The 126,938-nt window shown below is 39.4% G+C and overlaps 2 protein-coding genes across 3 annotated transcripts; one reads left to right on the top strand and one right to left on the bottom strand.

Moving 5' to 3' along the window:
* Window positions 1–60,335: 60,335 nt before the first annotated feature.
* LOC309401576 (UDP-glucuronosyltransferase 2A2-like) lies at window positions 60,336–79,022 on the top strand (the record flags this gene model as incomplete). The annotated part of the gene is made up of 6 exons (XM_081970646.1): window positions 60,336–60,459; window positions 63,277–63,425; window positions 69,229–69,316; window positions 69,412–69,631; window positions 76,275–76,467; window positions 78,984–79,022. Exons 1-6 carry the CDS (start codon window positions 60,354–60,356, stop codon window positions 79,020–79,022), a joined length of 795 nt encoding a protein of 264 aa, XP_081826772.1. The 5' UTR covers window positions 60,336–60,353.
* Window positions 78,211–115,135, bottom strand: YTHDC1 (YTH N6-methyladenosine RNA binding protein C1). Of its 2 annotated transcripts, XM_081933443.1 has the most exons (17): window positions 114,842–115,135; window positions 100,962–101,063; window positions 99,878–100,209; window positions 99,184–99,589; window positions 97,879–97,968; window positions 97,369–97,422; window positions 96,315–96,409; window positions 95,170–95,278; window positions 94,587–94,704; window positions 92,847–92,931; window positions 91,259–91,425; window positions 88,971–89,053; window positions 88,230–88,266; window positions 88,107–88,146; window positions 87,957–88,019; window positions 80,761–80,895; window positions 78,211–79,962 (listed from the first exon to the last, which is right to left on the bottom strand). In XM_081933443.1, exons 1-17 carry the CDS (start codon window positions 114,867–114,869, stop codon window positions 79,744–79,746), a joined length of 2,163 nt encoding a protein of 720 aa, XP_081789569.1. In that variant the 5' UTR covers window positions 114,870–115,135; the 3' UTR covers window positions 78,211–79,743. The 2 variants fall into 2 exon arrangements, with proteins under 2 accessions (XP_081789569.1, XP_081789570.1); XM_081933444.1 differs by lacking the exon at window positions 97,369–97,422.
* Window positions 115,136–126,938: the final 11,803 nt, after the last annotated feature.

Consider the following 126,938-nt stretch of genomic DNA (forward strand, 5'->3'; position numbering starts at 1 on the left):
GCCGGCCTGCATTTGAAAAGGGACCTAATCCTTTCCTCAAGATCAGAGGACCACCTTTTTAGGATTCACTTGGATCTGAGGGCCGAAGAGTCATTATGTCCTCTCCCGGGGTTATCCTACCCTCAATATAATTTTTGCCCCTTGATTTCTGTTGCCTGAATAATCCCTTAGCATGCTTTTGTATATCGCAAGTTTTATTACCTTGAATGAAAAATACTAATCAATTGAACCGCTGCAAAAGTACGAGGCGTTATTCCCAGCCTTCCACCCCTCAGAAAGTTCAAAGCTAAGTTACCGAAAGCGTCTCAGCTTAGGAACAAGGCTTGGGGTAGGTGGATGGGGGATATGGGTGAATGCAAGTTCGACGGCAGCTTCGGAAAATAGACTCCCAGCCCTGCTTCGCGCCCAGTTAGTCAACCCGCTTTCCGGCTTTTCCACCCGCCGTTTCCATTACAGCCAGCAATCTAGAGGCGCTGGGAAGGAGGCTAATGAAGGGAGGTAGGCTTCGATGAAGCGCACATTCTCCCAGGAGACAAAACAAGCAGACGCCAGAGGTGGCGGGTCCACCGGGAGAAGGGCGGCGGCGGCGGCGGCGGCATGGCCTGGGAGACAATCCCGGAGTGGTGATGTCAAAAAGCTTCCCGTGACGTCAGGCTTGCTGTCCGGCGGCACCGTGCCTTGCTAAGCCAGGCCCGATGCTGGGGGCGCTCAGTGCCGGGTCCGGAGAAAGCCAGCAAACAGCACATTTCTGCTGCTGCCGTGTTACCAACTACATGCGGGAATACAGCGAGTGTTGAAAGCATGGGGAAGAATAAAGGTGAGTGACACACGTGGGGAGCTCGCGGGAAGAATTGGGCTACTAATGTACGAGCAAGAGAGGTCTAAGTATCGGTTTATTACCACTAAAAACGACCTCTGAGTTATACAGAATTTTCTATGCGTTATACAGACCTCTGAGTTATAGAATGCCTTCGAAACTCAGATGCGACTTGGTGTACTGGCGAAGTGTTCAAATATGAATCCGAACACAACTTGAAAGCCGATTCAGTCAATGCAGTAATTATCTGGTCATTCATTTACCAGATTCACGTACTCAAAACTTCATTATGTTTGAACCAAAATTAGCTAGCTCAGATTTTCTTTCCAGCTTTCAGGACAGGATAGTTGTTGTGAAGAGAGGGTGAGGAAAAGCTGACGTACTCTGCTCTGATCCTCTTAAGAAAACCTTCTATAATTAGCAAAAATGAAGCAACTACAGAAAAACTGTAAAGTCTCTGGTGCTTTGGATCAGTCTAACTCCACTTACATTAGAAGACTATTGCCAGAGATAAATAATAGTTCAGAAAATGGAAGAAAGCTGGGAGGTAAATCTGAACAGATAAATACAAACAAAATCATTCCAAAGATAAAACAATTATGAGGTTGATGGAGAAAGCACAAATGCAAAGTTTTGAGTTCTCCAGATCACTTTATTCAGAAGATGTTAGAAAAGTTTGATTGGCTGACATCCAGTATTTGGGGATGAGGGATAAGGACTGCCAATGCTGAAACTATGAAATTGACAGATGCTGTAGGGAACAATGTAAATATATAAAAGAGGATCCTTTTGTGAGTATAAACAATTACTTTTTGCTCAGAAATATTATTCATCTCATCTCTACAACATTTCTGTGGTAGCCTTAAATAATTCTTAGCTGTCATGGTTTTAAAATATAATAAAACTTTGATTTATTGGACTTTGATATAACAGTTTAGATACAGCAGCTGGGCTCTGATTGTGTTTGCATCATTTATGTTATTTGGATAACAATGTCACTGAGTAACAGGTATAATGGGTAACTATTTAAATGAAACTGTAGTTTTTATTTCAATATAGCCAAATCTGTTTCTTAACATGGTTTTGGAAATGTTCTGTAATGATTCATTTGTAAGGAAATCAACGTGCATCTGTGAGAAGTGATAGTACCACTCTATACTGCATTCCCTGTTTGGAATACTGCATCCAATTCTAGTCCTCATGATACAACATGCTACCAGTAGTGGAATTCAAATTTTTTAACTATGGGTTCTGTGGGTGTGGCTGGGTGGGCGAAGTGTGGCTTGCTAGGCATAGCAGGGGAAGGATACTGTAAAATCTCCATTCCGACCCCACTCCAGGGGAAGGATACTGTAAAATTTCCATTCCCTCCTGATCAGCTGGGGCTCGGGAGGCAGAGAATAGATGGGGGCTGGGCCAGTCAGAGGTGGTATTTACCAGTTCTTGAACTACTCAAAATTTCCGCTACCACTGAGGAAGAAGGAGCTGACGTTGCAACAACACGATGTGCGATCTTGGAGCTCCAAGATTACAGTCGATACTTTTTCCGCTGGATGGTCCTTTTAGACCTAAACCGTCCCAAAGAGATGATGACAGGGAAAAGTACGTCCTGCTGATCTCAGGGACACCGCAAAGTCCCTGATTGATCCAGGAGAATCTATTTTTGCCAGTGACAGAAGCGCAGACATTGAAGCTGCAAAGTTGGGACAGCTCCGGAGCGGGAGGAAAACGGAAAGAGAAAGTATGTCCATCTGGTAAGGAAATCTTATTATTATAAAAGAGACTACCCCCCGAAAAATTAAAGCTAAATTAAATTTGAAAACAGAAAAGAACAAGCGGCGAAATTAAGCTGCATTAGACAGTGTGTTAACCTTTTTTTTAAATTTTCTTTTATGGATGGAACTTTTACAAATGTTTCCTATTCTTTAAATTGAACGGAGTAGTTTTTCTTCTTCTACTATTTATATTCTTTTTATACCTATGGATTAAAATCTTTTTCCTTATTTTTATAATGCTGGATTGGATGGTTTTTTGTTTGCTCCATTTAAGAAATTTGTTTTCTTTAAGCCTGGAATATAAAGAAGATATAAAAGGAATACAAAGAGGACTGTAATAACAGAGGGAAAGAAAGTAACACTGCCACTTGGAGGCTGGAGGCTTGGAAGGCTTGGAAATATTGTCTTTTCTTTTTTCTTTTTGATCATTTGACTTCACATTTCAAGGTTCCTCAGCTTGTTTACAGAGAGTGAGAAGAGCATGGGTTGTTTATACAGGTGCTCTTCGGGAGCTTTATTGACAGCTGGAGTGGAGTGAAAACAAAGCCTTGTCTTGAAAGATTATAAATGAACTTGCTTTAAATTTAATAAAAAGTTTTGAATGCCAGAGTGGCAGTGTTTACAAGTTGGAAGAATGGCGCAACATGAAAATGAAACCTTAACATTGCAAAAGATTATGTCTGAAATTCAAAAATTATTAGAAGTAACAGAAAATTGAGAAGAGATTGGAGAACATAGATCATAGAACAGTAAAATTTTATGGAAAAATTGAGGATGTTCATCAAATGAAGAAAGTGAAGGTCAGGGTTCTAAAAACTGAAGGAAAAAATAAACAAAGAGACAAGAAAATTGTTGATACTGACAGTGAACTGAGCGTGGTTGGAAATGGAAAGAGTGGAATATGGAAAGGGGAGATAGATGGACTCGAGATCTACCCCAGATTTCAAAGTATAAAAGAAGAAAAGAGAGAAGAATTGATGGAACTAAGGAAATTTTGTCAGAAGCACTAGTGATAACCAAAGATAAGCTGATTGAAGAAGCAAATGGAGGGTTTCGAGCTTATACAATAAGCAATAAGCAATAAATTGCGATAAGCAATAAATTGCGAAGAGAAGTCCATACAAAACTTACTAAGGAAATAACTAGAATACTAATGCCACAAATGGCACGAGACATAAGACTGCACTATTCCTGGAAAGACACAGGTTGATGTAATGAAAGCTTATGATAAAAAATTAAGTCAAATTTAGTTAAATTTAGAGCATTATGTATAAAATGAAGTGATAATGGATACAGTGAAATGATTGATAATGATAATAATGCATATATATGTATTGATTTGATAAGAGGAAATTTGATATAAATAGCAAATGGTGACTACGAAAGGAGGTTTAGAAACTCTGTTATTAAATATAACCAATTTTTATTTAGAACATGTTATAAAGATGTAATGTTACTGGATGATATTGGGAAGAGCTAATGGAATGCCATTATGTGGTTTTGTTTTAAATCTGGAATATTTTATATAAAAGGATGTAAAAACAATTATAGTCAAATGAAGGTTGAGGTATGATGATAGTAATATATATAAATATATTTGATTTAAAATATATGATTTAATATGAATTGTAGTTGATGACTGTGGAAGGGATGCATGGAAGTTTTTGTAACCAATTGACACACTTTCTACAATTTGTAATGGAAGATGGTTTTGTGGGTTTTTTTTTGTGTATGTTGTCTGTTTGTGTTTATTCAAAAATTAAAAAAAATCTTTATTAAAAAAAAATTCCACTACCATTCTCCAGAACTGGTCAGAACCTGCTGAATACTGCCTCTGCATGCTACATGTTGTGATCCTAAAAACAGTGCAGAGAAGAGAATGATAATGGGCTAAACCTTATGATGAATGCTTAGGGGAACTAGGCATGTCTACCCTATCAAAGACTGTCTTCAGCTACTTGAGCAGCTGTCAAGAGACAAGGGGATTGATGTATTCTCCAAAACACCCGAGGGTAGTACAAGAAGCATTGGGTGGTAGTTAGGTTAAAAAATCTTACCTGGAACAAAGGAGAAATTTTCTGACAGTGAGAGCAATTAACCAATGGAACAACTTCCCTCCCAAAGTTGTGGATGCTCCATTGCTGGACACTTTTAAGAAAATTGGACATTCTTTTGTCAGGGACAATATAAGGATTTCTGCCCTGGGCAGGGAGTTGAACAAGAAGGCTGTCAGGGTGTAAATTCAGCCCTGTATTTAATGAGGGATGAACCGTGGCTTTTCCTTGAAGTATACTTGATAATTAAGCAAAATAAACCCAAGATATGTTCTAAGAAACACATTTTATTGTAAAGAAAATGAAAATAATTGCCCACCTCCTTCGGCAGGCAAACGGAAGATCAGAAGGAAAGTACAAGAATGTGTGAAGAATGTGTGACGTATTATAAAAACATGCCCAGTAAATCATTGTCAGATAAGAAAACATTTCTACAGTATAACTCAGAATAGAAGCTCAAGTAAGACCAACAAATTAACGTAGTGACACCCCTTCTTTTGTCACTTGGGCTGATATTATCAAATCATCGAATAAGGCACATCTTCTTTCGCAGATACTCATGTTGAGCTGCTGGAAGTGGTTTGTTGAGCATGTCAGCAATTTGATCATGTGTAGAAACATATTGCAATTTAACAAAACCTTGCTTAACTAATTGCTTTGTGTTTTGATAACGAATGTCAATGTGTCTGGACCTAGAACCTGTGAAATGTGACTCAGAAATATAAACCACCGATACATTATCTTCCATCACGGTGATTGATCGAATCGGACGTGTCCAGATATCTGTGATCAAAGCATCAAACCACGTTAGAGAATTACAAGCATCTGAAACACAAGCATATTCAGCTTCAGTAGATGAACATGAAACAAAACTCTGTTTTCTCACTTGCCAGTAAACAGGACATCCATTCAGGAACATCATGTAACCTGAAGTACTTTTGCGTGAATTCTTATCACTTGCCCAATCAGAATCTGCATAACAACATAATTCTGCATAATCAGTATGTGTTGGTTCTAGCAATAACTTCATATGTTTAGTGTGTTTCAGGTATTTCAATAACTTCTTAACGCATGTCCAATGAAATTGTGTTGCCTTACCTACATGTCGTGATAAGCGATTAACACTAAGTGCAATGTCAGGTCTGGTCCAACTACTAATGTATAACAGTGACCCAATGACTGAACGATAAAGTGTTTGATCTTCGAATTCAGGACTTGGTTCATGTGTTAAGTTGTGAAAATCTGTTTGCCTGGGTGTCTTTGTTGTGTTAGCATCTTTCATGTTGCAATGATGCAGAATGTGGTCAATTTTCTCCTCTTGTGAAAGACTAAATCCCTTCTGTGTTTTTTCAATCTGAACACCTAAATAAGTGCTAATGTGACCTAAAGATTTCAATGTGAAGTATCTCTGCAAACTTTTTGCAAAAATCTCACTCATTTTCTTATTTGGACCAATATAAACAATATCATCAACATAAACAAGAATTATCTCATATGCATTGTTAGATCTTTTTGTGAACACGCATTCATCAGTTTCAGACTTAATAAAGCCCATTGAATTTAGTTTGTCATTAAGACATAAGTACCACATTAAACCTGACTGTTTCAGACCATAAAGACTTTTGTTCAGGAACCAGGTATCCCCTTCTTGCTGTTGGAATCCTGGAGGGCCTCTCACGTAGATCTCTTCATCTAGGTCTGCATGTAGATAAGCTGTGTCCACATCAAACTGGAAAACTTCTAAACCAAGAATAGTTGCAGTGGTTAAAGCAATTTTTACACTCTCAATTCTGACTGTTGGTGAGTAATGTTTGTGTAGTCCTCAGGATAACATTGAGTGAAACCCTGAGCTACAAGTCTGGCTTTGTACAAAGACTCACCATTCGGTTTCTTCTTGATTCTGTAGACCCATCGAGTGCCAATGACTTTCTTGTTTGCTGGAGGTTTTGCAGGTGTAAATACATTAAGTTTCTTTAAACTGTCCATTTCATCCTGCATTGCATCATACCATTTGTCTTGCTCCGAATCAGGAAGCTGCTTGATTTGTGTGAATGTATCAGGAGGAAGTGTAACATTGCAAATCAAAGGCAAAGGTGTTTTCGTCAGTTGCCACGAATATCGTTGTGGAGGGATTCCTTTTGTGACCTCTTGGAATGTCTCAGAACAACAGTCCATTCTTCTTCTTCTTCTTCTTCTTCTTCTTCTTCTTCTTCTTCTTCTTCTTCTTCTTCTTCTTCTTCTTCTTCGTCCTCGTCCTCGTCCTCGTCCTCACGTTTGTCGCTAGCATTAGCATCTGCGGCTTGCGAAGATGGAACATCAGGTTGTGAAGAACTGGTAGAAGGAATATCTGCCTGTGAATGTTGGTCACCAGGCTGCGTGGCATCTGCAACATCATCTCTAGGAAAATAAACTCCAGGATCATTGGAATGAATCCTGGACCAGTCAATATCTTCCTCAAAATTAGCAGATTGTGAAATGACAATTACATGTTTAGAGTCAATAAATTTGACAAACAAATTAATATAGTGACAGTAAGCACTCTTGCGTATCCTTTGTAGTCTAAAATTATTCCTGGCATTCTAATCTTGCTCCCTGCACTGATTCAACCATAGTATATTAGAAGAACATAAAACATTTCTCTAATGATTCACTTGTAAGGAAATCAAACCTGATTCCTGCACATTAATGGTGGTTATGCTATGATGATGAAGAATTCTGAGAGTTAAAATCCCAAAACATTAGGAGGAGCAAAAAGGAAGACAGATTTATGTTTTCTGTGAAGTAACTCTATAGAGGGAGGAAACCTATTGGCGATAGTGTGCTAGCTTATTTTTTTCCTTGGTTATTTATTATTTATTTATTTATTTTATTGAACTTATTAGTCGCCCCCTCTCCCCACAGGGACTCGGGGCGACGTACAGAGCAATAATCAAGATAGCACCATAAAATCGTGCAGAGGAGGTAAAAATAAGTCCATAAATAAGCATACTTACAAAGTTTAAAACCCCAAAAATATTAAAAACAAAATTTCCCATTGTAAAATGACCTGGGGTGGCAAGATAGTAACGTTATGCCAGGCCGGCTTGACAAAACAGGTAGGTCTTCAGCTTCATACGGAAGGAGCGAAGATCGGTTGTTGTCCGGATGTCTGGGGGGAGGTCATTCCAAAGGGTAGGGCCCACCACAGAGAAGGCCCTACTCCTGGGCACCGTCCCCAGGCACTCTCTAGAGGACGGCACCCGGAGTAGCCCCTCCCTGTGTGAGCGAGTGGGTCGCAGGGATGTATGGGGCAGGACGCGATCCCGCAGGTAACTAGGCCCTGTGCCATGGAGCGCTTTGAAGATGGTAACCAGTACCTTGAAGCGCACCCGGTAGGCCACAGGAAGCCAGTGCAGCTCGCGCAGGATAGGTGTTATATGGGAGAATCTCGATCTCCCCATAATAACCCGCGCGGCTGCATTCTGGACCAACTGCAGTCTCCGGGCGCACCTCAAGGGGAGCCCCATGTAGAGAGCGTTACAGTAGTCCAGGCGGGACGTCACCAGCGCGTGAGTGACTGTGCGCAAGGCCTCCCGGTCCAAAAGGGGCCGCAACTGGTGCACGAGGCGAACCTGGAGGAACGCCCCCCTTGCCACGGTCGCCACGTGATCTTCTAAGGTCAGCCGATCGTCAAGGAGGACGCCCAAGTTGCGCGCCCCTTCCACCGGGGCTAATTGCTCATCCCCGATGGTCAGCGATGGAATATGCTGATTGAATCGGGAAGCCGGGAACCACAGCCACTCTGTCTTGGAGGGGTTGAGCCTGAGCCTGCTGTCATCCATCCAGACCCGTACGGCTTCCAGACATCGGGTCATCACTTCGACAGCCTCGTTGGGGTGGTTTGGGGTGGAAATGTACAACTGAGTATCATCAGCGTACAGATGGTAACTCACCCCAAAACCACGGATGATCTCGCCCAGCGGCTTCATATATATGTTGAACAAGAGAGGCGAGAGAATCGACCCCTGTGGGACCCCACAAATGAGGGGCCTTGCGGTCGACCTCTGCTCCCCCGTCAACACACATTGCGTCCGGCCAGAGAGGTAGGAGTGGAACCACCGTAGCACGGTGCCTCCAATCCCCAACCCCTCCAGCCGGCGCAATAGGATACCATGGTCGATGGTATCGAAGGCCGCCGAGAGATCTAATAGAACAAGGATGGAGGAACAACCCTCATCCTTTGCCCTCCAGAGATCATCCACCAACGCGACCAAGGCCGTCTCCGTGCTGTGACCGAGTCGGAAGCCGGACTGGCGCGGGTCTAGATAATCATCTTCCTCCAGATGACGCGGAAACTGCTGAGCCACCACACTCTCAACAACCTTTGCTAAAAAAGGAAGGTTGGAGACAGGACGATAATTTGCTAGTTCCTTTGGGTCCAGAGAAGGCTTCTTGAGCAGGGGCCTGACCACCGCCTCTTTCAGGGCGGCCGGCATCCGGCCCTCCCCCAACGAAGCGTTCACCAGCCCCAGTAGCCAGCCTCGTGAGCCCTCCCAGGAGGCCAGCACCAACCAGGAGGGACACGGGTCCAGTAAACATGTGGTGGCCCGCAGTCGCCCGCGCAACCTGTCCAAATCTTTGATGACAACAGGGTCAAACTCCTCCCAGCATGGTCTCTCAAGACTAGTCTCGGACGTCCCCACTGGAGCACTGGAGTGGGTCCAACCTCTCCGGATATGATCGATTTTATCCTGCAGGAACTCTCCAAATTCCTCTGCCCTGCCCTGCAATGGGGGGTCCCGCTGCTCCTGTGACAGAAGGGAGCGGGTCACCCGAAACAGGGCAGCAGGGCGGTTCTCTGCGGACGCTATAAGAGTGGCACAATACTGACGTTTGGCCACTCTTATTGCCACAAGGTAGGTCCTTATGTAGGCTCTTACCTGTGTTCGGTCAGCTTCGGAGCGGGAGGATCTCCACTTACTCTCCAGGCGTCTCCTAAGGCGTTTCATCGCCCTTAGCTCCCCGTTAAACCAGGGGGCCCGGGTCGATCGTGGCCGTCGGAGAGGCCGCAAAGGCGCCACCCGGTCCAAGGCACCGGCAGCCGCACTATTCCATGCGGCTACCAGGTCCTCAGCCCGGGAGCGGGACAGGTCAGCAGGAAATGTTATGTAAGTCTTGGTTTCAAAAACTACAATAAGCTAACAATACAATGGCAACTTGAAGAAATCAGTCTTCATTCCAATATCAAAAAATTAACACAGTGAACACCATACCATAAACTTAATTTTATATGCTAGCAAAATAGCCGGATTAGAGCCTTTCGTAGAAAAACAGATGCCAGATATTCAAGCTTACTTTAGAAAAGGCTGATGCAAAAAACATTATTGCTGATGCATTCTAGATAATTGAGACAAAGTATACCAAAAAGAAATCACGATGTGCTTCATTGATTATAGAAAACCTTTCAATTATGTTGATCATGTCAACTGTGAAAGGCACTCAGCAAAATGGGAATGTCAGAACATCTCATAGTGCTCATGAGAAATTTACAACAATAGAACCTCTGGTCACGAATGCTTCTGACCACAACCAAATTGGGTTCTGACCAAAAAAATCACAATTGTCTCCTAAAATCCTTTATCAGAAGTCACAGATAAACATCCAATATGGTGAATTACAGAAAAACATGATAAGAAAGCTGGTTACTAAAGACAACCAGAAAGAACTAAAGATTGTAATTAAAGGAGAATACACTGTAATATAGAATGGAGAAAGATTTGGCAGAATTCAAGGATATTTAGTAACAATGTACTGAGAACATTTTTATTAATATCAGATGGGTTCAAAATTGGAGATGGCAGAGAATACAACTGAGAATCAGGCTGCTTTGAATATGGATTTTAAAATGCACAAGAATAATAGTGAAAAAGAACTTACACAAGATTCACAAATGAAACTGATTGATATTTTAATAGCTAACGGGATGCACAAATAATAATTCATAAGAGTGTTTGGATTTCAGTTCAGAAGAATGACTTGGATATATTTTCTTTATTTTGGACTTGAAAGGGATGGGTTCTCAAGGAGTTCTTGACAGAAGATAGAAAATTAAAGGAAATAAATTTTTGGGACATTACTTAAAAAGAATAAACATCATATCTTTAAAATGTACAAAGAAAAAATTATTTATTTATAACCAGAGTTGAAATGTATATTATATTTTTCTTCGAATAGCTTAAATGTTTTTTTTCTTAATTAGGACTGAACTATGAGGCTTTAAAATTTCTTTATAGGTATTATGAAGAAGAAAGTTTTTTTTGTTGTATCTTAAGAGAACATGGTAAGCTAAGGTATTATTCTGACAGATGAATAGAAATTAATTTGTGGATCATTGATGGGATTCAATTTCAACATTTTGTCATTTTTGGTAGATTTTCAAGAATTATTTTTGAAACTTTGAAAAAGAGGCTTTAAAGATTGTTTACAGATAGATTTTTATAGGAAATTCTAAGTTGCATCAAATAAATGAAAATAATAAGAAACTATTACTATAAGAAGTGTGTGTTCGTGTGTATTGTTTTTGTAGCTTGTAATGGTCTTTTGCTGATTAAATGATGAAGCTTTATTATTTACTACTAGATAAAAGATGAACTATGGGATCGACATTTTATAGAAGGTGATGTGATTAAAATTGTACTTGTCTTGATGAAGGGGGAAGTAAAATACACACAAACACAAACACAACCTTTTGTTCTTTTACATATTTTCTCCTTTCACACACCCCTTTTCTTCTTTATAGGTTTTTTTTGTATTTATCTTAGTTTGTATTAGTTTTTTACATTATTATTAGTTATTTATATTTTATTTTTAAACTTCAGTAAAATAATTTCTTAAAGAATCTGACTTAATGGCACACAGTAAGTAGTTTATAGGATATATATGAATGGCTTTTTAAAAATCACATGACTGAACTATCTTTGTCCTGCATTTTTCAATACTATAGGAAGCATATTGCTTCTTCTCATGATTATTTGACTGTGTCCTATTTTTGAAATGTCCCATTCATAAATAGACAACTGTAAAACTATTTATTAATTTTTGTTAGATCTGTCACCATTTGGGATACTTTTTATGATGTGTGAGTGTAATGTGTGCCAGGAAATGTGGTATTTAATTACTATTTTAAAAAGTTTGCCTTTGGGATCAGATGAATGCTCTTAGAATCTTTATATTACTGGCACTCTCACAAAATGTCTACTTTTATTTTTCCTTTTTATGACCTGGGATGCTTTCTTAATGAAATGCAAATAAAAAAATGTTTTCCTAAAATTGTTTTCCATCTGTTTTATAGGCAGTTGGAGAAAATTTTTCTGTTGTGCTGTTCCACCTGAACCTCAGTCCTCAACTTGGTAAGATCCATCCTTCTTTAATAGTCAGTGGCACCTTTTAGAAGTTTGTCTCAGTCATTCATATTGTTACTGTATAATACTGGACTACATAATAGTCCACTCTATGAATACATTGGATATATAGATATACTTTTTCTCTTGTTTGGCTCTCAAAAAAGTTGCTTGTGAGATAAATCTAATGTGAAATATAATTTAAAAAAATAATTTGAGTCAAGATCAAAACACAGGAATTGGAAGCATTCACCAAACGTATCAACCCTGTGGACAGATACATCAAACTCACATGGGAAGATGTTAAGCAAAAAGTCTATTAATAGGACTATTAAGGAAGACAGAAGCCTTAGCATTGAAGTTTACAGAAAACCTACACACAGAGATATTTACATTTTGATTCTTACCACCCACTGGAGCAGAAAATGGGAGTTATCAGAATTCTATACCTCTGAACTGAAGGCCTGCCTACCAGCAAAGAAGAGAAAGAAAAATAACTAAAAGACATTAAGGAAGCCCTCAGAACATGTGGCTATCCCAAGTGGGCCTTCATCAAATCCCCCAAAAGACTCAGCAGAAGCTCTTTCCTTAACTGACAGAAAAGAGAAAAATAAATGAAGCAATGTTGTCATTCCATTCAGAAATATCTGAAAAGCTCAGGAGGATTTTCAGCCAATACAACATACATGCACACTTTAAAACCAAGTTTGTCTCCCCAAGGATAAAACATCCAGACATAAACTGAGCAACATGGCATATGGCAATAGCACTTATATACTGTTCACAGTGCTTTACAGCCTTCTCTAAGTGATTTACAGGATCGGCATATTGCCCACAACAATCTGCGTCCTCGTTTTACCGAACTTGGAAGGATGGAAGGCTGAGTTAGCCTTGAGTTGGTGAGAATCAAACTGCCAAACTGCTGGCAGCTGGCAGTCAGCAGAAGTAGCCTGCAATATTACATTCTAACCACTGCACCACCATGGTTGTATATGCAGTACAATGCAATGAGACACGTGCAGATCTGTACACCGAGGAAACAAAACAACCACTTCATAAACACATGGCACAACATAGAACAAACCCATCAGAACAAGATTCTGCTGTTCATCTGCATTTAAAAGATGAAGACCACTCTTTTGAAGACAGCAAAGTCCACATTTTGTATAGAGAAGACTGCAGGTTTGAAAGAAGGATCGAAGAGCCAATCTGTGATAAATTGAACAGCCCTATCTCAACAGAGGGGGAGGGAGAGGGCATAATCCTCAATCTATAACACAGTCCTTTCAGCAGTTTCAAGTAGGCTCCACAATCATTTGCACTACTCAAGTGACCCAGAGAACACAGATGAAACTCCAAGTGGCCTCAATGGCTCTCTAAAAGAATGCAAATGAGCAGAGGTCTGCAAGGAATATAAATCCTTCCATTCAGTCAGAGATGAAGAAGCTTCTTGGATGAGAAGCGAAATAACTTCAAAGAAAAACAAGAAAGTGCAGTTGTCTCTTAAAAAGCACCTTTGGGACAACTATGACCTGGATTACTGTGACTCTTCCTTGACATAAAAAAGTAAAATTAATGAGTGTACACTCTATTATCATAGTGATTGATAGAGAAACAGTCTGTTAAAAATAAATAGACTTTGCAGATGGTGTTATACAGATATGAGTTATGACAGTTCACTTAGTGATGGTTTAAAGTCACAACACCACCCTCTAAAATTACTTTTGACACAATCCCAAAAGTTACGAATATTGTAGCACAATGGCAGTTGTTCACGCTTACGACCTATCACAGAGACACTACAACATCCCCCCTGCCTATTTCCCCCTTCCTCCTACAGGGACCTAACAGGTTCACTTACCTTTTGAAGATCCACAGTCCCAGAACATGCTGACTGCTCCTCTCTCTCTCTCTTTTTTTAAATACTCCAAGTTTTAAACATTTTATTAGGTTATAAGGCAAGATTCAAAATACAAAAGTAAATAGGAAAGCAGGTTGGGGGGGGGGGGGAGAGGGAAGAGAGGAAGAGAAGTGAGGAAAGGTTGGGAAAAATAAAAAAAGAAGTGTTGACTTCCGATTCCCATTGTTGCAATAAAATAAGGCATTCACATTAAACCACAACTTTTTGCTTTTTCATAATACTATAAACTGGCCATTTCTATAAGCATCTATCAATTTAAATTGGTAAAACCCCAAATCAGAGTATTGTGTTTTTCCACCTCAAGCACAAACTTCAAAAGCGGTTTCCTTATGGAAACAAAGGTACTTATATTCCTTTCTTTAATCAAAATAGTCAATTTTGCCATTTCTGCCCATTTCATCAGCTTAAGCAACCATTTGTCCATGGTGGGAATTGAAGTGTCCTTCCATTTTTGAGCATACAATAGTTTTGCTGCTGTCAACATATATATAGGGTAAAAGTTCCAATTTTTTTCTCCAAATTTTTTTCCATTAGACCCAAAAGAAAAGTTTCTGGTTTCATCTTTGTCTTTGTTTTCAGAATTTTTTTGTATTAAAATATGAATCTTATTCCAAAATTTCTTTGCTTTATTACATGTCCCCCTGAATAATAAAAACTCCCTTCTTTACTTTTACACTTCCAACATTCATTTGACAGACCTTTATACATTTTAGATAACTTATCTGGTGTTAGATACCAGTGATACATCATCTTATAAAATTTTTCTTTTGAATTATAGTTTAGTGTAAATTTTAAATCCTTTGTCCATTGTTCAAGCATCACATTATACACAAAATTCCTTGCCCACTGAATTATACAATGCTTTACATGTTCAGTTTCCAAATTCAATTTCAATAACATTTTATAAATCTTAGGAATAATATGTTCATCATTTCCACACAGTAAGATTTCCAATTCATTTTTAACAAAATGAAACTAATAACTTTTTTTTCTAATTTAAATCTTTCAGTTGTTATGTAAACCAATGGCAAATATAATCTTCTGATTCAAGTTTTTCCGTCAACATTAATATAGGGTCACTAGAGTTGAAAGATAAAAATTTGCCATACATCCACCACTCTAGCTTCATCACCATTTCTTTTCTAAAAAAACCCAAATCCTCAGGTGATACCCAAAGAGGCAATTTCAGAGAGGCTTGTTTTATATTTATTCCAAACTCTTAGTGTGGCATGTCTAACAAAATGATTATTAACTTTAATTTTATCATACCATAAATCCAAGTCTTAATTCATGGCCCTCAGATTCAAGTAATCTCTTGTCCTTGAGGTTCACCCACTCTTTTAACAAGGCCAGAAAGCATACATCGAAATACAATTTCAAGTCTGGTATACCCAGCCCCTTCTTTCCTTAGCATCTTGCAATAGCTTATATGTAATTCTTGGTTTTTTTCCATTGCCATATAAACTTAGAAATATCCTTCTGACATTATTTAAATGGATTATCAGTTGCAAGTGTTGGTAATGGCTGGATTAAAAAAGCATCTTTGATAAAATATTCATCCTAATTACAGAGATAGTGTATCCCAATAGTGATAAGTGCAGTTTGTCCCATCTTTGTAGGTCCTGCTTAATATCCCTTCAAAGAAGGAAAATTATTTTGAAACAAACAATGTTATATTTGTATTTGTCAACATAACTCCTAAGTACTTCTCATTTTCCTCAACCCTAAAACCTGACTTTTTAATCAATATATCACTGTCCTGAGAAGACATATTCTTAATCAACATTGTTGTTTTCTGTTTATTTATTTTAAAACCTCCCAAGGCTCCAAACTCATTTAATGTCCTCATGACTGCTTTACTAGCATCCCATACTTTTGTTAAGCTTGTCTCTTTACCTAAATTATTCTCAAAATACTTTTGCAGTTTATTTTTAGTCTTTTAAGATCTTTTCCTTTTGAAAAATAGATTCATTTAGTCTCTATCTGAAACTTGAACTCTTTCCTCTTAAAACCAAGAGCATAGGATTATGATTAGGAAAGGATTTAGGTAGAATATCCACTTTCAAAATTTTATTTGCAAGATTTTTAGATATCCATATCATGTCAATCCTTGAAAAGGATTTATGTCTTTCGAAGAAAAAGGTATATTTTTATTTCTCCATGAATCTATTAATACTTATTATTAATTGATTCTCCATCATCTTGAAGTAAGTCTTGGGTAATTTACCCTGTGAGGGTTTAACTAAGTCAGACTATTGAGGGTTCTATTCATCCAGGACAGTTCTTCTATTAATAAACTTACATATTTACCTCTAATTCAAATTAATTTAAACGTTTATTTTATTTTTAATAAACAGATGCAATGTCTTAAAGGAGGCAAGTAATATTCTCATGAATTATTATTATTAAGATATTCAATTCTGGATTCTTTCCAAGTTTTATTTATATAGCTATACCTCTTTTTAGCTTAAAAAGTTAGTAGTGAGCCTTTCCCTTTCCTTTCTCCTTCTCCTCCTCCTTCCCCTTTTTTCTTTTCGGGTATTGCAGTAATTACAAATTCTGATATTTTAAAACTAAATTTAGAATAATTTAATTTATAAGCTAATATTTCTTTTGTTCTATAATGTTTTCCCAATGACTTTTAAAGCTTTCCTGTGCTGATTTATACCTCTGAATTCTTTGGTATCTGATAAAGATAACAAATATAGCAAGAAGAAACAAGAAAGAGAAACAGCAGCAAATATACTACAAGATGAGCTCAAAAGATTAGAGTTAGACCTACAGAAAGATCTGCAAAAAAAAAAAAAAAAGAGAAAAGGGACTTAATAAAACATAGATTGAATTTAATAGTACAAGATGAAATGGTACAAAAAGTCAAAATGGTAAAACAATTTTTTTTGGAATGTGCAAATAAATCAGGTGGATGGCTAGCATATAAGTTAAAAAAGTAAAAAGAAGAAAATAATACACCAATTGCAGGATGAGAAGGGAACTCTTTATCATCAGAATGAGGATAAAAAGAAAATAACCCAGGAATTCTTCAGGAAATTGTATAGCCAAGAAAATATATTAGAAAATATTACTAAACAATACTTGGAAAAAGCTGTTCTAAGCAAAATAACTGACACAATGAGAATAATGTTAAATGAAAGAATAACACAATGGAAATGACAAAGGAAATTAAGAAATGAAAAAAACAATAAAACTCCTGGTCTAGATGGCCTTCCTTCAGAACTGTACAAAAACATACAAGAATCATTAGGACCTCACTGTTGGAGGTTTATAACGATGCTGTATTAAAGGACAAATTACCCAAATCCTGGACAGAAGCATACATTACACTAATACCAAAAGAAAACACAGATCACCAACAGATAAAAATTAAAGACCAATATCATTACTAAATGTGGACTACAAAATATTTGCTTCCATAATCTCAGAAAGACTAAAAAGATTCTTAAATGAATCCATACACCCCAACCAGAATGGTTTTCTACCTAAAAGACAACTGAAAAACAACATGAGAATTATTATGAATGTATTGGAATACTATGAAGCCCACTCTGAAAAGCAACTAGCATTGATTTTCTTGGATGCAGAAAAAGCCTTTGACAATATGAATTGGCAGTTCATGATATTAAAAAACTAAAAAATATGAATTTTGGAGAGTACTTTGTAAAGATGGTCCAAATAATATAGTTTGATCAAACAGCGAATGTGATAATAAATGGAGAAACAACAGGAAAATTTAAGGGTGCCTCTATTCATATTAACTCTAGAAGTCCTACTTAGACCGGCCAGATAAGACCAGGAAATAAAAGTTTTGAAGATTAAAAAAACAATATAAAGTACCAGCATTTGCTGATGATTTGGTATTTATTGTGGAGGAACCACTAGAAACAGGACTCAAATTAGTAAAAAAATTAGAACTTTGGCATGGTGGCAGGACTTAAAATAAACACGGAAAAGACCAAGATACTGACAAAGAACCTTACAAATAAACAGAAAAATGAATTGATGGAAAAGATGGGTATGCCGGTAACTAAAAAATTTAAATATTTGGGAATCTGGCTAACAGCAAGATGTATACTGATCAAAGAAGATAACTATAATAAATTAATGCAGCAAATAACGATGGATATGGACAAATGGAAAAATGTACAACTCTCGCTGATCGGAAGAATAGCTACAATTAAAATGAATATTCTACCTAAAATTTTATTCCTATTCCAAGTAATACCGATAAAATTAGGGAAAAACTTTTTTTGAAGAACTAAATAGAATGATAACAAAATTTATCTGGCAAGGGAAAAAACCAAGAATCAAACTAAAAATGCTATAGGAAAGTAAAAATAAGGGAGGATTCGAGTTACCAGACTGAGAGCTGTACTATCAAGCATCAGTGCTCACATGGATAAAGGAGTGGATAAATTTAAAGAATAAAAGTTGTTGGTGATACAAGGACATGACCTACAATTGGGACAGCATGCATTTATATGGGATGGGAAAAACAAAACACACAGCTACTTTCAAAGACAACAGGTTAGGAATGCTGTGTTGTTAGTATGGAGAAAAATTAAACAGAATCACTATAGGAAAATACAACTCTGGCTATCTACAATGAAAGCACTAATATATCCAATTGTGCTAGATCTGGGTAAGATAGTAAGATATGGTGAATGAACAAGGGGAATTAAAAACGAGACAAGAAATTAAAAAAATCAGGAAATTGATTTGGATTGGTGGCCGTATATGCAGATGCAGATGAGATATAAGAAAGACACATAAAAATATGGATTTCATAGGGAACCACAAGAATTGGATAAGATACTTCAGGGGACAGATGAAAAAATGATGAAGTTTTTTTAAAAAAAAGTTTTTTATTTTTATTTTTTAACATACATATAATCCAAAGTATGCCATTACATCTTAACAAGCATTTCTTTTAAATATTCAATATTATATCAATTCCTCTTATCATCAAGCCACAACAACTTTCATTTGCTCTTCTGTTTTCCATATACCATATTATAGTCTGTTTCTTTTCAACCTTTCTCCTCTCCCTCTCTCCTCCTCCCTACCTCCTTTCTTCCCTCTGCCATCTCTCTCTTTTCTACTTTCCCTTGCTCTCTCCCTCTCCTCTCTCCTTTCCACACCTTCCCTCTCTCCTTCTCTTTTCCTCCCTTCTACTTCCCTCTCTCCTCTCTCTCTCTTTCCCTCTCTTTCCCTCCCTTCCACTCTTTAATTTGCATGGTGTATTTCAGCATCTGAGCAAGCTCCATTTAATATTAGTGGCATTAATATATTTCAGAAAATGTTTTCCATATTGCTAATTTTACATACTTTCTCCTTTTAAAGGTATACTTATATACAGATTCCATTTATCCTCCCCCCCCACCAATAAAAACCTCTTTTTTTGGCCTAAATGTGAGCTGGGTTCAGTTTTCCAGTTATCCTCATAATACTATTACATAGTTATACATCATTAAGCCCCCATACTTTTTAAGCCTCGTCTTATAACTTTAAATATATATTGTTAGGTGTATTTCCAAGTTCCCACTCCATTCTCCCCACCCCCAGTAACTTTTACATTTAATTCCCTTTTACTTACAATCCTTTCTATACCATACATATTATGTTTCAATTTAATAGGTAATTAAAGTACACAATAAAGTATGTCTCACAAACATTCTCCACCTTGTTTCCCTAATTATGTATGTATGTATGTATGTATGTATGTATGTATGTATGTATGTATGTATGTTTTCGTAGATTTTCACGGGTGTAGGTATGCTGGTCTTGTTGTATTCAGGTCTTTTCCCATGTAAGATTGAGATTGTCTTGGCAACGTTTCAGCAAGGTCTCATTCGCCATCTTCAGGCCAAAACCCAGCCTGAAGATGGCAAGTGAGACCTCGCTGAAACGTTGCCAAGGCAATCTCAATCTTACACGGGAAAAGACCCAAATACAATAAGACCAGCATACATATGTATATATTGTTTGGACATGCTCCTCTCTTTACATTTTCCCTATGCCACTGTTAAACCCAGTGAAATCATTTATCTGCTTATTGTTTCCCGCGCCTTCTATTGCTTTTTCTGTGTTGTGGCTCTCCTTTCCGCTTCCTTCCATTTTAATATCTAGCCTATCGTCTTTTTTCAACTTTAATGATTCACGCATGTTTTTTAAAATTTCGCACGTTTCTTCAAATTCCCACTGCTTCATAATGCCCTATTTATAATTTGCTATTTTCCCCTCTTTAAATTATATCTCAATTCATTACAATTTAAAGTCCACAATTTCTTCTTGTTTACCAACTCTAATCCAGTTCAAATGTTCCTATTTAAAAAGAAGAGGAAAGGAATTTTCTTCTTCCTTCCATTGTTGTAAAAGGGCATAGTCAAACAGCTCACGCTAAATCCAAAGTTCCAGGACCATTCCATTTCCCTTCAAGATCAGCTCTTTAGGTTTTGTTTTCTTTGTTTCTGCCAGATGACACTTTCGTCTTTCTGGTAGGTGGCTCTGCTTCTCGTTTTCTTCAGTCAGATGTCAGAAATGTAGATTTTAACTCCCCAGGAACACAAAATGCAAATTTTAACAAAGGAGTGGCAAAGTTTCTTCTTCAGTTTTAAAGTCTGTTAAAACAAAACTACTCCCCTTCATTGTGATGTTTTATCTGCAGTTTCCCCCACTTCTGCTCTTTCTGTGAGTCTTCCATGGAGTTTACAGTTTAACAATTAGCCGCTATTAGAAGTCAGTGACGTGCAGTGAGGTTTATGGCTGGTGAGGCTGGTGACGTCATCAGGAAGGTGGGGAATGGGACCACGTGTGCAGGACGCTGAGGCAGCCTCAGCCTCCTGCACACGCGGTCCCACTCCCCACCTTCCTGAGTCAACATGAAGGGGACCGCGGAGTGCGAGCCGGCGGAACGCGCTCCACGGTCCCCTTCATGTTGACTCAGGAAGGCAGGGAATCAGACCACGTGTGCCTTTTCCCTTTTCCCTTTTTTTTTCTTTTCATGATGAGAGCGGTGAGGCTTTGCCTCCCCTGCCTCCCCTGACCGCACGTCCCTGTTAGAAGTAAGGTCTTTCTGTGTTTCAAATTCAACAGAATTTTTATATCGGTAAGGTATCCAGTCCTCCTTTCGGTTCCGCCTCCCAAGCTACAAAAACACACCGTTCTCCTTGGGCTTTGATGTTTTTAAACCACCATCTTATTTCTTTTTCCACACAGTTCCCAATTTATCAGTTTACGCTATTTTATGCTTAAATTCTTTACCGATTCCAACTTTACGTTTGTTGTATCAGTGGGTTTTAAATCTTCTCACCCAGTCTCGTTACTTGTCCAGCCATCGCTCTTGCACTCATGCTTAGCCCAATTGCCCCAATTTTGTGGCAGACATTTTATAATGCCTGCTGCCTCCACCGCTGGATCAGAGAGCTAGTGTCTAGCCTTTGAGGAACCAGTTTCGTTCCTCTTGGCTGTTCAAGATGCAGCTCTTTCTTCACCTTCTCTATAAGAAGGTCCTGGTCCAAATTGTGGAAAATAAATTATAGATTGACAATGTCAGCATCATATAAAGCAAATATGTACAAAATGTTTCATAGATGGCATCTGCCGCCAGCAAGATTGGCAAAAATGTTTCCAAATATGTCACCAGAATGTTGGAAATGCAAACAGGCACAGGGATCTTATAATCACATGTGGTGGACCTGTCCATCAGCAAAAAAATATTGGGCAAAGATGAAAAAAGTGGTTAGAGGAAATCGTAAGACAACAAATAGACCTCAAACCAAAACTATTTTTATTAGGCATACTAACAGAGAAATATAATAAAAGAATTCAGTATTTAATGTTACATGTAATAACAATGGCTAGAATCACATATGCACAAAATTGGGAAAATGGAAGCATACCTAAAGAGGAAATGGTAATAAAGAAAATATTAGAATGCGCCAAAATGGACAGTTTAACAATGGAAATTAAAGACAAAGGAGAAAAAGTATTATTTAATATGGGACCTATGGTACAATTGGTTAGATAATAGATGCAAAGATTAGAAAATGAATGGTGAAAAATGATTAATAAACCAGAAATAAATACAGGTATAAAGTTATATAGAAGAATATGTATTGTAAGCAATATCACTACCAGAATGTACAAAAGTGTAAATTATAATATCGGTAAAGATAAAGTTTCCCCTGCACATGCCTGCTAGTAGTTTCTGGCTCTAGGGGCAGTGCTCATCTCAGTTTCTAAGTCGAAGAGCCAGCGCTGTCGAAAGACATATCCAAGGTCATGTGATCAGCATGACTAAATGTTGAAGGTGCATGGAGTGCTGTTACCTTCCCACCATAGTGGTCCCTATTTTTCTATTTGCATTTTTTACATGTTTTAGAACTGCTAGGTTGGCAGAAGCTGGGACGGGAGCTCACTCCGTTATATAGAATGATAAATGTATAGAGAACTATGTTAGAACTATAGAAACAATAGATAAGTATGTGGTATAATATCAAATTCTTTTATTTTTTTATTATTTTATGTTGAATATTGTATGAATAAGAGAAAAATGGACATAACGAGGATATATAACATCATGTATATTTTAAAAAGTGCTGATACAACCAATATATCACTGTTGTAAAGTTGAAACTGTGATATAAAATAAAGAAAAACGTACAATTGAAATATTATTTAAAAAAAGATGAGATTGCCTAGAAGACTCTGAAAATTTTTGTGTCTTATGTATTTCAGCATTAATATTATTGCGGCTGATCACTTCAAATCTTCTTCAGAGTTGTCTGAGACAGATCTGGAGCTAGACCAGCATGAGGTAATCCACTAAAGAAGCTAGCTTTTACAGTGTTTTCTTCCAAATTGGAAATAGGCAGGTCATGAAATCACTACAATTGGGAAAACATTGTGAAAATGTGTGTTTGGTGCCTTTTATACTTAAAACTTATGGCAATGGCTTACAGATGACTGCTTTCCGCTTTTTATATTTAAAAAACACAGCAACATCCATTTCAATAATGTCTCTTTTTAAAGTTTGAAAGTTGATACTATTGATAAATTGATCCCCAAATGGTTCTGGCAACATATTACTTTCATTCATTCATTAGAAAATCATTTTTTCCCCTCTCCTGCCTAGCTAATTAGTGGTTTCTATGGTATGAGAAAAGGGAAGAGAAAAATAAATATAAACCTTCCTTTGAAATAAATACCGTATTTTTTCAGAGTATAAGATGCATCTTTTTCCCTCAAAAAAGAGGCTGAAAACCAGGGTGCATCTTATACACTGAATACAGCATTTTTTGCTTCCTGAAATTCCACCCCCTTCACTAAAATAGCCGTGCATAGCTTTTAGAAGGCTTTCAGAGAGTTTCTGAGGGTTGGGGAGGGCAGAAATGAGCAAAAAACAGTCTGTGTTTTGCCCCCCCCTCCCAACCCTCAGCAGCTAAAGGTTATCCATGCCCTTTTTTGGACAAAAAAAACGGGCCCATTTTTGTGAAAAATGGGCTTTTTTTTGCTCGTTTCTCCCCCCCCCCCCCCGGAGCACTCTACAGCCTCCTAAGGGCTATTCATGCCCTTTTTTTTGAAAAAAAAAGGCCCATTTTCGGGAGGTTTGCAGAGTGCAAAAACTTTTAAAAAAAATTTTTCTCTTCAAAACCTTGCTGCGTCTTATACTCCGAAAAATACAGTATTTCTTTATTATTTCACTTTATTTACTCACTTCAGTATTTTATTTTCTCTTATAGACCTAGAAATATAGTTCTCAAATTCGGGAGATGCACTAGACTGAATGAATATTTGCCAAACTTAAATACATTTATTGAAGCTTTCTTTTGCTGGCGATGAATAGTTTCTTAGGCACTGAAACAACGCAATATATGAAGTGTCAGATTTTGTGGAGATTAGTAATTAGGGAACTATCTTCCTTTTTAAACTTTATCACTGAGTAATTGACAAGTTTTCATGAAAATCTGCATATGATTATTTTTTCTTTACCTAGACAAGTTCAGTTTTGGGATAATTTTTCAACAGTGCACATCATCATCATCATTAGATCCTTTGCAGAGAACTTTGGGCAGCAAGTATTTTCCAAGGGTTTCTATTATTTGCAGCATTTTTGGCATCATTGCAAGGGACATTAATAATTTTAAGATCTTCCTTAAATGTTTGGCACCCTATTTTCTGAGGCTAGTCTTATTTCCTCTTTTCTCCGGGAAGCATCCAAAGTAGTGCAATTTTTTTTAATAAAAAGTTTTTTATTTTTTTCATTTTCATAACAAATAACCACATGTATACTATTACATAACCAACATTATTTTATATTATTAAATATTTACATCAATTTGTCTTACCATCAACCCCCCAAAAACGATTATTGGTTCTTCTGCTTTCCATATACCATATCTGTACCCTATCCATCACTTATTTCTCCCTCTCTCCTCCTCCTCCCTACCTCATTTCTTCCCTCTGTCATCCTTCTCTTCTGTACTTCCCCTTCCTCTCTCCTTCTCATCTCTCCTCTCTCCTCTTTCCACTCCTTCTTTCTCTCCTCCTCTTCCTCCCCCCGCCCTCTCTCCTTACCCTCTCTTCTTCCCTTACCTCTCTCCTCTCTTCCACATTCTTCATTTCATTTACTTGGTGTATTCCAGCCTCTGAAGAAGCTCCATTTTATGTTGATGATATCTATAATTTCATTTCAATAAACATCTTTGATTTTAACATATATCCTCCTCCTCCTTTTTTTGAAAGAAAAAAAAAGTATACATATATAGCAATTATGTTTTTAAATCCACCCACCCCACCCCCTCAACTTATTTTTGGCTGGAATGTGGACCTGGTTACAATTCCCAGCTATCCTCATCATAATATTTAGTTGTCTTTATAATCTCAATACTTTTCCATTATAAGTATGTTTCATGCTCCACCTCCATTTTTCCATCTTAACTTAGCTTGCATTTAATTGTCTTTAAGTAACAATCCTTTCTGTTCAATGTTCATTACAATTCCATTTATCTGCTATGTAAAATAACAAGCAATACACACCTCACTTTGCTCATCTTCTTAAGAATTCTATATGCATCCATATTTCATATATTTTAACCTATATTTAATTGTCTTTCCATTATCATATTCAATCAATTAGCAACTCAGATTATTTTTTTAAAATAATTTTTATTGAATGTTTTAATCTTTAAAAACAGAAAGAAAAGCACCACAAGAACAAACAAAACACAAAACATACATAACAATATAAAGTTATTATGCAGCCTTCTGTATCAGCTTTTCTGTTTAGCTTTTTTTTAGAATATATTTTTATTATTTTTACATTTAAAACAATGCAGTACCACGAAGTCGAAGTGACCATACATTCACATTATATACAGCTAGTCTCAACCATTAACTATTAGCCTACTTAATACATTGTCTATCCTTCTGTACAATCACAATATATACAGTTTGTTCCAGTCTTGTCACCTTGTCTTATACCAATCATAAAATTTGTTCCAGACTTCAAAATATTCTGATTCCCCTTTATTTTTGTTCGAGAGTGAGCCTATCTGCTTCCGCACAGGCCAACACTTTTCTGATTATATCTAGCTCTGATGGTGTATTTTCTTTTTTCCAATATTCTGCATAAGTTAAATTTGGATGTATGTATGCTTCCATCATAGATAGCCATTGGGCATTTTGGTATAGTGGTCGTGTTTAATTTTGTTCCATATTGATAACAGGGACTGTCTGATGTAGTGTCTATTGAAATATTTGTGTGCATATCCTTTTTCATACCAAAGGAAGGCATGCCATACTACTTGGAGGTTCATGACCTTCCAATTTGAGTAATCTTTTATTTCTCAACATTATCCATTCTTTTAACCATGTTAATACGCTGATGATGTCCAACTTTTCATCTCTACCCCAAACCACCCAAACGATGCCCTCGACGTGATGTTCCAATGCCTGGAGGCTGTACGGATCTGGATGGGGACAAACAGGCTCAAGCTGAATCCCTCCAAGACTGAGTGGCTGTGGTTCCTGTCATCCCGATTTGTGCATCTTGTACCATCTTTGATGATAGGGGGAGAAATTTTAGCCCCCTCAGAGAGGGCCCACAATCTGGGAGTATTTCTGGATACGCGGCTTAGTTTAAAACAACACCTGATGGCCGTGACCAGGGGGGGGGGCTTCTACCAGGTTCATCTGTTACTCCAATTGTGCCCCTTCCTGGATTGGGATGCCTTGTTACACCCCTTTTAGGCGGCCTGCACTGGTTGCCGGTTGTTTTCCAGGTGTGATTCAAGGTGTTAATTATGATCTTTAAAGCGCTCCATGGCTTAGGCCAGGTTACTTGCAAGACCACCTACTGCAACTGGTAGTCTCCCACCGTCCAGTACGATCCCACAGAGTTGGCCACTTCAGGGTGCCGTCGGCCAGGCAGTGTCAGCTGGCGACCCCCAGGGGCAGAGCCTTCTCTGTGGGAGTGCCTTCTCTTTGGAATGAGCTGCCCCTGGAGCTTTGCATAATTCCCGACCTCCAGTCCTTCCGGCACGCCTTAAAAAGTTGGCTTTTCCAGCAAGCTGGCCTGGCCTGAATAAAATAAATTATTAATTTTAATTTTTAATTTTAATTTAATTTCTAAATCTCATTGTAAATGTCTTTTGAGTTTTTTGGATATTCTATTTAATCTTTCTTTTAACTTTTGTAATGTGTTTTTATGTTGTACGCCGCCCTGAGTCCTTTAGGAAAAGGGCAGCATATAAGTCCAATAAACCTAAACCTAAACCATAATGTTCAGTCAGTTAGCAATTCAGTTTAATTATCATGTAAAGAAGTAAATCACATAACGTTATATTCTCCACATAACAATTTCTAAATATCTGATTTTTTCCTAGTAAGTTTTTTGTTCCAATTCTTTATTCCTGTCCCCTCCCTTTTCTTTGTTGGGATATGTCCACCCTTTTCCCAATTCCACTGTCAAACCCAGTGGAATCTTTTGTCTGCTTTTTATTTCCCTTTGTTGGGAAACATTCCCCCTTTTCAATTTTTCCTATACCACTGTCAACCCAGTGAAATCTTTTGTCTGCTTTTTATTTTCCACCATTTCTACTGTTTCATTACCCTCCCCCTCTTCTTCCTTCATTTCCTATCTCTCTTCAGATTCTGACTTCAAAATTCTATTTAAACTTAATTTTAATGATTTATGCATATTTTTTATAATTTCACGTAATTCTTCAAATTCCCACCTTTCCATAATGTCCAGTTCCAAAATTACAGTTAGTTATAATTTAAGTTCCAAGTTTTCCAAGGTTGTTCTTATTTCGCAATTCTGATCCATCTAAAATGGAGAGGATCTGATCTAGCTTATATTTTGATTCAGCTAACATGGAAAGGAAGAGAAGGGGGAGAGATCTTGATCACTTTGTTTTCTTTGTTCTAAGTTCTTCCCTCTGGCGAATGGCTCGGTGGTTTCCAGCAATACTGCTTAATATTTTTAAATCAAATTTTAAATCCAGAATAGTACTTTTTCTTGTTTTTTTTCCCCTTGTTACATTCCACTTCTCATTAATTAGAGTTTCTTGAAATATATTAATTAGAACAAACTCGAACAAAGCAAGTCTCCTTGGTATGCTTTTAAGTTTTGTTTCTTCTCCACTCCTCCAAATTCTGATTTATGTCAATTGGTTAATTAAATCTTCTTTCCAAGTTTTACATTCCATTCATTGCTCAGATAAGATTGGATTATAAGGGAGAAAATAGTGCATTTTCTTGGTTCCCCCCCTCTCGTTACAGTCCTTCTCTTACTAATTAGAGTTGCTTAAGATATGTTGATTAAAACAAACTCAAACAAAGCAAGTCTCCTTGGTATGTTTTAACTTCTGTTTCACCCCTCCTTCTTCTATTCCTTTGTAGAATTCCCAATTGTCAATTAATCTCTTTTAAAGACCCAATCTTTTCAAATCCAAATTCGAAGTTTGTGTTTCAATGGGTTAGTCAATTCTCTGTTTCCTCCTTTCTGTCACCCAGTTGTTTAAAACAAGCAGCTCTTTTGGGGCTTAATGATTTAAACCACCATTTCTTCTTCTTCTTTCTTTTCTTTCTGCCAAAATCCCAATCTTCTGTCAATATTATTTATACTCACAAGGTTCTTTGCCTTTTCCAAATACTGATTTATGCCAGTTGGTTAATTAAATAATCTTAGTTTTTGAGCATCAGAATAATTATTGTTGCTAATGTCTTTGTACTATAATTTCCTTTACTTCCAGTAGTCTGAATATAAATGCTGTTAGTTAACCAAAATTATATTAAAAACATATCAATAGAACTATGAATTAAAATTATAGGTGACCTCTGTGAAAGGGAGGAGGTCCGTCCAATTGTCTTCACAGTAATTAATGTAACATCTGAGATATTGCTCTAGGACACCAACTGCATGTTTACAGCAACCATTAGTAGCCAGATGATGTAAGGAGCTGAGCCCCTGAATGGTCCCCAAAGGTTTGAGGAAATCCTGCCCAAACTGCAAAGTGAATTGAACCCCGTGATTTGAGATTATTCTTTCTTGACCACCATGCAACTGGTAGACATGCTGCATGAATAGTTTAGCCAAAGTGTGCATGGAGTAGATTTTCTGACAGAATATGAAGTGTACTTTCTGGAAAACAAGTCGGTGTCAACCGAATTACTGTATTACCCGAGCTTTGTGGCAGTTCTACTATAAAATCCACTGATATCTTTTTCAGTGGGCTTAGATTCTTCTGCTATTGGCTGGAGAAGCCCGGGTGTTTTCCCTTGTCGCCTTTTGGAAGAGGCACAAATGAGATAGCTAGCCACATAGCTCTCTGATATTCTACATCAGTGACAATCACCAAAATTGCCACTTGATTAGGTGCAGAGTATTTATGAAACCAAAATATCCCACCACTTTTGAATCATGGCTTTTTTTGTAGAGCCATTAATCATTGACTTTGTGGAACATATAGTTTGGCTCCCACCCAAGCTAGACCATATTGCACTGTATATTCCCCCTTGTGCATTTGGAACCACTTATCCTCCTCCAAAGCTGCCTTTAGAGCACCCTTCAAATCATCAGCTAGTTTTCATTTTGGCCTGTGGCTGGGTGGTGACTGGGACCACCAGGTGTCTGGAGATTATGACCAATATAATAATCTCTGGCCTTGAACTATTGTATTGCACAGCCTGGATAAAGCATCTGCTAGAAACTCAGGTCCTCCTCCTGGAGGTATCATAATATGAAGTTTAATTGGTTAAAGTACTGAGCCCAACGGGCTGTTTGGGTAATAGTTTCCAGGGTTTTTTCAAGGCTTCTACATTTTTATGATCAGTCCATAATTCCAATGGGGTTTTCCCCTCTTCTAGAAAATGCTCCAAGTTAGGAGTGTTCAGCACACTACATTCCTTCTCTCAAACTGCTCCATCTCATTTAGCTTTTTAGAAGTGCATGTGCGTGGCTGTAGGACCCCTTGATTGTTTTCCTACAGAAACACCAAGCCCACTACAACATCACTGGCATCAGCCTGAATGATGAAGGAGTCAGCACTGGCTCTGCTGTGAACAACTGCTTAAGCTTTTCAAATGCAGCGTAGTGTTCCATAGTCCATTTAAGAGGCTGGCTGGGCTTGGATTTCCCCTCCCCTTTGTCTTTAATAGATTGGTGATGGGGAAGGCTATCCGGGCAAACAAGGGAACAAATTGGCGGTAAAAGCTTGCAAATCCCAGGAAGCTTTGTTTTTGCTTCCAGGTGTATGGAAGAGCCCACTTTAGCACAGCCTGCATCTTTTTGCAGTTCATCTCTATCCCCTCGTGGGAAATACGGTAGCCCAGATAGTTAATTTTACTCTGGTAGAATTTAAATTTGGACAGCGTGGCATATAATTTGGCAGCTCGAAACTTCTTGAGCATAGCTCTGACTAGTTTTATGTGTTCTACCAGGGTCTTAGTATAGATTAAAATGTTACTCAGATAACCTAACAATCTCTTCGTTAATTAGCTGCATAAGCACAGCAGGGGCCCTTGCAGTCCAAAAGGGAGGATCCAGAATTGGAAACATCCTAAAGGCCAATTGAAAACCATTTTTCACTCATCCCAGTTTTGATCTTAATAATAATAATAATAATAAGCTTTTATTTCTAGACCGCACCCTTTCCTAAGCAGGACTCGGGGCGGTGTACAGTCATTATTAAAACCATGCCTCCCGCAAACACAACTTGGTGAAGACCTTCCCCTTGGCCAAATCGGCTAGCATGTCCTTCATGATCGGGAGTGTGTAACTGTTTTTGACACACATAGCATTAAGTCCATGATAGTCCATGAATAGAGCCATCCTTCTTTTCCCTAAACAGTACTGGGACATCCTTGGTCTTGGTCTTGCAGGTTGGATGAATTCATGCTTCAGATGTTTTACTATAAAAGTTCACAATATTTCAGTTCTCTAGGAATCATGGAATGCAACTTAGGTTTGGATAGTTTGGCTCCCAGTAGAATTTCTATATAGAACAATCATTCAGCTGGTGGGTTGGGAGTACATTTCACCCCTTTTCACAAAACACATCCTATAATTTTGGGGATCCAAGGATCACCTTGGGGATGGTCTTTTACAGCTCTCCTACCTCCCTTTTTGGTTTCATCCACTGCTGCTTAGGGAGTAGGTTTTTGATGGCTCTTCTCACCATCCTCTTCATAGCTGGATCTTCCTCCAGTTCACATAGGGTTCCATTTCTGGAGGTAAGACAGTCCTAACACAAGGAGACTTTCTATGCCAGGGGCTATGGTGAAGCTAAGGGTCTTTGTGTGTGTGCCTATCCTTATTTCTATTGGCTTGGTAATAAGTGTTACTGAGATCCCCCCCTGCCACTGAGCCATCCAGCTGGCAAAAAACTATGGGCTCATTAAGTTGTTTGAGTCTCACACCCAGTTTCTCAACAAGGGCAGATTTGACCAGGTATCTGGTGCACCCCAAGTTCAGGAGGGCTAGTAGCAGGAATGGGATTCAGCTGGTAGCTCTGACAATCAGCTGGGGAGCAAACCTGTTCTCTCATACCTGCACTTTACTTACCTATACCCTCTTAGCTGATTTGTACAGCAGAGGGGATTGCGTGCCTCAGCTGTGTTACTCCCTAGAAGTAACATGGAAGGTTAGGTTTCATTGAAACTGTGCATGTGTGCAGAGCATACATCAGGCATGTGCGCGCATAGAGCATGCATGCATGCATGAAGCACACAAACACAGAACTGGTTGTTAAAACAGCAAGATCCCACCACTGGCTACTAGTTTCCCTTTGCATACCAAGGATCAAACCATCAGTTCTATGGGGATCATTACTGGGTTGACCGGGTGACTTACCAAGGGATAATTGTCATAGTCAGATTTGCTTTCCACTTGACTGTCCACCAGGTCAGTCAAAGTTCAGTTGGGTGGGAAAGTATACAGCTTCTATTCCCTTCAGAGTGGTGTCACGGGTTCACTATTGGGATTTTGCTGAATTTTTGGCAGGATCCTAAATTGTCTTCTGGATTGGGTGTATAGCTTGGTAGTTGGCAGTTTGATGCCCCTCCTTCCCACACTTGAAGCAGCCAGTGGATCATCGGCATGGGCTCTGCTCACATGGCAGTTTTGGGGCTTCTTTTTTTTCAGGGAGGGACCTTCGCCATCCACAACTCAGCTGGTATTTGGATTGAGTCACGTTGATTTCCACTTCTTCTGCTAGGACATACCAGCTATGAGGGGGAACCTCTGGAAATGGAGGTGTTGTAGACCTCACTTAGCCCATCAGAAACACCTGATCAAGATGATTTCTGGCCAGTCAGTCTGTTGGCAAGCCAGTATCAGGGTTGACAATCTGACAGCTAGGTTGCAAAATTCCTGGGTGTACTCAGCTACTCCTCTGCGTGCTTGGCTGATGGTGTTTATGTGGTCTCTAACTTTGCGATTCGTGAAAGGGTCTTTGAAATGCTTCTGAAGTGTGACCATGAAGCAGTCAAAGTTTCTCAGTTCCGAAGCAGCGTCATTGTGGAGAGTGACCATCCATTCAACTACAATTCCTCCATGGTCACTCACTTTAGCATCTTCTCTGTCATGCTGGTGCTGCCCTGGTGCTGGCGCAGGCTGGGCTGTGGAGCCAGTCATTGGGGCAATTGCTGCTGTTGGGGTGCTTGCTGCTGTTGTGGCAGCAGAGGTAGTTGCCCCATCATTTGCCATGGCTGGAGTAAGCTGGTCAGTGGGATATGCCTCTTGCGCTAAGACTGCTAATACTAACCCTAACCCCTCAGGAATTTTATGGCTTCCTCCAGCATCCAGTCCTCTTTCTTCGGCTCACCTGTGGTTGATTCTTCCTCCAGTTCCTCCAGCATCACTTGCATCTCACACCAGCAGCTCCCACAGGTTTCTCTTTCCATTCTTCCTTATTTCTCACCCTGAGGGACATTGGAGTCTTGGTGGATCATTGTCTCCCAGCCACTCAGATAGATCCCACCCTCCAGGAGGGGTTTTTGATGATGCCTCCCCACAGCCTTCAATCTCTTCCTGGTCATTCCAGGAAGAGACAATTTCCTCTAGGTTAGAGACAATTTCCCCTAGGCTAGCTATGCAGTCAGGTTGCATAGCTAGCCTAATGTCAGACCTGCCTTAATCTGATCCCTTAGGAAAGAAAGACCCTTGACACTGTTTGGTTAAAGCAAAGGGTTCTTTCACTAAAGATGTTGGCTGCAGTAAAGTCAGGCTAACTCTGAATTTTCCTGTTCTCAAAAGATACAGAAAGATTTGTCTGCAGCCTCCCTCCCCTGTGACTGGTCTGTTTCCAGCCAATCCAAGTTCATCAAAATGTTTTGAGAATGCTGGGATGTTTGGGGATAATCCATATATTTTCTCAGGGTGCCTGACCTTGGGACGCTGCTACAAACTGGATCCAAGGTGCTCCGATCTTTATCACCTATCAATCCCCCTCCCTATTTCCCATCACATACACACACAGCTTTATTGCCCTTCTATTCTCCCCTTCCCCTTCCAGCCTTTAATGGCAGGATGCCTACACGACACCAAGCCACAGTAGGCTGAGCTTATAGCTGTGCAGTGGTCCATGCAGTTGGTAGCCCTGAGCACAGGCTGAAATGGACCATTTTGGTTAACATATCTACCATGACCAAAATAATAGTGTCTCTTTTAGACAGTGGCAATTCACTGATTAAATTCATATAGATAGTTCCCCACAATCTCTGTCATATGGGCAAAAGCTGCAGCAGTCTGGGGAGAGCACCTGTGATGTTTTTGGCTTGCCTACACTGCACTATCACATATCCGTGGATGTCATGTTGCAGTCGCAGCCATCAAAAAGTCCAGAAAACTAGATGGAGTCTCTAAAACAGCCTGAAATGGCCTGCAACTGGACTATTGTGACACTGTTGCAAGATGAGATCCCCGAAGGGAGCCGACCAGAACGTAGATGCAGTTTCAAAAGTAGAGCAAGTCCTCAGTGTATGACCAAGGAGGAATCTCTTTTCCTGCGCCTAGGACTAACTTGCAATGGCATGCGACAAGAAACATGTCTTGCTACTGTGCATCCCAGATCTGTGCTCTCAAACCCATGGGTTCTTCAGTAGCGATGAATCTCTCTAGTGGGATTACAGTTTGGGCCCTAAATGTCCTCTTTTTGGATGTAGTTTGGTTTGTGGGATACTGCATCTGCACATTGAGCGCATCTGCTTGAGATGTACGTCACTGTGAAGTCAAAGCTGGAGAAGGACAATGACCAGCGGACCTGTTCCTGGTCCAGAGAGGGGCTGTCTGCAGACGGTCCAGATTGCTGTGTTGGGCTGGACCTTGTTCTAATGTCAGATACCCTCCAGATAATGCCACCAAGTCTCAAAGTCTGCCTTCACTGCCAACAACTCTGTGTCCCTGTTGGTTTAGTTCTTTTTTGCCAGAGACAACTTCTGACAATAGTAGGCACAAAGGAACAGTGTATCTGAGGGTACATAGGCCTGCAATAGGACAGCCCCTACGGCAGCATCTTTCTCCGCCACAAAAGGTCTCAATGAATCAGGATATTTCAGGATAGGGTCCGAGATGAAGGTGGCTTTTACAGGATCAGAGGTATCCTTCGCCTTAACCCAATGGAATTTCATCCTCTTCTAAAACACATTCAATATAGGTGCATGAACCTGTGATAGTAGTTCACAAAGCACAGAAGCCATTGCACATTCTTCACATGGTGTAGTGGCTGCCACAACTGCAGTGCTTTCAGCTTTGCGGCACTCATTGCTAAGTTCTTGGGGGAGATATGGTGGCTGAGGAATTCAATGGTTGTTTGTGCAAAGTGACATTTTGAAGTGCACATCAAAACAAACAAGTATTCCCAACAAGTACACCTTCCCACAGTGACTGGTTAAGTCACCCTTCTCCAGTTATTCCTTGTAAGGAGATGCAGAGCTGTTTCATCATAACAGCCTCACTGATCTTCTCTGTGCCTCTCTCTACTCTGTTTGCCTCATCCAGGGATTGGGTGGTGGAGGGATCTGTTCCTGGTCATAGGTGATCTGGAGCCTGTCATCTCTGCTGGGTCTCTGCAGCTGCGCTTCTTCTGCAAGCAGCACTCTATCCAGTCAGCTTCTCCCCCCACCCCACAACTGCCAGACAGCCCTGGGACTGCCTCATCCTCAGCCCTTGGACCCTGCACTCACTTGAAGAGGACCATGTCTTCCTCATCCTTTGGTCCCAGTTCCCAATCTTCTCCTCCTCCTAATCAGGATCTAATGAAGCCCTGTCATTTACTGTTCGTTGTTGCTGATTCTTTGCTCATACGAGTTTTAGATTTTTAAATGCATTTCCTATTTTAATGTTGCAGACACGAAGCGGGTGCAGCGCACCTAGCGCTGCCGCCGCTTCTTCACAACAACTGAGGACAGAAGAAGAGCTGAGGAACTGCAGGGAGCCTCCCATGTGTTGCACCCCTCTCCTAGCCTTCGCCTGTGCCTCTGCACCGCCAGTATCTCCTGAAGCCGCTGCCATTGTAGCCACAACGGGGACGGGGGGGGCAGGCCGGCAAGCTGGGCCCCTAAAAATGATGCGGAGGCACAGTGAAGGCTGGGAGGGGGGGTGCAACATGGCTCTGGCCTCCAACCTTGGTTCCTCTTCTATCCTCGGCTGTTGCAAAGAAGAAGCAGCAGCGCTGGGTGTGCTGCTCCCACTTTGTTCTCTTTGAGGGCCCTCTTGCAAAATATCAGAAAATTTGCCACGGGTGGGAATTTCACCTTGCAGGTTGCCACTCACTTCCTACAAGGAATGGAGACCTCTGGACTCAAAACTACATACATTTGAGGTGGCATCTGCAGGACCACAATGCAAGTAGCCTTCAAAGTGCCACAGCCATCTCTTTTCGAGGTTCCGGATTTCTCTGGTAGGGAAAATGAGTGCCTAAGCCTGGCGAGTCTAAAGGGGAGAGTCAAAACAGGCCATCAAGCCAAACCTCTGACGACGCTTTCTTGCTTGTGCCTGGGGAGAGGGCAGGCCGCGGATGGGCGGCCGCGGATGGGCAAGCGGAGGGGATGCAGGTATGTAGGGCGCCTGACCGCCCGCTTGGGACCTGCTTCTTCCTCTCCCAGTTCTCCCTGCATGCCCATTTTTATTTCCACAAAACATGGCATCAACCATGAGGAGGAGAAGCGGGGTGGGCGAGAGCAATCACAAGTCCAACCCAGCCAACCTCGACAGGCAGCTGAGGGGGAAGCTTGCTGAGGCAATCTGGCTTGTTTTCCCGTCTCCCTAGCAGAAGGTCAACCTTCTCCCCCTCCCCCTGATTTCTCCCCAGCCACGCTCACCTCATGCCGCAGCAGGTGTGTGTGTGTGTGTGTGTGTGTGTGTGTGTCTAGGGGTGTCTCAGACCGTTCAACATTGTAGAAGCAGTGGTGGCGGGGAAGTGAAGCTTCTTTGTGAGCCTCCCAGCTGGCAAAGCAGAAATTTTCATTGACTTGTTGGGCATGGGTAGATGGGGGAGGCATTCCACTGAGTGGGCATGTGGGTGAGTGATGTCAAGTTGGCCATGCCCACTCAGTCACATGGCTATCCACGCCCACTGAACCAGTAGTAAAAAAATTTGAACCCCCCCCGACACACAAATACATACACACATACATACATACATACATACATACATACATACATACATACATACATACATACATAAATACATACCTTGGCGTCATCCAAATGAGGTAGGAAGTTGTAGTTTGGTGAGGGTATTATCGCAGAAAGTTTCCTGAGAAAAATTAGATAGTTTAAGTCAAACCGGATTAAGAACTAGCATGCACAAATACTAGATCTCTATTTATTAATGTGAATTAGCAGTTCAGTGCAGTTAGAACAAAACAATCCTATTTATTTAATTTAATGTTCCTTTCCCTTGGGTAGCCCTAGAAAAGCTCAAGCAGTACATTAAATAGGAATCCAGATTTTTGGCTCTTGCAAACGAAAAAGAATAGTTTTCAACTCCAAAAGATAACTTTAACTTTCAATGCAAGATAATCATGTTTTCTCCAAACAGGAGGAAGATGATTTGTATATTGAAGCTGAAGTACAGACATCTAATGTGGAAATTCCAGAAGGAAACCGATGGCGGTGGTCACGACTACATAAAGAAGTTGAGTTGCAAACTTCCATTATTTCAATACCCATTGTAGAAGCAGAATCATCATCTGAGGCTGATGTTCAGATCCAGACTTCATTTTCAAGCATACCTGTAGAAGCTAATGCTCATGCACAAACTTCATTTGTCTCCCTACGGAGCACAACCCCAGTTGATACTGATACTCAAATCCAAACTTCATTCGCAGAATTAAGAAGACTCTGTGATGCTGAAGCTCATGTGCGAAGATTGCTTCTTTCTTTACCAGAAGAAAAGAAAGCCCAGGTGCAAACATCTTTGTTGTCGTTACATGGAGAAACGGAAGCTCAGGTGCAAACTTCGCTGATAGCATTACCTGAAGAAAAGGAGGCCCAGGTGCAAACATCACTGTCATCTTTTCCGGAAGAAAAAGAGGCCCAGGTGCAAACATCGCTGCTGTTTTTACCTGAAGAAAAAGAGGCCCAGGTGCAAACATCACTGTCGTCTTTACCTGAAGAAAAGGAAACCCAGGTGCAAACATCACTGCTGTCATTACCAGAAAGAATGGAGGCTCAGGTACAGACATCACTATTGTCACTACCTGAAGAAAAGGAAGTCGAGGTGCAAACCTCATTTACTTCCTTATCAGATAGGGAGCCTGCAGAATTTTTGACAGAGTGTATCCAGACCCAGCCTTTGTATCTAGAATTGTTACAGAAGATTGCATCTTTGCCAATATTAGTTGAGGCTAAAGTGCAGACTTCACCTACTGATTTCTGCGTTCCTTCACAGACAGACATGCAAGTACAGACTTCATTTTCAGACTATATGTTGGAAAAGGAGGATGTATCCTCTATTGTGAATGAGCTCCAGAATAAGTTGTCATTTCCCCAGTCATCACTGATGAAACCAAGCAACTTATACCCTGCATATATTAATGCTGAAGTCCAGACTTTACCTGTGGAAGTACCTCCTGGGAATGATTGGCGTACTGCTCGATTGAATGCTGACGCCCAGGTTCAGACCTCAGTTACTTCAGTGATAGAGTCACCTGAATTCCAGATACAGCCATCAGAGCTTGAATTAGAAAAAAAAGAGTGGGAAGCTCCTTTGCTGACAGAAAAGAAATATCTCCCATTTCAATTGACTGAAGCTTCTGCACAGACATCTGACACTTTGATTCGGCAGTGGGACAAGTGGCGTTTATTACACCCACAAGCTAGTGTACAGGTCCAAACCTCAGCTGTCGAATTGTTAAAGAAGCTTTCTTTACTAGCACAGCTTGAGACCATGGAACCATTTTCTGATGCTGAATTTCTAAAGAAAATTTCTTCACTATCAGTGGCTGAACCCCAGTTGCAAACGTCAAGTCATGAACTAATGCGGAAGGCTTCCTCTTGGTCAGATATTGAAACCCAAGACAGAATTTTCAGTGATGAGCATTTGAAGAAGCGTCCCTTTTCAGCACAAGAGTTACCAACTTCAGACTATGAATCTGCAACACCATCATTCAAAAAAGAAGCTCAAGTGCAAACATCTGATTTGGAACTAATGAAAAAGCTCTCTTCTTTGTCACAGACCAAACTCCAGGAGCAGTTCTCCTCTTTATCCTGGGTTGAGGCTGAGGATGAAAACCAAGAGATAACAGAAGGAAAAGAGTACCTTATTACTCCACAAGTAATAGAAGCTCAGATCCGAAAATGGTATCAAGAGCTTCCAGAAGTTCAAACATCAGCTTCTCAGACTCCCTCCCAAAAAGACCATCTTTGGTCTCCAGCAGTTGACAATGCGGTACAAACATCATATGTTGAAATTCCATTTGGAAATAGGTGGCAGGCATCGAGCCTGCAAGCTGAAACTGAAACTCCAGGACTTGAATTGACTACAAAAGAAATAGAATCTCTTTCTCCAAAACAATCAGAACCTCGGAGACAAGCATCCTTGCTTGAAATATGGCAAGCAAGAGACTTAGCTGAAGCCCAGATGCATACTTCAGTATCAGACTCACCCAAGACAATGGATTTAACTCCTCCATTAGTAGTTGATAGTGAGGCACAAACATCACTGGTTGACATCTGGAAAGTAAAAGAACAAATGGATGCTCAAGTGCAAACTTCTGTAAGTGAATTGTCAAAGCAAGGGATTACATCTCCTTCTGCAGGACGGGTAGACAATTTGACTCAGACCTCTTTTATTGATATATGGAAAGCTAAAGAATTGGTTAGCATGCAGCAACAGACATCTGAAACTAAGTTAGAGGAGGCAAAAGTGGCGCATTCTCAGCAGCTGAAAGCTGATTTTGAAATGCAGACATCTTTGACAGATATATGGAAGAAAAAAGAACAAGTGGACACCCAGGCACAAACTTCCTTTGTTGACATACTAGAGGGAAAGGGAGAATGCTCTCTTGTATCTCGGACTGGTGACGCTCAGGTGCAAACATCAGAAGCTGATATTCCTTCAAATTTGTATGCTGACTTTCAGCAGCAGACTTCACTTGAACTAGATGAGTCAGCCCCACCATCGCAAATGGATATCCTGCCACAAGCCTCTCTACTTGACCTATGGAAAGCAAAAGAAGAGGCTTATCTAGTGTCACAAATGGATGCTCAGATGCAGACCTCAGATGCTGACATGGCTCAGAAGGATTTGTGGCCTCCATCTCATAGGTATGCAGATTTTCAGCAACAGACCTCACTTGAACTAGAAGAGGCAAACGTTGAAGCACCACAAAGGGACACCCAAATACAAAACTCTCTCCTTGACATATGGAAAGCAAAGGAACTGAATAATGCGCAGTTGCACACATCTTGGATTGATTTGCCAGGATCTGCAGAAAAAAATTATTTCCCCTCTGAATCTGAGATCCCAGTTCACCCATCCCTGGTTGTAAAGGCAGAATCTCTTCCTCCAGGCCAAGTCACTACCCAGGTGCAGACCTCCTCTGTCGATATATGGAAGGCAAAAAATCTAACAGACACTGAAATTCAAACTTCCCTATCCTATTTGACACCAACTACTGAGGTATTTCCTGTCTCACAACAGACTGAAAACTTAAAACAATCATCTACTCCTGAAATATTGAAGGTGACAGAGCCAGTGGAAGACCAAATAAAAACCACTATGACTGAATTTCCAGATATCAGTGCTAAAATCTTCCTGACTGATATGCATCCTCCTGAGGACTTTCCAAATGCCCAGAAACAATCTCCTGGGAGCCCTCTACTAAGTTCCCCATCAGTCATAGATGAGTCATCCACCCACTCACATATGGATGCATCTCATGCTCTTTCACACACAGAGGTGTCTTCTCCTCTATTGCACATGGAGTTACCTCTTGTTCCATCACACATGGCGGTATCTCCGGCTCCTGTACACAGAGATATATCTCCTGCCCCTTTGAGTACTGAAGTGTCTCCTGCACCTTTGAGCATTGAAGAGTTTCCTACTGGGTCACACATAACTGAGTCTCCCTTTCTTCCATGCATGGCAGAGTCTTGGGTTCCATCACGAACTTCCAGTCCAAGGAGACCATCAACTCCTGCATCAGGATTCACAAAAACTGAGACTTTCCGCCTAGAACACAGTAGGGCTCTGGTGCAAAAATCATTGCTCGAATTATGGACCATGAGAGAGGAAGCAGTGCTTCAAATGCAAAGTACCAATTTTGGCCTGTCTTTTGAGGAAGATTTGAGATTATTTCCAAAGCTAGTAGAGGGTCCAATGACATTTGCAGATGTTAAAATACATGATAGGGAAAAATTAGATCAAATTTCTACAGTGGAAAGAAAGCCAAAAACTACTCTATTTACTGAAGCTCAAGTTCAGACCTCATATGTTGATATACCACGAGGAAAGAAATGGCGTTCATCTCGCATATGTACAGAGGCACAGGTGCAAACCTCTTCACATGAAATCCGTGTGAAAGACAGGAGTCCAACTGTACGTGATCATACAGTAGCCAAAAGGTAAGGAAAGGGAGACTGTTTTATTATAACTTTATGCCATGCATTACATTTTTTAAAACATTTTTTCTAGGATTAACAGATAAATAGATGAACAGAAGCCATAGTGTGGCTTGATTAAATGATATTTAATGTTAAGGGAACTTCTATAAAAATTACTCTCAGTGCACACCAAAGAGAAAGATTTTAGATACACTTTCTTTTGATTTTTGTTTTGAATGTGCAGACAATTTTATATGAGCTGTAAAATAATTTATAAGAAAATAGGGGTTCTTACAATTTATATGGCATTGGATTTTTTCCACTCCCATTCAGTCAAGTCCTGTTCTTGGAGATTGCCTGGATAAGCCTCTGCAGTATTTTTGGCAAGATTTTTCAGAAGTGGTTTGCCATTGCTTCCTTCCTGAGAAGATGGTTAGAATGCAGTACTGCTGGCTACTTCTGCTGATCACCAGCTGCCAGCAGTTTGGCAGTTCTGGTCTCACTGCCTCAAGGTTGACTCAGCCTTCTATCCTTTCGAGGGCGGTAAAATGAGGACCTAGATTGTTGGGGGCCATATGCTGACTCTGTAAACCGCTTAGAGAGGGCTGTAAAGCACTGTGAACAGTACATAAGTGCTATTGCTAAGACACAGAGAGAGTGACTGACCCAAGGTCACCAAGCTGGCTCCATTTGCCTAAGGTGTGGAACTAGAGAGTATAGTTTCTAGCTTGATGTCTTCACTACACCTGATTCTCTATGGTTTGGGTGGATAGGAAAGAATTCTGGATCATTGAATGTGGCCCTTAACTGAGTGATGAAGTTTTCAAACACAGGTATGATACTCTATTTTCCTACCCAGTTGCAAACTCCTTATCTTAATTTCTCTGAAATCAAAGCACAGTGAGGGAAAACACATATACTTTTATTTTCTGGAGAAAAGCAATAATCTTCCCAGTAGCTCTGTATTACTGTGCGGTTGGGATACCATGTATTTTCAGAAGTCTCATGAGAACATTGCTGATCACTGTTAGCTGTTAAGTAGATTGTATAATCCCTGATTCCCTTTTCTGCAGATTTAAATTATGTAACCCAGAATCATATTCAGATGTTGATCAATGCTACATGTTGACATAACAAAAAAGCACTGTGAAAAATTCCTGTGAGGTTGTTTTCTTGATTCATATGTTAGAGCTGACCCAACATTTCATAGTTCATAGTCACTTGATCAGAATTATGAATAATTTTGAATTTAATTCTGGTCTTCCTGGACTTAGTTTAGTATTCATTAACTCTCTGGGCTATTTAATATGTCTGCTGAATTACTTTTGAAAATTTCAGTTTGTTTTGTCCAGCAAAATCTTTATAGGGTAAACAAAAGTAGATTAGAGCTAAGTGTAGATTTTTATATTTATTGTGAAATTATCTCAATATGAAAGATAGTAAAAATGCTAAGAAAGCATATTATAGTTCAGTGATGGCAAACACTTTTGTAAATGCATGCCAAAATTGTATGTATGCGTGCGATAGCGTGCACGTGCCCCACACCCACAATGCAGTGCACCCTGCCCACCTGTGCATGTGCATGTTACCACCCATGCATGCACGCACGACTCCCCATGCATACACGCACGACCCCTCCGCCACACAGGGGGGAGTTTTCACCCTCCCCAGACTTCAGGAAAGCCTCTGGAGCCTGGAGGGGGTGAAAAACGGGCCCAGAAATTCAGAAATGATCCATTTCCAACTTCTAGAGGGCCGGGGGAGGCCTTTTTCGTCTTTCCCAGGCTTCAGGAAAGTCTCCAGAGCCTGGGGAGGGCAAAAAACAGGCGTAACAGGCATAACAGGCCAACCAGAAGTTTGGAAGAGGGATCTAGAACAATAATGTAATCTGTACTCAGACGAATAATTTATTCTTAGATTTCCATGCAGTTTGATAAATGAGACGCTTATATTATACATAGGAAAGTTTTGTTCAGAAACAGGTTTGTATTGTTTCAAAGCAGACAAAGCTTGTTTGATTGAAGATGAGAAATGAGCATAGAACATAGAAAGTAGATTCGTTCTAATCTAATTTTAGATTTACTAAGAAGTGTTTTTTTCATTCTAAGACATGAAGGGGACTAAACCATTTCTTCCCCTCCCCCCCAATTTCTGGAACAGCAGAGTACCTAAAGGACCAAGGCGAGCAGCACCACTGTCTGTGCACTTACACATAAAGATGGCTGCAAAGCGTTGACCTAACAGTGAAAAAAATAGTGAATACTTCAATTTAAAGAAATAAAAGATTACCAAATACCGCAAGCATAAGCAGTGATTTTGTCTGTAGGCAATGTGCAAGCTTACATTTTTGTGATGCATGTGAAAAAACATGAATGTTTGAAATTTTAAAAAAATCATATTTGGTTATCAATATGTGAAACAAAACTGCCAGTAGAAAACTGAAGTAGCATAGCAATCTCTGATTCCCTGCTGACTGCTTTACATCACACTTTATACAGGAGACAGTGCAGGGTTGTCATGTTACCTGAGGACGAAGATCGAATAGTTTGCAGTTGGTCGACTTTGTCTGATAAGAAAGCCAGTTACATTTTCATTCTTTCATTTTATTAGGTTACTATTCCCATCACTTTGATGGGCTGTGTAGGTGCATTAGCTGATCTCAAACAGTGGGTCATTGGTTTAAAACTGTAAGCAGACTTTCTACTCTACCTAGAAACATTTTATTGAGCCACTGTGCACATAATCTCCAACCAGCTCCCTGTTGCATCCCAAAATTAAGGACTGTATCCTTAGCCATATTCAATGCCAACAGTCATTACTGAAGGAAGATGCCAACAAAATTCATAGACTGGATACATATGATGGAGGAATAATCAAATCGATAAAACATATTCTGTATCACCCTCTCTATTCACGTTCACAATAATTCACAAGGAATTATTATTTTCATTCTTTACTAAATATCCTGGTCATTTTTATTTGTTTATCTTAAGATGTTGTCATTTTTATAAGATCAATCTGATTTTACCTGCTTAATTATTGTTACATAGTCTTACATAATATTCACAGAATATTAACACTATTAATTATTAGCATTAATAATATTAATACTAATTGTTTTTAGATATATTTTTTTCCTTTCATCTTAATTAATTGTGATTCTTGTGTTTTATAAACTGGTCTATGATAGCCAGATACCTTGATTGCTATGCTGAAAGTATTCAGGACAAAAATAGTCCCAATGCTGACCTACAATGCAGAATTGTGGAGCCTTAATGAATCTACCCCACTTGAACAAGTTCAGACCCATTTTTTAAGATGCATGCTGGGAATGGATAAGAACACATCTGTTCTTGCAGTCAGTGTAGAAACAGGTAATTCCTTACATAGTGATCTAATAAAGTTTTCACATATTGACAGAAAACTTATTTGACCTATTTCTGAAAACATGCTTAAAAGAACAGATAAGTTTGGCCCAGGCCAAATCCTGAGTCAACCAACTTCCAATGGCCTCCCTATTCAAGAGCAAGATCTGAATTCTTGGGCTCCATGGCCAGATATAGGCTCCTTTCATCACTTGTCATATTTTGAAAGAACTTGCATATGCAGTTCAGTCCAATTCATTCCATATCTTTTAATCAATTATAGCCTCCATTAGGCTTAAATATGTATTATCCTTTTCAGAAGAAAACAGTCCACTGGGATCTCAACTAGAAATTATTATATTTCCTCCTGGACTGCAATACATATATTTACATAAAATTGCTAAGTTTATAACTAAAAGAATGGTTCTTTGAAGCTGATACAAGGAACAAGTTGAGGTACACGGTAAGGGAGATTTATTTATCCAATTACTGTCTCTGCATTAACACATTTGTATTTTATCAATTTATTTCATCCTATCTTATTCCAAAAATAGACTATGCATTTTATTTTATTTTATTAACATTACAACACTAATCAATAACTGGTCTGTGGACTAAGTAAAGAGTAATTTGATATGAATGCTGTAAATGCTTCAATTTGCTGGATCATATTTTTATTTTATTTTGAGAAAAACTGTATAATTTCAATTGCTACAATATTTCCTGATAATTCTACTATGGTAGTTAATATATGTTTCAAAATAGAAATGGATTATTGCATTAAAGACTCAATACATCTTAATTAAATTGTAACATTTGCCATTTACTTATAATTGAACACATGCTCTGACCAAAAATAAAAGTAGTGAAAGAGATGAAATAAATTGAAATGTCTGGCATACTTATTTTAGATAAACACATCTAGAAAAAAGTTAGAATCTTCTTTCATTGAGTTTAAAAGAGATTACCATTAATTAAATAATGAATGAAACAAACCATAATACACAGTTTATGATTTTTAGTGCTTTATTTTTTATTTTTTTTGGGCGGGGGGAATCATCTTTTGTGCTCTAGTTAAATTGTTTGCCACCCATCTTGCTGCAAGTATGATATGCAAATGCTATAACTTAATATATTGGTATTGAATGTTGGGCACGAGTTTATGACCATGTTATCAATGCATGAATCCCTTGTAGAAGAAGTGACTTTACTAAGTCAATTTGTGCCATGCATACAGTATTATACAATGAATATAAAATTCCTATATGGATGCCTTTGGTATTTGTTCCCATTTATGGTTATCAGAAACATGTGAGGTTTATTTTGTTCATCTAATCATGCTAATCCAATCCACTTTAAGAATGTAATCGGAGTCACTAAATCAATGAAGCATAGTATATCATTATACCCTGGTGAATATTATTTTCTCCAGTTCTCACATTTCTCATTTTCCATTTAAGACCTCTATTCATAACAAATCTTACTTAAGTTTCTTTTTTCCTATGCACTGTGGAAAAAAACTGTCAGAGAGGAAAGAAGCAAGGACGACAATGAAGAATAGGTAAATTTAAAACTTTTGTTTTAAAAAGAGTTATTGTTTATTGTTAATATGGTTTCAATTAAAGTAAAAACTAGCTACTTCTTAAAATTTTGTACTAGTATTTTAAAAGAAAGTAATTCTGCCCCTAGCAGAATGATTATCCATCCATCCATCCATCCATCCATCCATCCATCCATCCATCATCCATCCATCCATATATACATACATACATATATCTTGTATATGTGTACTTGATAACAAATATTCACATCTTGGTTTTTTGTTTTTGTCTCTGGATTTGTGAATTTGGATGGGAAAAGAACTTCAATTGGGGAAATAAAACTATAGATGGATTGATGCAGATCATGGTAAATAGCTCTGGGACTTCAGCCTTTCAGAGGGTGAAATTCACTAATATCTTAGCTAGATCCCGAAGGTTAAGAATTACTTTATAAACTAAACTAAACTAACCTGAAATGTTTTTATCTAATCTGAGCCATGTCTAATGTCTAATCAAAGCCACCTCATTCCAAAGGTTTAGCATAGTAAAGAAAATTTTAGGAATGAGGATTCTAATAGACATCAAATATTTAATATGTGTAAATTTTATGTATTTATCTAGTCTTGCTTATTTGTCTTCTTAATAAAACTGAAGTCTCCTGTTTCTATAGCAAGAAGCCAATCTGTAGACAGGATTGAATTTATTCTGGTTTTTCTTATGGTGCAAATTTGGCACATTCAGTTTATTATACTGGGGTTTTTCCCCCAGCTGTCATTATATGTACTTTGGAATACATTTCTCCAGATGGGCATTTTTGCTTGCAAGTTACATTTTGTCTAATTTAATTCATAATTTTATACTCCATTTTTAAACATTAAAACATTTTTGTATAAGTTTTTCCTAGCTGGGTAATCGGATTTTGGTAAAATGCAAGTTTGGTGAATTTTGGATATGACTGATCATTAAACTTCAGTTTGCATTAAATAATTAGATAGATTTGCATTTCCAAATGAATCAAACACTTTCTCTCCTCCCATCCCTATATCTTTCTACAGTTTTTTTTTAAAGAATAAGCAATCTTGATGAATTCCTCCCACCCCTTCCCCGGTTTTCATAAGCAAGTAATTAAAATAGTCAGTTGCTCTGAGCTTTCCCAGCTAAGGTTACACTCATTACATGCATGGGGATGCTTTTTCATTGGCAATGCTTGAGGCAGGAATGTCCCTGTCCATAATTTTTGCGATTCACAAGTTTGTACAGCTTCAACATGTTAGCTTTAGTAGACAATCTTGAATTTCTCATGTTCATAAATTATTAACTTCTTTCACATTTCAGACTACAGCCAAGGATACTATTAGGCACATTTCTTTTCAGACAATATTTCTTTAATATCTGCTGTTATTTTATAAAACAAAAAGATGTTTTGGGGGGGAAAAAACCCTTTTTCAAAAATTCATAAAAATTCTTATTAGGTTTAGGTTAGATCATGATTCTTCTGGGATTTGTTTGCCATTTATTAAAACCCCTTAAGCCTGCTCCTGGGCCATGGCCTGTTGGGAATCAGGCTGTCCAAGCGGCAGGTGAGTGTGTAAGAACACAAAGGTGCATTTGCGCAAGCAGCAAACACACACAAAACCATCTCCTCTCCCCCCCTTCTACTCCCCCAGATGCTGCTGCTGCCAGGTCAGACCGCTGATTAATAATACTATTAAATAAGGTAGTTGTGGGTCAAGATGATAGCTTCCATCTTCTTGTAAAATCTACAAATCCAACTTCCATTGATTTTTATCTTCTTTTTTTTCATGTTGTATTTACTTTATTTGTATTACTTTCCATTTCCACCAAACAGTGTCAGATCTAGGTACACTTATTTAAACAGTCATAATCTACATATTTGTTATTATATTCCTCACAATAATATTAATAGTGTAACTATATATCAATACAGTTTCAATAATACATAACATCTTCATCATCAAATTCTCTCCACATTAACATTTCCTCTTTTTATATCTTTTCTAACTTCTTTCTATTATCTAACCATTGGTAAAGTACCTCCTATGTCAAAAAATATTCAGTTTCTTCTTTATCCTTATTAATGAGAGTTAATCTGTCCATTTATGCACATTCTAATATTTTCTTAGTTACAGTCTCATTTGGCGATATATCATCATTTTTCCATTGTTGCGCAAATACCATTCTAACTGCAGTTAATATTTGTAAAACCAGATATATAGTCTTTTTATCATATTTTTCCAGTAGAGTACCCAACAGAAATATCTCAGGTTTCAAATCAATATGCTGCTTTATCATTTTTTCCAACCAAGTATGTATTTTCGTCCAATATATTTTAGCTTTTGGGCAAATCCACCACATGATAGTATGATCTGAATGGTTGATTACACTTCCAACATTTGGTAGATCTATTTTTATGCATTTTAGCCAATCTTGCCGGTGTAAATTGCCATCTATAAAACATTTGTACAATTTTTCTTTGTATGCAGTTGACATAATCAATTTAACATTTCTATCCCATACTTTCTGCCATTTGTCTAATTCTGTCGCGTATCCAAAGTTTTTGGTCCAGGTAATCATTGTCTCCTTTACCTGCTCACTTTCAAGTTTAATATTGAGTATATAACCATATAATTTCTTTATCAGTTTATCATCTGTTCCAGTGCGTTAGTATCTGATCTAATTCTGTTAACTTTATTAAAACCATACATTTTAGCATCTTTCTCATAGTGCGATTGTATCTGCATTTGTGGCCACCCTATGATATCTATCCCCTGAGTACTAAGTTCTTGTTTAGTTTTTAATTCTTCTTCATTATTCAAATTGTCTTTGTATCTTACAATTTTTTCTATATTAATAACATTAGGATGTACCAATGCCTACATAGTGGAAAGCCAGATTGGTATTTTCGAATAATGTAGTTCTTTTATTTTAAGCCAGACTGATAACAATACATTTCTAACATAGTATCTCTGGAAGTAGCTATATATCTTATTCTTCCCATACCATAAAAAGGCCTGCCAACCTAGTTGAAGATCATGCCCTTCTAATGTTAATAATCTTGTATGCCTCAACCTAATCCATTCTTTCACCCATGTGAGTACCAAGGCCTGGTAGTATAAGTTCCAATCTGATAGTCCAAAACCCCCTCTTGTTTTGGTTTCTTGCAGCATTTTCAAGCCTATTCTTGCTTTCTTTCCTAGCCAAACAAATCTTAATATTATTTTATTCAATTCTTCAAAATATTTTTTCTCCATCTTTATTGGTATCATTTGAAACAAGTATAGTATTCTTGGCAAAATGTCAGCTCAGACACAAGGAGAGAAGTGAGATACATGACAAGAGAGAGGAACACTCTCTAATGGCCATCTATATAGACCTCTTAGAAGGGTAAATGACTTGTGTGGACCCCATCAGTCTTAAAGAGGTGATACATGTATTGCAGGGACGGGTTTCAATTTTTTTAATAACGGTTCTGTAGATGTGGCTTGTTTGGTGGGTGTGGCTTGATGGCCATGTGATGGTAGGCGTGACTTGTTGGTCATGTGGCTGGTTGGTCATGTGACTAGTTGGGCATAGCTCGTTGGTCATGTGAGTGGATGGGTGTGGTCAACTTGATGTCATTAACATCAAGGAGCACCTTGCATGGCCTCTCCTCACCTGAAAGACCCCAACGAGATACAATTTCTCTGTCTATTTATTTACTACTAAACTTCCAAAATACACTATTTAATCCTATGTATATATGCCCTATATGTACATACATATTACATAGTATAGAGTGTATTATAGGCACACAAAAAGATACATTATCTACTATATATACTGTATGTGTATGTACACACAAACACAGAGCTCTTCTAAAACTATACACATTGAACCTCACTTGCTGCATTTGGAAAAACAACAACCAGAGTCTACTTTCTGCCACACATTTAACTATAACTTCTGTACATTAGAACATTACACACGCCTTCAGATGTTATTCCCTAGCTTGCACATGACTGTTATGTGGTGAAAATGTGAAAACTCACTTAACAACACTCTTGCTTAGCAATCAAAATTTTGGACTCAATTGTGGTCATAACTCAAGGACTATCTCTGCCTTCCTCTGCACGGCAGCCTTGTCTAGTAAACTCCTTCCCCTTTCTGGACCAGGATCCGACCAAAGAATGCACAAAATAATAATAATCCAGATGATATAAGGTTTCCTGTTGGGGCAGGAGGTTGGACTAAATGACCTCCGAGATCCCTTCCAGCCCTGGATTGCTGTGCAGTTTCAAAGCGTCTTATGCAGCCAGGTCTAATGCTAAGGTTAGCATTACTTCCTTCCTCTCCTTTCTCTCTCTCTCTCTCTCCTTCTTCCTTCCTTCTTTGTTTCTCTTTCCTTTTTTCTCTTCCTTCCTTCCTTCCTTCCTTCCTTTCTTTCTTTTCTCTTTTTTCTTTCTTTTCTTTCTCTCTTTCACTCACGTTTTAGGAATTGCATCTAAAGGGCCTCTAGAAGTCTTGTTCAAAACTGATTATATGCCAGGCTGCCATTACTACCAGTTCAGAGAGGTACGCCGAAATGGGCCGAACCAATAGGAACCCATCTCTGATGTATTGCTAAATCATCCTCATTGTATCAGCTTACAGTTTACAGCTTACAACCTTACATCATCTGGCAGCTAGTAAATCTTCATTACCTAATACAAACAAATCTTAATATTATTTTATTTAATTCTTCAAAATATTTTTTCTCCAACTTTATTGGTGTCATTTGAAACAAGTATAGTATTCTTGGCAAAATGCTCATTGTTATAATTGCTATTCTTCCTGATAGTGACAGTTGTAAGTCTTCCCATTTCTCATCAATTTCATCACAATTTTTATCTTTTGATTAACCATTTTATTCTATTGGTTTCTTATTTCCCCTGTTTATCTGTTTACATTTTTAGAAACGTAAAACTACCTCATTGTCCCTCACTGAATTAATAATCCTAAAATTCAGGAAGTTTGCAATCCAAAAAGTTATTCCCCTGGCCTTAGAGAGCTATTGCTTAAAAACATTCCCCACAGACAGTGTGTATGGGATTTTTAACATAATTTCTTTTTTTTATGTTTCCTCTATCCTTATGCTATCTGATTTATTAGACTTTTACTATTTCTCTTGCACATAATTATTGATCTAGTCCCCTTAAGATTCCCTTTGACAGTATTCAAATTAGCCATGTTTCAAAAATCCACAAATATAAAACAAAGAATATGTTTGAGAGAGTATAGTTCTTGCTCTGGAATTCTGTGGAGAGTAAACAAAAATTTAAAAAAGCATACATATTATAACAATGAATTAATAAAAATAAAAGGAAGTATTTTTTCTATTTTTCTAATTTAAAAATGTTTCTTATTTTTATTAATCATTAAAACAAATATCTCTGTCTAATCTTTCTGTAAGTTTGCAGTCTATATAATCTATATTTCATTATGTTTCATTTTATCATTTTCTTTTGTATTTAACTTTAATTCTTGTTAGCTGCCTGGAGTTACCTGGTGAGCAGGTGGCCATGTGAGTGGAACACAGAAATATAAGCATTCAAACTTTTTTTATTAGCTTAATTTGGGTAAATTCTTTACAGTGACATATTTATTTTCTAATCTCATTTATTTACCAAATTTACATTGTCTCCCAACACACAGAGCATGATTTCAAAAGCTTTCTAAGTGGCAGGGCCATCTTCAATATTTATTATCATGATACAAGTAGTCTTTGATTTATGACCATACTTAACCCCAAAATTTATGTTGTTAACTGAGATAGTTGTTAAGTAAGTTTTACCCTATTTTAATACCTTTCTTGCCATAGTTGTTAAGTGAACACTGCAATTGTTAAGTTAGTAGCATCATTATTAAGTGAATCTAGCTTCCCTATTGGCTTTGCTTGTCAGAAGGTTGCAAAAGGTGATCACATGACTCCGGGAAACTGCAGCCACCATAAATATGAACCAGGTGCCAAGCATCTGAATTTTGACCATGTGACCATGGGAATGCTTGAAACTTCAAATGATCGTGAAACAAATGATTGTAAATCAAGGAATATCTGTAGTTTGCCTGCCATCCTAGCTGTACGTTGAAAATGGAGGGAGGCAAGCAAGAAACCATAGGTGAAAATAAGCAAGGTATACTGAAACCTCCTGATAACTACAGCAAGGCATAGTAAGAAATGACTAATTTCCTAGGTATCCCAAGTTTAGCCAAAGATACCTGTCTGAATTTGCTTAGGAACAAATCTTTGTATAAAACTACTGAGATAAAGAAAGGAATTGATTTGCTTATGTGTCTAGACCACAATTATCATGTTGCCCTAGGCCAGTGATGGCGAACCTTTTTGGCATCGCATGCCAAAAGTGGGGGGAGGGCAGGAGGGTCATGGGTGGGCATACCACATCCATAATCCTATGCGTGTGACCCCCTATGCGCATGCACACGCAACCACCACCCACGCATGCGCGCACGACCCCCCTTCCCCCTACTTTTGGTGCATGATGGTCCAGTTTTTTCGCCTTCCCCAGGATCCAGAGGCTTTCTAGGAGCCTGGGGAGGGTGAAAATGGCCTCCCATCCCGGAGGCTTCCAACACCTTCCACTCACACCCGCAGGACCTGCCATTCCCCGCCGCCCTCAGAGGCAATGGAGGCAAGCACTACTCTTGGTGGGGCAGCCGTGCTCATACAGTCCTGGCCTGAAGCCTCGTGATCCTCCCACCCAGCCAACCATGACTCACCTGCACTGGGAGGCAACTGGCAGCACTGGCAGTCTCCCTGGCAGCTGGCGGGCGGTTGCGGGTGCAATGCCCCCAATGCCCAATGTCTTCCACCTGCGCAGAAAGGGTGTGTGGTGGGGAAACAAGTTCTCCAGGGAGGGAAATGAGAGAGAGATCGGGCTAGTGGGGGGTGTTTCCCGTTTGTCATGCGAGCAGCGCTGGGATGAGGCGCTCCACTGGACATTTTCATTCTGAAGGAGGAAACCTCCCTCCGTGGACTTGAAATCGCAGCATGTGTGGCGAGTGAGAGAGCGCACGCGGGAGAGTGGTACCTCTCAACAAGTTGCCGAGTGCACTGGCTAGCCAGAGAGACCAATCCGCCACTGAACCCTAATCGTAGCCCTGGCCGAGCAGGCACTCTCTCTCTCTGTGGCTCTTTTGGACTGTATGTGTTTCTTCTCTCAAGCACCGCAGTGACCTACGCACCAGCCAGGCATGAAGTACTGGCCGCGGCAGCAAGAAGCTGAGCTTGGAGAGCTAATCAGAGGTGGCATGCGCTCTTCCTCCCTCCCTCCCTTTCTCTCTCCACGCACTCCGCTATTTGAGAAGGGGGAAATGACCATTGTCTTACCTGAAGGGTCCTTTTCAGGGCGCTGCAACGGAGAGTCCAAAGAAGGGTTAAACACAGCCAATCTGCCCAGAACTGAATTGAAACTTTAAGCCACACCTCTGGTGCTGACTCTCCTCAGATTTATTCAATGAAGACGTGGAACAGTTGCGCGCTGAAACTTCAACTGGAAGTCTAATATGGAACAAGTCAAAAATAGTCCAACAACAATAACAGAAACAACAAACAACACTGTGACTTCACAAACACCAGCGGAGAATAGACCCCAGGGCGGGGTGGACTCTCCGTTGCAGCGCCCTGAAAAGGACCCTTCAGGTAAGATAATGGTCATTTTCCAGGGCGCTGCTCTGGAGAGTCCAAAGAAGGGACATGCCCAAGCTAACTGTCACTAGGGCGGGAAGGCTCAGCCATCAGGGTCACTCCGCTGGTATGGATGCCCTGAAGAACACGCCTCCCAAAGGCCCCTTCCGCCGATGCAAAACTGTCCAGTTTGTAATTTCGGACAAATGGAGACAGAGAAGTCCAGGTGGCCGCCTTGCAGATCTCTTCAATCGGTGCCTGTGTAGACCAGGCAGCTGTGGTGGCGGCGCTTCTAGTCGAATGTGCTGTGATATTGCGAGGCACAGGAACGGACTGTAAAACGTGGGCAAGCGCAATGCAGGCTCGCAGCCATCCGCCGATGGTAGATGAAGAGACCTTCTTGCCTTGAGAAGCTGGTTGAAAGGAGACGAATAGAGATTCGGATTTCCGAAAACTGGCCGTGCGCTTGATGTATCTGCGAATAGTCCTGCGCACATCCAGCATGTGCCAGCGCTTTTCCCTCGGGTGCCGAGGATGCGGACAAAAATCCGGAAGGACCACCTCCTGCGCCCGATGAAACCAGGAATTGACCTTCGGAATGAAGGAAGGGTCCAGCCTCAGGATTACTCTGTCATTACGAATGAGACACAAGTCCTCTCTGACTGACAAGGCAGCCAGTTCCGATATGCGACGAGCAGACGTGATAGCGACCAGAAAAACCATCTTGAATGTGAGGTGTCTGAGACTGGCCGTCTTAATGGGCTCAAACGGGGGCCTGATGAGGGACCGCAACACTACATTGAGATCCCAAGATCGGTATCTGTGGACCACTGGGGGTCTCAGGTTGGTCGCTCCCCTGAGGAAACTGCGGATGGTCGGATTCCGGCCAAGAGATGCGTAGCCCTCAACTGAGAGGATGGTTGACAGGGCTGCCGCCTGGCGCCTCAGGGTGTTAGGAGCCAGGCCCTTGTCCAAACCTTCCTGCAGGAAGTCCAGGATGACAGGAACCGAAGCAAGGGGCGCAGACATACCATGAGCCGTGCACCAGCTGGCGAAGGATTTCCAAGTGGCGTCGTAGATGCGCGTCGTGGACTGCCGTCGTGACGCTTGGATGGTGCCAATCACCTTGTCTGACAACTTGCCTCTGCTTAGGAGATACCAGCGGGAGGCCGAACCTCTGGGACAGTTGCTGGAACAGCAGCGGATGTAGACGCCACTCCGAGTGGTCGACTGTGGATCTGCTCAGCCAGTCCGCCTGGGTGTTGCTCGTGCCCAAGATGTGCTCCGCCTGAAGAGAAAGGAGAACCTCTCCGCCCATCGACCCAAGAGCTCCGCCTCCTTCATCAGGGATCTGGAGCGCGTTCCCCCCTGTCGATTGATGTGCGCCTTGGTGGCGACATTGTCTGTCATGATGCGCACGTGGTGGCCCTGAACGGTGCTCTGGAAACGCTTCAGCGCAAGCCTGACTGCCCTCAGCTCCAGCCAGTTGATGCTGTGAGCGGCTTCGGAAGGGGACCACCTGCCCTGTGCGAGCTGGTTGTGGCAGTGGGCCCCCCAACCGAACAGGCTGGCATCCGTTGTGATGGTGAGCCTGACTGGCTCCTTGAATGGCGACCCCTTTAACAGGGCCGGAGACAACCACCACTTTAGAGAGCGACGTACCTCTGCTGGAACTGGAATCAGTCTTGTTGAGCTGCTTTCGTTTGTTCTTTGATATGGAAGCAGGAGCCACTGTAGGGGACGGGAGTGAAGTCTCGCCCAAGGCACGATTGACAGGCACGAGATCATCTTGCCGAGGAGCTGTGAGAGCTGAACCACCTTGACTAGATGTGACTGCTGCACCTGAACGACCATCTCCCGAAGGCTGGCCACCCTTTCCGGGGACAGGGATACCGTGCACGAGGTGGTGTCGATGACGGCCCCTAGATGCTTCAGTCTGGTCGTGGGAACGAGATGACTTTTTTCCAGGTTGATGGTGAACCTGTGGTCCCAGAGCGCCTGCATGGTGTGTTCTAGGTTGCTGACAGCTTGTTGATGCGATGATGACAGAATGAGAACATCGTCTAGGTAACAGTGGAGTCTGACCGGATGTGACCGTAGAAAAGCCGCCATGGCTGCGAGAACCTTTGTGAATGTCCTGGGCGCCGATGACAGGCCGAATGGCATTGCCCGGTACTGGTAATGGAGGCCCGCGTAAGAGAACCTCAGGAACTTGCGGTGGGCTTTGCAGATAGGGATGTGGAGGTAGGCCTCTTTGAGGTCTATGGACGTTAGTATATCGCCTGGCCTGATGCACCCCAAGATGGACTGGAGGGACTGCATCTTGAACCTGCGATATGTCACGTGGTGATTGAACCTCTTTAGATCTAATATCCCCCTCCACCCTCCTGAGTTTTGGGGGACCAGAAACAGGATGGAGTAAAACCCTCTTCCTTCCTGGCCTGCTGGGACAGGTTCTATGGCCCTGATCTCCTTGAGGTGCCTTATCTCCTGTTCCATGAGGGATCTTTTGACTAACCCTGAGGGAACTGGACACCGGATGAAGTGGCGGGGAGGGGGGGACCAGAATTCTAAAGTGAGACCCATGCGGACCGTTTGAAGAACCCACTGGTCCGACGTGGTCTGCTCCCATTTGGCGTGGAACAACTGCAACCGCCCTCCTATGGGAGCTGACCTGTGATGGTCATTTATACCTCCTAAAGGGTCGGGAGCCGGAGCCCCCCCGAAATGGCCGCTTGGAGAAGGGCTGCTGGCGACCTCTGTCTCGAAAGGACTGACGGTCCTGAGACCGCTCACCCTGCTGGGGATACGCCCGATGATAGGGGGCGGAGCTGGTGGAGGGCTCACTGTTCCGAAAGGCTTGCCTCCTTTAAGAGCCAGGACCTTTACGATCAGGCTTTTTGGTGACTGATGGCATCACTTTCTTTTTGTCCTTGTTTTCCACAAGGACTGGATCAAGGACCTCATCAAACAGCTTGTCCCCTTTAAAGGGGGCAGTAACAAGCTTCCATTTGGAGCGCATATCCACATTCCAGTGCCTAAGCCACAGGAGGCGTCTGGAAGTAACATTAGACGCTAGGGCACGCGAGGCAAACTTAGCAGCATTCAGAGTGGCATCAGCAGTGTACTCTGTGGCTGCCATGATTTTATTGATATCCTGCCTGACTTTAACGTCCTTGGCAGGTATCTTCCTCAACAACTGCCTCAGCCACAGGAGAGCTGCCCTGGAGAAAAAGGAGGCTGAAGCGGAGGACTTAATGGCCCATGCAGCTGCCTGATGGGTCTTGTGACAAGCAGTTTCGGTTCTCTTGTCCTCAGCCTTGAGCCCCTCCAACAGGTCAGGAGGGAGCACAGAAGAGGAGGTAAGAGCCGCTACAGGGGGATCGATAGGAGGGAGCTTGAGCAGCTCCTCCAGGCTGGCATCCACCGTATATAGCTTCTTGTCATGGCTGCTGGGGGTAGCCATGGTAGCTGGCTGCGCCCACTGTCTTTGAACTAAATTGAGGAACATCTTGGGTACAGGAACTATTTCCTGGACCGAAATGGGTTCCTCAAAAAGATCCCCAGATAGATCATCAGGGTCTACAACCACCTGAGCTGGGGGGGTGGACCCCATGTGAGTTGAGATCTTAGCCTTATCTAAAATGGTTTTGAAATTATCCAAATTAAATAAGCCTGAAAAGGCCGGCTTTTTGGCGGGGCTTGCCTCATCCCCAGAAAATTCAGCTTCCTGCCTAGGAAGAAATTCCTCTTCTTCCTCCCAGTCTGACTCATCGGAGGCCACTGAAGAATGCAGGGACGGAGGTGGAAGGCTAGGAGTCATCTCTCTTGAATCCTCCTGGGGTTGCAAATGGTGGGTCTTGCGAGTGCGCTTGCCACCTTTTCGCATGCCTGCCTCAATGCCCTGGGAAATGGCCCTGTTAATTATTTCCTGCATTTCAGTGGATAGGTTAGGCCCTTGGTCCTCAATGGGGCGAACCCCTTGAGTGGGCCCGGGGATCGGCTGTTGAGGGGCTAAGGGCCCCATTGGAGCTGGTCCCTCCTCCATATCAGAGGGACAGGCAAAGAGATCAGCCTGATCTGCCATGGAATGGCCTGGAGAAGTTGCCATGGCCAAGGAATCCCCTTCCTCTTCACTATCAGAAATGGGGCCTCCCTGGGCTGGAGGAATTTCCCTGGAGGGCTCCCCAGGAGACACCGAAAGGGAAGATTGGGCCTGCTGTTGGGCTTTGGAAGACTGTTTTTCTAAGGCCTTCTGTCGCCTTAATGCATCTTTGTCTAGGCCTGAGCCCTGCTTGGGGCCATGCCTGGAGTAAGGCTTACTCCCTCTAATGGCCTCCCTGGCAGCTTTCCTGGCCTGTCTTACAGGGGCTCTGGAAGAGACACCCTCAGAAGTCTCAGGGGCCTGATCTGCCATGGTAACAATCACTGGTTGGGACACTAGGGGGATGGGAAAACCACCACTCACCACCTCCAGAAAGCCCACCGCAGCACGATGCTCCTGAGGAGACAGAGAAACTGCAAGGCCTGAAGTAGCTTGGAATCTTTTAGGCGCGAGCAGAATTCGCTCCCAGCGCCTGCAGGAGAGTAAAGGAGGCGACCCAGCAGGCCACGATCCCACGCCGCTATCACTTGCTTGGATTGGGGCCCAGGTCGCCGGTCACACCGGGCAAGTCTGACTCCACACGGCTCCTGCAAAGAGCCAGGCACTAGGCAGCTGCGGCAAAAAACTTTTAAAAGTAAAGCCGGAAGATTGCACAATCCAAAATGGCGGCCGGAACTCACCGGAGCTTTGCGCGCCAAATTTAAAGAGGGAAGAAGCCAAAATGGCTGCCCTGGAAGCCCACGCAGCAATTTGACTTGCTAGAAGCACAAATTGCAATGGAGGGCTTCCAGCGGGAATTGGCCCCCAGTAGGGGTGCCCCAACAGCGCTGGCGTCGGCACTCCGACCCACGCGCTTCCCCCAACAGCTGCCTGCGGCTTCTAGGAGCCAGAGCAAAGCCCCGGACTCCAGGAGAGCCGAAAGGGTGAGAAAAACCCAATTAAAAAGGGAAAAAAAACAAACTTAAATTTAAACTCACCAGCCTGCTCTAAAAATCCTTAAATATACTGTTTTAAAAAATTATTCTTCCTCTGGAGAGTCCAAGGAATCAATCTTAGAACTGGAGAAAATCTTAAAGCGCGTCTACTGGGCTAGCTGAATTGAAAAAATCTGAGGAGAGTCAGCACCAGAGGCGTGGCTTAAAGTTTCAATTCAGTTCTGGGCAGATTGGCTGTGTTTAACCCTTCTTTGGACTCTCCAGAGCAGCGCCCTGGAAAAAGGGGGATTTTCTTTCCCCTCAAGTCCACAGAGGGAGCAGCACTGGGCTGAGGCGCCCCACCAGCTGTTTTGATTCTGAAGGAATCAAAGTGGAGTTTCCCTGAAATCTCCCTCCATGGACTTGAGAAAGAGAAAGAGGGAAGGAGAGTATGTGCTCGTTCTTGCCTCCCGGATGGCTTTTCTGGCAGAGAGAGCTCCCATGGGGGAGATGGAGTTCCCTCTTCCTCCTGGAGCCCATTATGAAGGAGAAGCCCTGGCAACCACAATGGGCGAGGAGGAATATGTGCCGGGGCTGTTGCCGCTTCCCTCCCCTCCAACCCACTCACTGTCTCTTTAAATCAGGCCTATTTGCCTAAATGGTGAAAAATGGCCAAAAATGAAGGCCAAAGTCAGCTGACCAGTATGCATGTGCACTGGAGCTGACAGGGCAACGCTTCATGTGCCCTAAGAAATGGCTCCGCGTGCCATAGGTTCGCCATCATGGCCCTAGGCCTTGCTTTGGGCACACCTAAGTTTAATGGGGAGCCACGTATGATTGAATGTAAGAATAGTGTGTGGAACTAGCTTTGCTTAAACTAATAAGTGTTGCTTTATTATTGATCTGATTTCACTTTTAGATACTAAGTATTTTTATTTTAAAAATTATTAGTTTGTCTTAAGGATCTCTCCTTGTGCTTTACAATGTAAATGTATGTCTTACAAGGCAGGAAGTGAAACATTTCTGACTATAAATGGAGCAGATTCTATAAGAATCTAGGTTCTTTAACAGCTTTCAGTAGTGCTAACTATAGTGAAAGATAACCTTTGTAATGATTTAATTATTTTTTACCAATCATTTACTGAATTCTAGTTAATAAATTTCTAGTAATAGTTCTAAAGCTAAACCACCATTTTTTTTGAGTTACAAAGTTTTTGTTGCCATGATTGATTGTTCCTCCTTATTGGAGCTTTCTGAAGATAACCACTATCTCTTATTTTCTTAAAAGGTAGGATCTGATATTTTTTTGCTTGGCACCATTATCAAATCCTGAAATAAACCAGTCATTTTGTATTGGTATTCAAGGAGGAAATTATTTATGTTTTTGGATGATGTAAAGATAAATGTTTACTGAAATGATGATGTAGTGAAAAAGTTTTGTTTCTTTATTCCAGAAGTTGTCCTTAAAGAACAGAATTTGACTAGAGGTCCTTAAGAACTGAACTCATCCACCTGGTTAAGGACAGGAAGCATTCTGCAGAAATTATTCATTGAGGAAGAATCTGTGAAGAAAATATGACTGCCCAAGAAAAGCTTATAGTGACTTCAGTAAGATCAACTGCAATAAAACTTGTCATCCCCTTGTGGATGGTTCAGGTAATGCTAGTAGGAAATGTTTTGTGTGGGCATGTGCTTATTTGGCCAGCAGATGCCAGCCATTGGCTAAATATTAAAATAATAATTCAGGAACTGATAAACAGAGACCATCATGTCAGCATCCTGATTCCGACAACATCTCTCTTCATCACACCTGGAGATATCTCAGCTGCCAATTTTGAAGTATATTCTGTTCCCTTTACGAAGGAAGAGTTTAATTCTTTGATCATGGATTTGATAATAATGTGGTGGAATAACAAACCATCTATTATAACCTTTTATAGATTTTATCAGGAACTAGGGAAATTGATGGAGAAATTAAATAAATTAAATCGGAAAATGTGTGAAGCAGTTTTATCTAATCAAGAACTAATGTCTAAGCTAAGGAACGCTAAATATGATGTGCTTCTTTCTGATCCTGTGATGCAATGTGGTGATTTGATTGCTTTGAAGCTGAACATCCCATTCTTATATACGCTGAGGTTCTCTCCAGCCTCAACAGTGGAGAGACATTGTGGAAAAATGCCTGCTCCTCCTTCTTATGTTCCAGCTATTTTATCTGGGCTCACAGACAAAATGTCATTTGAAGAAAGGATAAAAAATATTATCTCTTACTACATTCAAGACTATATTTTCCAAAAACATTGGGGGGAATGGGATTCCTATTACAGTCAAGTTTTGGGTAAGTCATTTTTATTCATTTATTTACTTCTCAAGTATCATTGGTGTATTTTTCAGTATTGAAGGAAAACAGTTGGATTAAAAGAATTTTCATAAAGCAGAATTAGAAAAGTCTCATTCTGAACATATAAATTAAATATATTGCTGCAGGTTAGAATAGATATGCCTGTCAATCCTACTTGTGTGATATTGGCTAGGGTTGATGGAATTGTAAAAGATCTGGGAGAAAAAAACTGAGGTAGATAATTTTCCTACCTGACAGTAATTTCACTTGAGCAAGTTTGGTATTTTATGTATTTAAAAAATAGATGAGATAGTCTTTTTCTTTCAGAGGTGCTTATGAGGTGAAGTCAAAATGGCATCTGTGCTGATATGCTCAAAGCTTCATTTGTGTTGCATATGTAAAACATATAAAAACATGCAAATCCATCGACTCATTTTGATCTTAAACAGTTATACACCCAGCCTCCTTTTGTTCCTTTTGTTCTCTTTGTTTTTTATTCTTCCATTTGTCTAGGTTCTGTTTTTGGCCAAACATGGCAGCGAGGTTGTCATATTTTGTTTGCTATTTCACAGATCTAGATATATGATTCTTATGGAAATTCACAAGTCCTATAAATTGGATGTACCATCTCACTTTAAATTTGCGTTCTGCATATTTATTTACTGTTTAATAAATAAAAATAAACATAAAAGAGAAGGCCAGCTGAATGTAATGTATTTAGTAACAAGTATAATTTTGCTTTCCCCCTATATAAAAAGATAGCACCTTGTTATTAGCACCACTAGTTCTGTTCTGAAGTTTTCTGAAAAACTGATAAGTTATGGATAATCTCATACAGAAAAACAAGGTGTGCCCATTTTCCTCGAATATTAGTTGTATTTATGTTAATAGTAGTTTGCTTATAACACAAGGTGAGCCTTTAATTCTATGTATCCCAGAATTGGGGTGGGGGTATCAGTCTTCAAATACCAGTTTAATCAAAACAGCCACAGATCATTAACAGAGTAATTGGGCAGACAAGAATTGGAATTCAAGAACAACTAAAGGACTAGAGACCATCTGCCTTTGACCTGGGGAGTTCACTTCTGCTTCTGTCTCTAGAATGTTTTTCCATGGCCGTGTTGGAAATAAACTTGCTGAATCTTCTTAGGAAGGAAAAAAGAGATTTGAACCTTCAGGTCACTAAAACCTATCCAAATATGAAGATATTTAATAGGATTTTAAAAAACAAATGGTACTGCTGCACCAAGAATAAATTCACCTGTAAATTGCAGGGATCAGAAGCCTTCTCAAAGAGACTCTCAGCCTCTACCCCTTTTAAATTATTGGGATTTTTTTTTTTTTTGCTAACCACGTCATAGTGCCTAACTCTTCAAACCAGCTATTCTTTGAGCCAAACAGATATGAGAAGGATACCCTACATTTGAGCATATTTTGTTTTTGTGATATTGGGAATATCTAGTACTAACTTGCTATTTAAAATGATTGCATTTTCAATTGTGGGAGTAAAGCATGCCCTTCTTTAAAAAGTAACTACATAATCTGCAACTAAATGCTTTTATTGTTCTCCCTCCTCACCATTGTGGTTAAGAAAGAAATGGGCTAGCATGTTAAAAAAATAGTTCAGTTTTGCTTTTGGAAGCACCCAGTTTAACAGGATCAAGGTTTTTCTGTCCATTTCCCCTCCTAGTGAGAAACCTGTCCTTTTTTTTTTTTTTTTTGCATTCTTTGGTTGGATCCTGGTCCAGAAGCAATAAAGATCTGATCTCTGTTGCCATTAATAAACCTATCAGGTTTATTCATAAATAAATAATAATTTGAAACACATTTTAACTTCCAGTGGAATATTCAATGTAAGAAATTCTTTGTTAGATATTAAAACTTTGGCTCCATTTTTATTTACACTTCTAAATAATACTGGAAGAATGAAACAACTTTTTCTTTATGCACAGAGTACTTGGATTTATGAATCCATATGGATCAACAGGAAACTGGCTCATAATTTCAGTTATTTCAGTTTTGTATTAGCCAAGTTATCTTAATAACGAAATCATTTAAAAAAGGGCAGCAACAAAGATTACACACATGTATAGGTTTGTATAATTATTTGTAACTGTGGATTTCTGGGAATAGATATACTTTTTAAAAAATCAAAGTCTAGGACCTGTTCTATCTTGTATTGGTCAAATGTTTTGATTTTTATTCACTGCTTTCATTTCCTCCTATGTTCCCAGATAACTGGGCAAGAATCCACAGGATCTGCAATTTACACTACACATTCAATTCCATTGTAGCTTTATAATTTGTATTCCGTGTAATTCAGATGACTCACTGCAGATTAATTTTCGGAACAAATACAACTTCTAATTCATCAAATTGAATTTTTTTAAAAAATGAATCCCCCCATTCCCCCCCCCCCTGGTCAGCCATCTGTTTCAGTTGCTGTTTCCTTTTTAGGTTTATCCATATGGTCTGTCCATTTTAGGTTTATCCATATGGTATGTGAATTCAGTACGCTCATCATAGCTAGTTAGATAGTTTTTTAAAGTATTACCCAATGCTAATGGAAGATTCCCTATCAAGAAAGTTGATCTATTTTGGCCCTCCAATGAACAATGCATAGTTTTGGGAAAGTTTTGCTCACCCTTGATAACATGTTTTTTTAAAATGTTGAGTAACATTCAGTTGAAAACATAAATGTATTGATTTTGAATATTTCTGAAATCAGCATCACTAAACCTATTAAGTACCAGTGCAGAAAAAACAAGCAGTACATAAATGTATTTGAATATAAGCAGTATTTTCTATCTATAGGGAGACCCACAACACTGTGTGAAATAATGGGTAAAGCAGAAATATGGTTAATCCGAACCTACTGGGATTTGGAATTTCCACGACCTTTTCTACCAAACTTTGAATTTGTTGGAGGTCTGCACTGCCAGCCAGCCAAGCCTTTATCTGAGGTAATTATATCCGTCATTGATCTGGTAATAATAAAGCTTTTTCAAAGGAAGTACAACAGGGAAAAGATCCCTTAGAAGCAGCATTTTTTTTCTTTAAATTGTGGATTTTCTTCTTTGTCTCAGTTTGTGGAAACTGAAAATACAGGCAGCTATAGAATGAAGATGATCTGAAATTATAGTAAGATTTGGGGACAGACATAGATGTATTCTTGAACTGCAGCTTGCATCGTAATGATTGAAAAACAGAAATGGATTGGTGAAAAGAGATCTCAGTAGTGAATTAAAATGAAAGAAGGTCTTGTTTAATAAGAGTTCTGGAAGACCTCTTCAAGATCTGAAAAACCATGTTAGGGACAGATCATCATAGAGAAAATCTATTTATATGATTGCTAGGAGTCAATATTGATTTGATAGTACATACTCCCCCTTTTGCTTAGATTCAAAGAATAACATATTCTCTGTTAGTAAATCACAATCTCCACAAGGCAAACTCTGGTCATCAGTAATCCCAGGGAAGCAAATCCCAAATTACCAAGCAAGTATGCGGATTTTGCAGATGTATTTGGAGATGAAGAAGCAGCAGTCCTTTTCTCACACAACTGCAACAGTGCTATAGACTTAATTCAAGGAGCTAAAATACCTGCTAAGGTGTTATTGGTTTTAAACCAGTGTTTGGACTCTAACTTGCAGAAGGACTTAATTAGATCTTTGACGTCACCAATTTCAGCAGCTACCTTTTTCATCCCCAAGAAGATTCCGATACCACAAACCAAGTGGTGAGGTTCCCATGTGAATTGTTCATGACTACAAATGGTTGAATTCTGTGATGGTGAGACACTATTATCCACTACACCTAACATTGGATTTGCATCTGATGTTATTTTGTGGTGCTTTATCTGAATGACATACTAATCTACTCGAAAGACGAATCTCACATGACCACCATGAACAGGAGATTTTCAGTAAGCTAAGGGAAAACCATCTTTTAGTTAAATTAGAAAATGCTTTTGATTTAAAATAGTACCACATTTCCACAAATGGAATTGAAATGGATCCTCAGAAAGTCCAAGCAGTGTTGAGTAGCAACCCCCCCCTGCACAGTTAAGTATGTTCCGAACTTCTTAAGTTTTTGCAAACTTTTATAGAAAGTTTATCCCATGCTTTGCCCATAAACACAGCTATTGAAAAAAGGAGTCAAATTTGCTTAGATACACTCACAGTAAACTGAGGAGTTAAAACAGCTTGTTGCATGCCAACCCCTCCTTCAATACCCTGAACCATCACCCAGACTGATGCCTCTCATGTGGCTGTCAGGGCTGTTCTCTTGCAAGAGGACTGGGAGGGGGAAAGTACTCTTCATCTTGAGTACTTTTCTCAAGGCCATTGACCACTCTGAAACAAAACTATGACATTTTAAACAAACAATTATTAGCAGTCAAGCCAGCCTTCTAATAGTGGAGGCAATTTTTGGAAAGCGTGCATTGGCCCATCAAAGTCAACACTGACCTTAAAAACCTAGAAATGCTGCAATGATCCAAGGTAAGTGAGATGTAGTCCATTCTTCCTATTTGACTTCTACGTATAGTATGTCCGAGGTTTGAAGAATTTTATTCCAGACATGCTGTCCCAGAGGACTCACATTATTCCAGAGCTCAATAGGTGCCAGCATCTTACAGCCTTCTAATTTCCAACATGTACCCACACAAGGGACATTGGTGTCTTCAAGTCCATCAGGACTTAATCACTAGGATCAACAACCTCTAGACCACTTCTTTCAAGTCCCACAAGGTACCGTATTTGTTTTCAATGGAGCAAAGAATGTTAAACACAAGGGCAGAATTGTGGTTCCTTCACCTTTGAGAGATTTAGCAGCTTTGCCATGATAACCAGACAACAGGGCATGGGGGAATGTTCTAAACACTGCATAGAATATTTTTAAAAATGGTGGTCTAAATAGCAGTCAATACAAAAGGGATAGCTGGAGTCTTTCTATATCCACAGAAGGATAAACGCCACCATGAAAAGCCAGCAGAGCTGTTACAACACCCCCCCCCCCCATTTTACCCCCACACTCTTGGCATATACCCTCCCAATGTTATTATTGATTTACTTGCAATTCATGGGTACATATCTATACTAGTCATAGTGAATCTGTTTATGAAGATGGTTCACTTCATCCTTTGTAAGGGCTGCCCATTGTCAAAGACACTGCTCAACTTTTTTTGGATCATGTCTTTCATTAGAGAGCAATAGTATCCAGATTGGCTTCAATTTGCTCCCAGGTTTTGGAGGGTACTGTTCCAACTTTTGAATGTCCAAGTAAGTTTGTCTTCAGCCCACCACTCAGTTACGGATGGTAAGGTGAAAAGACTAATCAAATGCTACAACAATATTTGAGAAACTATTGCACATACAGCCAAGGCAATTGGCCCTCACTCCTAACCATTGGCAGAATTTGCATACAAATGTGTCTCATTAATTGCTATGATCCCTTTCAAGCTTTGTACAGTATACATCTGATTATCTGACAGTTTTATCAGGGAGCCTGAGTGAGGAGGGCTCCATTCCATGTGTTGTGGGTTTTTTTGCAAGAACAGCTTGTTGCCCAACACTGATAAAAAAGCAACTAGAACAGGCAAAGCGGTATACAAGAAGGTTGCAGATGCCCATTGACAGAAAAGCTTCCTATAGGAGCAGGAGATAAAGTTTTGTTATTACCACATTCTTAATCACTAAAATACTGTTTAAGAAGCTAGATGCAAAATTTGTGGGTCCCTTCAAAGTTATCCAATAGATCAATCCTGCAGCATTTCACTTACAGTTGCCCTCTCAATGAAAACCCAACCTTTCACCATTCGCCATACTCAAAAGAAAAGGCCATAGTACGCTTGCGCTTCCATCACTTGGCCACTTGATTGCGAGAAGAGAAAAAGAATGTGAAGTGATAGAGATTGTAGATTCCAGAATAAAAGGCAAAAGGAACACAGTATCTGATGCATTCGAAAGTATACTCAGAATCTGAGTAATCTCACTCTTGGGAGAAAACCAGATATGTCCATGCTCCTGAATTGATTCAGTAGTTTCACCAACATTTCCCTGGTTAACCTTGACTGACTAAGCTCCTGGCCCTCTGACCTGCTCTAAGAATCAGTAGCTGAAGGGGTTAATCAGCCTCTGTGGACCCAGCTAGGGGAGATTGGATAGTTGAATACTCCACCACTTCTGGCATTCACATCCCAAGGGGTGGGTGAGAGTCTTAACATTTTCAGCAAAGTGCCAGCTGGATCAAAGGTTGATTTGGACATGGGAGAGGAAGATTCCTTTGAAATGGCTTTACTGCCTCCCCTGCCAAGTTCACATGAGAACTCAGATTGTGAAGAAACCATTCAAGAAGGAGAGGACAGCTACAAAGGTGACATGGAAGAAGGGGTGACTGTTGAAAGAAAAGGAGTATGAGATGGAAGTAAAAGAGGGATCAGACTCCCAAAAGAGGGACCACAAATGCATTAAGTACAACCTACTGTGAATTCTGTTGACCCCTATTGTAGTAGGCTCTAACCATTACTTGAGAATATTATTGTGCATGGCATTAGTAATAATAATTTCATTAATTGGAACTTCACATGTGGTCCTAGTCTTTCATGCCTGACATTGGGTCATGAATTATACCTGTTGCAGGAATTCTATTGTTTATGGATTCCTAATTTTTCTCAATATAAGTCCGTGATGGCGAACCTATAACACGTGTGCCTGAAATGGCATACAGAGCCATGTTGCCTGGCACGCACGGCATTGCCCAATCTTCTGAGTTTCTGATGTGCATGCGCATGTGATGATCAGCTGACCTTTGCGCGTGTGGCAATGCTGGAAACTGAAGAACTGGTCGTCCATTTTCTGCTGTGCGCACTGGCCAGCTAATAATCGTGCGTACATGCATACCGGAAACCAGAAGTGTACACAGAAACTGGAAGTGCACATGCCAGAAACTGGAAGTTCATTTCCTGGCGCATGCATGCCACCTGGGCAGATCATCTTCAACAAGCACACGCTCCATTTTCAGCACTTAGTGCCGAAAAGATTTGCCATTACTGTCAACGTTCTTTTATTTCTTGTGAGCTTGCCTGTCTTGAATCGCAATGAATAAATTGGTACTATATAATGGTTAAAACTATAAATTGAAAGCCACCTTGTTTTCAGTTCAAATCTTTAATCCAATGTAAATAAATATAAATATGTGCTCTTAGTTCACCCTGCTGACAGCTGGCCATTTGCATTCTTTCAGATAGTCATTGAGGCCACTTGGAGATTTATCTGTGTCCTCTGGGTCACCTGCTTAGTGCAAATGGGTGTGGAGTTTTCTTGGAACTGCTGAAAGGACTGTATTGTAGACTGGATATAGATGATGTCATGTCCCTCTCCCTCTGTCAAGAGAGGGTTGTTTCAATTTTGACATAGATGGTCTCTTTGACCCACCCAAATCGGCAGTCCTCTTTCCAAAATGTGAACTTTGCTGTCTTCAAAAAAGTGGTCTTTGCCTTTTAAATGTAGATGGACCACTGAATCTTGTTCTGATGGGTTTGTTCTCCTATGTTATGCCATGTGTTTATGAAACAGTTGTTTTGTTTCCCCAATGTAGAGCTCTGCATGCCTCACTGTATTGTGCTCTGTATACCACAATGCTATTTGTTTCTGGGTGTTTTATCCTTTGGGTGGACAAGCTTCATTAGGGCAGACACCCGTTTTTCTGAAATAGTATAGAATCTCCTGCTTGAGCAAGGGATTGGACTAGAAGATCTCCAAGGTCCTTCCAACTTATTATTCTATTTCTTCTGCTTCTTTCAAATGCAAATTACTATATGCTGTTTTTTCCTGGTCCATCATCTGCTTGCATTATGATAAAAAATTATGTGATTTGAGCACACTAATCATGGCCAACCAAAGAAAATGTAACATTTCATGCCATGATAATGAGGTCTGATTCTTTTTTTTCTTTGCTTACAGGAAATTGAAAATTTTGTACAGAGTTCAGGTGAACATGGCATTGTAGTATTTTCCCTTGGTTCACTGGTTCAAAACTTAACAGATGAAAAAAATAATATAATTGCATCAGCACTCAGCCAGCTTCCACAGAAGGTCAGTCTCCTAGGTGTAAGTCATACGCACAAATTTCTATGAAGGAGAATACTTTATGGATAATCCAAAAATCTTCATTTTCTTCTCCAATAAATTTCTGACTTACTGATTTACAAAGGATGCTTATATTTCATAATTTTCATTTAATTGAACTGTGTCTAAAATTTTCTTATCCTGATAACTTTTAACTTCTTTGGAGTTTGATAATTTAGAACATATGCATTTTCAATTGATTGTATGTAATTTACTTCTTTCTGAAAATTCCCACAATACTAAGGAAGGGATTGCAAATACTCTCTGTTAAAACTCATATTTTCTATTAACTTTATGATAAAAGACACAAGAAATACATTCTAATACATCTAATTCTGGTTATGCAACATAAATGTTTTAAATGCAAGAATTTAAAACAAGAATTACTAGTACAATGAGTTCCCTGTTTTATTGTCATAAAAAATAATGGCCTGTAATTTTATTCATTTATTGCATTTAATTATCTTGCAATCCTTGGAATTTCAGCAATTTTACAAGAATGCAACATTAAAAGATCCATGACCCAAGTCAATCACCCAAACAAACTCAAAAATCTAAAATTCATCAGCCAGGATAAATTCTAACATTGTTTGCAATTTGGACTACATGGAATAGTATTCCAATTATTTTACCCTAGGTTATCTGGCGGTATAAAGGGAAAAAGCTAGAAATGCTTGGAGCCAATACCAGGACCTATGATTGGATACCACAAAATGATCTTCTTGGTGAGACACCTTATGCTTTTTTAGACTGAATACAACAGCCCCTTTGCTCGTATCTTAAAGGATTTTGTCAGAACATTTTCATTTTTTTATTCCAGGCCATCCAAAGACCAAAGCATTTATAACACATGGTGGAAGCAATGGAATTTATGAAGCCATTTACCATGCAATTCCCATAGTAGGAATTCCCCTCTTTGCAGATCAGTTTGATAATATTATCCATATGAAGGTGAAAGGAATGGCTGTGGAACTAGATATCCATACAATGAAAGCAGATGATTTAGTAAATGCTGTGAATACTGTCATTCATAATGATATGTGAGTTGTTTATAAACTCTCTTCGGAATATAGATTATGTCTAAGATATTAATAGTAATCAATTTGCTGGTTTTTTTCTTTGATGTCATGATTATTTTTGTAAAAATAGTAATTCTGGTTACTTTACCAGTTATTTTATCTCAATTAGGCCCAATTTTCGTATATCTATAAGGAGATAACAGTAGAATGGGCGTTGGTTCTTACCTGATACGCTCATTTTCTGGTAGAGTAGAAACAGCAGCTAGACTGGGTATGCTCCATCCATTAACCAATTGGACTGAGTCTACACTTATGATGTCATCGGGCCCTTGTGGCTCTTCCCCAGTTTCAGATGAAGGAAAACTGTAGACTCAGATGAGAATTATGAGCAAAAAGTGAAAGTCCATAGTCACTGTATATCTCTCCTCCGCACAAGACATTCCCTTGCATGACCCATACCAGGGCGGGGCTGACTGCTGTCTCTACCAGAAAATGAGCGTATCAGGTAAGAACCAACTCCCATTTTCCTGTTATTGTAGAGACAGCAGTAAAGCTGGGACGTATCAAAGGCTGGACTGTCCACTACTGTGTTCCCCCGAAAATACGACAGCGTCTTATTTTTTTTTTACTTACAAAATATGGCCTTTGGCTTATTATAGGGGAGGGCTTATTGTTTTGGGGTTGCCCGGGTGGCTGCTCCCTTGCGAACTGGCTCCCGAAGAGCCGGGCACAGCTTCAGGGGCGAAGCAGCCATGAGATGACCAAACTCACGAGCAACCACCCGGCAAACCCCCTCTCCAGCCGGGCAGAGCACCATTCACTGACCTAGGGGGTATCCCTAAGGCACCAAGCCACGTGGCATTTTGCCTGCTCCCCAGCTCCCGCGGCTTGGCACATTCGGGATACCCCCTAGGTCAGTGCAAGGAGCTCTGACTGGCTGGAGAAGGGGATTGCGCGAGCGCCTGTTCCGCCCCCAGCAGGCATGCCTCCTAACCTCAACATGTCCAGCTCTCGAGTGCGCTTTGTGGTTGTGTGCTGGGTGCTGGAAGACTGTCCAGAAGACTCTCTTACAGAGAGTTCCAGCAGCCAGCCTACAACCATAGAGCGCACTCCTAGAGCGGCCACTGCTGGAAGACTCGGCAGCCAAATTTGGGAATTTGGAACCGGAGAAGACGTTATGCTTGGAGCACGGCTGCTGCTGCTGCTGCTGCTGCAGCAGCAGCAAGGGGAGCTGGGCCTGGACATGTTGAGGCAAGGGAGGAGCTGCCTGGCAACTCCCCCCTCCAGCCAGGCAGAATGCCATTCCCCAACCTAGCAGTACCCCAAAGGCGCCAAGCAATGTAAGCGCCTTTCTCCCCCGGCTTCTGCGGCTTGGCGCCTTCAGGATACCGCTATGTTGCTGAGCGGTGCTCTGCCTGGCTGGAGGGGGGATTGTCTAGGGGGTTTATTTTCGGGGGTGGGCTTATATTTTTGCCCACACGAAAAATGTGGCAAGGCTTTAGTTTCAGGACAGATTGTATTTTCGGGGAAACACGGTAGAGTGAGAAATTGTAATAAAAGGTCCGTTAGGGCACAAGCACTTGTTGTAGCACCCTGTGCCCAAAAGCCGCGTCAGCCAACTTGTAATGACGTATGAAGACTGTGGGAGATGCCCAAGTGGCCGCCCGGCAGACTTCTTCCAAAGTGGCTTGAGTGGACCAAGCGCTGTGTGTAGAGTGAGCTATAATGTTTGCAGAGACCTGTATGGATTGAAGTTCATAAGACAGTTTAATACAGGCTCTTATCCAGCACCCCAGACTAGACAATGAAGCCTTGGTACCCAAGGAGTTCTGACGAAAGGAGATGAAGAGAGCTTCCGAGTGGTGGAACGAGGCGGTGTGGTCGATGTAGATCTTAAGGGCACGATGTATGTCAAGAGTATACCACTTGCGCTCCCTCTCGTGACGGGGAGACGGACAGAAATCAGGTAAGGTCAACTCCTGACCTCGGTGGAAACAGCTATTGACCTCCGGTATCCAGTCGGGTCCAGTCTTAAGACAACTCGGTCTGGATGGAACACGCACAAGTCATGCCTGACTGAAAGAGCAGCCAAATCAGAAATATGTCTGGCTGAGGTTACAGCCACCAAAAACAGTGTTTTAAAGGACAACAGTTTCAAAGAAGTAGATATCATAGGTTCAAAAGGCACAGAAGTCAAAGCCTCTAGGACATGAGGCAAGTCCTGAACATCCTCCAGAAGCAGTGGAAGTCTCGAGTAATACCTGGGTACCTGGTTTTTGTCTGCCGTCGTGAACAGCTCTAGGACTAAGAGGCTGAACTGTAGTGTCAGTCGACGGAAGAGCTCCACCTGATCTATCGTTGTCTGGCTCAGCCAGTCTGTTTGGATGTTGGAGACCCCTGAGATGTGTTCTGCCCTGAGAGATGACAGGTGGGATTCCGCCCACTGGCACAACAGGTTGGATTCCTGCATCAGGGCAAGGAATGAGTTCCCCCCTGTCTGTTTATGTGTGCCTTGGTCGTGGTATTGTCCGTGAGGACTAATATGTGACGGGTCTGAACTCTGTAGTGGAAGTGTCTGAGGGCGAGGCGAACCGCCCACAATTCTAGCCAATTTATGCTGTTTTGGCTCTCTTCGAGGGACCACTGACCCTGAGCCACTAGGTCCTGCATGTGTGCCCCCCATCCTGTCAGACTTGAGTCCATCGTAAGTGTGAGACGGCACTGCTCTCTGAACAAGGTCATTTGCAAAATTTCCCGGGACTGCCACCATTTGAGAGAGTGTAATACCTGTCTGGGAAGGGGGGCCCTGAGAGGAGGGGGCCCTGAGAGGAGAGCTGCTCCTGTCGGCCTTTTGATGTGGAAGCATGAACTATTGAAGGCTCCTCCTGTGAAACCTGGCCCACGGGACAATCCCGAAGCAGGATACCATCTTGCCCAAGACTTGGGAGAGAAGAAGAAGGGATGCCTTATGTAGACATAGCGCCTTCCTGACAAGTTCCCTCAGACTGAGAATGCAGTTGGATAGGAACACCCTCTCCACCATGGTGTCTACCAAGAAGGCGAGTGCTGGGAACAAGGTGACTCTTTTTGAGATTTACCCCGAACTCGTGATTCCGCAAGGTGTGAATGGTGAGGGTGATATCTCTTTCTGACTGAACCGGAGTCCTGGACAACAAGAGGATGTCATCCAGGTAACAGAGAATCCGAACAGGGGATGACCTGATGTGGGCGGCTAGTGCTGACAGTACCTTTGTGAATACCCTGGGGGCAGAGGATAGACCTAACGGAAGAGCTTGGTACTGGAAGTGCCTCCCCCCATAGGAGAAGCGGAGATATTTTCGGTTGTCTATGAAGATGGGGATATGAAGGTAAGCTTCGGTCAAGTCTACCGAAGTGAGGAAGTCGCCTTTCTTGACCGCCTGGAGGATGGTATGCAGAGAATGCATTTTGAACCGCTGATAGACAATGTGGTGGTTCAGTGTTTTTAGATCTAAAATTGCTCTCCATCCCCCGGAATAAAAACCCTGCCCTTCGTGATAAAAACCCTGCCCTTTGTGAGGAACCGGTTGGATGGCCCAGATTTCCAACAGGTGCTGAATGGCCTGTTCCATCAGTGCCCTCTTGCGAGGACATCGAGAGACCGGGCATGGCACGAAGTGTTCCTGGGGGATGGAGAGGAATTCTAGCATGAGACCAAATTTGACTGTTTTGAGTACCAATTGTCTGTTGTGGTCTCCTCCCAGCGATGGGCAAAGAACGCCAGGCGGCCTCCGATCGGAAGAGAGTCCAGATAGTCATTTCCTACATGAAAAATGGTGGTTGCCTCCTGCACAGTAAGATTTTTTTGGAGGGGAAACGCTGTGTGTTTCTACTAGACCTGTCCTGGTGAGATCCCTGTCTGGGAGTGTAGGATTGGAGTCCGCCGGTCGAAAGGGCGACCTCCTATAGAAGGGAGCGGGCCGATGTCCTGTTTCTTGTAGATGGATGAAAGGACCTTGCGCTTGTCTTTAGATTCCGTGAGGTACAAGTCTAAGGCATTACCAAATAATTGGGTGCCACTGAATGGGGAGGCTGCTAGTCGCCACTTGGTACCAACATCCGCCTGCCATGGCTTGAGCCAAAGCAGACGCCTGGCCGTGACCGAAGAGGCCATGGCTTTAGAAGCGAATCTAGCAGCATTAAGGGAAGAATCAGCCGCAAATTCAACCGCTGCCCTGATCTTGTTGAGATCCCTATGTGATCCAGTGTCAGTAGAAGCGATGCGCTCCTGAAGCTGTTCAATCCAAACAAGGCCGCTGTGGAGAAAAAGGAAGTGGCCATAGAGGCCCTAACAGCCCAGGCCCCAGCCTGATAGTTTTTGACTAAGGCTTGATCTGACCTTTTCTCCTCAGGCTTGAGAACCTCCTCAGGGGCTCCAGAGACCACAGTAGGTGAAGACAGGGTTGCAACCAGTGCGTCCAGTGGTGGAGTCTCAAAGAACTTGGTGAGGTCTGGTGCAATGTTGTAGAGACGTTTGTCAAGGTTGGTCGGCTGTAGACCTGTGCCTGGAGACTTCCACTGCTTCTGGATGATGTTCAGGAATATTTTGGGAACAGGGATCACCTCGTTTTCCACCGTGGGTTTGGTGAATGGGATACTGGGACCCTCAGTTGAAGCCTGTTCTGCCGGTTTATCCTGTGAAGTAGAAGCTGAAGCAGAAGATGGTAAGTTAGCAGCTTTAATGGCCTTAAGAAGAAGGGACTTAAAACGATCAGTTTTGAATAATCCAGCAAAGGCAGGAGTATCTGGGGTGACCACCTCGTCATCAGACAGGTCTGAGTCCCACAGGTTATCTTGCTCCCCACCAATTGAGGCCTGAGAAGTAGAGGCAGAGGGATCAGGTTGCTGAGACGCAGAAGATGTATGCTTATGGCCATGTGATGGAGCAGATTGGGGTTGCTGTTGTAGGCCAGCAGCCATGACCTGTTTAATGGTTTTAGCAATGATGGTTGCCATATTAGCAGGAGAGGTGTACATGGTGGGGGGAGGGGCAGAGCCATGTGTAACCGGGAGGGAAGCCTGTTCAAAGGTGCACTCCCTATTGAGAGGGACATCAAAGAAATTGCCTCTGTTGTCAGGTTCCATCAAAGACGAGGACTCCGAAGAAGACAATTCCCCTTCTTAATAGGCCAGGGGATGGTGGGGTCAGGGCCCATGGGAGGCAAGACAGGTGGAGCTGAAGATGCCACTTGGTGATCCTCAGAGGGAGGACTGGGCAGTTAGAATATGTTATTGTTTTGGGGCCCTCTGAATTTCTTTCTCAATGGCCTTCTGCCTGCGCTCTTCTGCCCTGGTAGTCGCTTTAGAGACCCTGGGGTTTACTCCTGAGGAAGGGGCCTCTTTGGCTTGCCTCTTCCTGCTGCTCTTTGCCCCTGATGGCCCTGCCTTCTCTAATGCTACATTCGTATCCATAGCTGGATCAGCCATTTCCCCAAACATAAATCAACACCCCAATAAGATAAGTAACAGTCTCACCCGTTTGCTGGCGAGGTGCTCCTGATCCGGTCCACCTGGGATGATCCTGCGTTGCTGGGCACTCCAAACGGCTGCTGTAGAGTTCACACCTTTTTTAAAGCGTCCAAAATGGCCAATTTTGTTTCTCTGAGGCTTTTCCGAGCCTCAAAATGGCCGCCACTATCTTTGCGGGCTTTATACCTGCAAAATGGCTGCTGATAGTAAGTGTGGCCAGGCGACCTGCAGAATGGCCACTGGACTTGCCTGGAACCGCTGTGCACGAAACGGCCTGTCGCGTTCCCTCCGAGTGCCCAGAATCAAGGAGCACCGCGGGGAAACAGCCATGGAGCCGTAGCTCGTGAGCAGGCCGATATGATTGCAAGGCAGGCTTCCTGAGCAAACTCGTGACCGCAGGCAATCAGACGGCTGACGAGAGGCAGCCAAAGATCAGTTTCGAATTTCCCTCCAATTTGTAGAATAAAGGATTATTTAAGGAACCAATTTAAAGGAACAATTTTTTTTTTGAAAAATTCACCAATTAAAGATATAATTAATTTGGAGGAGAGATCAATTCTCACAGCCAGTCCAGGTTGGACTGAATCTGAAACTGGGGAGAAGACATAAGGGCCCGATGACATCTTAAGTGTAGACTTAGCCCCATTGGTTAATGGACGGAGCATACCCAGTCTGCCATCTCTACGATAACAGGAAAATATGTACTTTTGAGCATTTTACTGGACTGGATTCCCTTCCAATTATCTGTGCTACTTAGGACTAAATAGAATTTGGAGCGTTATCCTTTCCCCGGTATAGAATGCATTTGTGCTTTGTTCAGTATACCTAAATTCATTGTTCAGAAAAGGATCTTAAAATTCTAGCTAACTTTTTGATAATATTTTTTATATATGAAAATGAATAGAATGCAAGTGTTATTGAAGATAAAATAGTATTTTAATGGAGTATAAATTAGCTAGCAGTTATAATAGTAATGAACTTACTTTGGGTAAGAAACTTTTAACAGGCAGTAAGCCAATTTGAATTTTGACAAATCACTAAATTGTTTGATGTAAAGTCCATAAGTGCTTGAAAACTGAAGTTCTTAAAAACAATAGAAAGCAGATTTCTGACTCTTTCCTAATTTATTCTTTTCCTTGTCCTTTATTTTTTCCAGTTTTAAGAAAAATGCTTTAAAAATATCTCAGTTCCATCATGATCAACCAATAAAGCCACTGGACCGGGCTATCTTTTGGATTGAATTTGTCATACGTCACAAAGGTGCCAAACATTTGCAAGTAGCTGCCCATCACTTGTCTTGGTATCAGTATCACTGTCTGGATGTCATAGCCTTCTTGATTGGCTGCACAGTAGTTTTTGCATTCATCGCTTTTAAATGCTGTTCATACTGCTTTTGGAAATGTGGCGACATTTTACAAAAATCAAAAACAGATTAATTTTTCTGGGACTGAGTCCCCAACACCTGATTAACATAGTTTATGCTCATACACTGTACACTAAGATTTATGTTAAATGTTTCCATATAATTAGATTCCATTCATAACATTAAATTTTATTTTTATGTGTAAAGTGTTAACAAATTTAGTTTTGATTTGATTGGTAGTTAAGTGATTGAAGTAGAAATTGAGCTCTAATGAGAAGTAATTTTTTGCAAATGCTTCTCTATAATTTTCTCCAAATCAAATTGTTACTTGATTTAGAAATTCATATGTAATTTTTTTCCTCAAAATGCCAATCACTTATTTAAAAATGTTTATGGAAGTATCTAATACAGGAGAGAGAATTAGACTAAGTGATGTACTTATCTTCAGCAGTCAAACACATACATGAGGAAAAGTCAGATTAAACAGTAATTTTATATAGAACTTTTGATTGTGTTGCAGTGTAGCTGTTCTGATGAATAGATATTTGCTATTGCTACTAACAAACAAGAGTTAATGAGTATCCAACAGTTGCTGCTTTCACAATAGTTTTTATAACTTCTAATAGAAAATACTTGCTCTGAGGCCAAAAAAACCCAAGTATCTTGGAGAGCCTTCACTTGAATTCACTGCTTGTCTTGTGCAATATTTTTATCAATAAATGGGCTTTACAAGCTGTAAGGGGTTAAAGGGAAAATTCCAAGATTTGTTTTCTCAAGATTTAAAACATTTTTTAAAAAATGGATTATGCATCTATCATGGCTACCGTCCCCCAAGCCAAGCTTTGCATATCTGACAGCCTGACATTTGGGGTGGGAAGGAAAATCTAAGCATGCCAACTAAGGAATGAAAAGCAAACACCTGCTTGTCAACATTACCCATCGGAGTGCAAAGCAGAAAAGTCCATCAAACCAAAGGCCCATTAACCAAAAAAGATACCAGTACCTGATTAAATGTTTGCTGATAAAAAGAGGAAATGGCCAGGGAAAAGGGAATGTTAATTGTGTAGAGTCTGCACCAAAATGCCAGAACTCGCTTCGTTAAACCTCTGTAACCATTTAAGCTCCAGTAAAGTATACTCTTGGCAAAACAATGGCCCAGGATCTTTCTTTGCTAGGTAAATAAATGGGATGGTTGACTGCATTGTTTTCTTACAACTGTGAATAAAATGTTTAAGACAAGACACAAAATATTTTGCCTCCAGCAACCAACTGGTTTTGACTGTAATAAATTTACAATTCTCTCACAAAATTATCTTCTTTTTCTATGCAGAGGAAAAAATAAAAATAGTGCATTCCTTGATATACTGTCCTTGAGAGAGCACAATTCATTTCTATCCTCTAGGGTATTCTGTTCTCCTGCTAGCATGACTAGACTCCAAGGGATGGGGTGTATAGAGGAGGGAAAAACAGTCAGTCTCTTTTCCTCTTCCACATAGGAAATACTATATCTAGGAGAATAGTCAGTCTGTTCTCCTAGATATAGTATTTCCTACCTGGAAGAGGATCATTTTAAATTAAGGTGTCTTTTTGAGTACATGCTGTATTAAAACGAGTTAACCAATTGCATTACTTATTCTAGGCACCATTAATATAAAAGCTTTGGGAGAAATTCCTCTTTCTGGCCTTTTAATGCTTTTATTCCATAAAAGAAGAAAACAACACAAAAAAGTTAAAAGAAAACACCATTTTTAATAGAAATACAAGGGTTTTGAAGTCAGAATATTAACCCTTTCATTGACAGCAATGCATTTTCTATATAAATTATAACTGATTTCTAATCTCATAGTTTGTTTCAAAAATACCCAACCACGCTTTCAAATTGGTTAATCAATTGTTAATGTTATATTAAAATGATTTTATTAGCAATTATACATAAACTGCATTATATTCCTATGGTGACAAAATAACAAGATTGGTAAAGAACACCAGGTATTGCTATTTTTTGTTTTATTTTAGAATAGGAAAAAGAAGAAATGTTATTTGTAGAACCAAAATGTCCAGAAACTTTATACCTCTAGCCTTTTCATTAGAGAATGACTATAATTTACTAGAATATCAGGCTATTCCTACTATAATATCAGATAGAGAATTTGCTTCATCTCAGGTATGAACAGCATTCTTACTGGCAGTAAATTGCAATAAATAGCATGGGACTTGGTTAAATAAATTAACATGGAACTGTTCACTGGCCATCATTTTCCAAAAGTTTCCTTTTTCTATAACAAAACTATGCACTTTCCTGAGTCTGAGATTCCCATATTTATATTTTTATGGAGTTATTAATAGATATGCCACAATTTAAATATATTGGATAAGAATGGAAATTTATTTGGGTTATCATTACCTAGAACAACCCTGACAATGTCTCTTTTTCTGTCTCATGCTGAGGCCTGAATGCCTGAAATGACATTGACAAATTAATCATTAATCTTTCTTTTTTAGAAGCCAGAAAGCATCAAGTCCATGGAATTTGACTATTAGCAATTTATTATAAAAAAAAGAAATGATAGCAATGTAGAATACAACAGTATTTGTGCTCACGCGTATATGCACACACACATACAATGGACATTCTAAACAGTATGGTTAATTTGGAGAAAAAAAGGGTGCAAGTGAGGTGATTAGACGAGCATTAAACAAAATACAATCAGAGCACAGGTTCAATAACATATTACTATTGCTTTCATTATTGAACAAGCTTTGTCTTTACAAAAATTAAAACAGAAACAGAAAAACAAAAGGCGACTGCTTCAATACTGTCATACAGCCAACTATCACACACCCAGTATTTTTGCGTACTTGATAGCAGCATTCCACACTTACACCCTCCCCCCCCCCCCGAAATATTAAAAGCTACATGTAAAAAAACAGCAAAAATCATGGCAGCTAATAACTTGTGTTCAAAGGAACATATAATTAAATTATTAAGATAAACGTGTTGGGAAAATTCATCTACATTCTTTAAATGTTTGTCTTCTAAACTGCCACTTAAATGAAAATATCAACTGAAGAATCAAGCTTCGCATGTTTTTGGCCGAAATAAGTATTTCAGTTCACAGCTTACAGCATGCTTGGAACGGGGCAATTATAAATTCATCTACACAATCAAGTATGATGACTTAGGAAAATAAAAGTTTACTACTTGTAAACACGCAAATATACAAGCTTTTGCTTCCTTAAGTAACTGTAGATTCACAATACATTATCTTCTGTATCTTCCTCTTTCCCCTCTGTCTCTGTCCCGATCACATATTCTTTCCCTTTCCCTCTCCCTCCCTCGTTCCCGATCCCTGTCTCTTCGGTTATCTCGAGGCCGATCTCGTTCACGATCCCGCTCTCTCTCTCTTGGCCTGCTTCTCCGACCACTGACAACTGCTTGCGTCCGACGTAGAAAGTCATCTACCCTCATGTCATAATCATGCTATGGAAGACAGAATAAGTTTAAATATTACTAAGTTTAAAATCACAACTTCTATCAACTTTGGAGTTACTAAAAATACTTGCATCTAAAAGGCTTCCAATTATGCAGCAATAGTTAATTGTTGTAATGTTAATGTATTTAATAAAACTGTTAGTATATACTAAAGACCACTTTGATTAAGGTAATAATCTTGAAAATCTGAATTGTGCTACTACCTTCTTTTACCATGCCATTTAGGAAGGTGTCTGTCAAGAGTGGTTTCCACATATTTTCTACATGTCCTAGACTTAATTTATATTTATTCTTTGGTAACTCCTCCACTCTCCCTCGGGGCCATCCTCTTTACACTCTGCAGTTTCCACATGCTAATCTTTATTTTTATAACTGAAATTTTTAAAATATGCTGCCTGCAAACTTTACCTCACTGAGTTCTACAAATATGTATACCTTTCCCCCCTTTCTTTTCAATTGTGTTTGATTATAGGAGACTCCCTGGACAGGTCCCTCAGTACTTTGGCAAAGTTTTTGGAAGTGGTTTGCCATTGACTCCTAACTAGAGCTGAGAGTGACTATTCCAAGTCACCATTCACTCACCTGGCTTTCTATCTAAAGTGGGATCAGAACTCATGATCTCCCACTTTCTAGCCTGATGCTTTAACCATCAAATTGGCTCTTCTGTAACTATCTAGTCCTAGATGCTTAGCCGTAAATATTTTATAATGAATATAGTGATTTTCAATCAAATCCGATGTGTGCATTTTCCTAACTTGGAAAAACAGTGATCCAGGCTACACTTACCACTCGCTTATCCCTGTACCGTGCATCATGTGGCATGGGATGGTGTCCTGAGTAAGGAGGGTGAGCCTGTGGAGGAGGAGCATGGTGTTGGTAGTATGGGTGATGGGGAGGCTGTTCTATACCTGGGTAAGGAGGCTAAAAAAAAAAATCCTTGTTACTCCAGTAATCTGCTACTCCAGAACACAGCAGCATCAACAAGAAAATATAATTCAACATTTGAGCAGTACATTTGAGCAGTATATATATAAAGGGTGGTATTTGAATTATCATCAACAAGTACATTTTCACAACTGATCCCAGGAAAGTTGAAGTTATTTAGAGCATTTTCTTACAGCTACTGCTAATAAAAGATACTCTTGAAAGATTTTTTTGTAACAAGATAGAATAGGATTCAATAAATAAGATCAATTGTCCAATAAAAGTTTGAACTGAAATCACTCTAATCATTATTACTGCACTAGGACTGTGCATAAATCACAAAATTGATTTCAGACCAATTTGGACATTCCAATAAATCAATTTTTATTATAGCCACAGATCAATATTACAAATAAAAGCATTAAGAACAATAATAATAAAAATAGAAAAGCATACAAAATAATATATTACAATTAGTGATGGATTATCGGGGGCAGCTGGAATCTGACTATTTTGCATGTAGTATAACAACATTTGGCTACATTTAGAGAAACTACTTTGTGCTGATCTGATAACAGTAGTTAGCATATTTTCCGGAGTATAAGACGCACCGGAGTATAAGACGCACCAAGGTTTTGAAGAAGCAATTTTTTTTAAAAAAAGTAGAGAGATAGAGAGGGAGAGAAATACAGTAGGTAGGAAGAGAGAGAGAGAGTGAGAGAGTAAGTAGGTTGGTAGGTAGAGGGATATATAGAGAGAGAAATAGAGAGAGAGAGAGAAATACAGTAGATAGGTAGGGAGAGAGAGAAATACAATAGGTAGTTAGGGAGAAAGAGAAAGTAGGTAGTAGATAAAGGGAGAGAGAGAGAGAGAAATACAGTACGTAGGTAGGGAGAGAAAGAGTAGGTAGGTAGATGTGTCCAGGTGTATTTATCCATGTCCCGGAGAAGGAAATTGCTGACAATCTGCAGCACCTAGGACTTTGTTTCTGCTGGCACAGTACTTGATCAATGTAATTCTCATCAATCAGTTAGAGCTTTCCAAAAGGGGGAAAAAAGTTTTTGCACTCTGCAAACCTCCCCAAAATGGCCAGTTTTTTTAAAAGGTGTGAATAGCCGGGGGGGGGGGCTTGCAGAGTGCTCCTGGGGGATGGCCCCCCCAGAAACGAGCAAAAAATGGGCCCGTATTTTGTCAAAAAAATGCATGCATAGCCTTATAGAGTGCTGCTGGGGGGGGGGCAAAAATGACCCGTTTTTTGCTCATTTCTGCCCTCCCCAGCCCCCAAGAACTCTCTGCAAGCCTCCATAAGGTTATGCACAGCCATTTTGGTGAAGGGGGGCCTTTGACTGCTCAAAAATGACCAATTTGGTCACTTAAAAATAAGTTTTGTTTTAGGATAATTCAAAGCATATTCCTGTACCTGGATCTTGTTTAGAAAATCCACCCCATCTCTCATTATCATTGAAAAATAATAATCAACTTTTTAAAGTTGATACTATCCATGATTTGTTTCTGGAGATTCCCTTATGTACCAAATTATACTGTACATTAATAGATTTGCTGGAATTTAATTTTTTAAAGGACAGAAATGCTTGGCAAATTAATTTCTTTGCAAAATAAATAAATACTGGTTAACCATTATGAGACTGGATCTGCCAGGTTTCCTATTAATTTGCTCAGGGAAGCTATACAAAAATAGATTTGCAAAATAGACTTTTTGTGGCTAAATTTAATGGAACAGTAAAAATTAAGCTACTTCAAAACATTCCATATGTAAAATAAGTTATTTCAGGTCAATAGTGTTCCAACTGGATAGTGCCCAGATAGTGCTCTGAATCTGCAAGCATGGAGGTAGGAAAGCTAATGCTCAGAATGAACTAAGTCTTGGAATGGGCAGAGATGCACATAGCTAAAACAAAATACAGACCAATAGCCCAAACCTGCAAGGATGGAATCAGAAAATTAAGGATCAGAATGAACTAAGATTTGTAACAAATGCAAAAAAAATTTTTTAAAGATTTTTCAACCTGTAAACAACAAGAAAAAGTCAAGGAAATAATAGATCTATTAAAAGAGAAGATGGCAAGATAGTGATGAGCATCAAGGAAAAATAGAACTGCTTAATTAGAACAGTCTAGCACAATACCAATGAAGAAGAAAAATAACAGCTCCCAAAAGAAACCAGCATGGCTGCATAAAGAACTATCTGACAAACTGAAAGACAAAAAAGGTAAGTATAAAAAGTGGAAGGAGGGGGACATAACTAAGGCAGAATATCAGCAAATAGCCCGAGCCTGTAAAGATGAAGTGAGGAAAGCTAAGGCTCACAATGAAGAAAGGCTTGCCACAAAAGTAAAAATTAACAAAAAAAAGCTTCTTCCAATATGTTAAAAACAAGAAAAAAGTTAAGGAAACAATTGGTCCATTGCTAGGAGAAAGTGGCAAGAAGGTGACAAGCAACAGGGAGAAAGCAGAACTATTTAACTCATGTTTTGCATCTGTCTTTACACAAAGGGATAAAACAGTCCAACCTATCAAAAGCAGCACCACAACAATCAGATTAGGAACACAAATTGAAATAGGGAAGAAAATGGTAAGTGAGCACCTGTCTACCCTAGATGAGTTCAAATCACCAGGACCGGATGGATTACACCCCAGGGTTCTGAAGGAACTAGCAGATGAGATTTCAGAACCACTGAATTATATCTTTCAGAGATCTTGGAACACCGGGGAACTATCAGAGGACTGGAAAAGAGCTGATGTGCTTCCCATCTTCAAAAAAGGGAAAAAAATAGATCCAGGAAACTACAGACCTATCAGCCTGACCTCAATACCAGGAAAGATTCTGGAAAAAATAATCAAGCAACAAATTTGCGAACACCTAGAAGCAAACAAAGTAATAGCCAAAAGCCAACATGGATTTGTCAAAAACAGATCATGCCAGACTAATCTTATTGCATTCTTTGATAATGTGGCAAAATTAGTGGGCCAGAGGAATGCCGTTGATATAGTTTACTTGGACTTCAGTAAGGCCTTTGATAAGGTAGACCATAACCTACTACTAGATAAAGTAGAAGAATGTGGGTTAGACAGCATCACCACCAGATGGATTCGTAACTGGCTGACCAACCGCACTCAACGTGTAGTCCTCAATGGAACTGCATCTACATGGAGGGAAGTATGCAGTGGAGTACCCCAAGGCTCTGTTTTAGGCCCAGTACTCTTCAACATCTTCATCAATGATTTGGATGAGGGAATAAATGGGGAACTCATCAAATTTGCAGATGACACCAAGCTGGCAGGAATAGCCAACACTCCAGAAGATAGGCTTAAGATACAGAAGGATCTTGACAAACTTGAACATTGGGCACTATCTAATAAAATGAAATTCAATGGGGAAAAGAGTAAGGTTCTACATTTAGGCAACAAAAATGGAATGCACAGGTACAGTATAGGTGATACCTTGCTCAGTAGTAGTAACTGTGAAAGGGATCTTGGAGTCCTAGTGGACAACCATTTAAATATGAGCCAGCAGTGTGCAGCAGCTGCCAAAAAAGCCAACACAGTTCTAGGCTGCATCAACAGAGGGATAGAATCAAGATCACGTGAAGTGTTAATACCACTTCATAATGCTTTGGTAAGGCCACACTTGGAATACTGCATTCAGTTTTGATCGCCACGATGTAAAAAAGATGTGGAGACTCTAGAAAGAGTGCAGAGAAGAGCAACAAAGATGATTAGGGGCTGGAGACTAAAACATATGAAGAACGGTTGCAGGAACTGGGTATGTCTAGCTTAAGAGAAAGAAGGACTAGGGGAGACATGATAGCAGTGTTCCAATATCTCAGGGGTTGCCACAAAGAAGAGGGAGTCAAACTATTCTCCAAGGCACCTGAGGGTAGAACAAGAAGCAATGGGTGGAAACTAATCAAGGAGAGAAGCAACTTAGAACTGAGGAGAAACTTCCTGACAGTTAGAACAATTAATCAGTGGAACAGCTTGCCTCCAGAAGTTGTGAATGCCCCAACACTGGAAGTCTTTAAGAAGATGTTGGATAGCCATCTGTCTGAAACGGTATAGGGTTTCCTGCCTAGGCAGGGTGTTGGACTAGAAGACCTCCAAGGTCCCTTCCAACTCTACTATCATATTGTATTGTATTGTATTGTAATTCTTTCTTTGTATTGGTCCACACGCAAAAGAAAAAAATAGTCCAATCTATCAAAAATAGCAAGGTGAGAGACAGAACAGGAAAGGATAAAATGGGGGGGGGGGGAATAGTAAAGAAAACATAGTTCAAATCACAGAACCAGAAGTATTACATCCCAGGATTCTAAAGAAAACAGCAGGTTGATCCCAGAATCACTGAATAAAATATTACTGAGTTCCTGGAATAGAGAGTCCCTTCCTGCCCTATGATTCAATTATCAAAAAAAACATGCATTTTCAATAAACATAAATATATTTTTAGAGAATGAGAAATATGTGTTGGTGATATGTAAGGAGAGAGATAGGGAAAGAAAGGAACTAAGAAGATGGAAAAAAAGATCAATGGATAGAGCAGTTGGATATATTGCACTTAAAACTATATAACACTGAGAATCTGAAAAATTCTCACTAATGCCTGCAAGGGCTAGGAATAAAAAAAGGTGTGTGTGAGAGTGTGTTTAGATCAAAATTTTAAAAATGCATCAAAAGATGGATGGATAACAGATGTGAACTATAACAGAAAATCTGTCTGCCAGGTATTTTGGAATATTGTATCTTTAGGATAGCGTACCTAAAGATGATGACTAGATTTTCATACCACTTGATATATTAAAATCTTAATACTGTGAAAAGCTCAAGAAGGCACATGCATCACACACACACCCAATTAGTTTCAGTAACTGTCCTAGAAATGACTACATTGCTACTTGTTTGAGATATAAATGCTAATTAATCAGTTAACAAGTATAAGATACACTTGAAAACCTTTATTGCAAACCAACTGTTTGTTATATTGCTGTTATGCGACCCATTGGAGGTAGCTGGCATGAATTCTCAGCTGGTCTTAACAGGAAAAGCTTTTAAAGGTTTTTTCTTTTTAGAAATGTATCACAAAACCTAAAATACTAAAAAAAAATCTAAAAAAATGTTTTTTTATATATATTCTTGTAAAACCCAAAATCTATCTTGAACACTATAGGTCATTTTCAATTTTATAGGATTAGCTTTCTCAAGAAAACAACTGGATCATTCAAGAACATCTGGAGAAGAAATGGAATATTCTAGAAATGTTCTGAAAAAACATAATTTACGTCAGCTTCCCGACATAATCCAGTTAGGAAGTGTATCCAGATGAACTAATTCTACTTTATTATAAATTTAGAGTTAACAGAATATTAAGAACATTTTAACATTTCTACTCTGGTGCCTTTACAGACCAGGAAATTAAGGGAAGCTTTGTTCCGAGACGTTTTCCACACCTACATTCCTGCTACATGCTAAACTGCCTCTTATCCAACTCCGGCTGAATCTCTCAAGATCATTTACACATACCATTGCATCTATAGCCTCTTATTGTCTAACTGAGATCATTTTTCTTTCTCCTCATACTCATCTGAAATGTTACTATTTCTGTCATAGCATTTCTTTGGAGAGGATTTAAACCTGTGTTTCAAGTATGGGTTTCATTATAGCTGGTTCGTATGGCTGAGTTGCTTAACAACCATCTGCATTTATGATGGAATTAGGCGGCTTTAAGGTCCATAAAGCATCCGTGGCCATTGTGAAAATATTGTGCTGCAATTTGGTCACATGACCACATGTTGGGCACTTGGCAAACTGCCGGATCTATGAGCACTCATAATGTTCCATGGTCATGTGACTGTGATTTATGATGGCTACCAACAAAAAAGCCCAATGGATTCACATTTACAATTGTGGCTTTGCCTAATGAACACTGGTAGACTGTACAATCACTTCTGTTCATGTCAGCGCTTCAACTTATGACCAGGTTTCCATGTAGCCATAAGCCAAGGATTACCTGTATTGCTTTTCCTCATTTATTTGCTAATCATGGTATAATGCTGTGATGGCAAACCTGTGGCACACTGAGCCCTCTCTGCAGGCACATGCCGTCGCCCAGCTAAGCTCTATTGTGCACGCCTCCCGCCAGCCACCTGATTTTCGGGTCCCTGTCACGCATGTGGGAGACGCATGCGCATTCAGAGGGGTTGGGTGCACGTGCATGTGATGCATTGCATTATAAGTGTCGACATACGTGCACGCAATTTCAGCACGCAAGGAGAAAAAGGTTAGCCATCATTGGTATAATTCTTCCACTTCGACAGTGTAAGCTACTTTAGTTCAGTTTTTCTTTTCATCTTAATTATACAATTATGCAGCAGAATCTTTTCTGAAATGTGTTGCAGGTTGAGTGTGTAACTCTAGATTTTCAGGGGGATTGCTTTGTCTATAGTTTGACAGCAACAAAAAATCAGTTCAGTATAAGGAGCTTTAATTTCCATTTACTTCTCAATCATTGTTTACTGCTTAATTCAAGGGTACACAAACAAAGCCTCCCTTCCAAAAGGCCAAGGGACAACACAGAGGGCTGGTTTTTTTGCTCTGGAATTTGGTGTGTCTCTGAGTGTAAGCATTCCACAATAACTTATGATGATGCTTAAAACACTCATTTTAATTCCTGAAATCTTGTCATGGAGTGCTCTGTTACAGTCCTTGAGGCAACAGATATTCTATACCCCTGAAAGAAAGATGTAGTTCTTTCCCACTAAGATCATGTAATTTTCAAATAAACTATGGCATGGAAAACATGTAAATTACTACTTGGATCCTACTGATTTCATTGATGAAAACTGCTATACCAAGAATTTTTACAGGTACTACTTCTTGATCATACTTGTCTAAACCATTTGACTAAAATTAGTAATTAAAATTAGGAAGTTAAACCATAAAGATTTACTGAAATGCTGTGTTCTACATAAAAGCTGTGTTTAGCAATATTCCCTTCTAATACTGTGGGTGTACTAAAGTCAAAAGAATACAAAATTACAAACCATTCCTTGCCAAGGCGGTGGTGGTCCCATGTTATGAAATTCTCTCACATAATCATTGTAAGACTACAAAAAACACACATACAAGAATGTCAAAATCAAGCAATATTAAAATCATCTACAGTTACTGCCTATGAAAGACTATACACTTACCCCATTTAAAAAGACATCTCTACGAACTCCTGAAAATCGTCTGTTGAGAATAAGATTTATTAAATTAGACACAAATACTCAGATATCTTAGGTTAGAAAATGGCATTGTTGGACATCTCTTACCTGTCTATATCTTGATATCTGGGGTCTTTTAAATACCCTGTTTAAAATCAAGCAGCATTACGTATCACATTTATTATACTTGGCAACATAAATAGCCATTACCATCTTTATTTTAAGCATGCTACTGCCTTGCTACTCATAGGAGTGAGACTCTTCTCTTCCCAACTGGCCCATGAATTTCAATTTTAAAATAACTATGTAACACTTTATGGCAAAGGTGGTAAAAATGTTGTCTTGCAGGAGGCTGAATCTCAGCTAATACCATCTTGTATCTTTAGGCAGATTGCCTAGGACTGTTGGAATCTATTCATATACTATATGAAAGACAACTGTTCCTATGCTCCCTCCTCACCACACACCAAGACATTGTGTGAAATTAAATGAATGCTTGGACTACTCATAATGGAATGCAGTTTATGTAAACTGATTCCTTTTTCTAACTTTTGGTTTGACTTACAGAATTACCAGAGCTAGTCCAGTCTCCATATTACGCACCTCTATTTGTTCCAAAGAGGCCATTTTATTGCATAACTATTTTAGAATCTTATTAGTGATAGTTATTCCAAGAAAGTCCCCTTACTCTTATATGTATTGTTACGTTCTCATATTTCAGTTATCTTACTCAGAGCCTTTATGACCTTAAATTTAAATAATTTATTTATTATTCACATTCCCACATGACTATTGTAATACACAAATCTGTAAATTTGTGCATATACATTTAAACAGTAAAATATTAACCTGGTCTTTGGTGAAACTCAGAGGGATAATCAATCCTTGGTTTCTTTCTGCTGTTATGAATATCATAATCCTCTGGTCGACGCCTACATAAATTAGACAATAATTAAGAACTGTTTGGAACAACTTATGTAAACACAACATCTTTAGAAGGACTCACCGGAACAGCTCACAACTTTTTGGAGATTTGTGTGTGTGTGTTTTCTGTAATTCTCTATATGAGTTTCCCAGGATTTGTTACAAGGAATTTGTATTTGTGGTAGCAACAAAATGTATATTCTTAACTAGATATTATGAAAATTTTAGATTAACAGGGAGCTTCATCCAACCACACACCTAGTGTAAATCCAGTCGTAGTATGAATTCCTTTAAAAGTCCCATTGACTTTTGTGGTGGGTTCTCTTTTGTCCATAAAAATTGCAGCATAAAATCTATTTGATGCTTACACAATTTCTACATTGAAGTTTACCTTGAAAGCATAAGCTACATACTTTGTGAATATCATTTTATACACTTGACTGATTAACTGTCTTACTTGGTCTGTAAAAAACTTGATCAATTTCCAACATGCAAATCCCATCCTGCATAGACACAATTACTTGTTACTGTACAGGAAAAAAAACGTTTAAGGCATAAATATTTTAACAAAATCATAATCTTGGAATCAAGAGCCCATTATTGTAGGTTTCTATACATTTTAATAAAATGAATTTTAAATTGTTTTTTTAATGTTCTTTCATATTTCTTGTTCTAGTTTGCTTTTGACTCTTCATTAGCAAGTTACCTGTTCCCTTCCAATGAACCTTCACAATTTCTATAACAAGGAAACATGAATAGACCATAAAATGATTCCTCCCCCTCCCCATTTATTATTTAAATTATCATTAAGAATAAGTATCACATTCTGAGAAAATAAAGCAACTGTACGTACAGCAAAAAAGAGTTTTAGAAAATAGCTGGTGTAAAAAATAAACATACCGCTTTCTTGTAGTTTTGAGTGTGCACTTACGACCGGTATAATATATGATAGTAACAGTTCATATAGTAGTCCAACTACTGACTTTAAGCTGAAAGCCACATATATAAATGGAGGCCCTGGCAGGCTTGAGAAGGTGTGATGGTGTTATAATGTATAGTTTGCAGTCCATTGCAAAACCTTCACTTGTAAATACTTTATTGCACTGGAAATCTCTTAGGGCTTAACTTCAAAAGCCATCTTGGTGCTCAGTCCTTTTATGCCCAAAGAAAGGGGGGTTGCTGCCAGGATTCCTCCTACCTACAGGTTACAATGTCCTTTAAGAGCAAGGATATGGGGACTCGTTGGATATCTGTACCTACCACAGGACATTTCCACAAACTGGAAAGTCTAACCAAAAAGGTTTCAGCCCAAACCACAGTCTTTAGCAGAAATGCTTTAGATTTATCAGAAAACAAAGTGGCTACACGGGGATCAGGGAAACGTGTTGGATAGGAGGGATTATTATCAGTCCTTTGCAAAGACTCCTCCAATTCTGTAACAAGATATACCCTTCTTTCTGGGGAAGGTTGGTAAGTTCATAGAGTAGTGATCAATAACCATGGCGATCCTCTAAAACAACTTTTAAGTCCACGGGTGCTGCCAGCATCTGGAAAGGTTGTATACATTGACACAGCAACAGCCATTCTTTTTGGTTTGTTGCCGGGTCTCCAAGGGCTACTTCCTTTGGAGAGAACCTACGGCTTCCAGAAGCACAGCAAGATGCAAGAGAATATTTGGCAATGGGCATAACCACAGCACGGTGATACAATTTGAAACAGTCCCAAACACGCTCTTCTTGAACAGCAAAATATTATAAATATTTTATCCTCAAAATGAGGCGATCATCTTCTGCAAAATTATAAGTGATCCTGATAAAAGTCCCATATTTGACAAGGCTTATCCAGAGATATACCTGAAAGAAAAGGCTTTTACAAGATATTAACACATTTTGGAACACAGACTTGATTTGCCTCCACCTAACCTGGTCTTGAAAAAAATCGGCTTACCTACAATTGACTAAAAATCTAGTCAAAACTAGATTGACATAAATTTTTCTGTGTAAGCAAAATGTCCCCATTTTCCTCTTGAAAGTGACAAACTGGGGGAGAGGGACAATGTGAAATCCTCAATGAAGCCACAAACCCGTCCATGCAGCTTGATGTGAGGATTTTCTCTCTTCTTGATTGCAGGGAAAGCTTTTTGATGAATCATATTCCTCCATCACGTTATTCTGACACATGTGCCTATTATCAGTCCAAAGAATGTTTCTAACCTTCCCACATCTCGGAGTGGCTCTCGACGGGATGGACGTCCTCTTGACCGGGGCTGAGAGTGCATTCTTCTCTTATGACGCATTTTATGAATGACTTGATACAAGTCAATACTTTCATCAGGAGGGAATAGGAGACAAAGTTGGGTTCCACATTCAAGCTCAATTTCCTGTAACAATTAAATAGTAATGTTATAAATTCATAGCAGAGCCCACACAAAGGAATCCAATTGAAGACATTTGAGAATGCTAATGCCTAATTTAAGGAAAAGCTTAACAGGTCCATTAAGCCACTTGAATTGCATATGTTGTAGTGACTTTAGTGAAATTAACAAAAGAGATGGATCAAGGCAGGTGTATAGTTACAAGTAGTCCCTGACTTATGATCACTCAGTCAGTAACCATTTTAAGCCATGATAGTGCTGAACAAATGATAATTACAACAATCCTTGGAGTTCTGGCTATCCCAGCATCCTTGAAGACATGTGAGTTCTTGGCAATCCATTTACATTCCCAGTTGCCAAGCCCCCTGCAATCACATGTTCGCCATTTGCAATCTTCCTGCCCAGCTTCTCCAGAAAGTAAATGGGAAAGCTGGCAGAGGAGGTCACAAGCTGCTCAGTTAAGTCTCCTTTAGTTCCTCTGTGCTTACACTATGCCAGCCTCTCACACATCTCCTGATACTCTCCTTGACCTATACTCTCTCCTTAGCCCATATGAAACCTCTTGTACATCCTTCAACCTACATAGTGCTTCTCACATACTCTTGTAGATGCTCCCGACCTGCATCTCATGTACACACACATACACCAGCCTTCGCTAGTACTCCCTTGCCCTCACCTAGCTGCTGCCACTTTGCAAACCTGAAACTTGCAACTTCCTTTCCCAATGACTTTGGTTGCAGGAAGTTGCAGGAACTTGCCTCACCTAATGACTATAGGATTCAGTTAATGAAGGCAATTGGAACTTTCTATCACTAATTGGTGTGGTCACTCTTTATGAATGAGTATTACTTAGCGATGGAAATTCCATTCCCAATTATAAGTCAAGGTCTGCCTGTCTATGTTTAATTTAATGCATACCACAATGCTTAGTAAATAGATAATTTTCATACAACTCTCATCTCACAATTTGTACAAAAAAAGAATGCCAATCTATGATATGCTGTGGCTGTGATATATTTACCGGCATTGTTTTGTCATTTTTCTTCCCATCAGTTCAATCACCATTTTCCTTCATTACATACAAATGCTTTAATTAAAAAGTTGAATGACAATTCTTCTGGCTTCATGCAACCTTCTTATAGAAATCTGCTTACAATGGTATATTTTATTTTAAAAGAACTTGCTGTACATCCCCAGATGCTTTAATATTTGGGAATGCAATTTTTTTACCATAATGTTACTAATTTCATACACCAATATCATATAGACAATTTCATATACCAATATCATATAGACAATATATATAGATAAAAGATTAGCAGAATTAACTGTCAAAGATGAACAACTATGTCATAAAAAACCTATTAAGAATATTTTAAAATACTGAGATTAATGTTTTGAAGAGCAGTCAAAGGCACTTGACAAACCTGTCCATCACGTCCAATCTTTACTGGCTTATGTTCGTTCCAAGGATTCGTCAGGTGAGCAGATTTTGTGAATGGCAATTCACGCCTAAAAATATGATGACACTTTCTCATATAATGAAATGTAACTTAAAAATACGAGAATCCAACTAGTAATGGGTCTAAAGAATGAAGCAGACCTTAGAGGCAATCCCATGGGATCATGTTTACCTCACAAAGCAAATATTACAATTTTCAAAATTTGTTCTCAGATCTGATTAAGAAATTCTAAGGCAGGTCATTTAAACTTTCCTTTATTTTTTCCTTCCTATCCAATTTTCACAAATCCCTTCATCCATACCCTTGTTTTGGCAACAAAGGAAGCAGAGTGTTAAAAATGTAATTTTCCCTATATGAATTACATAATAATGGTGCTGGAAAACTTTTTGACCCAATGCGCCTCATATCTGCGACCCTACAAAGTTAAACAAGGATGGAAAAGAAGGGAAAAAAGGAGTCTGGAATAGAAAAGCAAAATTGAATGTTATGGGAGAACCAGGAAATGATCAGTCTTGTTCTTCTCTCAATCTAGTCAATCAGATTGATTGACTGATTATGTACCATAAAGTGGTTAACTATTAGTGAATTTTCTCCATAATAATAAATGAGATAGGTTAATCATCTGAAATAGGATCGGGCTTGATTTTCAGAGAATTAAACATTCTACTTGATTTGGGGAAAATCTGACGCATTATTTTTTAGAATTAAATTCAAAGCTTACATTTGGCAAACTTATTTATCATTACTAATAAAATCCTCTACACATTTTTTGAAATCTGATTCAATTAGGTTGCACTATTTTCATTTATATTTCTAACATGAAAAAAAATGATAGTGATTCCAGGCTTTAGAACAAAATGGTACGGATTCTAATCCTTATTAAACTGAAAAGGATAAAACACTCAATATTTAGTTTTTTAAATAATGTCCCTTAAAATCTCAGAGTCATATTTCTAGCACAACTTCCCACTGGAGGAGAAAAAAGCAACTGTTGGCTTCTCTTCCCATTTTACACATCGTGATTTCAAAATCCAAGGAAAGGAAGCCATCCATCACCAACAGAAGACTCTTAAGACTATAAGAATGATAAGAAGAAAAGGCAGTAATTCAGAATCTGTAAATATCTTAAAAGAAAAACTACAGGAGAAGAATTATATGGAAGAAAGAAACATGAGATAGGAGAATCTCTACCTTTGATGCATCAAAATATGGACCTCCAGGCCATTGAAATAATTTTACTTTTTAATACTACACTCAAAGTCAAGTCTCTCTTGACATAGGTTCAACTCTTGGCACCTACATGATCATATCCATATTGTTTTCTTGGTATCAATACAGATACGATTCACACTGCTGTTTTCCAAGATGTTTCTCAACTTTCCATTTGATCTTATAGCCTAGAAGTAAGCAATTAATTTTTCCAAGCTGCCACATGAGAAACCTGGACTGTTGTGGAGGACTCTTGATACCACCCCAATCCTGATACTGCCTGGACAGGGACTACTACCAAAAATCCAGGTCTACTATAACCCTAAGATGTCTTGGTGGGGTCTCATCATAGTACTAAGGTTTTTTAAGACAAGTCAAATTTGGATGGGGGCTCAGGCATGCAGATATAACTTGCCACATAAACATTATACATCTGTTCTATAACAAATAGCCTATCCAACCACACTTTTATTTTCTAATTTCCACCCATTTTACCTGCATATCCAATCTATCTTAAATACTCCTCCCAGCATTTTTGCACTCATTCCTGCAGGTAGCACCCAATGTATGGGAGACCCTCCATGATGAGATTCAGAAGCAAGCCTTGCAAATCCTGTAAGAATTAAAAAAGTCCAATGAGGCCACTTATCCAAATAGTTTTTGATTTATGAATGCAAGTATTCTTTTTACAGGTAGCCCTTGACTCACAACCATTCATTTAGTGACTGTTGGAAGTTACAACAGCACTGAAAAAAGTGACTTATTACAATTTTTCACACTTACGATAGTTGCAGCAAAATCAAAATTCGGACCCTTGGCAAGTGGCTCATATTTATATTGGTTGCAGTGTCCTGGGGTCAAGAGATCATCTTTCATGACCTTCTGACAAGCAAAGTCAACAGGGAAGAGAGATTGATTTAACAACTGTCTTACTAATTTAACAACTGTGGTGATTCACTTAGCAACACTGGCAAGAAAAGTCATAAAATGGGGCAAAATTCACTTTAATAACTGTCTTGCTTAACAACAAAATTTGGGACTCAATTCTGGTTGTAAGTCGAGGACTACCTACACTTACCTTGGAATTTTCCACTCTCTCTTACAGAAAATATCAAGATCACACTTCTTGCTGATCTAAAGGCAGCATTGAGCTTTTTCTCATTGACTGGAAGGGTTGACCAAACACCCTATGGAGAAATGAGCAAATAATTTACAAACCAAAAGCTATCTGATATGTTCAATAAGATTTTGGAATATATTCAGCAACAGCATATATTTTCTATGAAGAAGGCCTTAGTTTCTATTCCTTCAATTTCCAGATCCAGAGAACAGATTCAAGAGAGATATCTGTCTGAGTCATAAAAAAAACTATTACCCAAAAGTGGAGGCAATAGTATAATTTTCCAACTAAGACATTTTTATATATTAATGCATGCAAAACAAAATTTGAAAAAAAAATCAGAAATGTTCACATTCTGAGTGATCTACAGATAACATCCACCAAATTTAAACTCATTTTAAACCAACATATGATAGTCCTCTTTCCTTCTGTGGCAAGGGTTTCCAACTCCTGGACCATGGAACAGCACAGATCTATGTATTGTTAAGAATGGGGCTGCAAAGCTGGAGGTGACTGACGAGTAAGTGAGTGAAACCAAAACAATCCTCCCACCCACCCCAATCCATGGAAAAATTTGTCTTCCGTGAAACAGGTGCTATAAAGTTTGGGAGCAGTTGTTCTATACAACTTTAGCATTCCTCAAGGAAACACATACATTTTTAGGATTTGAATTCTAAAATCAAAATTGTGATTTTTCAGCAGTACATATGTAAAATGTAAGTTCTAATATACATTCATTATGACTCTCTGAGGCTTAAAGCATTAATTTTGCACAAAATCTACAAAATATTAGGAGTGGGCCAAACGGGAACAAAACTTTTGTTATTACCCATTCAGGGACATTACCACTAAGTTACCACGACTTTTGGTGGCTGAATATAGTAATTTGAAACATGTGGCTGGAGAAAAATGTAACTCCCATTTTAGATGAGGCAATGAACCAAGAAGAAATAATTAAATTATTTACAAAATAAAAATATATTTTATTTTGCATTTATGTTTTAGTAATTATTTTATATTTAATAAAAACAAAATAATTTTAAAAAGCAATTAATCTAATTCCATACTTTGCACATGTAATTGACTACAGAAATTCAACATACCTTAGCTTTGGCAAGAGAGACATTTTCATGGTTGTTACTTTTTATAAGAAAAAATCGTGCATCTTGGAGAATATACTTAAGTTTGCTAGTTTGATCTGGAAGGAAAAAACAAAATAGATAACAGTATTGGTAAATTTTACTTGCCAAAGAAACTTAAATATAGGTAGTCCTCAACTTACAACCATTTGTTTAGTGACTGTTTGAAATTACAATAGTACTGATAAATGTGGCGTATGACCATTTTTCACACTTATGACCACTGTAGCATCTCCATGTCACCTGATCAAAATTTGGATGCTTGTCCACTGGCATATGTTTATGACGGTTGCAGTGTCCTGAGATCATGTGATCAAATTTCATGACTCTCTGACAAGCAAAGTCAATTGGAAAGCCAGATTCAATTAAAAACTCTGTTAGTAATTTAACAACTGCGATTCCCTTAACAACTGTGACCAGAAGGGTAGAAAGGGGGGCAAAAACTCATTTAACAACTGTCTTGCTTAGCAATGAAAATTTTTGGCTCAACTGTGGTTGTAACTTGAGGTCCCCCTATGTTTATAGGATGTGGAGTACAAAGTCTAGCTGTTGCAATGGCAAAATTGGCTTCTAGTAGGGCATATGCAGTTTAATCCCATGAATTCCTTAATAATCTGCTCTTCAAATGAGTGAATGGCTCAATTCCATCAAATTCAGATTTCCATACCATGCAGTGCTAAACTTTAAAAGCAAAATAAGCTATTCAAGGTAGAAGCCAATGCAACATTAATAATGTTCCGATATTTTTATTTGTAATAGTCAACATAAAGCCTTAACCAGAGAAATCTTTTTGTGAAGTTTGTCTGTGAAAGGATTAATTGGATTGCTTATTTGCCTGCTGATTCAGTGATGAAATATTGTTTTTCCATTAAAAATCTCATGCAAATAATTTGAATTATTCACCAGTATGTATTTTACTGTACATCAGAACATTATTTTATTTGCTATATAATCAATAAAGTCCATACAATAGCTTGCAATAGATGCATGCATTAAAAAGTTCAAATTTAAATTATACCTTTTTGGACAGCACGAACGGAAGATGATAATTTCTCATGCTTCTTTTCTGAACCTGTATTTAGCCAAAGTACATTTGTTCAGATTGAGCCTTAATAGAGATACGATACAAATTCTACAATCTTTTCACATACTATTTTCATTCATGACAAATTATTCCTCCTATAGGCACCCCCACACACAAAATTTGCACGAGGATTTGAATTTGATTTGTTTTTTAGTTGTCCGTTTTTAGGTTTCATTTGTTAGACCAGTTTTCTATAGAGAAAACTAGTCAATGAATCATCATCTTCCAAGTTTAAAAAAGTGAAATTTCCATTTAAGCAACATAATAGAATTAACATAAGAAAGCCCACTTTATCAAATTATTCACACACAACATGCCAGAAAACTAACTATATCATTTCAGCTATGTGTCTCAAGCCTATTATGGCCTACAATTTATTTTTACCGATGCATTTCAAGAGTTTGCTACAGATCATATTAATGAAGATAAGCAATCACAAAATACCTGCATATGACTCTGATGCAGAGCTTCCACTTCTATCAAAAACAATTGGAGAGATGCCTCTAGCTCTTTTCCTGGCCTTCTTTTTCTCATCTAAGATCATCAAAATAAGCAATAGCAGTACTTTAAAGATTCAAACGAAAAATTAATATTTTTAAATATATATATAATTTGAAATATTTAGTATATAGTTGACTATATTGGGCCAGAATTCAGAGAACTGTGACAATAGTTCCCAAAGTATCAGAAGCTTAGACAACTTGGTCTAAACAGAAAGATTGCCTGTCAAAGCTATATTTGAAGCTCAGAGAAATTTCTAGAGTGTCTATGTGAAGGATGATGCTCACAGTTTTTTAAAAAAGAGAGCATTAACCTTCATTTGGAATATCAACAATGTTTCAGTCATAAATGTAATGCACTTAAGTATTTTCTTATTTATAAACATAGTTACAAAGCTAAATTAGGTCCCAATCTATACATATTAATTTACTGTAGTTGCCTCGTTTGCAGGACTCAAAGCCTCAATGGTAAAACCTGAATAACATAATCACATAGGAAAGTCCTATATCATTGCTACAGATTCTTCATCAGAAATATTTAACACTCAGAACAAAAGAGTGCATGGCAGATGTCTATGTAACCTTTCCACTGTAAACATTTAGATATTTTCTCTCCAAAGCAAAATTAAAGCTTGATATATTCAAGCACCATAATGTCAAACACAATTTGCTGAATTAGTGATCATTAACTGACTGTTACATGTACGCCTAACAGACTGAACAAATCTAATTGATTCAGGAATAGATGTTCAGAAAATATTTAATGCCCTGTTCTCCTTGGGATCTTGTTAATACACCCCTCCCCCAAATTTACAATCTAGTGGCTTCTGGAAGTAAATCCTCCAAACTGGAAGTAGTTCTGATGACCTCGAGAAAATGTTCTAAGACTACACAGACCTGATTTAGGGCCATACCTACCCCCAGGTCATCTTGGAACTACTTCTTTAATCTCACTGAAATCTTTACTAATTTGTTTACTGGTGAAAAAGCTCACTTTGTCTGTTATAGTTCTTCTGATTTGAAGAATTTTTCTTGCTAATAGAAATTCTTAAAAAGATAGAATTATGGACAAAATAAATAATTGCACCACAGCCTTATGTTTTATGCTTCAGTTCTTCACAGCCTGTAGATCCAGCTCTAGGATGGAAACTACTGAAGTCTGCCATTGTGTTATCCGTTTTTCTGTCCCTACTATTCACAATAAACCTAATATTAACATAGGACAGAAAGGGTTAACAGCATTTCTTACCCGATATATCTGAGCCTGAACCAGTTCTGACTGACGCATCAGTAAAAGATGCAGATTCAGAATCAGAGTCACTAGCTTCACTTCGAGTATCATAATCATTTCCCTCCTTCTGATCTCTTTCATCTTGATCATACTCTTCTTCTTCATCATCTCCATCTTCTTCTACTTCCTCTTCTTCCTCTCCATCATCATCTTCCTCTTCTTCTTCCTCCTCCTCCTCCTCTTCTTCTTCCTCTTCCTCATCCATTCCTTCCTCTTCCTCCTCTTCTTCGTTTTCAGTATTTCTGACATCAGAGGAACCACTACTACCTGTTTCATGATCTGAACCATATTCTTCAGAATTTACTTCTTCTTTTGAAGAATGGCTTGACCTGCTTGGTCGTCTCTCCACATCATGCCTTAGTCTCTGTTTATAGAAAACGAATAGCAATCAAGACCAATTATTTTGAGAGAGAGCTCTAAATGCTTGCTTTAAGCACTCATTTAATGTAACTGCAATATGTTATTCATTCAGCTAAAAAATAAATTTCTGTTTAAACCTAGGAGAACCAATTAAAAATTAAAAGCCAAATACTAGTATTGCTTAAACTAAGCAAGGAAGTGAAATGCTGAAACTGATAATAAAAAATAACACACTATTGCAGAAACGATCCTATTTATTTAAGTACAGACAGATTTACAACCCATTACTTACTGCAGAAGCATCTGGAGTAGAGGACTTAGCTCTTCTGTCAACTTCCCTTTTCCTCATACATGCCTTTTCAGGCTGTCCCTTATACGGATCTCTGGAGGTGCTACTTGAAATACGTAGCTTTCTATCACTTTCTGGACGCTTACTTCTGTCAGACCTTCGATAATCCTCATTCCTGTATTCTAATGCTGGCTTTCCTTTTGCGCTCACAATCCTTTTGTTGTTGCTAACAGAACAGCTTGGAGGTTTGGGCAAGATCTGCCTTGAGGAATGTACAGATGGTTTTTGTTTTTTAATTTCAGCTACTTCTATCCGTTCACTTTTCCTTTTGGATCCTTAAAATAAATAAACATTACTAGTTACTTAAATGCTAAAAATGTGTTGCAAACATTTTCAGAAAACATTTTTTTCATTTAGCGCATGTCAAAGCTTAAATCTAAAAATTAAATCTAAATTTTTGATATTAATAATTCTGCAACTATTAATTTTTAGCCAGATGATGAAAAAGCTTGGGGAACTAAGACATGAATGTAAAAATTACTGGATAAAGATGAAAAATATGGGAAACATCTGAAATAGAATTTTACTTCTTGTTTCCATTTCATAACAGGGGAACATTTCCTATTTATCTGCCTTCTAAGTCTTCAAATTATTAACTATATTTGTTTACAAAACAACAGTAATTACTTACAAGAAGTATTAGTTTATTTTATGTACTATTTTGTATAAGTCTGAATAACCATTTCATATCTGTTAAAGGTATGAAGAAAGAGGATTGAGATATCATACACTAAATACTGTAGATTAAGCAATGTTTGAAAAGCCAGGAGTGATGGGGAGACAAAATATTTCACAGGGAATTTGCTACACAAATTACTTTTACTAAATGAAGAAAGGAAAAACAGAGCATTCAGCAAGAACCATCAAAACTTCCTGCATATTGAGAATAGTTTCAAACTTGTTGAGAGGTCACTTGCAAGGCCTTTTATACAATAGCAAATTATCTAGTAGGTATCATACCTAATTTGGCTCCAAAATCCAGTTACCCAGCTCTCTGGAAATACAACTGAGTTGTAAAGTAGCTTACCTTTTTTTTCATTTTTATCTTGTTCACTATCAGGGTTATACAATTCATCATCATGATCTGGTGCATCGGTCAAGATATCATCAAGAACATTCAATTCACCATCTATGAGGAAACAACAAATATTATTTAGAAATGATACAGTAAAAAAAATGAATGAAAAGTTACTGCAAGCCAATTATCGCAGACATTTCAATTAGTACCATTCCTTATCTATTCTATTCATGGTTGTCTAGAATCAGTGGAAATTGAGTACTAAGTTCTTTCTTTAAATAAATATGTTGAACAAACAGGCGGTAATATAATATAAACAAGAAAATAAACAATTGCATAAAACTTCCAGGGGTAGTGTATTTCCCTGTCCTTGATCTCATTGGCAATATCTAGCTGTCAGGTGGTGGCAGTGAATACATTCCTGCTATGCCTAAAACAGGAATTCAAGCTTCTTTTGTACAAGGTTATATGGTATCTGATGAATACTTACTCTTAAAGAATTGCTAAATAATTTTATCCAGTCTAGAGAGAAATTCCTAGTCTGCTCATCATTAAAATCAATTGCTTCTTTGTATTATGCTACAGATAGTCTTTGCTTAATGACTGTTGCTTAGAAACATTTCAAAGTTATGACAGACCCTCTTACAATCCTATTTCAGAGTTCTGACAGCTACCCCACTCCACATGATCGTATTTGGGGCGCTTGACAACTGGCTCACTTCTTTGGCCATTTAAGGCATCCTGTGGTCAACGGACCATGATTTTTGAATACTTTTTGTCATTTTCCAGTGTTTACTTCTGATTTCCAATTAAACCCTACCCATTGGATGAAATGGATTTATTGACCGCAGCAAAAAAGCTTATAAAACCGGACAGGGTTACATGGTGACAGGCTTAACTGCAATGACATATGACAGTAATTTCAAGTTCAGTTTTGGTTGTAAATCAAAGGCTAACTGTATATACAGTCAGGTTCATTCATATTGGTTTACTCCTTGATTTGTCATGGACTAATGAGGGAGAAGGTCACACCTGGACATGAAACTTCTTGTCAGCCATTTGTCCCATCATTTATGGGTGGGGGTGTATTAAGAGTGGCTGTAATTCCTCAGTGATTAATGCTGCACTTTTTTCAAAGCCCTTGAATTAAAGTTGACAGTTTTCACTTTGCTCACATCTTGTGTGCTTCATTTCAAATTCAGTGTGTGGAGTACAGAGACCAAAAGTCAAAAAACCTATCATTGTCCCAATATACATATAAAATGTTTGGGGGCAATTTTCAGCATTCCTTTTAGGCTATTTAGCATTCATTTATGTCAGTCTGTCATCAGAACCAGGATAAATAACAGCATCACAGAGTAACAATTTTTGAACTAGTTTAGAGGTAACTGAAGCAGCTACAACTCCCAAATTTAATACCCTCAGGAATCATGGGTACTGGTTTTTGGGCATCCACACACTGAGGTTAGCTCTTCTGAGGTTCCTTAGTTCAAAAATTGTTGCTCTAGGAGGCACTGTTTTACCCAGTGAAAGGTCATGGCAATGGAAGTTTAATAGTACAGGTAGTCAGTCCTTGACTTTTAACAGTTCATTTAGTAACTGTTCAAAGTTACAATGGCAATGAAAAAAGTTACCTATGATCATTTTTCACACTTGCAACCATCACAGCATCCCCATGATCATGTGATCAAAATTCAGACACTTGGCAACTGACTCATATTAATGATAGTTGCATTGTCCTGGGGCCTTGTGAACACCGTTTGCAAATTTTTGCGATGAGCAAAGTCAATGAGGAAGATGGATTCACTTAACAACTGTATTTAATTACAGTGATTCACTTAACTCTGGCAAGAAAGGTTGTAAAATGGAGTAAAACTCACTTAACAGCAGTCTCAATTATCAACATAAATTTTGGGTTCAACTGCTGTAAGTCAAGGACTATCTGTATATAGATGGCTTATATCTGAGTTGTTAAAATATCCCCATTAAAAATCTATCAACAAAGTTTTTAGATTGCTATGCATTCAAGAAATTGAGGAAAACACTATTTGGTCTCCAAATTCCAATAATTTGTTTTGCAAAATAACTAACAACTTCATTATGTTAATTAAGATTTATCTGACCATGTATGGCACCAAATAGCCTGAAAAGAATGCAAAAAATTGCCACAAAACACTTTTGTGCATCTCAGCTCAAGAAGCATATTATAGAACAGAAAATGGCAAATAAAGACAAATGATTGACATACGAGGAAAATTATCAAGAGGAAGTTGAAATCAAATCAAGAGAACAATTAATAGCAGGAGAATATAATTGTCAATGATTCTCTCATTTACTTATCTCAGAAATTTAAAAGGGATAAATTTATAGATTTAGGGTAAGTCAGAATTTGAAATACAATCACAACATAAATACGTATTTGCTAGCATTTATAAACTTTCACTGAAATTTGAAACAAGAAAAACAGATTAAATAATATATGATAAAGTGGGCTAAGAATTCATTATAACACCATGTGGTTAAAATATTTGGTTAGAAGGTTGAAATTTATTATTGATGTACTGTTTGCACATGGTACCAGATAAATTATCTGGAATGTGTAAACCCACTTAATGTTTGAAATGTGAACATGAAAGTGGTTTTTTTTAATGTTGGTGAACATGTATAAAACCCAAAAAAGGATCCAAATAGTATGTTTTAATACAGAATATTTTAAAAATCAATATTTTAAAGATCAATGAAGACAGAACTTTTCCATTTAGAATTAATGGATAAACAGGAAAAATTATTTCAGTATATGATTGCAACGAGACTGCTGTATGTAGAAATGTAAAGATTCAATACTGCCCACTTTGGAGGAATACTTGGTGAAGATGACAGATTTTGCTGAAATAGATAAATTATCTATATTTTTTGTTGATTGCAATCCTCTTACGGACTTGTGTAAAAATGAACTTGCCATTCATTATTTTTGATTAGACAGGATAGACTATAGAAAAATCAATATGTTGTATCTTTAAAGAGGCAAGTCAAAATACGTATTTTATAATTTCTAGGAAGATTGTAAGAAGCTATTTGTTTAATTTTTTTCTTTCTAATATTTTTCTTTCTCATTTTTCTTTCTCTTCCATTTTTCCTTTTTTTTTTTGCTTTCTTCATTCTTATTTTGACTTTGACTTACCCTGTAATATTAACCCCAACATAGTGACTTGGAAACTGATTAAAAGATTAATGTGAGGTAGTTAAATGTCTATGGAGATTCTCAATTATCCAAGTCTGTTAAATAATATTGTCTGAGGAAGTCCCATCTGTGGGTCTGCGGCCTTTTCCTTCAACCCTGCCGCGATGCCCTGCCTCATAGCCTCCACTATAATGTCTTGGAACCCTGACAGCATAGTTGGTACAATGGGGTGTACAAGGTCGCCAAGGGGGTCACGGTCCCTTCTGGACATAGGCTAGCTGCTGTAGGGGTGAAGGTGGATTCTGCACTGCTACTTTGCCAACAAGTGTCAGAATTGTCCCAAAGCCCTGATGTATTGATGAGCAATATAGGACTCTATGAATGGGCCCTGACACATCCCCAGTTGGAGTGGAAGCGAGGCTGGTTGACTAAGAGCCCTTGCTTCCTTGTCTGGGTGGTGGGCAGGAATCGCTGGGGCCTCTGAGTGCTTGCTTTTGGATGAGGCCTTATGGGACTTTTTGGTCTTTGACCCCTTGCTGCCAGAGGAACTTGTTGGTACTGGTGGTCCCCTGGGAGGTAGCAAGCCTGGAGGGGGAAAGAGCAGTTTGGGCCACTGCAAGGAGACAGGTTCCATCGCGCTTCTGCTGGCCTCTGGGCTCCCCAGATCCACCACATTGCTGTCGGCCATGTGGAGAAACAGGGAGGATAAGCACAAAATGGCTGCCACAGTGGGGCTCCGCCCACCTTCCAAAATGATGTTCGCGCCTTTTTAAGCCTCCCGCGCTGGGCTTGTCAGTCCATGGGCCGCACTGCTGCTCTCAGTGCTTCAGCGCCTGTCTGCCTGCTGTCTTAGCAGTTTCTCGTGGCTCTGCGGCCTCCTACCTCGCGCCACACTTCCACGCCTCCTCCAAAGCCTCGCTATGTGCCGGGAAGTGGAGGTGCGTTTAACCTGTGCTACCCTGCCACCGCTTGGCAAGAGGGTTCCTTCCCCAACTCCGGAGGCTGCTAAGGCCAAGGAGACAATCGCCTCAGCTGCAGCAGCAGTTCGTTTTTCTATGAGGCATTTCAATCAGCGTGCGGAAGAATTAACTCCCTGTCAGACTGAGGGAGAGCTGCGCGCACACGAGCCTGTAGATGGCAGTCTTGCCGGCAGCCAGGCTTTAGAGTCCTGGATCTGACAGTACTCAGAGTCAATGCAAACAGGAGTTTCCAGAATTATTCAGATTAATCGTAGCAATATAGATCAGAGATGGAATGGATAACACGACCGTCCCAGAGTGGATTGAGTCAGAAACTGGGTGGACCACTCATGGAGGCGGGTTATATAGGGGGTTAATTAATTAGTAATCAGTCCAATCAGAGCACGGACAGTGTCAACCAATGCAAGGATACTATCTCCACCCTTATTGAGAATGTGGAGTTCACTGTCTTCAAAAGAGTGGCCTTCATCTTTTAAATGCAGATGGACTTCTGAATCTTGTCCTGAACAAACCCATTAGGACGAGATCCAGCACCATCCAGTCAGTGTTTCAGAAGCTTCTTCGATGAGAAGCAAAACATCTTCAAAGAAAAACAAAGTTCAATAGCCTCCTGAAAAAGCATCTTTGGGACAACATGATCTGGATGACTGAGAATCTCCTTAGACAATCCTTTCAAAAGTTCCAAGAAGGCTCTAAAATAATGCAAATGACGAGGTGCCTGCAAGGAATATAAATCCTTCCATTTCCCATCATCCAGTCAGAGCTGAAGAAATGTCTTGGATGTGAAGTGAAATGTCTTCAAAGGAAAACAAGAAAGTCCAGTTGCCTCTTGAAAAAAAGCACCCTTGGACATTAATGTGAGGTTTTAGTCACTGGAGTTTACTTAATAAACCAATTAAAACAAGCCATGATTTAGTTCAGTATCTCAGTTAGTGGTAAAAAATAATCTGATTTGCAAGAACAATTTTTTAAAAGTATGAAAATTCTGCCATTTCCATTGCTGAACTGATTTAATAAGTTTCTATACTAATAGCTGACAATTATTTATAGCAAACCAGTACCAAATCTTGCAAAGAAAACTACAGGGACTTATCCAGGTATTTGTCATTGTCAACATTGACTTGAATGTTTAGAAAAACAAAACAAAACCCATAATCTATACCCGCCCAGAACACAGCATAAGGTAGCAATAAAATTGTAGGGGGAAGTTAAGATAACTAATCAATGTGATTATTTAAATAAATGAAAATATAAATGAATGTTTTTCTCAGCCTTTTCTGGTTTGGGGTGCATTAGTTAAAAATAAAGAGGTCCTTAGTTTAGAAAAAAAAACCTCCATTATCTTTTAGGTAGTTTAGAGGTCTCTAATAGCTATAATCCTATAATTATAATTATAATTATTATGTTAATCTTTGGTGAGATTCACAGCCTTTGGGGCTGGTTGGTAGCTCAATAGCTCGCGTCCTAACCAAGGACCTAGGAACTGTTAAGGTAACTTCGGAGGATATAAGTTGTTCCAAGTAGGGTGGTTTTTTTGTAGAGTAAGAATGTTGAAGTCAGATAAATTTAGAATTTCCGAACAGCGACGTAGCCCTTTAGGTATTGCTCCAAGGGCTCCAATTACAATTGGGATAACACATGATTTCTTTTTCCACAGTCGCTTAACCTCACTTTGCAAGCCCCGGTATTTTGTGATTTTTTCTTGCTGTTTATCTTCAATTCGTGCATCACCAGATATTGCAATGTCAATGAACAATACTTTTTTATTTTTCTACTACTACTATTATTACTATTACTATTATTATTATTTAAAACTGTGAAATTACAACTGCCAGTTCTTTAGCTGGTATTGGCTTCATATGAATTAAGTTCTAGAAGCTAGGACATCATAATGTATCAGCATAGTATATATGAGGATCCAAGCAATGTGACCATTTGTAAATTGACTATTACTATTATTATTATGTGGTTAATCTTTGGTGAGATTCACAGCCTTTGGGGCTGGTTGGTAGCCTAACAGCTCAAGTCCTAACCAAGGACCTAGAAACTGTTAAGGTAACATCGGAGGAAAAAAGCGGTTCCAAGTAGGGTGTTTTTTTGTAGAGTCAGAATGTTCAAGTCAGATAAATTTAGAATTTTCAAATAGTGAGGTAGCCCTTTAGGTATTGCTCCAAGGGCTCCAATTACAATTGGGACAACACATGATTTCTTTTTCCACAGTTGCTCAACCTCAATTTGCAAGTCGCAGTATTTTGTGATATTTTTTTTTTTTTGCTGTTTATCTTCAATTTGTGCATCACCAGGTATTGCAATGTCAATGAACTATTATTATTATTAGTAGTAGTACTACTACTAGTAGTAGTAGTATTATGCGAAATGTTTTGATCATGAAACCCTCTGATCTTAAACATTTCCAGTATTCTAGCCATGAAACCAAACACCTGTGGTTCAATAATTTTTGTTTTGAAGTGAAACAAAACCTGGTTGTTTCAAACACAATCATATTGAATGCTCTGACTGTTCTGAGGATTGCAACTAAGCTGCTATTTTGTGGCTTGTGACTGGGTTGTTTTCAAGCTCTGTCCACCCTAGCTGGTAGAGAAGCAGAGAGCAGTTATATCTCTGCTGCTATTGGTTTGACTGGATGAGGTGATGTGAGAGATTGTTGAAAGGAAAAGAACATTGAGGTACATGGCCCAATAAAAAAGAATGCTTCCAGCTGTACACCTGTGTGGTAAGTTACTACTGTTAATTACTTTTAAAGAACTATTTAAAGAACTATCAGTTCATCACATAGACTAACTAACATCTTATGGTATATAGGTAGTCATCAACCTATGTCCAAAATTTATGTTGCTGAGAAATTTGTTAAGTGGGTTTTGGCCGATGTTATGATTTCTTGCCAGTTAGTGAATCACTGTAGCTGTTAAATTAATAACACAGTTGTTAAGTGAATCTGGCTTCCTTCCTCACTGACTTTGCTTGTGAGAAAGTCAAAAAAGGTGATCATATGATCCTAGAATATGAAATCGTCATAAATATGAACCAGTTACCAAGCATCTGAATGTAAATCACATGACCATAGGGATGCTGCAATGGTCATAAGTGTGAAAAATGGTCATAACATCACTTTTTTCAGTGGCGTTGTAACTCCAAATGGTCACTAAGCAACTGTTGTAAATCAAGGATTACCTGTACTTTATTTTTCAGATATTAAAAGATATGCCTCATATGCAAATATTGCTGAAGCTGTTAAGACTGTATAAAATGAAGATTACTATTACAGTGTTGTTTGGGATGGCTTGTTAAGCTCTGGATGTACTCTGTGCACCCTCATGTAACCTCCTGTGTTGAGCTTAAAAAAGCATTGAAAAAAAAATCTAAGTATGGTTTGTTGAAGATAATTGATTTGTTGAGCTCTTGCATTCTTATCATCCTGCCTTGTTCTTCTAATGCTAATGTTAGTTGTGAAATTAGGAAAATCAGCAATCACTCAAAAAGGCAAACAGAATATGATCTACAATGAACATCATTATTGCTTCTGCTAAATATGGCACAGATTGCAAAAATAGAAGCTGATAGAAATTAAATCTGAAATTTGAATAACCTTTACCTTAATTTGATCACTAGCAAGATTTGGAAGTTTAATATAATGGTCATATTTTTACTTTGGTGAATCATTATCTTTCTATTTTAAAAGTAGGATAAATAGAAGCATCTATTGACTTTTACCTACTAACACCAGACAAAGCTCCCCTTGCCAGCACATACATTCAAATGCAAAAGATGTGACTATTACCACAACACGTTAATCTACAATTCATAAAATTAATGTCCTAGAGGCAGTAAAGACAGATTCACAGAAAGATAAGTATCATCCTTTCTAGCTTTACAGTGAGTAGTATTCCAGGAAATTTAAAAATGCTGGCTGGCCTTCAGTGAATAATTTAATAACTTTTAAAGAAGGAAGATTGAGATTGTATCTAGAATTTAAATCACTTGGGGAAAAGATTGGCTGTCCACTAAATGTTTAAGTGTAGGATGAAACTTAGCTGATAAACTCTTTTTTGCACTATGCTGTATGGTTAATATCTCATTAATTGATAAATTGATCACTCAGATCCGGACAGGCTTGGACTCTGACTGGGTAGATTCGGGCGAGCCGACAGGGATGATTCTTGAGGAGACTATCTGGGATGGGTTTGACCCTGTGACCTCCGAAGGCATGGACAGGATTATGGGGGGACTCAGTGCTGCCACTTGTGTGCTGGACCCGTGTCCCTCTTGGTTAGTTTCGGCTTCCCGGGAGGTGACACGAGGCTGGCTCCAGGCGATTACCAACGCTTCATTGAGAGAGGGGTTCTTTCCCACCGCCTTGAAGGAGGCGGTGGTGAGGCCCCTCCTCAAGAAGCCTTCCTTGGACCCAGCTTCTTTAGCCAACTATCGTCCGGTCTCCAACCTTCGCTTTGTAGCGAAGGTTGTCGAGAGTGTGGTAGCACGTCAGCTTCCCCAGTACCTGGATGAAGCTGTCTACCTGGATCCGTTTCAGTCGGGTTTCAGGCCCGGGTACAGCACAGAGACGGTACTGGTCGCGTTGGTCGATGATCTCTGGCGGGCCCGGGACAGGGGCTGTTCCTCTGTCCTGGTCCTATTAGACCTCTCGGCGGCTTTCGATACCATCGACCATGGTATCCTACTGCAACGACTCGGGGGGTTGGGAGTGGGGGGCACCGTCTTACGGTGGTTCTCCTACCTGTCGGATCGGTCGCAGTTTATGTTGACTGGAGGGCAGAGATCGATCCCCAGGCGCGTCACTTGTGGGGTGCCCCAGGGGTCGGTTCTCTCACCCCTCCTGTTCAACATATACATGAAACCGCTGGGTGAGATCATCCGTGGTTTTGGGGTATGGTATCAACAATATGCTGATGATACCCAACTTTTCATCTCTACCCCAAACCACCAAACGATGCCCTTGATGTGATGTCCCGATGCCTGGAGGCTGTGCGGATCTGGATGGGGAGGAACAGACTCAAGCTCAATCCCTCCAAGACTGAGTGGCTGTGGTTCCCGGCATCCCAATTTGTACATCTTGTTCCATCTTTGATGATAGGGGGAGAAATTTTAGCCCCCTCAGAGAAGGCTCGCAATCTGGGAGTCCTCCTGGATACACGGCTTAGTTTAGAAGAACACCTGACGGCCGTGACCAGGGGGGCCTTTTACCAGGTTCGCCTGGTACGCCAGTTGCGCCCCTTCCTGGATCGGGATGCTCTGTGCACAGTCACTCATGCCCTCGTCCTTTCTCGCCTGGACTACTGCAATGCTCTCTACATGGGGCTGCCCTTGGAAGAGCACCCGGAGGCTTCAGCTGGTCCAGAATGCGGCCGCGCGGGTTGTCATGGGGGTACCTAGGTGCTCCCATGTCACACCCCTTTTAGGCGGCCTGCACTGGTTGCCGGTTGTTTTCCGGGTGCGATTCAAGGTATTAATTATGACCTTTAAAGCGCTCCATGGCTTAGGCCCAGGGTACCTGCGAGACCACCTACTGCCACCAGTAGCCTCCCACCGTCCAGTATGATCCCACAGAGTTGGCCTCCTCAGGGTGCCGTCAGCCAAGCAGTGTCGGCTGGTGACCCCAAGGGGGGAGAGCCTTCTCTGTGGGAGCACCTTCCCTCTGGAATGAGCTGCCCCCGGAGCTCCGCATAATCCCTGACCTCCGGTCCTTCCGACGCGCCCTAAAAAGTTGGCTTTTCCAGCAAGCCGGCCTGGCCTGTTAATGTTAATGTTAATTTATTTTAAATGTACTGTTTCTTTTTTTTAAAAAAAAAATCGGTTTGGTCTTTTTGGAATTGGGTTTAATCTTTTTTTAACTTTTGTGATGTGTGTTTTTAATGTTGTACACCGCCCTGAGTCCTTTGGAGAAGGGCGGCATATAAATCCAAATAAACCTAAACCTAAACCTAAAGTGGTTAAATCAGAGTCGGGGCGGCAGCCTTCAACATAGCTGACAAGATGCTGGCTTTTTGTCAAAGCAAATGGAACAGGAGGGGAGTGAAAGAGATGAAAGACCTGGTAAGAAAATTTATCTAACCCACAGCCATAAATTAAACCTGGAGAAGGTGAAGAAATTTTGAGAACATAAATAATATTGATGGTCAGATCGGGACTTTCTTTTTCCAAAAGAAAAGGAAGAAAGAAAGGTAGAGGGTTGTAACCCTAGCCCCTCCAGAAGGTCTTTGTTTGAAACGCTTTCAGACAGGAAGATAGAAAGCAGAGAAGTGACAAACCCACTCAATTATAAACTCTAAATTTGGTTTTGGATTTGAAATAGAAACCAATCTCAAAGGGTTTACTTTTACTTTGTTTGAATTCCTTCCAGCTAATATAATCAAGAAAAACTGATTATGATTCACTGATAATGGGTAACCTAATCTTGACTGTGCGGGAAGTTTTAATTAACCAACTGCCATAAATCAGAATTTGGAAAAGCAGGAGGCAAAGAGAAACATCTGGCTGATTGCAAGCTTGTTACAAGTGATTTATTTTGAGCAGTTAGCAAAGCAAAGAATAAATATGGGACTCAAGACCTGGGAAATATGAAGGTTTTTTTTCTCCTCTCTCTTCTTTTTTTTTCTCTTCTGCAAAAGATTAAGATGGTGCCAGCTTCTCTTCTGGTTTCAAAGTAGTTGGATTAACTAAATTTAAGGTGGACCAGAATTTTGAAATAAGATTTGTATAACTAACTGCAATCTTGGAACTGGATATTAAGGAAGAACAAAAGACTAAGATGGCTCACACTGCTTTTCCCTATAGCAGTTAAAGTAGATAAACTTAAGGTGGATTAGAACTCTGAAACAAGAATTGTATAACTAACTATAACTTTGGAACTGGACATCATGGAAAACTGGGAATTAGTAGAACTATGTGAAATTATTCAAAAATAAGTATAAATCATTAAAATCAAGCCTAAATAGAATTCTGAACCCAGGAAATCAGAGATCTAAAGAAGAATTCAAAGAAGAAGAAGGGAGGCAAGACAACGAAGGGGGAGAAATAAAAAGCAGACAAAAAACTCCATCAGTCTTGGCAGTGGTATAGGGAAAACTGTAAAAAGAGGAGGTGTCCCAACAAAAGGGAATAAAAAGCAGACAAAAGTGGTTTTGGAGGTTGTTAGTGGCATAAGGAAAATTGATGTAGAATACTATGCCCCAACAAAGAGAAATATAAAATACTCTTGTGAGGGTGGCCTGGGGAAAATTGATGGCAGTGGAGGTGTTAAAATAAAGAAAAGGGAGAAGACAGGAACAGAGAAGTGGGACAAAAGACTTACTAGGACATAATAATGAAAAGATAATTTAAAAAGGCCAAAATATATGGAATATGGATAAATATGAAACTGATATGGGGAGGTTGTAAAGCAGAGGTTTGTGATTCACTTTTATACAGGATAATTAAACTGAGTTGCAAATTGACTGAAAATGACAACATGGGTTAAAATATATGAATGTGGATATAGACAGAATTTTTAAGTTGATGAATGAAGTGAGATGTTTACTGTTTGTTATTGTACTTAATAGATTAAGGGAATTGTAATGAACATTGAACAGCGAGATTTGTCATTTATAGACAATTTAAGGGTAATCTAATCCAAGATATAAAAAATGGAGAGGGAACATGGAATATATCTACAATGGGAAACTATTGAGATTTAAAGACAGAACCACAAATTGGGGGTGCGTAAGGATGTGTAATTATATAAAGATAATGATGAGAATAGCTAGGAATTGTAACCAGGTCTACATCTCGACCAAAATTAGGCTCTGGGAGAGGGGGTTAAAAGCACAATGACTATATATGTATACTTTCTTGTTCTATTTTTTTAAAGAAAGGAGGAGAATATATGTTAAAATTAAATATATCTTTTGAAAAGGAACTATAAATACCCTCAACATAAAATGGAGCTTGCTCAGAAGCTGAAATACACCAAGTAAATGAGATGAAGAGTGGGAAAAAAGGAGAGAGGTAAGGGAAGAAGAGAGTAATAGGAGTGTGGGCAAGGAGGGGGGAAGAGGAGGAGAGAAGTGAGAAGTGGAAAGGGGGGAGAGGAGGAGAGAGGAAGGGGAAGTAGAGTAGGGAAGAATGACAGAGGGAAGAAAGGAAGTAGAGAGGGGGAGGAGAGAGAGGGAGAAGAAAGTGATGGATAAGGACAAATACGGTGTATGGAGAGCAAAAGAGCTAATAATTGTGTTTTGGGAGTTAATGGTAAGATGAATTGATGCAAACATTTAATAATACAAAACGATGCTGGCTATGTAATAGTATACATGTGATTATATGTTATGAAAATGAAAAAATAAAAAACCTTACCACACAAAAAAACTACTACAGGTAGTCTTCGACTTATAACAGTTCATTTAGTGACCATTCAAAGTTACAACAGCACTAAAAAGTCACTTATGACCATTTTTCACAGTTACAATCTTTGCAGCATCCCGTAATCATGTGATTAAAATTCACATGCTTAGCAACAGGTTCACATTAATGACTGTTGTTGCGATCACCCTTTGTGACTTTCTGACAAGCAAAATCAATGTGGAAACCAGATTCACTTAACAACAGTTACTAATTTATCAACTGCATTGATTCACTTACCAAGAAAGTGGCAAGAAAGGTCATAAAATGGGGCAAAACTAGTCTATACTGTATTATCTAATTCTGTAATATCATTGAAATAAATGTTGACTCTTCCACTAATCCTGATCTTCAAACACAGGCATATGAGAGACTTAAGTTTATGTAGAAGCATATTAATTTTATTCCTATTATTTGGTATGCTTTTTCTCTCACCTTTTCTGCAATAGTTCAGTGCAGCTGTCCATTAATTCTCACAACAATCTTATGAAAGAGGCTGAGTTGAAAGAGTGATTCTCTGAAAATCACCTCATGAGCTTAAGTGGGCAGAGCTAGTCTTCAAGCCGGGCCTCCCCAGTCTTATTTGCAGTATAGAGATGTCTTTCCCTATGTTTCAGGTAAGCTCTTACCTACTATGTAGTTATTAAACATTAACACATGGAGTGAACATTTGAAGTTTCTCCAAAAGCTGTATATGAAATCAAAAATCTAATATATCACAGCAGCTGCACATGCAAAGTATAAACTCAGATTCTTGTGTTCCAAATCAACCTTAAATAACGGCTTTATCATTTCAGCTTCAGTTGCACACCTAGATAATAGGACAGGCTCACCTTGAGGGCGAATTGCGATTATCAAAATACGAACGGGTAATAAAAACCGGAATCAATAATGCGGCAATAAAAGTGGTTCACGAAAATTACGTCCTACATATTTTTAAGGGAAAAGATTAATTCTTTCGCAATCCATCCGTGCTCGCCCCAGGCTAGATCCCATGCAATGAAATCAAACTCTTTTCAGTCTTCAATCTGGTTTCCTGACCTGAGCTTTAAGATCACTGTTAAACGGCCAAAACCTCCCTTAGTTTGACTCTTGCAGGAGACGGAAAGCAGTAATTAGCGTTAACTCTTAACCCCCTGGCCGACTCTTTTTCGTAAGAGGGAAAGACGTGGTTTTACTTCAGGGCAGGCAAGGACCGCCCGTCGTGGGCCGACTGCGCGCCACTCCCACCGCTAACCGCGCTTTCCCACGTTCTTACGGGCAGCCCCGCTGCCATGGCAGCATGCGGTACAGGAGGAGGAAAGGGACCCATTCCGTACCTTTTTCTTCCCGACTCTCGGCCGCCATCCTTTTCCCGCAGCCGCTCCTGGATGGAATAAGCAGAGCGATCGCCGCTCAGAGAGGCAACCCACTTGGTGACGAACGAGGGAAGCAAGTGGCAGACGAGATACAACAACGGTCCAGCAGGAATATATATGTATATATTCTCAGTGGCTACCCAGCCAAAATGGAGGCTCCCTTCAGAACCCACTTCTTCCTCCTCCTCCTCCTCCTCCTTCCTCTTCCTTCCTCTCCTCCGTCCTGACTTCCTACGCGACAATTCTCTCGCTCCCACAATGCCCTTCGCGACGACGCCCCAAACGTCACAAGACGCGGCGTCGGCGGAAGTGGCCGCTCGCCATTCCTAGAGAGGGAGCCGGGTTCCTTGCGCTCTTGTCCCAGCGGAAGCCCTGAAAGCCTGCAAAGTACTCCTGAGAAGAAGCGGGAAACCGGCCTAGGGAGATCATCATGCCCAACCAATCTCAGGATAGGTTGGGCGTCATTGGGGCTTTGAGGCGTGGGGGGGGGGAGGGCAGGAGAGAATGACCTCAGCCTTCTCTCCCTCCCGTCCCAAAGCAGCGCTGGCAGTTTCCGGCGCTCCTGCTCTTTCGACCCAAATTGTATTTGGGTTTGAACTGTGTGATTTGTTTCGCGCAATTGAAAAGCCGTTTTCAAAGGCAGTGGATTGCGTCTGCCTTCCAAGAGCTACCAAATTAGTGGGAGCAGAGACCGAGAGGGGGAAAGGCTATTAGATAAATGTGCAATTTATTGTTGCAATAGATAAGAAGCTTCAATAGATAAGCCTCAGTCTGCCTTTGAATCCGACGCATTTGCAGCAGAATGCTTGTTCAGTCACAAGCACATTTAGTTGTTCTCGCTGGTGGGGTGGGGGCAAAAGTTTCACAACTTATTCTCACCATTTCCATTTCATTGAATAGAGTAAAATTAGAGTTGGAAGGGACCTTGCAGGTCTTCTAGTCCAACCCCCTACTTAGGCAGGAAATCCTATACCATTTCAGAGAAATGGTTATCCAATCTCTTCTTAAAAACTAGCAGTGTTGGAGCATTCACAACTTCTGGAGGCAAGTTGTTCCACTGATCAATTATTTGTTCTAATTGCCAGGAAATTCCTCCTTAGTTCTAGGTTGCTTCTCTTCTTGATTAGAGTTTCCATCCATTAGTTCTGTCCTGCCATCAGGTGCTTTGGCTAATAGCTTCACTCCCTCTTCTTTTGGTAACATCGATACAGGAATACTTATATCATGTCTCCCCTAGTTCTTATTTTCATTAAACTAGATATACCCAATTCCAGCAACCAACTGTTTTAGCCTCCAGTTCCCCAATCATCTCTGCACTCTTTCTAGAGTCTCAACATCTTTTTTACAAAACTGGATGCAAGGCATTATAAAGTAGTATTAACACTTCACATGAACATGATTCTATTCCTCTGTTTATGCAGCCTAGAATTTTTTTTGGCACCTGCAGCACATTGCTGACTCATATTTAAATGATTGTCCTCTAGGACTCCACGATCTCTCTCACAGTTACTACTATTGAGCAAGGTACCTACATGTAGATGCAGTCCCATTGAGGACTACATGTTGAGTGTCATTAATCAGCCAGTTACAAATCCATCTGGTGGTAAGGCTCTCTAACCCACATTTTTCTATCTTACCAAGTGATAGGTTATGATCTATCATTAGAGGTGTCAAACTCAAGGCCTGGGGGCGGAATCCGGCACCCAGGGTGCTTAGATCTGGCCCAGGGAACCTCCCTGGAAACAGCAAAGGAGCCTCCCACGGTGCTTCTGCCAGCAAAAATGCAGCTCATGAGGGCAGTGCGTGGTCTTCCCAAGCTTTGTTTTCGGCGCAACTGCCTCTTGCAACTCTGCCAATGAAAACAGAGCTCGGTTTTTCTGGCAGAGCATTTGGGCCACCACAGGTGCCTCCAATTTGATTGATATCAAGCTATCCATGCCCACCCTGACCATGCCCACCTGCCCCCCTCAAAGTCAGACACAACCTGGATGTGGCCCTCAATGAAATCGAGTTTGACATTTCTGGTCTATTTTATCAAATGCCTTACTGAAGTACAAGTTGATTAAATCCACCGTATTCTATTAATTTTGTCACTGTCGAATAATGCAATAAGATTTGTCTGGCATGATCTGTTTTTGACAAGCCCATGTGGCCTTTTGGTTATTACTTTATTTTCCCCTAGGACGGTGTTCGCAAATTTGTTGTTTGATTATCTTTTCCAGAATCTTCCCAGGTATTGAAGTCAGGCTATTAGGTCTATAGTTTCCTGGATCTATTTTTTTTTTCTTTTTTGAAGATGGGAATTACATCAACTCTTTCCCAGTCTTCTGGCAGTTCCCCAATGCTCCAGGATCTTTGAAAGATATAGTCCAGTGGTTCTGAGATCACATTCGCCAGTTCCTTTAGAACCTTGGGAGTGTAATCCATCTGGTCTTGATAATTTGAACTCATCTAGAGTAGTCAGGTGCTCACTTACCATTTTCTTCCCTATTTTAACTTGTGTTCCTGATTTGTTGTTTGTGGTGCTGTTTTTGATAGGTTGGACTGGTTTTTTCCTTTCTGTAAAGACAGATGCAAAAAACGAGTTAACTAGTTTCCTTTTTTCTCCCTGTTGCTTGTCACCTTCTTGCCACTTTCTCCTACTAATGGACCAATTGTTTCCTTGATCTTTTTCTTGCTTTTAACATGTTGAAAGAAGCTTTTTTTGCTATTTTTGACTTTTTTTTGCAAGCCTTGGTTCATTTGAGCTGTAGCTTTCCTAACTTCATCTTTGCAGGATCGGGCTATTTGCTGATATTCTGCCCTAGTTATGTGTCCCTCTTTATACTTTTTATACGTGTCCTTGGCTGTAAATTGGCTGTAAAGGGAGCGGGTTAAGCACTGGACATGTCAGACCCAATGATGCTCCTGGGGTTTCAGATGTGGCTAGGATGGCAGTTGCAGCAGCCTAGTTTTACATCTTGGGTGTTGCTGTCAATTTTCAGTATGGGTAGCCAGGTAGTCTGGACAAGAAAAAGCAAAAATAAAATAAAAGCTTCTAACAACAATGTCATGTGTCCAAAGGGAACCAGAGGCCTGCAGCAGAATGCAGCCCCTTCCCAAGTTATGGGGAAAATTACTCCCCGAAAAATTTCTGGTGAGACCAACACTTATTTATTTATTTATTTATTTATTTATTTATTTATTTATTTATTTATTATTTATTTATTTATTTATTTATTTATTTATTTATTTATTTATTTATTTATTTATTTATTTATTTTTTTATTTATTTATTTATTTATTTATTTATTTATTTGGATTTATAAACCGCCCCCTCTCCCAAAAAGGGACTCGGGGCGGTGTACAGTCAATGAAACACAGATAAAATACATAAATAACAATATAAATAATATATAAACAATTAAATACTTGAGCATTTGAGTGGAGGAGGTGAGACTGTACAAAGAAATAAATATAGTATAAAAGCCCTAAAACATCCCAATTAAAATACCCAAACCCAATTAAAATATATCCCCGGGAGGTAAGACTAAGAGTGTGCCAGGCCAGCTAATTGAAACAGGTGAGTCTTTAGTTTTTGACGGAAGGAACGGAGGTCAGTGGTGCTTCTGATGTCGGGGGGGGGGAGGTCATTCCAGAGGGTTGGGCCCATCACAGAGAAGGACCTACTCCTAGGTGTCGCCCGCTGGCATTGCCTCATGCCTTCGCCTTCTACTTTGCTGTTTAGTTTTTCTCCTCTTTTTGAGAGGGGGGAGGGTTAACAGAATGCAGACATTTAATATTTTATAGCAGTCAGATGCATGTTGGGGCTGCAAAAAAATGTTAAACTAATCACCAGAATGAGTTCTGATCATTGCCTAATTGTCTCATTTCCCCATTTTAATGATTGTAATAGTTTGTTAGCATGTATAACATTATTTAGTGTTTGATTTTCCTTTTGGATGCATATTTTGGAAGGTTTGTAGGTTACCCTGAGAAAATGGGATTTGAAGAATACTATTCAATAAATTATTATATTATTATTTTGAATATTTTGCTGTTCTTTTTTTGTATTTTTGTATTGTGTTTATATTTTACTGGTTACTGGATTCTGCGACCATAGTCTAACAATTTGTTTAAATGTAATCTATAGTTCACACATAAATAGCTAAATCAAAATCAAATAAGCCCACACATATTGAGATATTATGTGAACAAGGCAACAGGATAAACTATACTGGGGATTTCTATTGGCTTACAATGTTATGCAATACCAGCCTGCATTTCTCTATGGTAAGATAATCCTTTAGAACTCATTGGGGTAGTGGTTAAGGCATCAAGCTAAAATTTGGAAGACCACGAGTTCTAGTTCCACTTTAAGCACAAAGCCAGGTAGGTGACTTTGGTTCAGTCACTTTCAGTCCTAAAGGCTGAATATGGCAATGGCAAATAGCTTCTTGAAAATCTTGTCAAGAAAACTTTAGGAATTAGTTCAAGCAGTTGTCAGGAGTCAAACAAAACTGACTTGAAGGCTTGTGCACACACAAAATAAGGTAATCCTTTTTCTATAGTGTCAAATGGACATGATTACACCTTTACTTTGAGTAGTAGCAATGCAAACTACAGTTAGCATACTCATTTTTGAAGCATTTTAATCTTTATTACAACAACACTCCTGCACAAGTAATCCTATTGTAAGGGTTTATTGATTACATTTAAATGCTGCTCAATTCCCAGTGATTGGGCAGTTTACAAATTAATATTAAAACAAAACAAAAGAACAAAGATTGCAAAAGTAATAAACCTAGATGAGAACAAAATAAAACAAGGCCTGGAGAAAGCAGGTTTTTAGGACCCTTTGACAGATTGGAAGGATAGGGGCCATTCAAATCTTGAGTGGGGGGGTGTCAATCCAGAAGGCAGGTGCTACTATATAGAAGATGTGCTTCTAGGATCCTGATAGATGATATTATTAATGTGGTTTTCTATTCACCAGAGGGAAATTGTCATCAGGTGCAAGAAATCAGGAAACAAGGCTGTTCAATTGAATATACCGTATTTTTAGAGTATAAGACACACCTTTTCTCCCCTAAAAGAGGGTGGAAATTTGGGTGTGTCTTATACTCTGAATGCAGTTTTTTGGAAACCGTTTTTCAGCCCTAATGAGGTGCCAACAAGTGAAGCTCCTTTAGCACCTCATTAGAGCTGAATATTCAAAAAAAAAAGCTTCGAATGTTCCCCCCCCCCTCCTCATTCCAGCTGGGAAAAGCCAACTTCTCTCAAAAAGATTTGAAGACTGCTTTAAGGGGTACTTTTGTCCAGCTTCTATTTTGGGGAGATAATCCTCTCAAGGGCAAGGCAGAGTTTTCCTGCAGCTACTTGATTTCTATTCTTTTGGGGATAATCCCTTTAAGGGCAGGCAGGGATTTTTCCTATAGCTATCTGAGTTGGTTTCCTTCAGGCAAGTGCTGGGCTGGTTTGTTGATTCAGTTTTGTTACATTTTAAGTGCTTGTGCTTTTGGCTGAATGACCAGATCTAGTTAAGATATCCCCTCCCCTCTTGCTGAGGAAAGAATTTTATTATACTATTGTGTTTGCTTGCTTTTCTAGTGCTATGGGAATAAAAATGAATACCTGGTAAGAATTGTTTTTCCTAATTTCCTCCCCCAAAACTATCTTATACTCTGAAAAATACAGTAGATTTATTCATTTGCTAACACTCTACAAGAATCTGAACTACTGATTGTCAATACAAATTAATGGTACTTAACAGTCAACTGAATTCAAGGTGGACTGGATTTATATCTCTTGTGGGTGTGAAGGGACTTGCCACTGATGATGTACTTGATCCCTCTGGTTCAATCTAGTCATCTACAATTGTTTTTAGTGATTGCAGCAGCAGTAGCAGCATATCACTGGCATATACTGTATTTTAAGGAATAGTTTATGCTTTCATATTCCTAGGTCATTCTATTTTGTTTTTTAGTAACTATTGTGTTATGTAGTAGCATGATGGCATCATGGTCAAATTAAAACAACTTTTAGCCTCCAGAAGAAGCTGGGAGGGAAAAAAATTCCAGAGAAATCCTTCAATGTATTTTCCCTTATTTTATTATTAAATGTGGGGAGGGATATGTTCATGGGCATATACTGTTATAGTTTGAATGATGGAATTTGCTTAAATTAGTGTGTTGCAAATACAAATTTCTGCTGTCCTGGAAGTAGGTATGTGCAAGTTTCACACTAAAGTTTTTAATTTGAAAACAGTTATTGAACTTGTTCTCCTATTTCAAGCTTAGTGAATGTTTGGATTTTTTATGGCTGTTTAGAACTGAAAACAAGGTGCTCAAAACCTAACACGTTTTAAGTCAAAATGTTTTACCCAGTGTTCGGTTACTTCTCTTCACTTATCAACCATAGTTACAAACCATATATTTCTATGAGAGAAATCATTTTGCATTCAGAGCCAAAATTTTAATAGAATCAAGTAGGTAAGCAGAATGATTTACTCTTCTACCTGTTATTTATTCATTCATATAACGTATATGACTATCCATGTCAAACATGATTCTACTGGGATATAATAAGCAATTAAAAAACAGGATAAAAACAAAAAAGCCCATGTTGATTATATTTGTCATAATTCAACATATGACCACCAAACAGCTTTTGCATTTATTTGACCAGAAAAGCAACAAATGAGGAATTGGTCACTAGATGGTGCTAATATCATATGTATAATTTAATGATGCATTATACTAGTGTTGGAAGATCAAAGGTTTCCTGGTTCATTCCCAGCCAGGAGTCACTGCCGACGCTTAGAAGAAAGTTTCGTGAAGACAGCCGCCTGAAAGTTATGAGCTTTATTGAAGGAAAAAGGAACGGGAAGGATGAGACGCAGCTCTGTCGTTCCCGGGTCTGCAGCACCATATAGTTTGGTTTTTCCTTACATACAGTTCTTCTTGCCCCTGGCTATAGTGTAAATTTCAATGAGAATAAAAGTTCCTTTATTCTGGATGATCGTTCTGATATTGATTCTCTTGTCTTTGGGTATCTCGCCCTTGTGTTAATCCTATCATAAAACCTGAGGAGGATGTTTTCCTGTTATTTGGGGTGCTTATACAAAGAGGTCTGTTTTATGTAGATGGTCATGGTGTTCGTGTTATCTTGTAATCATTGCTAGATTCGGGGGTTTTCCCAACTCCATTATCCTTTTCCTAATCCTATTATCTTATTTCCTTTGTGACCAAGTGTAACCTCTTCCTGGCTACGTGTGTGTTTTTTCTCTGGCTATGGTCCCTGACTATGTATTCATTCATTCGTTTCTGTTCATGCTCTCTGGGTTATTTTTGTTACCTTACTACACTAGGAAGGAGGGAGGAAAAGTTATGGGTTGTCTGAAGGTCTTAGGGCATGTGTGGATTCAATTTTCCTCCTGTTTTGGTACCCCTTCTAGCAAAGTGGCTGGCAGTTTCCTATGTCAGAGGAGGAGAGGGAGGGGGTGGTTTCACAGGGTCTCTGTAGAGAGTCATGAATAGAGCTCCAGTCTATATTGCATGTGAATGAAGGAATGAACTATAGATCATGGGTTATCTAGTTTTGTATAATATCCAGCAGATGTGTTGCTTATTGAGACATTCTGAAATATCTTCAAACAGTTCATTCTACTTTATATTAGAGACTGTTTATTTTGAGATGTTGAGTCTTGTACTAACCTTCCATCTCTATTAATAAAATACATTACAGAGGCAATATGCTAGGCTAAAAAGTTGCTTAATTAGCACATTCCACCATTTTATCAGCTGCTTCACTTTGCATTTTAAATTGTATTTTGTGGCTTGCTAAATTTTCTTGGTTCTGTATGGATTCATTTTGGATTTCTAGAAACTGGGACTTGTAACTAGCAAGATTTCTTGGTTGCATGTTCCATTTTTCAGAAAACCATAAAATCTACTTTTTATACATGTACAAAAAAGAAAACTATCAACTTACATATATTAATTAAGGGTTGTCACTAAACAAGTCAGGCTTATAGTTAATATGGGTTCAAGAAATTTGGAGAAGGTCATTTTTGTTTTTGTTTTACTATGTTTTACTATGGTTCTTAGTTGATGTGCTGCCATATGGAATATATTTAAATTGAATTTTGCTATTAAGTCATTATGCAGAACTCAGACTTAGGTTTTCTATTTCTATTTTGAATATTAATTTTAACTATCATCCACAGCAAAGACTCAGAAAGGATGTTTTGCAAATACTAGTCCAGAGACAAATTGTCAGAGGTTTGTTACTAGAGATTTCCAGACCAGGAATGTAGAGAATGTATATTTGCAACTTGGACTGAATGTGAAGATTTAAAAAATATATTAGCCTTGGTGGCGCGAGTGCAGTACTGCAAGCTATTTCTGCTGACTGTCGGCTGCCTGCAATTTGGCAGTTCAAATCCTACCAGGCTCAAGGTTGACTCAGCCTTCCATCCTTCCGAGGTGGGGGAAATGAGGACCCAAATTGTTGGGGGCAATATGCTGACTCTTTAAGCCACTTAGACAAGGCTGTAAAGCACTGTAAAGTGGTATATAAGTCTAAGTGCTATTGCTATTACACAGAAGAAAACACAGAAATAAAAGGGTACTCGATTTCAACCTACAGGAGAATTTATAGCTGTTGACTGAATGGTTTGTAACATCTACAGTTCTTGAATGACTATGAATTTACAGTTGTAGTCATTTTTTTTTTAGTGTGAGAATTAGGTTTGTCCTTTCTTTGAGAAGAATTATGAAAAATATCTATAGACAAGTACATTGAGTAGAGTTCAAATTATTTTTGTGGAGGGAAGCAGGAAGAAAGCAGTTTCCAAACTTCATCAACTGTTGAAGTTCATGTCACTACGTTATTTTGTTTCTCTACTTGAGCCTCTATTATAAGTTATACTGTAGAGAAGTTTTTCTTATCTGAAAATGATTTACTGCGCATGCTTAACACGTTTATAATACATTACACATTCCAGAGACTTCTTCCCTTTTGATCTTTGTTCGTCTTCAAGAAGGCGGACAACATTTGTTCTTGCCAAAATGTAACAATTAGATAGATTTGTTTATTTTCTTATTTTCTTATTTTTGTATTAAAGCTTGTTTTTAAATTAGAACATGTTCTCGGTTTTTTTTTCATTTTCGCTTCTTGAGGATGTGCTGTTTGGAAAAGCTGTCGATTCCAGACCTCATTAGTTCAGGGTGAAATTTCCCCTGGCAGTTCATTGGTAGAATACTCAGCTACTCTCTCTCTTGGAGGCAGCAAGAGTGAGTGCTGATTAGTTGCCATTTGCTTAAAGTTTTCGATATGCAAAAATATTAACATACCATGATAAATAGGTTGTTAATTTTTATATAGGAAGGGAATGGAGAAGCTTTCTAGTTTGATTTTTACAAGAGATCTAAAGGCTTAGGAAACAATATGTAGTTTAAAATGGACCATTGTATGAGTTGGCTCAGGAGTAGTATCACTTCTGCTTGGAATTCAACATATTTGGAAATTAAGACAATCTGGCCTTTCATATCAGAAATGTAATCTGAACATGTTTCCTTGCTGTTCACCTTTAAGGAAGATCCAAGTTTCCATTATTCCATTTTTGAAGGGGAAAAACAATTTAAGTGACAGATACATAGGTTCATCAAACATTTCTGTGCTAATAGTATCATATTTCAAGTTTAATAGTATGAATCACTGCATATATCATGTGTACCTTGCTTGTGCAGTTTGAATAAACAACTGAGTAGTTGTAACTAATTGAACCAGTAAAGCTAGATTGGTTCACTAACTAATACTGAGTTTTGACAACCAGAAAACTAGGTATATACCCTATTTCCCTAAAAATAAGATCTTCCCGGATGATAAGCCCAATTGGGCTTTTGAGCGCATGGGCTAAAATAAGCCCTCCCCTGAAAATAAGCCTTCCCCAAAAATATTGCAACATAGCAGCAGCCATGAGGTGACCACACTCGCCACCTCCTACACCTCAAAAATAATACCTCCCCGAAAATAAGACCAATCGCTTTTTTTCGAGGGTCAAAAGAAAATAAGACCCTGTCTTATTTTCGGGGAAACACGGTAAGGTTCCATCTCTGAATTTCCGATCTGCCTAGCTCCATCCTTTTAGACCAGGGGTGTCAGACTCGCTTCGTCAGGGTGGTATCATGTCACACGTAGGGACTTTTTTTACCCTTCGCTAAACTGGGTGTGAGCCTGGCCAGCATGTGATGCATGTTTGATAGACCTGCTTTAGATTTTCTCAGAGATTCAGTAATTTTATTTATTTTTTAAAAGTATCTTAATTAAAGCATTGTTTTAGTATCCAGAAAGAAAGAGTTTATGAGAAAAGACAATGGGGGGGGGGGGCATCGGATACAGTTGATACTGCTGAAAAAAGTGGATTTTTATAAAAAAAATAATGGTTGGAAACTGATCAAAGAGAGAAGCAACCTATTCTATTCATCAGAATCTTGACAGTGGTTGTATCTTCTGAGTATATGTTCAGAAGTGATATATTGCCTTCAGAAATTGTGGATGCTTCATCACTGGAGGCTTCTAAGAAGAGACTAGACAGCCGCTTGCCTGAAATGGTAGAGGGTCTCCTGCTTGAGCAAGGGGCTGGACCGCCAAGTTCCCTTCCAGCTCTGTTCTGTTCTATTTTGATATCATTTCCATTTCCATTTGGAAAAACACTAAAATGCAAATTATGTGAGATAAGTCTTGTAGGTGCTTATTGCTTTTAATTTGTACTTTTGAGAAGCTAAAATGAAGTTTAAAAACCTATAAATAAGTTTATACTACAGGATTTTTGTGGTATAATATGGAGATATTTTAGAGGTCATAGAAATGGGGCTAGTGTTTCAGTTCCTTTTTGGAATGATAAGGAAAGACATCCATATGCCAGTGGATAACCTTAAAACCAGTCATTTGCTGGGCTCAAAAATTATGGAGTAACCATCATAGATAGTTTATAGTATCAGCTTTCAGAAATTGAGCAGAGCAGCTTAAATGTCATTTTGATCCATTTATTTCCTTTGGGGGATTATTTATATAAAAGAAGAAATTGTCAGATTCTTTTTCTCAGGAACTTTGTACTTTTAATAGTTCTGCACCAGAGGCAGAAATTCAGAGGTTGCATCAAGTCCTACTCATGCTTAAACAAAAATAACTAACATTAATGGAAAAATTACTTACACTATTTTGACTGCTTTAGTGCACACTATACATCAGGATTTAGAAAGGAGGAGTTTTTCTGTGCTATTTATGCTAGTTCTCTCATCAGCTTCAGCACCATAGATTAAAGAATCTGAGCCATCTGTTTGAGAGGAACTTGGAAGGACCGGAGATCTTATTTTCTTGTCAAGCAGATTTCAAAAAGTTGCAGTGGGGAGTCTTCTTTGAAAGTACAAGTCTTGACTGGAGTATCAAAACGTAACCCTAATCCTAGCTGTTCAAAATAATAAGCATTGAAAGCTGGGGGCTTAAAGGAAAAATGGTCACTTCACAGGGAAAATATGAGAATGCCAAATTAAAGGTCCTTTCTATGAACCAAATGCAGAATGCCTGAGGTTTTTACTTGCTGAATAATGATATTTCTGTTTAACACTGTCTCTTATGATTTTAACTTGTCCTAATATTATTGAGATGAGATGTCCAAGATGGACATAAGTACAGGTAGTCCTCAACTTACAATCACAATTGAGTCCAAAATTTATGTTGCTAAATGAGAAATTTGTTAAGTGAGTTTTGCCCAATTTTACAACTATTCTTGTCACATTTGTTAAGCGAATCACTGCAGTTGTTAATTTAGTAACATGATTGTTAAGTGAATCTTGTTTCTTCATTGACTTTGCTTGTCAGAAGGTCGCAAAGAGGGATCACATGACCCTGGGAAACTGCAACCATCATAAATGTGTTTCAGTTGTAAAGCATCCGACTGTAAATTATGTGACTATGGGGATGCTACAGTGATCATAAGTATGAAAAATGATTGCTTCAGATATCAACAAACAGACTGTTGCAATTCTACCAAGCCGAGGTGGTGCAGTGGTTA

This window comes from Natrix helvetica, assembly GCF_964273705.1.
Source record: "Natrix helvetica genome assembly, chromosome: Z".
NCBI lineage: Eukaryota > Metazoa > Chordata > Lepidosauria > Squamata > Natricidae > Natrix > Natrix helvetica.

What these genes read in the sequence shown, in the direction of transcription:
- YTHDC1 (XM_081933443.1), bottom strand. Translation starts at nt 114,869, where the DNA reads ATGGCGGCCGAGAGTCGGGAAGAAAAAG. An exon ending in TGCATCAGAGTCATATGCAG is followed by an intron (nt 97,423 to 97,878) that starts GTATTTTGTGAT and finishes GGCTAAATACAG; the next exon opens with GTTCAGAAAAGAAGCATGAG. An exon ending in GAGATGTCTTTTTAAATGGG is followed by an intron (nt 88,020 to 88,106) that starts GTAAGTGTATAG and finishes TGTTTTTTGTAG; the next exon opens with TCTTACAATGATTATGTGAG.